Raw genomic sequence first — 112,998 nt, forward strand, 5'->3', positions numbered from 1 at the left:
AGCTCGCCACCTACGCCGCTGCAGCTGGCTGGGGAAATTTTGTAGGTCGGTACCCTTGCAGGCCATTTGTAACAGCTCCTCCATGGCCCGGAAAATCTCGACTGGCCAGTGCTGATAACCGCTGGGCAGGAAGAGAATGGCTGGTGGCAAGGGAGGGATGCCTTGGCTTGCAGCGACCAGCCGTGAAATGATGACACCGCCCCAAAACATCCAACAATGACAGGCAACTGCAAAGCGAACCCCACAACACAGCCCTGCGTCGAGATGACGTATCTTGGATCTCACTTTAGACCCACTAGGCTTCAAAGAAAACAGAAGTGCAGAAACAAAAAAATGCTGCATTTCGCTACTACAATTTGGAAGGAATTTCGTGCTGACAAATTGGGCAATCATGGACGGAGTCCTGCTAAATGAGAGGGGATCTTCTTGGCTTAACAAAATTAACAATAAGAATCCCAAAATTTAGCCGGGATCCCTAAACGCAGAATTCAAATTAGCCTGCTCATACCATCCACATTGCTATGCAACTTACCCTTCTTATATCTAACGGAGAAGTACTCTAGGAGAGTGAGGCTCCATCGGCGGAAGCGGCAATATTTGTATGACATTTGATTGAACCACGTCAGACGACAGTGGTCGGCCTCGAAGATGAACCTCGCTCCTTACAAGTAACACGACAACTTCTGGGCTACCCAAACTAAACAAGCACATTCCTTCTCTGAAGCGTTGTAGGCTTCCTCTCTTGCAGTTAGTTTACGGCTGGCATAGAGGATAGGATGTTCCTCGTGATCGTCGCCGACCTAGGTACCACGCCCATACCCCAGTCGCTTGCGTCGCACTGAACTTTGAATTCCTTTGTGTAGTCTGGCGCGCGAAGCACAAGACGAGAAACCAATAACGTTTTCTAACTTTGGAAAGCGTTCTCCTTGTCTTTATCCCAGTGCACGCTATTCGGTGCTCCCTTTCGGAGGGCGTCCGTTAAAGGACTTGCCATTTGCGAGTGATTCGGAATGTACCGTTGATAGTAGCCCACTAGTCCCAAAAATGAATGAATGTCTGTTATCGTGCGCGGCTGTGAAAATTCTCCAATCGTAGCTATTTTCAGCTCGGCCGGCCGTCTCGTGCCTTGGCCGACAACATGGCCCAGATAAGTAACCTGCGAGCAGCCAAATTTACACTTTTCCGCTTTCATCGTTAAAGGGCCCCTGAAACGTTTCGGACAAATTTTGTAGGCGCGTAGGGTACAGCTTAAGTAGAACATTCGCACCACAATTTAAGTGAAGCGTTACGTATTAATGGAGCTGCAAGCGATTAGAAGTTACCCTCCTCCCTAGCTATGCTTTTCCTCCTCAACTCGCTCGCCGAGCGAGTGGCGCTAAGCTCCGCCTTCACTGGTTCAGCGTCACGATGCGACGTCACGTCGTTCACTTCCGGTTGTTTAGGAGCACGCCCCCTCCCGCGCGAGACCTCTCCGCTAGCCGCTTGGCCGTCGACCGAGAGCTATCGAAGCAGCGTGCGTTGCGAGCATTCTGTCGTAGCGCCGAACGTGTCCGGTACTCCGCTAAAAACAGGCAAGGTGGTCATTTCGGCAAATGACTGGAGGCATAAACTCAAGCTGATGAAGGAACTTTAACCTAGACGTACGTGAGCAGCCTGATCGCTCTGCACGGTCCAGACACTTGCTGGCGCAGCGCTTAACCAGTCAAACAAAGCGCTAATGTTGCTCTAACCAAGTGTAAAGCATTTTAAACATATATAAATCAACGTGTTGATGATTACACTCCTGCGAAAAATACACACCAGCAGCAAAGAAGAATACACTTCGTTGCTGCTACTGTGTATGGTTGAGCTCTGTGCCACCAGGTGGCTGCACCATGCAGACCATTCACATTTGCCCTTCTGCTCATCTCGTGGCTCATCCCGGCACTGTCAAGCCAGGGCCCGCACACTCTCAAGTTCAACAAATGGCCACAGAGGGCGCAAAAATCGACCGCGCGGCGCTGCTAAAGAAACAGGCATAGTACACCAATTAAAAAGGTTCCCCGTTGAGCACATTATCTCCCGCTAGAGGCGCCGTAGTAAGCGCAATTTTAACCTACAAACTTTCTTCAACAGTAAACGAAGCGTTGTTATTGCATGATAAAGACTACAAAATTATAATTCCGAATTTTACATTGTACTTTTCATTACCAACTTTGTTGTTTTTTGTCATTTTAAACGCAAAATAGCGTTCAGCATCATCGACCTCCCACGTGACCTCTGGCCTGGATTTAAAATTTTTACCGGTATGTTCGCGTGCGCGGCAGGTACGGATTCCTTGGTTCGTACATTGGTTGGTTATTTTGTGCTAACACCAGTTTACTGCGCTTCGATGTATCGCGTTATTTAATTTGGGGTGTAAGCCTGAAAGCTAGGTTTCAGTCGTGAGCCATGTGGAACACGTCTGCATCGAAATGGGAGCCGGGTCCTGCTGCAACTGGGGACAGCAATACCGGTGAGTCGTTTAACATCACTGCTTCAATCGCCATGTAATTTATTCGTCTCGTTAACTTAACGAACTAGATGCTGCATTACATAAGGGCAGTCAGGACCCTCCGTTGCTGTTTCTGAAATAAACTTTCAGTTGCGAGGCCATCATTATACACACATTCACGAAAGAGAAACGATATCGGAACGCGCGTCACATTTTTCATCTCGTTGTATCCGTAGCCATAAGTGACTGAGTTGCCTTATCAATATATTTTTTTTTTCGAGTCCGCCGGCAACATCTTTCGTTCACAGAACCGAATAACCTTTTGATAAACTGAAGCTAAAGTACTAAATTTAATGTATTAAACAGTTGCACACATGATAATTCACCCATATTTCGTACCTGTTGGTTCCAAATGTTCTTGCTGTTCAGTTTGGCTTACCTCAGGACATCTATTTTTGCAGTAGTGAAGCGGTGCATCACGTTCATGCACAAAAAGAATGCATCATTTCTAATAGCTTCATGTCTTTCATCTATTTGCTTGTGAAATCAGCAGTGTGATCTCTTCTAGTGTATAAACGAGCGCACAAATGTACTTATTTGCGATCTTAATAATACTTAAGCTGTTGACATGCATTGTAGTTACGCAGACATCAATTTTACGGAGAGTAACCATATTTATTTACCATGCTGCTTAAGCACCCTACAACAAACAGTACATTTGCATGTGTTCTGTAGTCACAAACCATTGCAATGTATATGTCGCACCTTTACGCATTTTATATTGCAAAATTGTGCTTATTCAATTTCTGATGCAGTCAAAATTTCTGTTCCAGACATGCAGTAATGAGGATGGCACCAGTACAAAGCAACACACTCCATGCACTAAACAGAAGCTGCTGCCTGCTACAACAAGGTCATTGTGTGGACTTTGGCTGCTACTGCAAGGTAAACAACACCTGTTTCAGAAATAAATATGCTTGATATATGCTGTATTGGCTTGCTAGTCTTGAGATACATGTCAGTTGTTTGTAGCAGATGATATGAACATTTGTTCATGTTTACAGTTCAGCATAATTAGTTCAAACATAAAAGAAAACACTACATGAGTTTGGATAATCTCTGCTGTATCTCATGTGCCATTGTTCTGCCCCAACAGAGTCTGTGCCAAGTACATCTTGGTCATCACGGGAGCCCCCATCTACACCAACAGGAAGGGGCTGGAGCTGAATTCACAAGACCACAAACAAAGAAGCCATTCCAGAATTATTTGGATGAGATATCAAGTCTACGGACGACTGTTTCAAGAGTGAAAAGAGCCTACGCCATCATTCCACCAGCACGGATATTGGCCGAGTCATCCAGGTACCTCAACAACAAAAATTATTTGTCTTCAGATGTACCTGCAACTTCTGAACAAGCACAGATGACGCTGGCTAAGAGTGTTCTGTCAGCTTGCCCTTCCTTAGTGAGCTTCCTGGCCTTGCCAGTTCTTGCCAAGTATAATTTTGTTTCAATGAATGCAAGCTTTTTCATTCCACACTTTTGTTAGAGATCATTCCTATTCCTCATACAAACAATAAAGGTCAACCGATTCTTTGCTCATACTTAATGCCAGTCACTGTCTAGTAGCATAACATATGTGTAGCAGTTCTTTCTAGTGTATGTTGCCATGTGCAATTCCTCTCCTGAAATAGCTGATGCAGCATTGGCGTGTGTCTTGCATTAACCTTTACACTGTGTGCTATGTAGCATTTAACTTTTGTTAATGTTTTTGGCTTTCAATGCTTGCAAGGTAGAGTGGCTTCTTTCTTGAATGCAAGCTTTCTCATTCCCATATTGAATTCCTAGTCTCATTCAGGATTGCTATTCTTGCTCGACAGCCTGTGTTTTTGTGCAAGCTACATTGAAGTGATTGATTGCAGAATCTGGTTTCGGCGCTGTCTGACTTGGTACTTGTCACCGTTTTACGTTTCTCATATGTGGGAGCCTGGTCAGTTGCATTGGGAAACAGTCTCTCGAGGCAAGCACCTGCTCCTACAGTCCGCACAGTGACATAGACTGCGAATTTACACGCACACCGTGGTTGGTGCTCCCCGTTCCGTCCTTTCCTGCTGCTGCCGTGTGCAAATTTTGCTTGTGGTCTTCCTCGGCCATGATTTGGCGTCAACGGAGACTCTCATACATAATTACATGGTTCTAAGTGTATGAAGTTGATATCCACATGTGTGGAAAGGCCTGCAAAAGTGACTGTAAAATAGTGATGTTCACAAAACCAACCATGCCCATATATAGAGAATGTGGGGTACCAAGTGTGAGTTACACATTAGTGGCATGCAAAAGAACAAAAAGAAACATGCAGGTTGGAAAGGCGGTAACGCTAAAATGCCGGGCACTCCATGTCGCTGTTGGTTGTGGTAGCAGATGCTTGCGTCACCCGATTGCTTCGCAATGCAAGCTGCTCATATTCAACGCCAACTGTCGGTGCAATGGGACACACTGTCCAATCTGCTTGCGCTGCTGGTTGTTGCTTGTTACCAGACTGCAGTGTGCGACGAAGGCAAGCACTATGCCTACAGTCGGACGGTTGAATGTGCTGCAAGCAACCCGTGTACGTGTATGCTCACTGTTGTCATGTAGATCGTAGCCAATGCATAGTGCCAATGTATAGATTGAGCATTATGTTAGAGTATGCTGAAGTGATTGATTGCATAATCTTGTTTCAATGTTGTCCCACTTGGTCATGGTTGCCGTGTTACATTTCTGGGATGTGGCAGCCTGTTCAGTTGTATTGGCCAATGGCCTCTCGAGGTAAAGCACCTGCTCCTGCAGTCCACACAGTGACACAAACTCCCTGTTTACATGTAGTGTGATTGGTGCTCCCTATTTGTCCTTTCCTGCTGCAGCCGTGGGTAAAGCGTGCTTGTGGCCTTCTTTGGCCATGATTTGGCGTAAACAGAGACTATCATACATGATTACATGGTTTGAAGTGTATGAAGTTGATATCCACATGGGTGGAAAGGCCACTAAAAGTGGCTGCGAAATGGCGATTCCCACAAAACAGACCACATCCATATTGAGAGCAGGTGGGGCACCAAGTGTGAGCAACACATTAGTGGCCACCGAAAGAACAAAAAGAAACGCGCATGTAGGAAAGGAGGTAACACTAGGATGCCGGGTAGTTCATGTCGCTGTGTTGGCTATGGCAGCAGGTGCCTGCGTCACCCGATTGATTCGCAGTACAAGTTACGGTGACTGTCAGTGTAAACAGGTGGGGCACTGACCAATCTGCTTGTGCTGCTGGTTATCACTCGTTAGTAGACCACCATGTGCGACGTAGGCAAGCACTGTGCCTGAAGTCGGATAGCTGAATAAGCTGTATGCAATTTGTAGTGCGTGAATGCCCACTGTTGTCATATGGATCTTAGCCAATGTACAGTGTATTGTCTGAACCTTATGCGGTGATTGAATGCAGAGTCTAATTTGATAATGGTCGCCGTGTTATGTTTCTTCGACGTGGCGACCTGGTTAGCTGCATGGGCAACAGCCTCCCGAGGTAACCATCTGCTCCTGCACTCCACACAGCGACAAAGACTCCCAATTTACATGCACCGTAATTGGTGCTCTCCCCATTCGACATTTCTTGCTGCAGCCGCCGGCAAATTATGCTTGTGGGCCTTCATCAGCCGTGATGTGGCGTGAGCGGAGACAGCACACGTTATTACATGGTCCAAAGTTGATAGCCACATAGGTGGAAAGGCCTGCAAAAGTGGCTGCAAAATGGTGATGCCCACATTGAGAATGTGGGGCACCAACTATGAGTTACACATTAGCGGCCCCCGAAAGAACAAAAAGAAACGTGCAGGTTGGAAAGGCGGGAACGCTAAAATGCCGTTTAGTCCATGTCGCTATGTTGGTTGCGGCAGCAGATGCCTTGCGTCACCCGATTGCTTCGCAATGTAAGTTACGGCGACTGTTAATGAAAACAGGTGGTGCACTGCCCAATTTGCTTGCGCTACTGATTGTCGCTCGTTACCAGATCGCCATGTGCGGCGACGAAAGTGAGCAGTTTACGAGCTCGCGTTAATGGTTTCAGCGCATCTCGACATGCAAATTTTATTTCTGATCTTGTATGAGAAGGTGCACTGCTTTTTCTTCTGCCAATAAAGTCGCACGTCCTGTTCACTCACTTGTGGCTTGTTTGTATGGGCGTCAGTAGAGGCTCTTTAGTCTCCTGGCCATTAAAACGCGGCAGCTGAGGCATGCCGCAAAGCCAGCGAGGCGAGCACGGCGCGTACCCAGCGTACGGCACCGGTATAAAGCGGCCATATTGAATATTATACTAAAAAAAAAAAAGGCATTTCCGCTTCCTGATTAAGTATCGCCATCTGTCGGGCCCCCCGCTAAGTTCCATGCGCTGCCGCTTCTTATTTTCGAACCACTGTGGAAGGTACAGTTTCCCTTCTCTAAAGTTGTTCTTTATTCTATGGTCAAGCGGCCAGACCCTGTCCCCTTGCGCTTGCGTTTGCCCTAATACTGGACTCGCGAAACGGTATTGCGTTAGTAATCTTCCGGTGTAAAGTGACGGCCACAAACGCGCAAACCCTGGCGCCGATCGGATAGCGGCAGTCCCGTGCGCAGCAGCCAGTTCGCTTGTATACTACCTTGCAGAGGGACACGATGTCGCAGCTTGACATATTGCCAGTCACTAGGTTTGCAGTCCACAAGGCAACAAAGTCGAATCATAGTGCTCGCGAAAAGACTGAGACCGACTCTGACCGCGGAGCTCTCGTCAAAATGGAGTACGTTGTAACACAAGCAGACGACACTTGCTGTGTGCCGGAAGTGCTGAAGTGTACTGAAAAATTGTTCTTGTGCATTCTCTTTATGTTACTTTCTTTTTATAAAAACAAATGAACTAACATTCCAACTATTACGAAGATTATTTGTTTACTATACAGTTGGAAAAATTATCGACCACGCGCCCTGGTCAGCCAATCAGATAGCTCGCCCACGTGACGTCATATGGGTTATTTGCATCATATGGGTAGGGGCGGCTTAAAATTCCGCCGAGCAGTGTGCTACGATCGGCAGCGATGTGTATTTTTAAAACCTTATAATAAATTACACGCTTTACGCAGAGCACTTAGATGCATCAATTAATGATCAGAAGGACCTACTCTAACGACTCAGTACGTTTGTAGAAAATCGCCAAAATCGTTTCAGGGTCCCTTTAAGCCGGCTTCCCCCAACCGTGAGAACACCTGCTAGAGGTGCGATACGTGCTCTTTCCAGCTGTCCGAAAAAATTGCTACATCATCAAGACATGACAAGGCTAACTCCTGCAAGTCTTTTAGGACAATATACATTAACTAAGAGAAGCTAAACGGCGCGTTCTTCAGCCCGAAGCTGAGGGAGAGAGGGCGAAAAGTGCATACAGGTGAGATAAATGCGGCATAGCGGCTGGCACTTTCTGAAAGGGGAACTTGCCTGTATCCCCACACGAGATTTATAGTTGAAATGTACTCTTTCAATTCGTTCCTCAATGTTGGGTATCGGGTACAGCTGATCCCTAATGATGGCATTTAACTTCCTGTAGTCAAGACACGCACGAGGGTCCTTTTTAGGTGTTTCTACCAGTATTAGCGGTGACGTGAAGTCACTCTCAGCGGGCTCAATAACTCCCAATTCTAGCATGCCCTGTATCTCTGCCTCCATAATTTCTCGCTGTCTTGGAGACACCCTGTAAGGCTTTGATCTTACGGGTTCAGTTGATGTCAGCTTTATTTCATGCGTTATTAGTTCGGTTCTACCTGGCCGATCGCTGAATGTGTCGAGATATTCTCCCAACAGCTCTCTTAGTTCATCTAGCTGCTCGGTTATGAGAGCGTGCGAGCTTACCGAATGTTTTACTACTTCTAGGCTGATTTCAGAGTTGGAAGTCGCCTTATACTCCTTAAGCTCGGTACTAGTGTCATCCTGCTCTTTGATGGTACAGTTAACGACTCCACTCCGCCCTACGTACGACTTCATCAAATGGCAGTGGTATATCCTCACCTCCTTCCTGCAACCGGGCATTTTCAGAGCATAGTTAGTATATGAAAGTTTGTCCAACACTTTAACGGGTCCGTCGCAGTGAACTTCAAGCTTGTTCTTTCTTGAAGGTTTGAGGATCATTATGTGGTCTCCGGCGTTAAACGTACGAAGCCTCGCATTCTTGTCGTAATAGAACTTGGCGTTCTTTTGATCTACTGCCATGTTCTTTTCGACTAGTTCTTGGGTTTCACTTAGCCGTTCCAGTAGATTTAGCTCGTATTCTACCACTGTTCCTCCTACATCTCTCTTAACATTCTCAGTGGAGAACGGAGTGCCCTCCCATACACTAGTTCTGCTGGCGAGAACCCTGTAGCCTCATGAGGAACCGTTCGCAAAGCAAACAAAGTGGCCGGAAGACAATTCTCCTAGTCCTCCTTGGATGAATGGATGGATGGATGGATGGATGGGTGGGTGGATGGATGGATGGATGTTATGAACGGGGCGGTGGCTTGCGCCAAAAATATCTTATTTCATTGCCTAATGTCCTACCTATGCCTAAAAAGAAAAGGAAACAAAAAATCCACGATGAATTCTCATAACCAAAGTTTCTGAACCCCTATTGTGAACTTTGTCTTTTGTACGCCTCCGCTTTTGTCGTTTCCCTACTTTTATTCCACCAATCCTCTAATCGCCTCTTACTAATGCCTATTGCGGAGATGTTTACTTTTCCACTGCTCTCGCTGAACCCAAGTGCTCCAAGGTGGCCAGTGGCGCCTAAATCGACCGCTGGGTAGAAGTCTTCACATTCTAATAAAACATGCTCCATAGTGTCCCTAGCTTTACCGCAGCAAGCACATGCTTCTTCTTCCGTCTTATATCTCACTTTGTAGGTGCGTGTTCTAAGGCATCCCGATCTCGCTTCGAAAAGTAATGAGCTTGCCTTTGAGTTATTATAAATTGTTTCTTTCTCGATTTCGTTTTTCCCTCTTAAGTAGTTACTCATGGCAGGTTTCTTTTCCATTGCCGCCACCCATGAGATTATTTCAGCCTCTCTGAATTTCCGCTCCTTGTGCTCGTAACAGAGCGCCCGCAAAACTCGCTTAAGCACTGAATGCCACCTCTCTACACCATTTGACTGAGGATGATAGACGGAACTGTGTATCACCCGCACTTTTGCAAGAATGTGGAAGTCAGTGCGCTGGTGAATACTGAACCTTGATCCGCCTGAATTTCGGCTGTAAACCTAACTCGCGCGAATACTGTCAAAAGCGCGTCTACTACTTCGGTGGAGCTGAGCTCTTTCAGAGCGATTGCTTCTGGGAGCTTTGTAACCGGACACAGCATGATAGACAAGTACCTGTAACCCGACTTTGTCTTTGGTAGAGGCCCTACCGTGTCTATCACAAGTCGTCTGAAAGGTTCCGTTATTAAGGGCACTGCCTTTAGTGGAACTTTCCATGTTTCTCCTGGTTTACTCGAGTGCTGGCAGACGCCCCATGATCTTACAAAGTTTTCTACGCCTTTGAAACAGCGAGGCCAGTAGTATTCCATAAGCAATCTTTTCTTTGATTTGTTTATGCCTAGGTGGCCAGACCACCCATTTCATGACAAAGACTCAAAAGGTCCTCCCTGTACTTAGTAGGTACCACTAACTGATCTAGAATCCTACCCTTTCCGTCTCTGTAGTGCCGATACAACAACCCTCCTCTCTCTTGTATCGCCACGTTGCGCCTAGCAATGGCTTCTTTAGCTGTGTGATGTAGTTTAGCTAAGCTGTCATCCTCCTTTTGCTCGGCTGCCAGTGACTCTCTGTCCACACGTAAGAGCTGATCAAAGTTCTTTGAGGCCGATTATAGTAACGACCCTGTCTCGCTTTCGGGTGCGTCAGCTGGCTCTTCTTGCAGGCGTGAACTTTGACACCCTAGTGATACGCTCTCATTGAGCGGGTCAGCTGGCGTATTTTCATCCGCTAGCAGCTACAACGGGGCGTGCCACTTTTGACGGAGCTCGACGTTTCTGCGCAGGCGCGAGTAAGAGCGGGCGCGAGAGAGAAAATCTGGGGGCTTTTGCTCCTTGAATATATGACTCAGCCTAGGCACTACGGAGGAGGTTTCTTAGATTGCGTTGTATTCGTTTGTCCCCTGACATGCCGGCATTGCGGAGTTCGGTCGAGTTGGTTTATACGCTCCGCCGCTGGCTGCCCGCGCGGTGAGGCAGTGGGCGCGGACGCCGCTTGGTGTGTCTGAAGGGACAATGTTCTGACTGGTGTTTTATAAGTCACGGGTCGAATTTTTCGTCGCGACGATAGATCGGATTTTTTACAAGCACTGCTCCAGGAGGGCACATGTAACCGGCAAACGGAGGCCTCAGGAGAGCACCTGAGGTTATATTAAAGCAGGCGGCGCAGGATCTCCGGGGCACCCAAGCGGTAGCGGGGGGATCAAAGCTGGAAGCCGGGCGGCCCGTGGGTTGGGGCCGCAGAGGCCGAAGCGTGCCTGGGGGTGTTCGCATAAAACATTGGCTGTCCGCGATAGCGGACAGCCGATCTTATACTCCCCTGGCACGCGCAGGCCTCTGCGAGCCCCAACCCACGGACCAGTCCGGCTTCTAGCTTTGATATCCCCGTTGCCGCTTTGGTGTCCTGGAGGCGCCGCCAATAATGCGAAATAATGACACGTTGTTTTCATTAGTAAAAACATGATCGATTAAATATGATTGCGTCGAGCCGCCAACTTGCGATGCTAAGTTCAGCACAACCGCGACTTCTGCCGGCACGGCGCGCCTAGGGACAAGCGCATACACCGCGCCCCAAGGGACTCCTCCGTAGTACCTAGGCAGAGTCGTATTTTCAAGAATCAAAACTCCCCACATTTCCTCTCTCGCACCCGCTCTCACTCGCGCATGCGCGCAAACGTCCGTCGTCTCCGCAAGTTCCACGCCCCGTTGTACCTACGAGCAGTTGGAAATACGCGGTCAGCTGGCGGGCTTTCTTCAGCCGTCTTTTCGTCCCTCGAGCCTAGCTCGGATTCGGTTACTGAAGTTACCTCCTCTGATACTTCCGCTGGAGCAGCTTTTGCATTTTCAGCCGAAAGCGACGCGATTTTACGAGCTTGGCCTCGCGTCAACGCCTGTACTGCGCCCTCTCCCAGTTTAAGCCCTTTGTTACGTAGTGAGTGATCTGAACGATTCGAAAAAATGTAGGGGTACTGCAGCGACAAAAATTTGGGAACTGCAGCCTCGGTAACTAGCTCCCCGAATGGTCCACTAATTTTGACTTCGGCCATGGGCAGACACACGCTGTGTTCTTCTACAACCTGTTTAATCCATGCTACTTTTCTAGTGAAGTCATCTACCGGATGGACAATGTCCATCATGGCGGCACTGTCTCGCAGCACCCGGCATGGTTTGCCATTAACTTGCAGGTCGTGAAGATATGGGCTTAAAAGTTCCATATTCTCCTCTTTTTCATCCACATAGCAGAAAACTACGCTAGGCTTCCCGCAGTTTAGAGCGATATGTCCCAGTTTGTGGCACTTATAGCAGCGGATCGGTCTAAAAGATTCGAATTTTCTTTTCTGCTCTTTTTGTACGGTTTTCCCGTTAGATTTCCCTCGCTCTTTTTTGAGGGCTTTTCCTCCACGCCTACATGTTCCCATCATCTAGTCTGCGAACCCTTTTTGAACGGAAATGGTTTCCGCGGTTCATTTCGACCGTCCCAATTTCCGTCCTCTGCGTTCAGCTTTCTACGCGTTGAGTACTCTTCGGCTAATTCAGCCGCCCTTTTAACAGTGCTTACATTCCCTCTGTCTTGCACCCACAGCTTCATAGATGGTGCGATGCTTTTGTAAAACTGCTCTAGACACATGCATTCAATGATCCTGTCTCTGCTCTCGTACGCTTCCGTGCTTTTCAGCCACTCAACTAGGTTGGCCTTTAAGCCGTATGCAAACTCCGGATACCCCTCGCTATCCTTCTTGCTTGTGCTTCCAAACCTTTGCCGAAAAGCTTCGGCTGAAAGGCGGTATTTCTTCGGAAGACTAGCCTTAACTTTCGCATAATCATATGCATCCTGTGCACTGAGTCTGGCGATTACTTCCGCAGCCTCACACGGCAACATAGACAGCAACCGCTGTGGCCATGTACTCGCACCGAAGTTCATCTTCTCGCAAGTCCTTTCAAAATTTCTTAGGAACAAGCCTATGTCGTTCCCGACCTCAAATGGCTTTAACAGCCTCTCCATGCGGTATTATTCTGCCTCACTTGATCATCCCAGAGCCCCTTCACTTCCTTGAGACAACTCCAAACGTTTGCTTTCAAGTTCAAGTTGCATTTTTCTTAACTCGCGATCTTTCTCGCGTTCCTCTCTCTCTCTCTCTGTCCCGTTCTTCTCTATCCCGTTCTTCTCTCTCTCTGCCCCGTTTGTCTCTTTTTTAAAGGGACACTAAAGTGAAACAATACATCAGTTTAGACTAATAAAGCATTGTTTGAGAACCCTGCAGGCAGTCATTTCAAAATAATAGTTTGATGAGAAAATGAAGGTCGAAGTATCAGCATTTAAATTTCGCGCCGAAACCCCGACGCCGGTACGTCACTGTGACGTCAGGGATTCCAAAGTATGTTTTCGCACTTAGGCCGCGTTGGCTGAGTAAAGCTTCGCGAAACTTGCCATGTTTAATATTTGGTTCCTTTAGAACAGAATGTAGTCAATCTGTACCGCTATATAATTAAGCAGGCCCTAGAACACGCCATCAAAATCCATGACGTCACAGGCACCAGGTGCGGGAACTTCAAGGAGGCGTCGCCACCCGTCTTTCGTTCTTGCGCTTTTTCTGGCTTACCTAGAGTCTTATCATAGTAAGAGTGGTGTTTTTGGCGTCGTAGAAAGGTAAGTGACTGATGCAGAAGAAATCATTTTTGTCTTTAGTGTCCCTTTAAAGAAGTCCCGGGCAAGTTGGTAATCCATTACTTAAATGATATTGCGCGACAAAAAAAACGACACGGACGTGAGAGAAGACGACACACCAAGCGCAAACTTTCAACTAAGTTTACTGTGCCACTGCGTTGTTTATTGTGCCACTGCCACTCGGTTGGCGGACCAGACAACTGAATTCCTCTGGCAGCAACAACTACGTAGACTCCGAGAACAGCAGTCACAAAAGAAGCGGTCGGCCCCGCAGAACCTCGTCCATATTCCAGAGTCTGTTGCTTTGCCTGAAGAGATTCGAGAGGTCCTATCTCTCGGGCCGAAGTTTGCCGTTCAAACCAAAAGGCCCCCCAGAGAACTTCTGTCCTACGTTCGAGATGTCTCAAGGCTTGTCCCAGACCACGAGGTAGGCCGTATCGTATCGGAAGGTGTCGATGTACTACAAAGGTGCAAGCAACCGAACGCGAGGATTTCGGTGAATCGGGTGGCCTCTTCACTCGTGGACAATTCGCTGTGTGTAATTCCTGCCGATAAAGAAGACAGTTTTGCTGTGTTACCTGCTGAAGACTTTAACGCCAAGGCTCTAGAAGCCATCAGTGCCACGTTTAACTGTCATAGGGAAGTGTCGCTGGCCAAGGTAAAGGCTGTGGCAAAGCGCATGTGCAACAGACTTAATCTGCAAAAATTAACCAAGGCCTTTGAAAACAGCAAGCGAGATCATCTGCAAGTTTTCTTCAGTGCCAAAACGCATAAACCCGGTGTTCCGTTACGGGTTATTTTGTCGGAAATCGATACTTGGCAAAAGCCGTTGGGGGTGTTTTTACAACAAAAGTTGGGCCTTCTGCCTGTCAGCGACCCTTTCCTCGTTAAGAGCTCAGATACTGTGATTGATTTTTTGAAGTCACATTCTGACCGTGGTCTTCAGGCGTTTTCTATTGATGTAAAGGATCTTTATTACTCCTTGCCGCGTAGAAGCGTACTGTCCTGTGTTGAGCAATGTACTTATTATTTATTTATTTACATACCTACTTCGCCCATCGGGCATTACAGTAGGGAGGACAGATAATCAATATAATATACAAGATTGCACACTCTTAAAAGGTTAAACACTTCAGACCATGGGTACAGTACTAATCATACATGTGTTACATTCTGAGGGAGCGCATGAGACAGCACAAAGAACAAGTTTCGCTCAGGTAGCAAGATACACTCATTGACACAGCACGCTGGCTAACATTGCAAAACTAACATCAAAGAAGATTTCGAATGGCGAGTGCATTTTTATCCGCAAACATATGCTTGGAGAGCAGTGGGGAATGTGACATCAGAAGCAACTTCAATTAGCTCAGGAGGCAGCAGGTTCCATTCGTGTGTTGTACGGGGAAAAAGGAGTTTTGGTATGTTGTTGTGCGCGCGCATATTTCTTTTATCTTAAGTGGTCGCGGCGCCCGGATATGCATGTCGGTGGTTGTAGATAAGTCTCTTTGTTTAGTGGTGTGCGACTGAAGACGATATCTCGAAGGAAAGAGAGGCGGGAAACAACACGGCGTAGTGAAAGATCTTCCAAACATATGTGCCGTTTTATTTCTGTGATGCTGCTTGGAAATGAGTAAATGCCGGTTATGAAACGGGCCGCACGTTTTTGTATCGCTTCTAAGCTATTCACAAGAATTTGTGTATGCGGGTCCCACACAACAGACGCGTATTCGAGAATCGGGCGAACGTTGCTTAGGTAAAGTGTTCTCTTGACATCTAGTGGCGCGTGCCTAAAGTTCCCTTTGATAAAATTAAGTACTCGCCCTGCTTTTAATGTGGTGCTTTGAATGTGACGATTCCATGTCAGATCGGCGGAAAATGTGACACCCAAGTATTTAGCTTCGCGTGTTTCTGATAAAGGGGAGCCGTTCAAGTAATACTGTGTACGGATTGGTTGCCGCTTGCGGGTGAAACAAATATGCTTACATTTTGAGATGTTGAGGGACATAAGCCACCTGTCACACCATGAAGGAATTTTATTTAGGTCTGTCTGTAAGGCTACTCGGTCGGAATCATTAATTTCTCTGTAAAGGACGCAATCGTCTGCGTACAGCCGGATTTTCGAGGTGATTCCTGTGCCAATGTCATTTATATATATAAGAAATAAAAGAGGACCTAAGACGGAACCCTGCGGAACGCCAGAAGATACGCATGCATATTCTGATTCTGTGCCATTAATTACCACTCTTTGTAAACGACCTGTCAAGTAGTTTTTGAGCCAATAAAGTATTTTTTCTGGTAAACCAAGAAGTGAAAGCTTATGAAGTAAGAGAACATGGGAAACTTTGTCAAACGCTTTCTGGAAATCTAATAGTATGCTGTCTGTTTGTAAACCTTTGTCAAATGATGTGAATATGTCATGGGTAAATTTCACTAACTGAGTTAAGCATGAGTGACCAGCTCTAAACCCGTGTTGGTAAGGAACAAAGAAACTGTTGTTTTGAAGGTGGGAAAAGATGTTAGTGTAAATTATGTGCTCCAGGGTTTTGCAACACACAGATGTTAAGGATATAGTTCTATAATTCAAGACACTGTCACGGGGCCCGCTTTTATGAATCGGAACAATGTCACCCATCTTCCAGTCTTCAGGTAATTCTGAGGTTTCAAGAGATTTGTGATACAGCACTTCTAGATACCTTGATATAATATGTGCGCAGGATTTCAAAACAAAATTGGGTATCCTATCTGGACCTGGTGCCGAGTGTGATTTTAATTGTTGGAGAAGGCTGACTATTCCGAAGTAGTGAATATCAATATCCGGCATATCATCAAGCGCGTTGCTCAAGAAGACTGGAAGATGTTGAGGTACTAGCGTGGAATACACAGAAACAAAGTAATCATTCAAAACAGCTTGATTTATCTCTATCATTAGAAACAGCTGCACTATTGTGGATTAATGGAGGGATACCAACATCGTCTTTACTGTTTGATTTCACTAGTTTCCAAAGTTCCTTTGGATTTTCTTTTATTCTAGAACCAAGAGAGTCAAAATACCTCTTTTCCTTCTGCGATTTTCACCTGGATTTCAGAACCAAGTTGTCAAAGCTTAGAAAATTGCAGTGGATCGGGCTTTTCTCAATACCGTTTGAACATACGATTCCTCTTATTAAGTAGCACCTTTATGGGTTTATCAAACCAAGGTTTATTTTTTCGGTGTTTCACAGAAAGAAGCTTAGATGGAATGTGCAAGTCAATGAGCTGTAAAAGTTGTTCCTTGAACAGCAGCCATAACTCGGAGACAGATACAGTGCTGCTTTGTTCTGAGAAAGTATCGAAGTTTGACTCAAGCGTTTCAGAAATACGAGAGTAATTTCCGCTATCAAAGAAATAAACTTTTCTGGGTTTCGGTGGCGGTATGTACGGCTTGGGAGCAACGAGACGGGCAACCACTGCATCATGGTCGCTTATTCCGGGAACTAGGGAAACAGATTGCAGCAACGAAGGAGAGTTTGAAATCAGAAGATCTAAGGTGGAAGCGGCATTGCCATGGCGACGTGTTGGTCCCTCCACGAATTAATACCATGCGTTGCGAAAAGATCGTAAAAAGCCGACGACAAGGATGAGCACGAAGGAAGTACTGGCAGCTTATTAATCCACTGCGCATCTGGCATATTAAAGTCACCATCAGTTGAGACCGTAAGTAATAAATGGGAAAGGTTCAGTTCAGTTTTATTCCTTAAAGGCCCCCATTTCAGGGGGTGTTACATAAGGGGTGGGATTACATTTGTAGTGAGGAAGACAAACAGCGATGGTGATTTAACATTGAAGGTGATCTGTTACGCGTTCTTGAAAAGCAGGTGTTGAAGCGATGGCGACGATGTCATGGGGTAGGCCGTTCCAGTCCGTGGCTGCTCGAAGAAATAACGAAGCTGAAAACGTAGTAGTACGTGATAGTGGGCGGGCAACTTGAAGGGGATGACTGGTGCGGTGAGATATGCGTGATGCGGCGACGATATACGGTGCTTGGTTGAGAGGAGAATAAATGAATTTGTGATAAAGAGTGAGGCTAGCAATGCGACGACGAAAAGAGAGGGGTGACAGTCCGGATGTAGCTTTCAAGGATGAAACACTGACGGCATATGAGTATGAGGAATGAATGAATCTGGCAGCACGATTCTGCACAGCTTCCAATGCGGTGATTAGATATGCTTGATGTGGGCTCCAGATGGGGGATGCATATTCTAATTTGGGTCTTATAAGTGATTTATACGCGAGCAATTTAACATGTGGTGGGGCAAGACGAAGGTGACGTTTTAGAAAACCGAGTGTTTTGTTTGATGCTGAAATGATGTTACCGATATGAACCTGCCATGATAGATTAGAAGAGAGGGTGACTCCTAGATATTTATATGATTGTACTTGCTCAATCTGTGTGTTAGAAATTAAATAATGAAAGAGATATGGATTGTGACGACGAGTGAAGGACATGAGTTTACATTTACTAGGATTGAGGGACATTAGCCAGTTATTACACCAATTTAGTACGTTGTTAAGCTCTGTCTGAAGAGTGTATTGATCGTGACAGTTATTAATGGTGCGGTAAATAACACAATCATCTGCGAAAATTCGAATACTACAGGAAACATGCAGGGGCAAGTCGTTAATATATATTAAGAATAGGAGGGGACCGAGGACAGAACCTTGTGGGACGCCTGAAGTAACCGGGAGAGATGTAGACAGATGGCCGTTAAGATAGACTGACTGAGAGCGGTTAGTTAGGAATTCTTCAATCTATTTGAGAATATTAGGGGGTAGGTTCAGCTTTGAGAGTTTTAGTAATAGCCGGCGGTGGGGAACCTTGTCAAAAGCTTTAGTGAAATCAAGAAAGATGGTGTCGGTCTGCATATTACGGTCTAGATTAGTGTGCAAGTCGTGAGGGAAAAGCGCTAGTTGGGTTTCGCAAGAGAGGCCCTTACGAAACCCATGTTGTGAAGGGTGAAAAAAATGGTTTCGGTCCAAGAAGTTTACGATTTGTGAGTAGATGACATGGTCCATGATTTTACAAGGCACACTAGTCAATGAAATGGGGCGGTAATTCAAGGGAGAGTCTCTGTTACCTGATTTGTAGACTGGAACGACCTTCCCCGTTTTCCAATCGAGAGGCAAAATTCCTGAGGAGAGTGACTGTGAGAAAATGAGACATAAATATGATGCACAAATTGATTCCACATTTTTCAATAGTTTTGAATTAATCAGGTCCATACCAGCTGATGATGAAAGTTTCATATTATGAATTATGGACGAAATGCCTTCGACGAAGGTGACTGCCGGCATGGGGGTTTCTAAGTTAAAGGGTGGTAATTCTGAAGGTGCGTCGAGTTCGGTAGTGAACACAGATGTGAATGCATGGTTAAATATTTCTGCGCAGTCATGGTCAGTCACCGCTTCATGTGAGTAATTCGTCAGTTTAATATCGGGAGGATGTGTTGCGTTTAAAACTTGCCAGAATTGCTTGGAGTTTCTTATAAGTAAGTTTGGTAAGTCATTGTGATAGAATGAGTACTTGGCATTACGAACAGAAAGTAGGTATAATTCTTCGGCCTCGAAGCATTTCCCCCATGCAGCAGGCGTGTCGTTTCGTTTGGCGGTACGAAACAATCGTTTCTTTTTGTTTTCGAGTCGTTTTAAGTGCTGGGTAAACCATGGTTTATTGCGATTAGTATGAAAGGTAATCCTTGGTACGAACATATTAGTGAGATGATTTAATTTGTTCTTGAATATCAGCCAGTTTTCGTGAATTGAGCGAGTGTGACATGCGGATACGTATTCAGGAAAAAAGGTGTTAAGTTCTTCAGTTATTGCATTATAGTTACCCTTATCGTAGAGTTGTATCGTTTTATCGGATGTCTGTTTTTGAGTCGAGGTAAATGAGAATAAAGCAAGCATGTCTTTGTGATCGCTGACTTCAGGAAGGTAACTGATGGATGATACATTCTCGGGGCTGCTTGTTAGTATCAGGTCGAGCGTGTTTGCTGATTCTCGTGAGACACGGGTTGGTTGGGAAATTAATTGAGTGAGGTTAAAATTTAAACAGACATCGATGAAGTTCTTCGCCTCTGCATGACACGTTATTGTGGAACTAGCTATGTTCTGCCATTCAATATCCGGGTAATTAAAATCACTAAAAAGAAGAATACGGGCATTTGGATATGTGAGAACAAGTTTATGAAGGACGTTGTTCAGATGACGTAGGAAGTCTGGATTAGTCTGGTGGGGCCTGTAGCAAACGCCAAGCAGAACTGTTACGGGGGGAGCGCGACAGATGAGCCATATGGCTTCAGTGTCGGATGCGACGTCAACAATATAGCATGATATGCCTCGATGAATGGCAACGAGAACACCGCCCCCCCGTTTGCCTTTTCGATCGTTGCGATACACTTCGAAGTTGGGTAAATCGGCCAAAATTTACGTATCCGTTACGTCACTATTTAGCCAAGTTTCTGTTAGTATTAGTATGTTGCTCCCGGATGACGACATGATGTTTGATATGAGTTCGCGCTTTGGAAGAAGACTACGGATGTTAGTGAATATTATCGAAAACGAGAGAACATTGTGCGGTGGAGCGGGTCGTCGATTTGTTAAAAGTTTTGTGACGGGGCAATTGCTATGCTATTTCCTTAACGGCTTGGGATGATGCGTCAAATACATAGCGTTTTGAGCCGATGTGCAGGGTTTTGAAGCGCAAGGAGTACTTGTTAGAATTGGCTTTGGCAAACACTAGTAACTGTTTACGCGTGTGTCGAACGGTGCGGGGGAAGTCCTCTCCAATACTGTAGTTTGTGTCTTTCAATTTACGGCCATTTGATAACAGTGCGTCTTTGGTTTTATGAGATAGGAATTTTACGATTACGGGACGAATTCGGTCGGCTGAATGATTTCCGAGGCGATGCGCTCTTTCAATGTCGTTAGGTTCCAAGGTTATATCAAGATTTTTGCGGCAAACATCAATGACTAGTTTTTCTGACTCGGCCCACGTTTCAGCGCTAGCAGGGTCAGGGATGCCATAGAAAATAAGGTTATTCCGACGTGATTGGTTTTCCGCGTCATCCAGGCGTGTTTCTAGTTCTTTAATCTTTTTAGCTTGGTCGATTGTGGTTGACTGCATTATTTCAATATCGTTTCTGAGGTGAAGAAGTGTTTGGTAATGCGTTTCGAGATCGGCCATTCGTTTGTCTAGGCTTGCTATGGTTTGGTCTATTGTGTTCAGCTGTGTTTTGAGGCCCTGTATTTCCGTAATCAACAGGGTCTGTCCCGCGTTTAGCTTCTGTAGTTCAGCGAGTACAGCAGCGTTGCCCTCAGGACCAGGGTTAGCCTCAACGTCACCTGATAGCATGAGCAAGGAATGAATTACGTGGGCACACTCAACGGCAATGGCAACACAGCAGTGCGGGCTCGGAAACTGCACCAAAATATAATTACTGGATTTTTTAGCGAAGAGGGCATACGATGTACTGACCTGCATCGCAAAGGTAAGCGGATTAGGTGGCTGCGCTGTGGTGCAGTCACCGAGCCCACGAAGCGGTGTCAGCGGGTGAAGCTCTTTTATACATGTTGGCATTGTTGCTGATGTCGATGTGGCCATCCATGGTACTGTGATTTCCGGTGTGTGCAGCTCCTCTGGCGGCACATCCAGTGGGGACGAGTACCCGCCGGGCGGTGGATGGCAGGAGCCAGGGTCATCTCCAGTGTACGGCAGTGCGCACACCGATGACGCCCCCGTAGACAGGCCTGCCAGGGACGGCAGCAGCAGGTTGGCAAATGCGAGTGCGAAGACAGTCGTCTGCATCGCAAAGGTAAGCGGATTAGGTGGCTGCGCTGTGGTGCAGTCACCGAGCCCACCTTATTAAAGGTACGACTGCTGTTGTCATTAGGCGGACGATAAAATGCTCCAACTGTAAGCTGTTTGCTATGTTCTAGAACAACTTTGCACCAAACAGATTCACAGCTGTTATCCCCCAAGTCAACTACGAAACTTTGCAAGCTGTGCCTGACCAGAACAAGAACGCCCCCACCGTGCGTATTGCGGTCTTTGCGATAGGCCACGTAATCCGCAGGAAATATTTCAGAGCTGGAAATTGATTCATCCAACCAAGATTCCGACCCGATAACAATGTCAGGGCCAAAAGATGATACGAGCCCTGTTAACTCGCCGGTTTTGTTCTTGACACTTCGGCAATTGATAAGCATAACGTTTACCAATGAAGGACGGCACGGCACATGCTCAACGGAGCGGCATCGGGGAACGCTGACGGAACCGTTAACTTCACTAACAGGGATTGCTCGACGCCGTTTCAAGTTCACTTTTTTGCAGCACGATATTATCACTATCAGCGTCGTAAATGAAGTTTCGTCCGTCCATACGAAGCTTATCGTGCCTTATTTTGTACGAGAAGGACCGAGCCTTTGCAAATTCGAAAAGTTTCCTGCGGGCTAAGCGTACTGAACGAGAGAAGTCTTCCCTGATGGAAATGTCACTTGTCTTCAACTTCGGACCCGCCCCCAATACCGCATCTTTATCTTTGAATCTAACAACGCGAACAATTATGGGGCGGTTTTTATCTTCACTGTAAGTGCCCAGTCTATGCGCTCGATCAATGTTTAGTGGGTCAAGCGATACACCTAGCTTAGTAGAGAAGAACGCAACAACAGTTTCTTCGGCTTGCTTCCAGGTTTTCAACGGGTTATCCTCAAAACCAAAAAAGAGAAGATTGTTCCTTCGTAGCCTATTTTCGGGATCATCCGTGGAAGCTTTCAAAGCAGCTATTTCTGCAGACGCGACTTTCGAAGCGGCCGAAGAGTTACTGGACTGCGAGCGACCTTGCTCTAGAAGGTCGACACGTTCCGTCAAGTTCTTCACTTTTTCGTCAGTGGCATATTGTTTAGTCCGTATGTCCGCTAAATCCGACAAAATTTTTTCTTGACCTGACTGAAGCTTGGTAAGCATCTGCAAGACAGCACAGATATCCCCTGCGTCGGTCTGCGTACTAGATTCCTGAACGCTATCAGGGCCTGGGTTCGACTCCGCGTCGCCTGACAAAGGTAACAGCAATTGTGACAACGCAACATGGCACACCGTGGACGTACAACGGTTAACAAACCAAAATAGCCAGTCCTTTGTGTCACTGGGGCACGACACCTCAAATAAAAATGGGTTTGAAGTTCGCATGCATGCGCAATGGCTCATGTAACCAACCTGTGTTACAAGAAGGGGTGAGCACATAGTGCGTCCGGCGGTGTCGCGCCCCGGTGAATGCGACGTAGGTGGGCGGTTAAATACTGTTGCTGTGGTTCCGGGTTGCCAGACGACGAATCCGAGGCGCTCCAGTTTTGGCGGGGAGACGATTCCGGCTTGTAGAACACCCGGCTGGATGGAAGGCCCGTGTGTCGATGCTTCTTCCTCCGTTGCGCTTGTTCCCGGAGCACCTTTGACGAGCATTCCAAGCGGGCCGAGCCAGACAGCGAGAGCAACCTGTGTTACAAGAAGGGGTGAGCACATAGTGCGTCCGGCGGTGTCGCGCCCCGGTGAATGCGACGTAGGTGGGCGGTTAAATACTGCTGCTGTGGTTCCGGGTTGCCAGACGACGAACACGAGGCGCTCCAGTTTTGGCGGGGAGACGATTCCGGCTTGTAGAACACCCGGCTGGATGGAAGGCCCGTGTGTCGATGCTTCTTCCTCCGTTGCGCTTGTACCCGGAGCACCTTTGACGAGCATTCCAAGCGGGCCGAGACAGACAGCGAGAGCAACCTGTGTTACAAGAAGGGGTGAGCACATAGTGCGTCCGGCGGTGTTGCGCCCCGGTGAATGCGACGTAGGTGCACAGGCGGTTAAATACTGTTGCTGTGGTTCCGGGTTGCCAGACGACGAATCCGAGGCGCTCCAGTTTTGGCGGGGAGACGATTCCTGCTTGTAGAACACCCGGCTGGATGGAAGGCCCGTGTGTCGATGCTTCTTCCTCCTTTGCGCTTGTTCCCGGAGCACCTTTGACGAGCATTCCAAGCGGGCCGAGCCAGACAGCGAGAGCAACCTGTGTTACAAGAAGGGAAGAGCACATAGTGCGTCCGGCGGTGTCGCGCCCCGGTGAATGCGACGTAGCTGCACAGGCGGTTAAATACTGTTGCTGTGGTTCCGGGTTGCCAGACGACGAATCTGAGGCGCTCCAGTTTTGGCGGGGAGACGATTCCGGCTTGTAGAACACCCGGCTGGATGGAAGGCCCGTGTGTCGATGCTTCTTCCTCCGTTGCGCTTGTTCCCGGAGCACCTTTGACGAGCATTCCAAGCGGGCCGAGCCAGACAGCGAGAGCAACCTGTGTTACAAGAAGGGGTGAGCACATAGTGCGTCCGGCGGTGTCGCGCCCCGGTGAATGCGACGTAGGTGCACAGGCGGTTAAATACTGTTGCTGTGGTTCCGGGTTGCCAGACGACGAATCCGAGGCGCACCAGTTTTGGCGGGGAGACGATTCCAGCTTGTAGAACACCCGGCTGGATGGAAGGCCCGTGTGTCGATGCTTCTTCCTCCTTTGCGCTTGTTCCCGGAGCACCTTTGACGAGCATTCCAAGCGGGCCGAGCCAGACAGCGAGAGCAACCTGTGTTACAAGAAGGGGTGAGCACATAGTGCGTCCGGCGGTGTCGCGCCCCGGTGAATGCGACGTAGCTGCAGAGGCGGTTAAATACTGTTGCTGTGGTTCCGGGTTGCCAGACGACGAACACGAGGCGCTCCAGTTTTGGCGGGGAGACGATTCCGGCTTGTAGAACACCCGGCTGGATGGAAGGCCCGTGTGTCGATGCTTCTTCCTCCGTTGCGCTTGTTCCCGGAGCACCTTTGACGAGCATTCCAAGCGGGCCGAGCCAGACAGCGAGAGCAACCTGTGTTACAAGAAGGGGTGAGCACATAGTGCGTCCGGCGGTGTCGCGCCCCGGTGAATGCGACGTAGGTGGGAGGTTAAATACTGTTGCTGTGGTTCCGGGTTGCCAGACGACGAATCCGAGGCGCCCCAGTTTTGGCGGGGAGACGATTCCGGCTTGTAGAACACCCGGCTGGATGGAGGGCCCTTGTGTCGATGCTTCTTCATCCGTTGCGCTTGTTCCCGGAGCACCTTTGACGAGCATTCCAAGCGGGCCGAGCCAGACAGCGCGAGCAACCTGTGTTACAAGAAGGGGTGAGCACATAGTGCATCCGGCGGTGTCGCGCCCCCCTACCGATAAGTATGGTGCTGTTTCCTTCCAGAATGAGGCCGGCATGTCTTGCAGTCAATTTTTAGAACTTTTACAGATTTATCTTAATTCCACCTTTATCACTTGGGATAACCAATGTTTTTTGCAGAAGAGCGGAGTTCGTATTGGCTCTTGCATTGCTCCCATTCTTAGTGACTTGTTTTTATCCTGTTTAGACCGCGACATTTCTTCACAAGTGCAAGGCACTGCAGTTTTTAAAACATTTAGATACGTTGATGACTTTTTAATTTTCATTGACTGCTCTTCTGATGCCTTCATTCTGGAAACTAAGAAAGCGTTAGAAACGTTTCAGAAGTGCTTAGTCCCCCTTCAAACCACTCATGAGATGCCGGTAGATAGGTCTCTTCGTTTTCTTGATCTTCGCCTGAACTTTCAGGACAACCACACGTGTTGGTCGTATGAGCTGTGAACCAACAAGCCACTTCTGCCGTATGCGTCCGCACATTCTAAGCTTGTTAAGCGGGCCATTATCAGTTTGTGCTTCAAGAATGCCCTTAGCAAGTCTTGCTGTCATGTTGTGGACGTAAGCTTTGAAACGCAAACTTTACGTTTGTCATTGGCTGGATATCCTAGGGGGGTGCTAGTGTCTGTCGCGGAACGCATTTTAAGAGAAGCGCGATCCAGTACGCAGAAGTCAGTTGCCGATGCCCCTCCCGGCACACGCCCTAAAGTGTCATACCTTACATGCACGGGATATCCCACAACTTGAAAAAGATTGCCCAAGGGGCGAATGTAAGAGTTGTTTTTTCTGCTCCCAACAAGCTCAGCAGGCTTTGCAGGCTGACGGATCCAAATGCCGTCCCTTCTGATAAGCGTAGAAAGCATCACAGCAAAAAGTTTGTCGAGTGTGTCCACCGGCTGGTGTACAACCTCCCGCTTTCATGTGGGAAGAAATATATCGGACAAACTGGGCGTTGCCTCAATGATCGGCTCCGCGAACACAGCAACAATGTAAAAAACGGCTCTGGTGGTTTCTTGGCGATCCACTGTCGCGATCATGGATGCAAGCCTCTTGAGGATCAATGCACGATTGTTTCCCGTGGCAGCACGCAGATCATCCGTGAAATATCTGAAGCGCAGATTATCGCGAAATCGGGTGACACATGTGTTAGCTTCCCGTCTCTGGCTCTCACAGAAAAAGAATTAAGTTTCTTGGACGCGGCATCACATGACTCGTAACCATGTTACACGAATTCGCACTTCATTTCCTTGTAAGCACATGCGCGATCTACGCTGCCTGCCATGTATAAAACCGACGCAGTGGCACAATAAACTTAGTTGAAAGTTTGCGCTTGGTGTGCCGTCTTCTCTCACGTCCGTGTCGTTTTTTTGTTGCGCAACATTATTTAAGTAATCCATTTCAATGTCTTCCTTACTGGCCTGTTCGGAAATTAGCTGCAATAATTTCAATTTTAGCATTTCCTTGCGTACCTGTAGGCCCAGTTCCTCACCAACAATCAACAATTCATCCCTCAGCAGTGTCCTTAACTCCATGATTGCTGCTTTACTGCCCTGGTCCTGCTCGCTAAACCTACCTAGGAAAACACAACCTAGCTAACAATCAACAATCTAGCTTCCCTACTGTTCTAAACAGAACAACCACAAAATGAAGCCTAGAGAGTCAAAGCAAGATCCAAGCACTCGCCGCAGACACAGCACCACGTCGCAAAGTCCGTCTCACCGCTGTCAGCCACTTATAATGTCGGGCATGGTCGGGCATGAAGTAGATGGTAGCTGGCTCATGACGTCATCCAACTCATCCACGCTGATGACTTTGTTGAAGGGAGAGACTTGTTCTCAACGAGAACGAGGAATATGGTACTTAATTACAGTATCTATATGAGAACGTTACAGTACATCAGTCTAACATGATTGAAAGAGGAATGCACGCCGAGGAGCCGCCAACGGCTCCTTAAATACACATCTGTCCTCTCTAGATCCCTAGGTGAGGGAAAAACGGCCATTCAACCAGCTACCAATTCGGAGCGTTCAAAGTCATCGTAGCCGACCCGCCTTTGAGGGGGAGGGGGGGTTACACACAATTCCGCACAGGTTTCACTGACCACGCCGAGGTGAGTGGGTTCTCGCAGACATGGTGCTTGACCCGAGCAGGCGCCTCTTCATCCCAGTGTTGACCCCGTCGACAATGGCCGCCGCGTCTGTACTTGTCTTCTAAGCCCCGTGAGACGGCCGCGAGACATCTTCTCCCGGGAGTTCCACCGCTTCTAACAAGCCGTGGCGGCCACGGCGAATCCACTAACAATACTTGGTCCGCCGACCGCGTTTAGTCATAGCGGCACCGAGGGGGTGTTGACGCGGCACATCGTCGTCCCTACAAAACGAGTCACCGCAGCAGGGGGGAAGGATTCCAAGGTCGCTTCTGGGAAGCTCGCCACCTCCGCCGCTGCAGCTGGCTATAAAAATTTTGTAGGTCGGTACCCTTGCAGGCCGTTCGTAACAGTATGTTGCTGCGTTTCTGTAAATTTAAAAAAAGGTTGTCATCAGTGCTTGTTACCGAGCACCATCATCCACGCTGAATTTTTGTGATAGCATGTATGATTGTTTATGCCAGATAAGTGTTCGTTTCCCGGGAGCACCAATTTTATTTTTGGACGATTTTTGCTTCCTCAACATTTCGTGATCAGGCATGTGTCCTTTATTAACTACAACTTCCGCAGAATCGAAGCGTTTTATCGACGTATGTGCAGATTTCAACTTGGTCCAGATTGTTACTTCCCCTACACCCCTAACTAACGCCACGTGATCTCTTCTAGATCTGGTTTCAATGTCATCAACAGATGTCATATCTCAGATTACACACTAGCCCGGCTTGAGCGATCACTGAGTCCTGCATATTTCAATTATGTGTATGGCAATTATGTATATGGCAATTCTATCATCCCAAAACACTATTAAAGTCATTAGCAACTGTAAAAACAGCAACTTCACCGCTATCAACTACGAGTTTGCTTTTTTCTTGACAATTTCCTACCTAATGTTGCCGAGCGCTCACTGGATACAAAGCAATATATTCAAAGAAAAAATTGGTATCTTGTCAACAAGTTTATCCCGACGAGGCGCGTTTTTTCGAATAACAATGCTTCGTCGTATACTAAATGTTTGAAACACCTATCTAACAGAAATAAAAAACGACTTTTTTTTTTTCACAGCTAAACGGATGCAAAGCCCGGCTAAATGGTCTGCTTACAAAGAAGCTGCCTCGACCTACTCATCTGCGATAAAGAATGCTAAATTTTCCTTTTCAATACTACCCTTCAGAACATACTTATAAAAAATTCATAAGCTTCTGGAGTGTAGTAAGGCCTAGTGAATCGAAAATTATATCACTTGGCACGTTTTCCGGCCAACCTATACCTTGCCAGCACTGCGCTACGATTCTAAATGTTTTTTAAAAGCTTTCACACCTACAAGACATTATCACGAACTTCCGAGGCTATCACGCTGCAATTTTTTACCTATGGATCCCATAATTTTTAACTCTACCGGTATAAAAAGAATAATAGGCAGCCTCCAGCTTACATCTTCTTGCGGAATAGACAACATCACGACGAAACTTCTAAAAATGCTAGTGAGTATTCCTCTATCATCTTGGAGAGCATTTTTTCACAGTCGTACCTGTCTTCATCGTTGCCTCACGACTGGAAAACAGCACAAAATTAATCCAATCCACAAATCAGGCGAAACTCACGATCTGTTTAACTACAGGACCATATCGATTAGCTCAGTACAGAGCCAAATAGTGGAGCACGTTATATTTTCTAACCTTGTCAACTTTCTTGAAGAAAACAATTTTTTTCTCTAATCATAGCCTGCTCTATACTTTCCATGCCCGCCGATCGGCGGCGAATGCGGTACAAGCCATCCGTCGATCCTCGCTCGACCTCGCCGTCGGTGGCGCTGCCGTCCCAGAATTGAGTCGATTGGAGGATTGGTGCAAGAAAAGTAGGGAAACGACAAAAGACGGAGACGTACAAAAGCACAGTTCGCAATAGGGGATCAGGAAATTTGGGCATGGTAGTTCATAGTGTTTTTCTTTTTGCATTGTTTAACCTAGGTAGGATATCAGGCAGTATAGTAGCAAGAGCTTGGTGGCGCAATCCACCGCCCTGTTTCAAAGGGGACGCTGATAACATCCATCCATCCATCCATGATCATCGGTGGCGGCAATGGAAAAGAAACCTGCCATGAGTAACTACTTAAGAGGGAAAAACGAAATCAGGAAAGAAACAATTTATGATAGCTCAAAGGCAAGCTCATTACTTTTCGAAGCGAGATCGGGATGCCTTAGAACAGGCACCTACAAAGTGAGATAAAAGACGGAAGAAGCAGCATGTGTTTGCTGCTGTAAAGCTAGGGACACTATGGAGCACGTTTTATTAGAATGTAAAGACGTCTACCCAGCGGTCGATTTAGGCGCCACTGGCCTCCTTGAAGCACTTGGATTCAGCGAGAGCAGTGGAAAAGTAAACATCTCCGCAATAGGCATTAGTAAGAGGCGATTAGAGGATTGGTGGAATAAAAGTAGGGAAACGACAAAAGTGGAGGCGTACAAAAGACAAAGTTCACAATAGGGGTTCAGAAACTTTGGTTATGAGAATTCATCGTGGATTATTTGTTTCCTTTTCTTTTTTAGCATAGGTAGGACATTAGGCAATGAAATAACAAGATATTTTTGGCGCAAGCCACCGGCCCGTTCCAAAGGGGACGCTCATAACAATCATCTATCCCTCCATTCATCCATGAGCAGACGACTCTCCCGGCCGCGAAGCTGTTTAGATTACTTCCTGCATGCGCCTTTTTGCCGATGACTGCATAATCTACCGTCCTATTCACACGACTGACGATCACTTGAAACTTCAAACAGATCTTAACCTTATCGCTCACTGGTGTAACAAATGGCTCATGACACTAAACTTTACAAAGTGCGAGGTGATGTGCTTCAGCCGAAAATGTGTAAATTATAAATATTTGTATCATCTTAATAACACTATGCTTTCCCACACTTCATGATATAAGTACCTTGGTGTTGTTCTTACAGAGAATCTTTCATGGGCCCCACACATCACTTCTACATGCGCCAAAGCATCCCGTTCTCTTGGCTATCTACGACGCAACTTGCGAAATGCCCCGCCAAACATTCGAAAACTCGCTTTCCAAACATTCATTTTGCCACAGTTAGAATTCGCCTCCCCAATTCGGTCCCCTCATCAAAATTACCTAATAACTATGACGGAAATGATACAAAACAGAGCAGCCCGTTCATATCCCATAACTACAGTATAAACTCAAGCATTACACTAATTAAACTAGACCTACTGTTGCCGCCATTAGATATCCGCCGCAACATCGCTCTTCTGTGCTTATTCCACAAATATATTTACACTAATAAACGAACCCGGTTACAACTACAAATACCCTCCTCTTTTTCACGCAGATTACATAATCAGTTCAGTTTCATGCGCATATACGGTAAAACAAATGCATTTAATTCATCTGCACTACCACGTGCCATTCGTCTCTGGAATGACCTCCCTGATAACATAGCCTCCATATCTAATCCCGACACGTTCCGCTCTCAGTTACTCATGCTTTTCCCATTTAATACCGTTCACGAGTGACCAATCTAGTGTATGTTATCGTGCATTTTTGCCATGTTGTATAGCATTTTCATAAACGGTATTCCTTTGCTCTGTTAACAGTAACAAGTGTTCGTGTGCCTTCAGATATTGCTTTGTATTCCTAGTGCCTTCAATATTGTGTAACACGGTAATCTTTTTATAGCACTGATCCTGTTGGAAATTTGTACTTTTTATACCTTTACTGTTTAATATGCCCCCCTTACTTTATGCCCTGCCATAGGGCCTGTAAGGTTCTTTTGAATAAATAAGGCAGATGGTCGTTTCAACATGCCTTTATGAACCCTTGTTAAATTAAGGAAGAATTTCTAAAGTGCAAGCGTGCGAAAAGATGCAACGGAAATAGTCGATCGTCGAACACGTCAGAAAAACCTTTATTTTTATTTGATAGCAATTAGAGCTTCAGCATCTTGCGAGAAAGGGGCTTCGTTGCAAAAATCTTGGCAAAGTCGTGCTTGTCGGTAATCTTCACTGCATAGTTCACTAATAATGACCTAAAAACTTGCACAAGAGAAGGTCCAAAAGCGTTTCGTGATGCCCGGATATTTCACACACACGAAAGCTTCTCGTACAATACTGTGAGAAGTTTCTCAAATGGGTACAAGAGAGGGTCTATCCTGGCGTCGGATTAGAGCATCTGACGGCGCCGAGGAGGCAGGATTTGCGACTAAACTGAAACACTCGTCGCAAGGTATGTTCTCGGCGACATTTCTTGCAACCTACCCTTGCGCGAGTTGCCACGTCAGGCGCGGGGAGCATTGCTTCCTCTCTGCTGAGGAGATAATGCAAACACCCCAACAGCAGCGAAAGAACATCCAATGCAAGGAAGGTTACGACTAAGAGTTACTCGGTGCACTTTCCGCATGAACAAGCCGTGCTGCCGATGGATGGATGTTATGAGCGTCCCCTTTGGAACGGCGCGATGGGTTGCGCCACCAAGCTTTCGCTATTATACTGTCTAATGTCCTACCTAGGTTAAAAAAGAAGAAAGGAATAAGAAAAAAACCACGATGAATTCCCATAACCACAGTTTCTGAACACATATTGTGAACTTTGCTTTTGTACGTCTCCGTCTTTTGTCGTTTCCCTACTTTTCTTCCACCAATCCTGAATCGCCTCTTACTCATCCATATTGCGGACATTTTTACTTTTCCAGTGCGCTCGCTGAACCCAAGGGCTTCAAGGAGGCCAGCGGTGCCTAAATCGACCGCTGGGCAGATGTCTTCACCTTCTAATAAAACATGCTGCATCGTTTCCCTAGCTTTACCGCAGGCAAGCCCATGCTTGTTCTTCCCTCTTATATCTCGCTTTATAAGTGCGTGTTTTAAGGCATCCTGATCTCGCTTCGAAAAGTAATGAGCTTCCCTTTGAGTAATCATAAATTGTTTCCTTCCTCATTTCGTTTTTCCTAAGTTTCTCAATTCACCATGCCACGTCAAGTTCGTGGCCATGTGAAGACAAGCCATTTGTTTCCTTGGACCTTCACAGGATTGTCCACATGGAATTCCTTACCTCGTGGACGAAAAAATTGGAGGACGCTCAAGCTTCGCCTTCAAGAGTGGAACGCGATAGCGTTATCGCACCCCGTTCGCACCGCCTACTCAAACGCGCTACGCCAGCCAAACGTCGTGATCGGCACAGATAGCCGGGCCCCGACGGTCGCGATCAGGGGGTCGCGATCATGGGGCGAGTGGCGCGCCACGTGTCGGGGCAGCGCCGCACATTGCGAGGAGGGGTTCTTCTGTGTTTGCCGCAAGATGGCTCTGCGTGTGCGCAGAGGCAGAAGAAATGTGGCGCAAACGTACTTCGGTACTCGTGAAACTGCGACTTCTGTAAGTTACATGGTCATAATTACCGATATACACCGCAGTATAACTTCCTACGGCACGTTTCTAAGGCAACACCGCATTCACTAGAGGCGATTTTGTCCCGTTTTGAAGGAACGAACTCGTGGCTGAGTGGTAGCGTCTCCGTCTTACACTCCGGTGACCCTGGTTCGATTCCCACCAGCCGATCTTGCAAGATGTTTTATATTTATGAAGTGACTTCTGGGATTTATCGCTCACGGCCAACGCCGCTGACGCCGACACCGACGACACCGGCTTTTCTGCGACACGAGCTCCTTAACGCTGTCGCGTTGAAACAGTCAACAGTAAGTTTCACTGCGAAGCCTAAGGAAGAGCATTCGGCGTGAACATCCGGAGCTGGAAGAGCAACTCCACCACGACAGTGCGCCCGCTCACACGTCACTCGTTGTGCGGTGCGACAGTTGCTGACCTCCAAACAAACTACAGTGCTTCCGCACACCCTGTTCGTCTGACCCTGTGGCTTTTTCTTGTCCTGGAAGACGAAATTGAGGTTGAAGGGCGTCAGTTTAGCACATTTGAAGAGATCCAGTCGGAATCACGGGAGCGCCTCAATACACACACACCTGAAGATTTCCACGGATGCGCGGAAGCGTGGGAGAAACGCTGGGATCGGTGTACTTACGCTCAAGGTGACTACTTCGAAGGAGAAAGTGCAGATTAGGAGTTATGTTAGACAGGTTTTTTTGCGACCGAATTCTCCTAACTTTTAGGCAGCACCTCGTATCAATCTGTTAGTGCGAAGCATTCTTTGCCCCAATCGTATACATTTCGTTGGTAGGTATTCCTCCTCTCCTCCTTTATTTTACCGCACAATTTGCCATACGGCATATTATGGTTAACTCCTATTAAAATCGATCGCCGGTGATCGATACTTTAGATCGCAAATCTCGACGTGTTGGAACCGTTTCTTATCCGTATAAGGCCATCCAGTAGTTAATACAGGCACTGCACTTTCAGAATCAGTTTAAATTTTCGTGCTCAAGCGATGTGATTTTTCACGGACCTTTTTGCTAACTAATGTGGGTATGTTGTAGTGAAAGGAGGCGTAGCTGTGATCTTCTGCCGTGCTCGAGAAAAAAGGCTCGTGATAACGCTGCACTAGCATCAAACTTTTGTAATCAAATCCCTACCAGCAAGTCAAGAATTAAATTATATAACCAGCTTTGCCGTCCGGCAGTGTTGAGCGGGGATAATTAACCGAAAATAAGGCCAGCTGTTCACTGGTGAGCTTTGGTTTGGAGTCACAAGTCGTTTTATTCCTCCAAAGTGTATTTCCGAAGGTCCGCCGCAACATGTGGAGCTCGCATTTTGAACCAGTCTCCACGAGCAAGGGACGCTGCGTAGTTATTGAAAGTCGCTCCCATGGCGTCGTGCTGCGCGGCTGCGTCGCGAGAAAAGCGTCTTGCTTGAAACTGTGCTGCACCTGGATTTCAATTTAGTTATGAAGACTCGAGTTATGATTCCACAGATAACAGCAAAACAGATTCAAGCTCTGACGGCGATGATCATCTACCCGGACGTCTACCCCGACGATGCGCGCCCCTCATGAGGGGACACGTCGACACTCTCACACGTGCTCTGGGAGTGTAGCAACACTCCGCCCGACTCTACCTCCGACAAGTGGGAGAAGAGCCTACGAAGCCCGATACTACAAGACCAGCAATGTCCAGTAGGCTCGCGCAGCGGCCGCCAGGTACTCCCTGTCGGTCCCTGCGTGGGAGACGCCCTCTGCGCGCTCAAGTGCGTCCTGCAAGACCTTTAATAATGTTTGTCCAATCCAATCTGCAGCTGTTCACCGACGAGTTTCGTTTGCGGCCTTGAGCAGTCTCCTTCCTTGTGCGCGCTTATCTGCCGATCTTCTTGCACGACCTAGGAGCTCTACTGATTATTTTCAGGCTGCATACTTCGCATGGTTATGTAACAAGCATGTGACGCTTGCTTGGGCATAATCTTCGATGGCCCGCCAGGCTCGGTGGCCTGCTAGGCTCGGTAGGCAACATTGGTCACCGCCCCCAATAAACACCGACGAGCACAGCTGCTCGGCGGTCAGTCATCGTTCCACCACGCTACGGAGCGTCTGTCTAACGGAGGGTGCCTCGAGCCCTCCCTCGTTCACGAACCAGGGCGGATTGTGACAGGTTATGATGTGCTGCCATCGGCAACAAACAAACTACCGTTCACGCCAAGAACGCCACCCGTAGCACATCTCGGCCCAGCACTAGGGATCAGCGCAAAACAGTTTACAACGGCGTGGGATTTCGTTCTACTCTTTTTCTCTGCAGAAGTGATAAAGACAATCTGCAAAAATGCAATCAGATATGCTTGGATGCATAATCTTGTAATTGCCCAGCTACGCTGAGAGCTATCAATCCTGGAAGAGGGGCACGACTCTAGACGAACTGGTGAAGTACGTTCCTTGGACTTCTCATCAGACCATCCTCAGACCACGCCGAAAAGGCGGAACTGCAAAATGTGTCGCGAGGACCGCAAAGTTGAACAAAAAACAGACTTTTTGTGGGAACTGTGCGCAGTGCACCTATGCTTCACAAAATCCAGGAGCTGCTTCACCGCATGGCATAAGCGATGAACTGGTCTTACTTTCTTTTTCTGTATTAAGAACGGCGGTGTACTGAACATTTCTTTCAGACACTATTCCTGGGTTATCTTTGAAATGTACATTCTGAATGCCCTTGGATATTAATAACTGACGTTTTTTAGCGCACGAAAAGGGACTAGAGACAGTGGCAAGACGCGGACACAGCGCTAACTTCCAACAATTGTTTTATTCCACGAAGCGGTACACATGTATATAGGTAACAGACACCACCGTACGCATGCGCATATGTACAAATGAGACAGCAACGAGACATGTGGAATGGAAAGTTATGATATCGAAGATGAAAAAACAACCATGCATAGCCAAAAAGATTTTTTTGTAATTGCAAGATTAAAATGTCATCTCCATCAGGCCACCCTCCGTGTGACGTTTAAAAAATCGCGCAGATATCATAACTTTCCATTACACATGTCTCGTTGCTGTCTCATTTGTACATACGCGCATGCGTATGGTGGTGTTTGTTACCTACATATATGTGTACCGCTTCGTGGAATAAAACAATTGTTGGAAGTTAGCGCTGTGTCCGCGTCTTGCCAGGGGGACGCTCGGAGGCGTTCCGTGCAGTCGGAGGTGCGACGCATCGGCTCCGTCGATTTTAGACTGGAACCACACGGCACACCGAAAATCTTGGTCTTATCCGACGCCGAACATCGCAATGATCCTGCAGACACCGACGTGAGGCAAGTGGACCAATTTTCAGCGCTCTTACGCCAATCTGAAGATGGCATCATGCCGCGGTTGAGCTGACCCTAACGAGGGCTAAGCTCGGCGCAGCCGGCATCGGAAGTTCTCCGGACATGGCGACGCAGAAGATCACCGGGTACGACCCGACATCCATGAATTAGACCGCAATCGAGCACAAACCCCAAGATGAGGACATCCTGCCCACCGAAAGTGAGTGTCTTCAAGTACTTGTACGCCTGCGGCAACGCAAGCAACAAGCGAACATGGCTACCAAAAGCTGCGTTGGCGCGGCGTCGCCGACGTCAACGGCGGCGGGGAATTCCCTCCGCGCCGGGAATACGGACGGTGCTCGCGCTGCGCCACTGCTGCAAATGAAGACGGCTCGCAACTGGCGCCCGAAACAGACGCCCAGACTCCGTTCCGAGGACCTAATCGTGGTGTTGAAGCCCCGAGGCACCCTGGACCTGAAAATGGCCTTCAAGCATGGTGACGTGGGATCGGCGGTGGCCCAATACGTGGGTGAAGTAGCCGCCGGGGATCTCAATGTGTGGCCCGTATGGGAACAGAACGTTATCGTGTGCGGAACCCAGACAACACCGATAGCTGACAAGCTGATCAAAGATTTCGACCTGCAGGTAGGGGAACGCTCCTATCCCTTCCGCGGTCATCTCAAGCTGAATGGAGAGGTATGCAAGGGGGTGATCAACGTCCGCGAGGATGAAACCTCCGCCTCTCTCAAGCTCAAGCTCTACTGGAGGGAGGGCGAGCACGCCTTTCTCCGAAAATTGGGAACTACTAACGTGGCGGTGGTAACCTTTGAAGGCCGCAGACTCCCCCGTTACATACAATATAATCATGAATGCGTTCCGGTCAGGGAGTATAAGAAGACCATACCCGCGTGCTACAGATGCGGCACGGTAGGCCACTGGGTGCATAACTGCCCCCACCCAGAGGAAGGAAGATGCGGCTTCTGTGGCAAACAAGCCGGCTCCGCAACGGACGGACTTGCAGAACACGAGTGCGCACCATCCTGCATGATCTGCGGAGGAGCCCACCTCACTGGATCCGCAGAGTATGTAGAAAAATTCCGGAAACTTAAGCGGCCGGGATCAACGACCCCAGCAAGAGGAGCGGCAACGCCATCAACGCGGCAGCAACGGGGAGGACTACAAGAACCACCACAACAAAAGAAGACAGGCAAGTCCGGACAAGCACCACTGGGACAGAAGGAGCAGAAGACGCAAAATGCTGTACAATCCGACAACGGGCCGAAGCCGCCTTCCTTCAAAGCAGGGGATTTTCCCCCTCTTGGTAACTCTTCAAAACAGGTGAGCAACTGGGCGGGAGTCGCCTCTCATTCCTCCTCTCCCCCCTCCCATCTTCCCCAATGGAACTCGAGATGCGGAAAGAGCTAGAAGCTCTCAGGAGACAAAACGCGCAGCTAGCTAGCAAAATTCATGCACTGGAAAATGCCAGGACGAACAGTCCGATTCCGGGAGGAACCTTGGATGTCGAGGGGGCTTCGGCACCTGTGTGCTCGGGCAGCACCGTAAAGTCGGCAAGCGCGTCGCCTACTAACAAAATAGAAGTCCGGGTTACCGCCCTGGAGCGGCAAATGAAGGCCTTAACGGGGCAAGTGGCTCAACTCCCAAATCTAATCAGTGAGCCAGTCCAGTCTGCCATTCAACTGCAAACACAGCAAATAGCCACAATAGTCACGCAACAGGTGACTCAAAACATCAAAACATGGATCCCAACTAACCCAAGACTCTTCCGCCGCAACGGTCCCATTAGAGAGGCCGGGCGTCCGAGCGAATTCCTCCGCGTAACGGAGGACGAGGAACATGAAGAATTTGCTGATTCACTGGATACCATACAGAGTGCCGGCACGGTTATTCATAGCCAGCCAGAGTCTACTAATGCTAATCATGGCACAGGGATCTAGAAAAAGGCAAGCTAAATCAAGACAGGAACCACTGTCAATCGTACAGTGGAATTGTAGGGGCTTCAAGAATCGGACTAAACGCGCTCATTTCCGTCTCTACTTAGAAACATTGCAATCTCTAGCAGCCATCGTGGCTCTACAGGAACCAGGGGCCTCAGCTAAAATTTCAGGGTACAATGCATTTCAGCCAGATCCATCTACTTGCATCCTAGTACACAAAGCGTACACCGCACAAGAGGTAGACCTCGACCTACAGACAACTTATTCGTACACCATGGTCACAGTGTTACCTCTGCGACGCTCTGACCCACAAGTACACATCCTTAACATACATTGTCCGCCCAAGCTAAAACGTATCACTTTTGCAGACGTCTTCACCCGGGCACTGAAGATAGCTGGTCGGGACCCCTTACTCATTTTGGGCGACTTCAATGCTCCCAGTAAGGTGTGGGGTTACAAGGAGGAGGTGCGCGGTAGGAAGCTAGCGGAGCTCATCTCCACGCTAGGCATAACCCTTCAGACCAACCCAGCACAACCAACACGTGTTGGAAACTCCGTGACTCGGGACACTTGTCCCGATCTCACGCTTTCCAAACATATACAACACGTTGAGTGGTACAACACCGAAGACACGCTAGGAAGCGATCACTGCATCATTAACCCTTTAATTCATACCCGGCCCCTAAAAAGGCAAATAACTCAAGCGAAATTGCCGGACTGGACTGCTTTCCGTAAGTCCCTGCCGCAGGCCAGTCTTCTCGAGGAAGGGTACAGCTCGTGGGCTCAAAATCTTATGACAACACTCAAGAAACATGTGAAAAGCATACAGATTGCGGAGGACTTTCCAGCGGTGGATAATCATTTACTCCATCTCTGGGAAGCTCGCCGCAGTCTCACGAAAAGATGGAAACGACAAAAACACAACAAAAGACTGAAAAGACGTATAACAGACCTGACCCAGCGGGCTGCCGAGTATGCCTCTCAATTAGCTGATTCCAACTGGGTTGATCGCTGCAACACGGCAGCCCGACAGATGTCAGGGAAGAATACATGGAAGCTCTTCCGCAGCTTGATTGATCCCGCTCAATCTCGAGGAGAAACACAGAAACACTTACAACGTGCTTTACACAATTTCCAGGGCACAACACAACTGGCAGAAACTTTAAGGGACAAGTATCTCTGCACCAAACAGGACCCTCGAGGTCAGGAATATCTATATGCAGGCCGAGATAATCCAGAGATGGATCAGTCGTTCGAACTCTACGACCTCAAGGCAGCCTTATGCCCCAACCACTGGCACGCGCTGGAAAGCTTCGGCGCGCGCCGAAGGGTCAAATGCGTCAAAGCGTCGGTCGGGAACTCGCTGAAGCGGAACGTCGCGCAGCGATTATGTCTACTGCCGATGCTAGAAGTTTGCCGGCGCGCGGCGAAGCTGCGCCGGCGTGCACCAATGAGAGGCTGCGACGCCTCGCAGGCGTCAACCAATCGAAGGCTGCGGAGCCTGTAATGGCCGACCGTACGAAGGCGCCCGGCACCAACGGTCGTCCGAGTTTTTTGGACGCACGACGCGCGCGACAGTGTTCCTGAAAGACAGTGTTGTAATAGTAAGCCGACAACGACACGACCGACCGACCGACTACCGTGGGTTGTGGCAGTGCGACGTGGATCCGAAGCGACTTCGAACGACGCCGACTAATCCAACCTGCCCACTGGGTTCCGCCGGGCTCGGTACGATCGTCTGCTAAAACAGCCAACCGAATCACGATTGCCGCAACGTCTGTGCTTGTTGTATGTGCATTTTGTTGTGCTCAAAACGAATGGAAACACGTTTACGAGCTCTGATGTCTGGATAATCAACACTCGCCTATCGCCGATGTTGTTTACGTTACGCGTAGGCCTAGCGCGTCCATCGAGTTCGTAACTGGCGAGTGAACGAACTCACCTGAGAAATCTGTCGAAGGAAATGAATTTTCAGGTCCGTTTGGTGCTGCAGTGATTTAAAATATGGCACTCTTGACTTCGTGTGACCTGTGATGTGGTGAATGAACCGTGTGGAAGTTGGGTTGGTCAACCGCGGCGTGTTTCGTGTGGTGTCGGTTGACTCAAGTTTAACGGGCAAGCTCTGCGCTGTTTCCAGTGGTAAAGATAACTCCCGAAAGCGAACTACACTAGTAGCCGAACTATTGGAAGTACTTACATAATCAGCCGTGCCGCCTGTTTCAGATGACACTGCGCTCTTTTATTCGGCATGTGAATCCAGTTTAGTAAAAGTTCACTGTACTCATTCACTCACTTCTTTCAAGTGCGACCGTCTTTTGGGCTAGTTGGGGATAAATCGCTCGTGTAGCAATCAAGAACACTGACGCACTGAAGCATACGTGGCAACGCAGTCATATTTGAGTCAGTGTGTCGTTATAGTTGAGCACTGCAAAAAGAAATTATCTGTTTGCAACGTGTGCCCTGTGTGCAGTGCATAGCAGGACCTGCATCATGCAAGACCTATGCATGTAGCAGCGTATACCACGATTGCTTCGATGCCCGCTTCAGAAGCAGCAAGTACTGAGTCAATGAAACTGTAATTGAATTTTTATCTCACTTTTTGCTAATGGAAAGTGTAGATGGTGTGAGTGCATTGTGAGGAAGGTGAAAAGGTGTCATCAGTGTTTTGTGCAGTCAGTATGCTTAAACTGCTGGAATCCCTTCAGCCTCTACTAAAATGTTTCTTGCTGCGATACTATAAATTGTAGTCAGGACAAAGATGTACTCAAAACCAAGTTACTAATGCATCTGCCCAGAATGTGTTTGATTAACAAGTTAACGCTTCCACAACAACAATATGCCGATGAACAGCATATGTGCTTACAATAAATACATTCCGTAAAGGCGAACGACTGGGCTTACAATATAAAACTTTGTAGTAGCACCGTAAAAAGTGCTGCCATGCGTATCAGCCACAACGAAACTACTGCACGTCCAATCTTCTTCCTTGGAGGCACTTCTGTTCGGGCACTTCTGTTCGGGCCCTTCTCATTCTGAGTGTAGCATTTAGCTGTTCTCTCAACTTTTCCACATATGTCACCAGCACTGTATGTAAGCACCGGCCCTTTCTTGGGTTTGTGTCCCGTGTCTCCCTTCCCTGATGACCTAAGGTTTTCCGAGCACTCTACACTTCTATCATTCTGTCACGACTTGAGTACTGCTCATCAGTATAGTTCCCATACCAAACTCGCAACGCTAACAAACTTAAGCTTGTTCTGCGCCGGACAATACGCACCCTTTACTCCCGTCTTTTCGGTTGTCACAAGCTCATGCCAGCCTTCGAGGATTGCCTCAAACCCCTCAAGTAGCACACCCTGCAATACCAACGCAACATTGCACTAGTCTATACTGCAGGGTGTTTGACATCTCTCTAAACAGCACTAATCTTTTTTCACTTCGTCTGAACAAGTGGTCAGCACAGCCTGAGCCCTCACCATGCCTGTATGGCCCGACACCACAACTCCATGATTATATCTGGCATGCAGAGCTTTCTCTCCACCCCCCTGGCGATTTGGATTCTCCTTCCTTGGAACCAGACTTCATTGGCACTCCTGTGTGTTGTGCACCTGTCGAGTGTGTGCTGTGGTGTGTTATTGAGCAAGTGTGTGTGCACGTGGAGGGGAAGTAAGTGTCTTCTGCATCCTGCAAATTCCTGCTTTAGATGGCTGGTTATCAGATTCTCTAACATACAGGCATCAGCCTTCTCTTTAGTCTAGTGTGCCAAGTTACCACTAAGATTATTATTATTATTATCATTAGAATCATTACTTTGACCACATTGATTGTGTCGAAGCCAGCGTGACACATAATTCAAGATATTTCTGGAGCTTTGTGGGCTCTCTCTTCTAAAAGGAGTGCCAAAGATGTACGGCTTCTTCATGAAAATAGTGGTGTTGTCTCGAACACTGCTGATGCCTTTGCAGAACATTTCTGTTTGCTATGTGGTGTGAAATATGCTTCAAGTAACCTTCCTTCTCAGTCTGGCGCAGTGTATGCTAACAGTCAATGAAAACCTCGTTTCCAAGTATATGAAGTGCCTTAAACTTTCCCTTTCTTGTGGTGTTGATGGTATTTCCTCCACAGAGCTTAACCCTTTGAGACGCTGTCTACACAATTGGGCACAGCAGGAGCGTGCATCAATAGCAAAAGCACTGATGAAAGTAATGGTATTTAAAATGTGTTTCATACATCTTGAAACACTTATTATTGGAACTGTGCTGCAATTTTGAATAATGTGCAGAATGTTTTAACAAAATGAGTGGGAAGGTAGATGGCTGGGTGTTGTTACTCTGTGTCAGTATGTTGTATGTAGCGGTTTCACTTCTTTCATTGTTTTTTACAATGTCGTGCACATGCATAATTGTCAAGTGGCTGGATAAGTGCTTTTCAAGCTTTTCAAAACACGAAATAGTACATGTTCTCATATTTTGTGTTCCTGTAGTGAGTTTTCGTATGGAGTCGAAATTTTGTAAACTTGACAAAACTCGCTAAACTATTGAAAATTCTTAATATTTGCTGCGGCTGTACACTTTCTACGATTCTGAGGATGCAAGAGATGTGGTGAAAGCAACTTTTCAATCAACGGGATAAAGTGGTGTCTGAAAGGGTTAAGATGTATGGAAGCATACTTGTTCCTCGTTCTCACAAGCATCTTCAATAGTTCCCTAAAGTCTAGTACCTTTTCTAGCACTCGGAAGGTAGCATGAACATTGCCCATGCACAAATCAGGTGCTAGATGTGCAGTTACTAACTGCCGACCTATATCTATCCTCTTCAGTGCGTCAGGTGTTTGAATCAATATGGGATTCCTCGCTTTCTGTTAGTGCTAAGAGCATTTTAATAAATGAACAGCATGACTTTGTGTGCCGACATTTCAGACTTTCAGACTATTTCAGACTGTCAACAGTGTTCACTACTGCATCGACTTCCAAAAAGACATTTTTTCACTCTCGAACTGGTGCAGAAACAATAAGTACTCTTAAATGCTTCCAACACTATGGCATTAAGTTATATGCACAAAACGCACCATGTGAAATTTTGATACACCCTACGTGATGCTCCACTCCTTAGGGTCGATGAAATGAAAGATTTTGGTGTGTACTTCGACAAAATGCTAAGCTTCTCTTCACATAGATAATTACACAAGATGCCCTTCACGCTCTTGGAATTGCATGACGTATATTGCATGATTTCCACTCTCCTGTTGCGTTTCTGAAATTCTGCTGTGTGCCTCCAACTACTAGAGTATGCCTCTGTAGGAGGGGGGTGCAGTGAGCAAATCTAATTCTGACCTCATTGAACCCATCCAGAATAAATTGATGTCTATCTTCAAGCACCACTTTTGCCATTCTGGCGACCACAGTTGAGCCTTTGTTCCTGCACCTTTTGTTCCTGTATAAGGTGGTCCATGACATTATACATTCCTTAAAGCTTCTTGATCATATGCATTTGTTTGTGCCGCAACAGTATACCAGGTAGCATTCCACATTCGTTGCCTGGGCTTGTTACAAGATTGTGCTAATAAGACTCGACTCCAAAACATACTTCAGAGTTCATTTCCTGTGTTTTGTGTATCTGTAAATAATCACGTAGGATTAACTCCCTTTTACTTTTCCGCATTTCCTTTTTTCCCTATTTGTTTCTCTATCTTCAATTTTTTTGTCTACTGCATTCATGTTTTCTCTACATTTTGTCTTGCGTAGTGCTCGTTAAGTGCACCAGTACAAAGGCTCTCTAGCTGTTCCTGGGCACTACAATAAAAATTTGAATGATTGACTATTATCGTAGTATAAAATTGTGCTTTTTAAGTATGTACTAGTATACTATTTTAGTGCAGTAGCTTTCGTGCAATTAAAAAAAGGGCATGAATTAAGAAGAGAGAGAGAAAATGATAAATGAAAGGTAACAGCCGCAGTTGCATAGAGGGATCGAGGGAATGCAATCGATGTTGAGTGAATTCAGGTGTGTGCCAGTTTTCCAATGTCAAAAGAGTGTGCTAGCTTGCCTAAGTGTTGGGCTGTGTCGGTCCGCGATAAAGGTACAGAAATAAGGTTTGCTCCTTCGTGGGCTTTCCTAGCAGCTTCGTCAGTGAGGTCGTTGCCGGAGATACCGCAATGACCAGGCAGCCACTGAAACACGACGTCGTGTCCTTTCATGATCATGTGATGGTGCATTTCTCGTATCTCCGACACGAGTTGTTCACATGACCCGCGACGGAGAGATGACAGAAGACATTGCAAGGCCGCCTTTGAATCGCAGAATATTGCCCACCGATTAGCCGGTTGGTTATTAATATAGTCAACGGCACCTCGGAGGACAACAAGCTCCGAACCGGTCGATGTTGTCAAGTGAGAAATCTTGTATTGGATGCTTAGTGATCGTGATGGTATAACCACTGCGCTGGTGGAGCTGGTCTGAGTGGAAGAACCATCCGTATATATGTGGACTCGATCAAAGTAGAAAGTGTGCAAACAATCCAGAGCTGCTTGCTTCAAGGCCAAGGTAGGCAGGACGGTCTTCTTTCTTATCCCTGGAACCGTAAGACGCACTTGAGGTTGTTTTAAACACCACAAAGCTGAGGTTGAACGTGCTGAGGGTGTGAAGCCCGATGGTAAGGAGGCACGATGGATGCTGACCTTGTTGGAGAAGGACGCCTGTGGTCGTCGTTCTGGCATGAATTAAGAAAGTGCAATAATATGCTATGTGCCTGATCATATGCATTGTGCTATTCATTTCTTCTGAGTTTTAATAATGGCTGGCTACTGTATGCAGTGTTGTGCAATAAAATAATATGCCACAGCAATTATTGCGTGCCTCGCAGAACAAATTGAATATATCTTTCTCAGTCAAAACATCATAGCAGGCTGAAAACAATAAACTGCAATTTTTCTTTTTGTGGTGACGAAGTGTATAAATTGTGAAAATAACCTGTTTATATATTTCTTATACTATGGAAATGAGCTGCTCCCATACATTCTAATAAGTGCTTCAATAGTACGACTTCGCAAAGGGCAACGAAAGACTCCTATTAAAACCCTCTAATTCTCAAGCTTGTATTATCTGAAGGTATGCCAATTGATTAATGTAAAGAAAGGCAAACTTGATATGTGGAAACCAGTTACAATAGAACATGGCCCTTACACTGTGAAAATGTTTTGTAGCAATACACTCAATGTGAAGGCCTCCAGATGCGGTGTTGATGCATCAAAACAACCTAGAATAATAGAGGTGCTCCATGGGCTAGATTTGGCAGAATCAAGAATTGGGGGGAGACAAGATACGAATTGCATACATTTTAGCTATTCTAGTTTTTCTTTTCTTTTTTTTTTGAGTGCTACAGGTGTTTCAATTCTGTTTTGCTGATTTTCTCAGAACCCACTTGTTCACGTTTCTCTCATGCACCAACAAGCATAATTATATTGACACGGATGCTTTATCTGTATCCGGTTACCGTATTTCACCGGCTAAAAAATGTTAAACGTTATCACTCGGTGCAGGATGCGCCTGAACGTATCGGAAGTTTCGGGAATGTTATCGATGGTTCTGTCTGTTGTCGACGAACCTTGCTAATCTGACTGCATACGCGACACGAATTGTGTTGTAGTTTCTGGAAGGCGCGCGGGCACCAGCGAATAGGCTGTAACTTTCGACGACTGACGTATGCAAACCGACGCGCTTGACCCGCAGATGAGATTTTCTACGATTGCCGACATTGCACGCCGCTATCGTTGCGATTGAGCCGGCACTATTTATTTACCGTCACTACTACGTGGCAATATTTCCAACACAGATTTTTTTCAGTTATACATTGCACGCCTAATTCTTACATAGTTGGCTGTGCAATAAGCTACCAAAAAATGAAATGGTGCAACAGTTTTTGATATATGGCATCGTCGTGCAGGTGTTTGCAAAGCGATCTAGCAGACAGACGACGCGCGAGCGCTGATGTCGATATTTTGTACACTATTGTTACTTCAAAAATAAAAAAACTGTTGCGGCAGGTGTATATTCATTATTCAAACGTGTTTTTTATATCGAAAAGCGCGTACAGATCACTAATTTATTCTTTCAAGCTTAGTTTACAGCAGGCTGTTTTAGGCCGGACTTTGACGGATGAAGACGGAATAGTCCAGCAACAGTGCGCCGCAGCCGAGGAGCGAGCTTCGGCGTGCGTCGGAGCTTGTCTCCAGTGGTTGCGCGCCCTTTCCCTCCAGCCGAAGCGAAGCGACGTGTTCGCTTGCCAGCGCGCGCCGAAGCTTTCGGCGCGTGCCAGTGGTTGGGGCATTAGCCAAAATGAAGAGAGGCACTGCGCCTGGTCGGGAGAAGGTCACAGTGAAGCTGCTGGCCAACCTCCCGGATCGCGCGTATGAAGCCCTTCTTGACTACATTAATGCCATATGGAAAGGGGAGACTCCCATACCCCTCGAGTGGAAAACATCCCTTGTCACCTTCATTCCTAAAGCAGGAAAGGAAATTAACACGGACAACCTGAGACCTATTTCGCTCACATCGTGTGTGGGCAAACTAATGGAGACGATGGTGCGAGATAGGCTCTCAGAATATTTGGAAAAGCGTAACACTTTTGCAGACACCATGTTCGGCTTCCGCCCACACAAGTCGGCACAAGACATATTATTACAACTCAATCACGACATATTACAGCCAACGGAGCACCCTCACAACGACAAAGTTGTCCTGGCCTTAGATCTAAAGGGAGCTTTCGACAACGTTAAACACAGCACTACCTTAGCACACCTCCGTGAGACCCACTGTGGCAAAAAGACATTTAATTATATTAAGGATTTCTTGACGGATCGAGCCGCACTCGTCAAAATCCAAGACACTGAATATGGACCCTACGAAATGGGTACTAGGGGGACGCCACAAGGCGCTGTGCTTTCCCCGCTGCTATTTAACCTTGCGATGGTGCATCTCCCGGCCCAGCTAAACGGCATTGAAGGCGTGCGGTATGCGCTATACGCCGACGATATCACCATCTGGGCCACAGAGGGAAACATAGGGCATATAGAGGAAAACCTGCAAGCAGCCGCCCACGTAGTACATCGATACGCAGAGCGCTGTGGACTTCAGTGTGCACCAAACAAATCAGAATTTGTGCACCTTAGACCAACATCTAAGGACACTACACAAATACATCTCTTTTTGGCTAGTGGTCCCATACGCGAGGCCAAGGAGCTCCGAATTCTCGGACTCTTTATCCACAATCAAAGAAGAGTCGACACAACACTAGAAAAGCTCCGCAAGGTTGGGGACCAAGTGGGCCGAATGGTCCGGCGTGTGTCCAACAAGAGAGGGAGATTACGAAGCAGGGACGCTGTGCGGCTAGCTCATGCTTTCGTAACAAGCCGAATTCTATATTCGGTCCCGTATCTCTATCTGCGGAAACATGATGAAGCCAAACTCGAAGTCATCCTCCGCAAAGTGATGAAGAGGGCCCTTGACCTCCCTGTCACAACTTCGAACGCGAGACTTCTCGCTTTGGGAGTAGTGAACACCTTTCAGGAGCTCAAGGAAGCCCACCTTACCAGCCAGTACACACGTCTAGCTCAGACAAACTCGGGAAGGCATTTGTTGGACCGGCTCCACTTGAAACACACCTTTCACATTCAGGAGCGGATCCGAGTGCCCGAACTCTGGAGACGCGCCATCAGAGTTCGACCCCTCCCCACAAAAATGGATAGGGAAGACCACAGTGGTCGTCGCCAGGCGAGGGCGGACGCCTTGCAACGCCACTACGGCAACAAACGCGGAGTCTTCTACGTGGATGTGGCCGGTCCATGCCGCGGGGGGTGGTATACGGCAGCGGTCATTCACGAGGAAAAGCAAGTAGACGCGCTCACTTTCAAAGCCTCGGGCTCAACACATGCAGAAGAAGTAGCTATTGCCCTGGCTGCCTCTGACTCCCGGTCTCAATATATCATAACCGACTCGCGCGGGGCTTGCCGAAATTATGAAGCTGGTTCGATCACCCCACTAGCGGAACGAATATTGGAGAACAACAGCAACGGGGGAATCGATCCTACCCCCCATTGTCTGGTCTGGACTCCGAGCCACCAGGGCCTAGCAGGGAATGAAGCCGCGAACACGGCGGCACGAGCACTCATATACCGGGCGTCCCAGTTAGACCGTGAGTACCTGGAATCCGAAGGCATTTATCTTGTAACATTCAAAGATATCACGACCTTTTACAAAGATAGGCATCGCCAATACCAAACTCCTGCAAAAGGGCTTGGCAAGGCTAATGAACGGATCTTGATTCGACTTTTCACTAACACTTTATTGTGCCCGGCAATCTTGAAACATTTCGATTGTTCCTTCACTGGCAAGTGCCAATACTGTGGGGAGGTGGCTGACACCTACCGCATGGTTTGGGCTTGTCAGCTAAACTCAGCGCTTCCCCTCAACCTTAACCCAACCCGAGAGGAGTGGGAGGCGACGCTGCTCGGTTGCTCGGACCTTCAGGCCCAAAAGGCCTTGGTCCAGAGGGCTAAGCTGGCGGCTCGTACCAATGGGGTCCCGGAATAGAGACTCCACCCATTGCGGAACCCCATAAGGGCTCTACCTCTCTTCCTGTTTTGAATAAAAGCTTTCAAGCAAGCAAGCGTCTTGCCACTGTCTCTAGTCCCTTTTCGTGCGCTAAAGAAACCTGTTATGGAATACCAACACGCCCTAACCTACGCTCTTTCAGGATATTAATGGTTTTGTAGACATGTTTTTATTGTTATTTTTATCAACTGGCCGCAAAAATGCCGCGTTCTAGAATTTCTATGTTTCACCCAATAAATATTTTTGGCAATGTATGTTTTTGGAAAGAGCATTCCATTACGCACAATATGCTATGCTGCAATATGTGCTGAAATATTGTTTGTAGTGGTAGAAGAAGAAGAAATGTAATAAATAATGGTCCGGCAGTCTTTTCCCCGGTGCTTTCTAATATTCTCATGAGCACACTAACCTGTCATCAAGACGTAACTACTTATGTTTATGCAGATGATATTGCGTTTTTCAGCACCTGCAAACGACATCCACACGCTATACCAACGACTGCAAACTTACCTTTGTGCTCTGGAGAAGTGGTTAGATGTTAACCACTTTATACTCAATGCCTGCAAATGTGCTACTCTAGTTTTTTCCGATACATGACACAGTGCACATCTCATTGTCTTACCACCACAGGTAGAATCTGGTAAATACCTCGGAATTATTTATAACGCCTCACTCAACTGGCACCCACACATGGATCATGTGACTGGAAAAGGTACCCGTCCAATTGGCATACTGCGTAGGCTGAGCAGTCGTGGAATAGCATTGAGAAGAGATACACTCCTAATGATATATCGTATGTACGTTCGCACTGCATTAGAAGTTGGTTCCGTGCTCCTCTCTGGAGCCTCCAGCCTACATGCCCCTTCCTCTAATCCTCTTAGAAAGAGAAGCATTACGTCTGTACTTAGGTCTTCCTAACTTAGTTGCAAATTCTATTCTTTATCTAGAATCCCATGTTCCTCCTCTTTCGTGCAGGTTACGGCTTTTGACAGTGCAGACGTTCTTAAGGATTTATGAATCACCGCTGCGACATCCGCAAACAATTTTTATTTCACATTTTTTTTCGGTGTCAACTGGCCGCGACTACATACTCCGCAAATTACATTCGTGCAAAAATTACGTTACTCTTTGGGCGTGCGCATATGCGATGTACTTTCTATTCCAGACAGAGCTGTTGCAACGGATATTCAATTCGATGACATTTTCCTTAATAATGCAAAATTACTTCCACATCGCATTCTAGGCGGTATATTACAAAATCATCTGAAGAACCTTGAAACAAACATTGTAATTGCGACAGGTGCTTCACAATGTGAAGAAAAGTCAGGTGTATGAATGTTTTCCCCGATTCTTGATTGGACATTTTCTCTTCGGCTGCCAGATTTCAAACCGATCTTTTTAGCCGAATTCATGGCAGTGGTGCTGGCATTAGGCAAATTAGGACCATCAATTACGTCAGCCGTGATAATCACTGATTCGTTATCATCGTGCTCATCCCTTACTGCATCTCGTGATTCTCGCGTGATGAGGACGTTTCCATCGTTGGCACCTGGCTACTTCAGAAGCGTGCGTTTCATTTCGGCGCCTGGCCGTAAAGGACTAATTATAAATGAAATTGCAGACTCTCTTCTAGCCAAGGCATCTATAAGTGGCTCGTCTTTTTCGCGCAGGTTAGTAGGAAATCGAGTAGTCACAAGTTTAAGGGCGATTCCTTGGGGCTGTGAATGCGTCTCGGGCTTGTTTGACTCTTTGTGCTTTGTTCTTCTTTTAAGTGGGGACATAGAAATGAACCCTGGCCCTACGGTTCCTGAGCAACTGGCAGCGATTCTAGATAATCAAAAGGCATCTTCAAATGAACTTAAGTCTATCCAGGAAAGCTTACAATGTCACGTTGTTGAAACTAATAAAAGGCTGGCTTCAATTGAGCAGAAATTGCTGTCATTGCCAGAGGCCGTACTTAGGGTAGAAGAGTGTGAACGTCTTGTTTCACACTCAACTGGCCAAACTGATTTCCTCCTAAAAAAATTGATGACCTTGAAAACAGACACCGACGCAATAACTTGATTATATATGGAGTCGATGAGCTAGAAACCGAGACAGAGGATTCGCTCAGGGATGCTGTTTTGGCAGAAACATTTGAAAGGAAATTGGGAATAAAAGTAAGTAGCCTTGAGCGCATACACCGCTTGGGCAGAAAGCGAACAAATCGACCGCGCCCAGTGATAATGCGCTTTTTTGATTTCACCGAAAAAATGCAGCTTCTGAATAATGCAAAGAAACTAAAAAACACTGAGTATTCGCTATCGGAGGACTATTCACTCAGAATCCAGAAAATAAGGAAGCAGCTATGGTCGTCTGTTAAAGACTGTCGCACGCCTGAAGATAAAGTGTATCTGAAATACGATAAGCTAGTTTTCAACAAGGTGACGTACGTGTGGGATGAGGATAAGAATGAAAGACGCAGGCTTGTGAGGTCCGGCACAGATTTGAGCGACGGCACAACACAGGACAATGGAAATCAGGCTGAACCCAGCAATGATCGAAAGATCACCCGGCGAAGGGCCGCAAATGGGGCATCGAAGTGACAGGAAAATAAAACTTGTCATTTGCGGTTGCTATCTTTTAATGTGCAACGCATCGTGAATAAAATAGCCGAATTTGAAGCGCTCCTTTATGACCTCGACCCACACGTTACGTTGCTGACAGAGACCTGGTTACATGCTGGAGTGTTCGATAATGAAATCGTTCCGCCGTCATACAAAATATTTAGGCGTGACAGACAATCCCGAGGGGGTGGAGTTGCTATTGTAGTTAAGGAGAGCATAAACGTGACAACTTTGCTGGCTATTCCAGAACACGCAAGCCTCTTCTGTAAAATTGATTTTTATGGCAATTCTCTTGTTATCGGTGTTGTATACTGTCCTCCGACGGCCGATCCTGGATTTCTTGAGCAACTCTACGATTATGTGCAGCGTTTCCGAGGTGAAAACGTAAGATTTGTCTTAGCCGGTGATTTAAATTTACCCTATATTGATTGGTCAACCATAATGACAATGCGCATGAATCCTAGGCACTCCGAGATTCTTATGAACATTGCATTTTCATGTGGTCTAGCTCAAATTGTTACTGCCCCTACTAGAATCACTGCTAGTGCAGAACATATTCTTGATTTATTGTTTGTAAGCTCTACTATTACATGCGATTCTCTTGATGTCATGTATGGGCTGTCTGATCACGAGTTGATATTTGCCACCTTTTCCTTTCAAAAGTGTTCTGACAAAAGCAATACTGAGATTGTTGTAAAAGACTTCAAATTCGCGGAAGATGAGAGTATATTAGGCTACTTGGAACTGAATCTGGACGGTTTCAATGTTGAAGACAACGTGAATGTATTGTGGGGCAAATTCAAACAGATTTGTCTTCATTGCATTGCCATGTTTGTTCCCGACAAGGTTAAGAAGAAACAAGAGAACCCCTGGGTTACGAGACGTATAATTCACATGAAAAGAAAGCTTAAGAGATTGAGACGCTCAGGAAGGCCTCGAGGCTCCGCTATTAACGCGCTAAGTGGAGCACTGAAAACTGAGGTTAAAAAAGCTAAGGACAATTTCTTCACTGTCACCTTAGGCAATTTTCTCAAGGAAGCACCGGGGAAATTTTGGAGGTATATAGGGGGCAACAAATCCAGTAGTATATCATTAATGATCAACGGCTCACCAGTCTCGGATGCAAAAGCAATAGCCGATGAATTTAATAGATACTTTCAATCCGTATACGCCCGTAAAGATACTGATCTTGTTGCCGAGCCAGAAGGGTTTCTTTCTTCTATGCCCGACGTCATTGTGAGTCGAGAAGGTATTCTTAACTTGCTTCTAACCTTGATCCCAAAAAGGCCGGCGGCCCTGGCAACATTCCTACAGTTATTTTGCACCGTTACGCAGAATAGATTTCGCACTACTTGTTTGTCATTTATAATGCGTCCCTAGCTCAGTGTTCTCTTCCGTCAGACTGGAGAGGAGCTCGTATCATTCCCATATTCAAGTCAACCAATCGCTTGTGCGCATCAAATTACCGCCCGATTTCCCTGACCTCAACAAGGTGCAAAATATTAGAGCATATAATCTGCCGACACCTGACCGTATTTCTGGAGGATTACAAACTGTTATCAGATGCCCAGCACGGGTTTAGGCGCGGTTTGTCGACGGTGACGCGGCTGCTTGGCACGTGTCATGATTTTGCCCTCGCGATTAATAATAAATAACAGATCGATGCTATATTTTTAGACTATGCGAAAGCATTTGATAAAGTGCCCCATAATAAATTATTACAGAAGCTCTACGCCATCGGATTAAATAACAGGCTTATTGAATTCATTAGGGCTTATCTACAAAATAGGTATCAGTATGTCCAAGTTGACAAGTACTGCTCGGAGACTTTACAGGTGACATCAGGGGTACCGCAAGGGTCAGTTCTGGGACCCACCTTATTCCTCATTTATGTTAACGACATTGTGAAAGTCATCAGAGTGGTATTAAGATAAAGCTTTTCGCGGACGACTGCGTTCTTTATACCTCGGTTAAATCTGTAGACGACCAAACTAAGCTTAATAAGACACTCGCAGAAGTTTCAGGCTGGTGCAAGAAATGGGACATGTTCTTAAACGCTGACAAGTGCTTAGTCCTCCGTGTATGCAGGAACAAAACTGTTTTACAATATTCTTATTCTGTGGATGGCATTTTGCTTAAGGAATCACCTGCTGTTAAGTATCAAGTATCTCGGGATCACTATTACAGAAAATCTCAGTTGGGACCTTCATATTGATACAGTCTGCACTAAAGCTTTTAAATCTCTCTGATTCATTCGACGAAAGCTTTCAAAGCCCCTATGAACGTAAAATTAGCAGCATACAAAGCGTTGGTCCGGCCATGTCTAGAGTATGCTTCGTGTATATGGGACCCTTATACAGAAAAAAACGTTGCCAAATTAGAAAGAGTTCAGAGAACCGCGGCTAGATCCATTTGCAACCGATATAAGCGCACTGACAGCGTGACAGAAATGATTGCTTATCTTGGTATCGATACACTTAAAGGGACACTAAAGGTTACTGTTAAGTCAACGTGGACTGTTGAAATACCATCACAGAAACCTCGAAACGCTTGTTTCGTGCCAAGGAGAGACTTATTTTAAGAGAAAATGTGTTCTGAAGCGTCCGCGTACCTCTAGCGCAGTTCAAATCGCCCGCCCTCCGATCGAGGAGTACTGACATCATGGTCTCATAGTGACGTTGCGCCATCGGTGAGTAGAACAGCGTCCGCAGACGGCGCTACGGCTTTTCTGCGCAAAACGCAAACGCGCGGCCAGAAACAGAGCCAAGACAGAGCCGACAGCAGAGCGAAAGCGGGAGTATGGTGGCTAGCGGAAAGAGAAACGAATTACGTCCCACGGCACACGGAGAGTCCGTTTTCGTTAAACTATAGCCTGCGGCGAGCTCGCAGCGTGGTCGGCGTGGTCTGTGAGAAGTGACGAGCCTTTTCGTACTCGCAACAGGGCATAAAAAAGTGCGAATCGACGCAAAACTCGGCCTAGAAACGTGCTTCGCCACAGCCAGGGCTCAATACGATCCAAGCTGGCACGAACCAGATGTCGTTTCCCGCACTGCCACCAGGCGCCGCTACTATACCTCAAACTCCAGCGCAAGACGCCCATAAGCTGGTACTTTATTCTATGACGCAAACTTCGACGCTCGTCGCAATGGACCCTGACACCGACAGATTGGCTCGCGATGGTGGGCTCAACTTCAGCGATTTGAGCACCGGCGAGCGCGACCTGCTGCTGAGGGCTCGCTCTGCCGGCGTCGTTGCGTACTACGACGGCGGCCTCGACACCGGCTCTCCGGAGCGGGAAAGCAACGAGGGCTTCCCACGACATCACATGGACGTGGCATTCTCGCTGCTTGTTCCAAATGAAAGTTTCGCGAGCCAGCAGAACCCTCACAGCACGACGCGATAACGAAACTACTGAAACTCCAAAGCATGCGCGGCGCAGAGTCGAGCGCGCAGAGTCGAGCGAAAACGAAACCTTTGGAACACCCATATTACTTAAGGGTAACGTCAAAATGTTATTTTTTCTTAGAATCGAATAGACGTAGACAAGTAGCATTTTTTTCCGTCTTATAATCGAATGAAATGATATTTTTAACACGAGTAGTTGAGTATTAGTAACACAAATTATGAGGAGTGCTTTCGTCATCGGGCTAGTACCGGAATGTCGCTGGGGGGTCTCAAATCGTGTCATGCATTTACCTCAATTTCTCGGTTAATAAAGCTCTGTTCGCGATTACATTGGCGCCTTAGACGTTCTAGAACATTGCTCTACCACTTTAACTTGAGTTTTTGGTAACCTTTAGTGTCCCTTTAAAGCTAGACGTACCGAATGTAGATTAAAATACTTGTATTTAATGTATAACAACATATTACAAATCAACAATTCCAATTTCATTACTCCTCATACTTTGCGCACAAGCTCGCGTTTTGATAATGGGAAAATTTTACAGGAATACAATGCTCGAAACGATACTTTTAAATATTCATTTTTTCCGAAAACCATACGCGCCTGGAATAAATTACCGAAACATATTGTAAACAGTACAAGTGTCGAAGGGTTTCTTACAAACTTGAAAATGCATGGGTAAAGGGTGCACACATTATGTTATATGCAGTGTTTCGTGTCTTGATTTATTTGCTTTTTATTGCTCTTGTGGATTTCTAATGTATTTCTATTTCTGCCAGCTGCATTGTGTTATATGCAGTGTTTTATGTCTTGATTTATTGTATTTAGTTTTTTTATTGCTGTTGTGGATTTCTCAAGTATTTCCATTTGCGCCTACTGCATTGTGTTATATGCACTGTTTCATGTCTTGATTTATTGTATCTGGTTTTTTATTGCTGTTGTAAATTTCTGGTGTATATCTATTTGTGTCCACTCCTGCTTGGAGTCAAGAGACTGCAGTATTCTTAAATAAATAAAATAAATAAATAAAAAGTGGCTCGATTCTCCCATATTTCTCTTTGACTGCTCATGTTAGTGCTGCTAGATTTCTCAAGTGTCATTATGCAGGCAGTATCAGGCTCTGCAATTACTAACTCTGTGGATTACCGACATCTCCTATACATTTGGCACAGAGACTTTTGCCAAACACGGAAAACTGAAGTGTCCATCACGAGGCTGCGCTGCCGTGTATGTGCGTTGAGCTTCTATCTCCACAGGTCTGGTCTGGTCCCCTCACCATTATGTTCATTCTGTGGCGAAACGGAGACAATAGACCATTCCTTGTTTTCTTGCAGGCGTTTTTCTATCATAAGAAAAAGACTACTCGAAATACCGCTTCGCAAAATTGACCTAAATTTATCAGTGCCTGTGATCCTTTCTTTTGGAGCCTGTATTATTGGGCTCAGTCACAGAAATATTTGTTTGGTAATCCAAAATTACCTCACTGAAACAAAGGTGAGCTAATGTCGAGCTGTAGCATGAGACACTCTTCACCAGAGGAGGCAGAGATGGCGGCAATTGCCCTGGCAATCACAAACACATCAACAAGAATAATTATCACCGATTCTAAAACAGCAATCAAAGCCTAAGACACCGGCAAGGTATCTAAAGAGGCCGGCAAAATTCTGCAGGCAGGCAAGGAGAACGTACCCAACGACCTAATTAGAATAATATGGGTGCCCGCCCATAGTGGACTCACAGGGAACGAGATTGCCAACGAGGTCGCCCGAGGACTCACACACCGGGCCCCAACGCAGGCAGACTACTCCCTGTCCAAAAAGCGAGCCTTAGCCACATACAGATAAATTCTAGAACACTATAGAATGGGCAGGAGAACCCTCCCCCCCCCCCATAGGTCTCTCACAAAGAAGGAAGAAGTTCTCTGGCGAAAACTGCAGACGGGTACCTTCCCAAACCCGTATATCCTACACAAATGGCATCCTGAGGTGCACTCTCCCAAATGCAAAAACTGTGAAGGCATAGCGACCCTAAATCACATGCTCTGGGCTTGCCCAGCGCTAAACGGTCTACGTGGGAGCAAAGAGTCATGAGAATCCTCCCTCCACAGCCAGGAAGAATAAGCCCAAAAACAAGTCATTGGTCAAGCCCAGGCCGCCGCCGGAAGCCAACTAATTCCGGTCGACGTCTAGGGGGGAGGTAGACGGTGAAAGGGGAAACTGCGTCTCCCCCCGATCACCCATACTCTCTGACGGGTGCAAATAAAGTGCTTTCTCTCTCTGATTGAAACCAATCGATTACGATGTTAGACTGATCGTTCTCCCTCCCCACCATAGCTTTCTTTTATTTCTTATTATTAAATTTTTATAATTTCTTTCTGTTTTTTATACCAGCTTTTCTGCTGATTACTTGTTTTTCTCCACACACAAAACGTTTACTTTTTAAGCTCCAATCTTCAAGTTAACTCCCTTGTTTGTTTTTTATGCCCCTAATTGAACCACCCGATTCATCGGCAATCCCCCACTGTGGGTGTGTGCCACGGCCACTCAGGAGAACGACAACAACAGTTTTTGTTGTGGTTGCCTCAGGTGGCGGCTCGAAGTCCTTGGACTCGGGCGACACCTTCGGCTTGCCAGACGGCCCAGAGCTGGTCTGCCAACTCTGATCTGAACTTTTGAGAGCCGCCTCCCAACGGCGGCGACGCCGGTGGAGAAGGTCTTCGGCGGCTCCGGCAGCCGGGGTGGCGTCGCGAAGAAGCGAGCTCGAGGCTTCCCGTACTGTGGCAACGGCCGCGATTATGCACGCGTCGGCGAACGGAGGCGCTTTCAGTACCGTTGTTTCCGGCACATTCCCAGAGCATGTGTCGCAGCGTTGCTCTCTGTCCACAAGATTTAAACGCATCAGTTCGGCATAAACCCGGGTAGCAGTGATGTAAGACGGCGGGGCTAGGGTAGGTGTGTTTCTGGAGCAAGCGTAAAGTTACCGCCTCGTTCTTGTTTATTTTATCGTGTGGTGGTGGTGGGAATATATCGTGGTAAATAATTTTTCCGAGTCCTAAAAAAAAGACCATTTTCTCGCGGCAACGAAAGAGCTAAATAAACGCGTGCAGCCTTTACTGACGAAGATGCATAAGTGGCCTATGGAGCCTAGAATCCATAATTAACTGCTCGTATATTCTGTGGGCTGCCTGTCCGTATCCTGGCACCTATAAGCACTTTCTCTCGTGTGGACTTTGCCCATGGACACAGTCGCAACAGATGTCGAGCATCTGCTACAGACGCCAGAGCAGAGCACTTAACAGGGCATTCAGGTTCTCGGCCTCAGGCCCAGGTTGTGGAGCTGGTAAGGGCAGCTCCAACTCGGAGTCTCCGATGGGAGATTCTCTCCACGGGAGATAAATACGGGGAAGCTGGGTACAGCCGTTTAGGCTAATTGGCTTGACTGGGACCATAGCGCTTAAGTGACGCCGAAGAGTGACCTTCCGTGCCCGCGTCACTTAAAGGGAAGCTGAAACGGTTTTCAATTTCCATGAATTGCTGGGATTGGGAAGAACAGACCTAATAATTTACGGTTCAGAAATTTTTTTCTTCGTTTTGTTAATATATGGGGCGGAAATCGCTTTCTAAATCATCCCCGCGGACACGCCCCCATCGCTTCCCGGAGCGCCGGGTGAGGTGGTTGCCAGAGGAGAGAACCGGCGGGAGTGACGTCATTCGCGGGGACCGAGCTGCCGGACCGGCGTGCTGGCATGTGCTGGCATGCCTCTTTCCGTCCGGCGCTTTACTGAACGACGCTACGAGAGATCTGCCGCCGCCGCCGCTCACGTTTGTTTTCTTTTGCGATTTTCGTAAACTGGGGTTCTTTTCTTCTCTGCTGCGTGAGTGCCTACAGCCAAGGGCGCCCAACATGCCCTCGTTCTGTGCAGCATTCGGCTGTGCGAACACAAGCGGGTGAGACGATGTGGTGTTTCACAGGTTCCCGAAGGACAAGAAGCTTGCAGCGCAGTGGGTCCGTGCGGTGAGGAGAGATAAGTTCATGCCGACGAAATCAACTGTGCTGTGCTCGGACCATTTCCGCGACAGTGACTATCATCGGAGCTTGACAACGATGCGGGCAATCGGTATTCCAGTTAAATCGGCGCGACTGAAGCCCGGCGTTGTTCCGTCTATATTCTCCCACAAGAGAAACACCTCGCCACCTCCAAAAGCGGCCTTCGCCAAGAGGCGAAAGCGTGAGGTAGCTTCCACAGCGTTGCACCTGAGGTATGAAATGGAGTATAGGCTTGCCTAGTGACATTCGACGTACGGTTGCAGTTATCGTGTTGACCACACGGCGGTGCTAAAGCTGCCAAATATCTTTATGTCAACACTAGCATGGAGCACGCATACCGATTCTTGATCGAGCCACAATCGCAAAGTCGTCGAACCATAGTATTAATATTGCACATATAATACCTCTGGCCATCTCTGGATTTGTATGATAAGCAACTTCCATGACTGTACCCCGCAGCACTGCATGTGCGCGCTTTGAAACGCGGCACTTATGTTTGCGATCGTGTATCAACACTCAAAAAACCACGGGACATTAGACAAGCAGCGGCAAGGTGCTTGACATCGCGGAATTGCACCCGTGTTTACAATCTAATGAGAAGTTAGTGCTTCAGCATTCTTCCAGCAGCAAGTTCCCAGTGACACTTTAGCGCATTTTTTCTCCCGTCATTGGAACGTGCAGCTTCCAACCCGCGAGAAGGTGCACACATCGATCTCGCTGTTGGCACACTCAACATCGTCGTTGCCGCCGTTGCCGCCATCGTTTTCCGCATCGGCTGTCGGTTCGAACATGTACGGCGAAAATACAAGCTGTCCGAGACCGCGAGAACGTTCCATAATGCTTACAACTCAGCTATGAAGCCAGAACAGAACAGCGTGCTACGCTCTGAAACGGCGGCGCCGATCAGCGACTGCCGCGAATGACGTCACAGCGGCCCCGACCAATCACGGGCAACAGCGGCGTTCGCGCGATGCCCTGAGGCGCTAGTGCGCGTTTTCTTGAAAAAACAGCCGCTTGCGTTTGTTTCCGCCCTTTTTGAACCCGATATTCGTGTTCAGGGGACTCAAAACTGTAGAATGCCGCAGAGAACCCATTTTTTTCGAAAAGTGTTTCAGCTTCCCTTTATTAAGAGATATGGTTCCAACACGAGGAAGGGGGCATACATACGGGGAGATTAGAGCACGTGATCAATCTCAAAGGAGAAGATTTTCGGGCTAAGGAGATTGAGCGGTGCCCGGAGGCAAGAAGGTGGGCTTTGAGCTCAATAAGGAGAGTGGCTAATCTTGTCGGCTATTGGGGCTGAGCTCCACCACTGAAGCTGGCGCAGCCGTCGGCGTGACGTGGTATAAGGGATTACGTGGCCGCGTCGGCTGCTTCGGAAGCGCCGAAGCAAGTCCCAACTGCGCTGGGGTTCTAATCAAGGTGGGGAGGTTTTCCTGCTTTGGGTGTCTGCTTGACAACACTTGAAACACTATAACAGGTAGCGGCATGACGACGGGACGCGTTCAAAGGCTTTAGCGGCCTTCGAAGGCGTCCAACATGGTAGGCTATACTGCTCGGTGCCGCAGTGCCGAACGTACGCAACGGAGCCCAGTGCCAGCCTTCACAAGTACGAGCGGGACAAGAAGCTGCTTAAAGCTTCAATCGCGAAATTTAGAACCGGCAAGCAGCCATCGGCTACCACTCGGCTGTGCAGCAAGCACTTCTGCGAGGAAGATTTCTGCTACGGCGTCGGGGCTGCGATGTTCAGCGAGTAGCAGAAGGCGCGCACTTAGACGCTCGCCCACGGGCGCTGCTCGGCTGTCATGAGGCTTTGATCTATGAACTTGTTGATGCTAGATACTGGTAAGTTCACTGGAATGGAATGGGAACGGCAAGAAGTATATTAAATAAAAGGCATGGCATATGTTCAAGTTTGTGTTAGCACCAAACAATGAATGTATACTGGACTAAGAAAAGGCAGCAGGAAATAGCTCGCTGAAAGACCGATAAACATGCAGTGCGACGCAACTTCAGAAATAATTACATCGAAACGTCCAAGAATTAAGAGGAAACGAAAGAAAAAAAGACTGAATCGTCGCGACGGCACTTCACAAGTCCCCGTAGGCGTCGAAGTCTCTAGTTATAGCGAAATTATTTTTGAACAGCTTTGATAGCGTCCATGCAACAATGGCTGATTGTTTACTGTCAAATGCTCATATGCTGCGGCCTAAAGCTCACGGAACGATGCGAAAACGTGCTCGCAGGAAAGCGAAATATTGTGCGCGGACATGCATGCAGACGCGAAGTCGGTCGCTGCGAACCCGTGCGATCGCTGCATTGAGGCTTCATTTTGTTATGCTCCGTTTCGTTACACAGACAGCCCACTACAAGAACACATTTCACCATAGTTCGCTCTCAGCGATTGCCTAACTTTCACGCAAGAAACCGGGAACTCCTTCGCGGCGACTGCGCAGTGTGCATTCACTGTACGTATTTGGTAAAAAGAGAGCGTCTGTAAATCATTCTGTGCTTTCTGTTTGCCCAAGATTAGTATTTTGACGGTAAAGAATCTGTCGTTGCGAGAGTACTTACTGAAATGTTCAGCAGCGCTCCCACGTGGTATTTTTATTGAGCGCCGACAGTCATACCGATGAGGAGCACGTCGCTTTTATCCCTCACATTACGCAAGGGAGGTGCTTCCGACAGACGGCGACTCCGTAAGTCCTCGCCGCCAATAGTATTACAGTGTCTGTGACCGTTATGCTGCACCCAGCGGACTTTGATGGTGAAATGCGATCACACATGTGAAATCTATGCATCTCATCACATATAAGCATTGTTTTAGAGCGCAGCTCTTTGGCGTCCGTTCCTGGGTTTCGCGTCGTCGTCGGCGTTGTCGTCGGCCTCGTAACCAGCTCCGCCCCCCTTTCATCCCCCCAGCGCTAGCAGCGACCGACTGATACCGCTGGATGCCGCTGACGCCGCTAGAGAGTCAAGATAACGTGACTGCATAGAACACCGTCGCCGCCATGCAGAAAGAGGAGGAAAGGGTCCCCCCCCCCCTGTTCTCGTGTGGCGGATAGGGTGCTCTTCAGTTGCCGACGCGCCGGTTATTTCACGTAGGCCCCGGCACGTCGACGAATACGTGACCACCTTCCCACGGCTAGACCTGGTTCTTAGCGCTGCGGAAGCGAGGGTATCATATTGTTTGTGTCGGCATCGGCGGCGTTGTCCCTGAAACCAACTCCGCAGCTGGGGTTGACTCACTATCGGCGTCAGCGGCATCAGTCAGTCGCTGCTATCTCTTCCCTCCTCCCTTTATCGTGTTGTCCGCTTGCTGCGCGCGCTTCTGCCCCCATCGTTTGCCGCTCGGTGTACACGCCGCCCCCCTCCCCCCTCTTCCTGCGAGTCTCCGGTTGTCAAAGCGCCGGCTCGAACTTAATTCCTTTCTTCGCTCCTCCTCCAATGCAACCCCTGTGCGGTGGCAATCAGAGAGCCAGATCGGTGGCGGCGGATCTGTATATGTGCACCGCCCGAGCCGAAATTGCCGCTGCCGTTCGCCCTGTGCGGTGGCAATCAGAGAGCCAGATCGGTGGCGGCGGATCTGTATATGTGCACCGCCCGAGCCGAAATTGCCGCTGCCGTTCGCCACTGCGAAATTATCTGCCAGTTCTTTCTGAGCCATGAGCGAGACGACCGATGGAAGTCCTCCGTCTGCTGCTGCTGCTGCTGCTGCTGCTAAACGAGCTGCCAGAGCAGAGGCCCAGCGCCGTCGCCGTCAGAATCCAGAGGTGCGTGCCGCCGAAGCAGAAGCTTACCGTCGCCGCCGTCGAGATGATCCAGGAGTACGCGTCGCCGAAGCAGAGGCTAAGCGCCGCCGCCGAGAAGACCCTGCCGTTCGCGCCGCCGAAGCGGAGGCTCATCGCCGCCGTCGAGAGCAACCAGCAGTAAGCGAGGCTGAAGCAGAAGCTCATCGCCGCCGCCGAGAAGACCCTGCAGTTCGCGCCGCCGAAGCGGAGGCTCATCGCCGCCGTCGAGAGCAACCAGCAGTAAGCGAGGCTGAAGCAGAAGCTCATCGCCGCCGCCGAGAAGACCCTGCCGTTCGCACCGCCGAAGCGGAGGCTCATCGCCGCCGTCGAGAGCAACCAGCAGTAAGCGAGGCTGAAGCAGAAGCTCATCGCCGTCGCAGAGAAGACTCTACCGTTCGCGCGGCCGAGGCCGAGGCCAAACGCAAACAAAGGCTCGCAAACAGTCAGGGTGCAACAAATGCTTTCCGGCGACAGTTTACAGACAATCCGTTTGGAAGTGTGTGTTCAGTGTGTGATCGGCTCTGGTTCCAAAATGACGTGAAACCGCCTCCGGATACGTGCCGTGAGACAAGAACTGTTAGTGGAGTCTTTGTTAAAGGAATACGTGTGAAAAATAAAAAAAAAAATTCTGTGATAGCGCATACATGTGTTGCTCGATTTCTTTGCCTCAATCTATCGAAAAGGTGAAACAGCTTATTTGCTGCGCTCAAATTTCGCATTAGGAAGTAACGTAATCGTCGGTAATTTTTTTTTTTTATTTACATATTTCAACCGGTTGCACCAACTTCGGCCCAAGCATACAGCGTCCCCTATACTCGCTGTCGTGGAGCATCGACGGAGCGAAGCATTATTCGTCTATGTCCAGCATTTTAAGGGTGGCTGCCTGCTTCCCCTTAATTCACAGTGCACCGACTTCGGGATCGGCTACCGTCATGCTGGCTTCGTGGTGCCGCAGCCCGGTAGATGTCACCGTCTTTGTCGTCATCTAGGCGTTTTCACCATGCCGCTGTCGTCGCCGCCATTATGCCGTCGTCGTCAGGTCATCGCCATGCCGTCGTCGTCTCTGCATACAGAAGCCCACATCACACACTATTCGCCTTTAGCTGGAACCGCATGGCGCGATTTTTGGCGTGGTTGACGCACGGCAGAGGCGCTCGGGTGTCGTTTCGACGAATGCGCCCACAGAAATCGCGTAGCCGCGTGTTACTGTTCGGAGTAGAAAAGAAAGCGCCGCGTCGCATTGCCGCGCCCGCGTCCACCAATGAGAGCGCAGCGCAAGTGTTACGTCACGCTATACGCCACGCTTTAGTTACCTCAACACCACCAGTTGGCACTGCCGTCGGCGTGACGTGGTATGAGGGATCGCGTGGCCCCGTCGGCTGCTTCGAAGGCGCCGAAGCAAGCTGAAAACTAAAGTTTAATGTCTTACCTGCGCTGCGGCTCTGATTAAGGTGGGGAGGTTTTGCTGCTTCAGTTGTCTGCTTGACAACACTTGAAACACTATAATAGGTAGCGGCATGACGACGAGACGCCTTTGAGGGGGACGCCAAGCTTTAGAAGAACTTCAGTTTGGCCTTGTTGGTGTTTACTGCATATCATATTGACCGCAAACAAAGAAGGGAACAGCGGAAGAGAACACATAAGCAACACGAGCGGTAACTTTCAGCTGCTTTATTCATGGCAGCCCATGGGCATATATAGACAAACAGAACATGCGCAGAACGCAGCAAACAAGATCACTCATCAGCCTAGCGGGGCAACCAATTATAAAAAAAAAACCTATTTCCGATTGAAACAACCTAATGGAAGTGTCACTAACACAGTCTTGGCCTTTCTTTTTTATGTGATAAGCCTCCATCAGTTCGCGTGCAGTCTGGTCCTGGCTTCTCCCTAGAATATTTATCTCCTCACAAAGAGGTGCACAGTGACAGGCATTGCAGTGCGCAGGCAAGTGTGCCAATTCATCTTTCGTTAACTTTTGTTCGTGTTCCCTGGCTCGATCATTCAGGCAACGTCCTGTCTGCCCTATATAGGACTTGCCACAGGCCAGGGGGATTTGGTACCCGACTCCTACATTGCATTTTGCATACGGCTTGGTATGGTTCGTGCCACAGCATTGCCTTCCTTCTTCTTTTGGTCTAGTTGGTGTTTACTGTATATCATATTGATCGCAAATAAAGACGGGGACAGCGGAAGAGAACGCATAAACAACACGAGCGGTAACTTTCAACTGGTTTATTTCACGGCAGCCTGTGGGCATATATAGACAAATAGAACATGCGCAGAACGCAGCAGGAAAGCAGGAACGAAAGCAGGAACGCATGGGTCAATGCCCCTGGTCAAGTTCGAATGACGCGGACAAGGACAAAGGGAAGCGGGGAGAGGTAGGAGAGTGAAATGGTGATTATCGCCGGCGACTCAAACCTGGGTAGGTGCTCAGAACTAATTGTGGAGAGGGTGAAAGACGATAAAAGAGCGACGGCAGGGACATTTCAGGGGCGGACGCTGACTTCTGTCGTGGAGCGAGCAAAAGCAAAGCTCGCGGAAAATGCCCACGTGCGCAACATTGTCGCAGTAGCAGGTGGGCTAAATGACGTCTTAAACAGGGACAGGACTAGCCCAGCGCTTGGCGAAGGATGTGGACGACTTGCGCAAGCTGTCCCCTCAGGTGCAGATCGTGGTGTGCACGGTGCCGGAGGTGCCTGTACGTGACAGTCACGTACAAAGAGCCGTAGTGGCTGCTAATGAGGCGATATGGAAAAAGCCGAGAGAAAGGCTTCGAAGTTGTCGAAGTAAACAGGGAAGTGAGAAGGTGTGGTGGTTTTCAACAAGACCGGATCCACTTCAATTACAGGCTTACACGAGAAGTGGGCTGGGGACTTGCTGGTCGCGCTGTTGCTTCTTTAGGGGGCCCACGGGCGCTCAGGAGGCCAGACTAGGTAGTAATGAAAAAGGTTCTAAGAGAACCTGAGTATAGCATCGCCGTCAATAACAGAAAAATTAAACCAAGAAAGAGAGCTCGCCATGCAATAGGCTACATAAACATGCAGGGCGGCAGAAGAAAGGGGAAGTGGCTAGAGATTGTGGAGCAGTTAAATAGAGAACAAATACGGGCGTATGCGGTTACAGAAATACACATTAGAGACTCGGAAGAGCCACCAGTGATTGAGAATTATTGCAGCAGAACTAAGTCGGAAAGAAAGGGAGTCGGAATGCTCATCCTTCAGAGAGCTAAATGGAAGAGAGTAAATTCAAAATGTCAGGACCATCTTTGGTTATCAGGTACAATGAGTGGAAAAAAAAAAATTTGGCTGGGCGTTACGTATTTGTGGACCGCAAATAATTGCACAGAGAAGAATCAAGTGTTAGTGAAATGCATAAGTGCTGATGTTAAGGGTTTCGGAAATGATGCTGAAATTATCCTAATAGGTGACATGAATGCCCACATACAGGATTTAGATGGCTATACCGACAACGGGAAGTCAATGCTAGATCTTTGTGAGCAATATAACCTCGCTAAAGTGAATACAGGGCCTAAGTGTGAAGGGCAGATAACGTGGGAAGTTGGAAACCGGCAATCAACCATTGATCACTATCTGATGACAGAAGGAATTCATGATAAGTTGACATAAATGGTCATTGACGAGGAAGGGTATAGCAGCATAGGGAGTGACCATAAACGCATCATTTTGAAAATGGGATATGTAGTTGGGAAAGAGAGCAAGGAGAGCAAAATGGCCAGTCCAAACTTGAACGCTGAACAAATAACAAATATAGTCACTAGAGTCGAGGAAGAACTTAGCGAATCGCCAAATAAAGAGTGGGAATATATAAGCTTCTAAGTGTAATAACAACAGAAATACGGAAAAAGAAACAACACGTTCGTTGGAAAGGGAAAAAAACCGAAAAGCTGGTGGAACAAGGAGATACGAGAAGCGATCGCCGAACGACAGAAATCATCTCGAGAGCACAGGCAGGCAAAGAAGGCGCAGTTGCCGCAGGATGAAGTAGCGAGTAAATGGGAAATATACCGCGAGAAAAAGCTTACTTCAAATACTGGTGCAAGCAAACATAAAAGGTGAAAGTGAACGTTGGTTGTCAGAAATACGTGAGAAAAAGAAGAATGCACCTAGAATATTTCGGAACCACATAAAATTATGAGACAGCAAGTCTGAAACAATATAACAACATATCCTAGGCGAAGATGGAAACAAACTGGAAGGGGACGCGGTATTAAATTACGTCCGAAAAATAACAGCCGAATCTTTCCAAGGCAATGACGAGGTTGTATTCGAACAAAAAAAAAAACATGAAGGAGAACCAGATGGAAAAGGAGCTGGTGCTGACAAATTTCAACTGGAAGAAAGCCGAAGAGAAAATTCCTAAGCGCACAGCCACTGGGCTAGAAGAGGTTCCCGTTAGGCTGATTAATGAACTAGGACCAAGAAGTAAGGAAGCTCTGATGAAAAGAGTGGAAAAAATTTTAGAAGATAGACGAATACCAGACAGTTGGCGACAAAGTAGAATGAATTTAATTTATGAAGGTAAGGGGGAGAAAAATAGAATTCACTCGTATAGACCGTTGACCATTACATCGGTAATCTACAGGCTAGCAACGCAGGCAATCAAATTAAAGCTGCAAACATGGGCAGAGAACTGAACTGAACGTGGAAAGGATGGACGCGAGATTGGCCCACCTTATTAGAGGCAAAGAATTCCATCACGGCCAGGTGGAAAACGCAAAGACTGAATCGCAGACTGCGAAAGAAAGTAGCGGCACTAAACCGGGAAATCGAAGCGCACTCGATCGAGCTTTCCAAGCAACAGTGGAACGAGGTGTGCGCGTCGGTAGACGGACAAATGAGAACCGGGCGCAAATAGAACCTCCTAAAGCAACTGTTAGACGACAGGCAATCGAAAGGCAATCAGAGATTGGCAAATGATAGGATTTTACAAAAGCAAAAGGAGCAGGGCAAAACGGAAAGCGAGTTCCTAAAGGAGCTGGCGGAGACGTATCTCCCACTGGGCCCGTCAGGCGACGGCGACTATCCACAATACGCCGGGGCAGAGGTCGAAGAACTCGACGCGCCCTTCACGGAATCGGAAATTTGGTATGCCTTACAAGGCCTCAACGGACGCTCCGCTACGGGCCCGGACTGGGTCTCGAACAAACTGTTGAGGAACCTAGACGGAAAGTCGGTCGAGAAGCTCACTGAAAAAATCAACAGAGTGTGGGAAACGGGACAAGTATCAAAGGTCTGGAAAGAGGCCTCGGTCATACTAATACCGAAACCCGGTAAACCACTTGCGGCGGAGAACATGCGGCCAATATCGCTCACCTCGTGCGTAGGCAAGACGGCCGAACATGCCATACATAACCGAGTATCGCGGTACATAGAGAGAGAGGGCCTCTTCCCACATAACATGGTGGGCTTCAGACCGGGCCTCTCCACACAGGACGTAATGTTACTACTCAAGAAGCATATAATTGACGGCATGACCAGAGCCACCAGGGACATTCTGGCCCTGGACCTAACGAAAGCGTTCGACACGGTCAAACACAGATTTCTAATGGAAACGATCTCGGTGATGGGGCTCGGCCGGAAATTCCACTCTTACATAGGCTCCTTCCTCAGAGACAGGAAAGCCACGATCAAAATAGGAAAGGCCACGTCCGATTGGTACACGCTGGGCACGAGGGGCACCCCACAAGGGGCGGTGCTCTCCCCACTATTATTCAATCTGGCAATGAAAGGGCTCTCGGACCGGCTGACGAGAATGACCAACGTCAATCACCCCCTGTACGCAGACGACATTACGGTGTGGTGCCCGGGAGGGTCCGACGCAGAAGTCGAGCAGGCTCTTCAAGAGGCGCTGGACACAACGGAAGAGTACCTGAAGGAAACGGGACTCCGTCTGTCACCCAGCAAATCGGAAATGTTGCTGTACAGGCCGTCAAAACAAGGCATGAGGAATTTGACGCTGATCGATCAAATACCAATCAAATTACACACGAGTGCCGGCCAGCCGATCCCCAGAGTGGACATTATAAGAATCCTGAGGCTGCTAATTGAGGCTAAAGGCGGTAACACGCAAACGGTCATGAGACTCACGTCCAAAACGGAGAACATGCTCCGGCTGATCCTCAGGGTGACGAACCGCAGGGGAGGACTCAGCGAGAGCAATCTCATCAGACTTTACCACGCCTTCCTCATGAGTCACGTAAATTACGTAGCCTCGGCGCTATAATGGACCAAGAGAGACGCGGCCAAGATAGACACACTGATGCGCAAGAGCATCAAAACGGTGCTGGGTCTTCCGATCACTACAAGCACAGATCGGCTCGATCGGTTAGGGGTCCACAATTCACTATCAGAAATCATCGAAGCGCAGACCAAAGCACAGGTCGTGCGGCTGTCGACCACCAGGGCCGGCAGGAGCATCCTAGAAGAAGCAGGGATAAATGCCGAGGCAGAGTGCAACGCACGCAAGATTGCGCTCAGCGCGGCGGTCAGGGGCACTTTCAAGGTAGAACCGCTTCCGAGAAACGTCCACCCGCAATTCAACGAGGGGCGCCGAAAGGCGAGGGCCCGAGCACTGCTGAAATCGACCGCCAACTGCCCGGGACTGGTGGCATTTGTAGACGCGGCCCAGTACGGCCGCAGCGACCGGTACGCGGCCGTCTCGATACGCTGGGATGGCACGATAATTAACGCAGCATCGGTCAAGGGGGGTAACGTCCGAAGTGGCCGAACAGGTGGCAATTGCCATGGTAGTGAGAGACCCCGAACGTCCTTACGTCTACACAGATTCGCGATCGGCGGCCAGAGCATTCGCCTCGGGCTCGATATCCCGGGAAGCGGCGGCCGTCCTCGGCAGCGAGGGAGCCGCGGTTCATCACATCCTCAAATGGTTTCCAGCCCACATGGGGGCCGACGTTCACCCCGAATTTCCCAACGCCAACGAGCTGGCGCACGGCGCGCGCGAGGACTCACGCACCGCGGCGATCGTGGCGAGCGAAGTGGCGGGGAGGGAGGGAAGCACCGAGACCCGCTGCTTACCTTCAACGAAATAACAACACACTATCAGCTGTCGAGGAGGTCCTTCCCACTCCCCCACGCTAAACTCACTAGACCACAGTCATCGATATTCAGAATGCTTCAGACAGGGTCGTTCCCATTGAGATGCAGACTCAGCCGTTATTCACCAGAAGTAGAGCCGCAATGTCCGGATTGTGGCGAATCGTACTGCTCGCTAGCGCACATGCTCTGGCAATGCTCCGCGTTAAGCGGCACCGTGTTCACTAAAGAAGAAGACTGGGTGGACGCCCTGCAAAGCGACGACCACCAGACCCAGCTCCGGGCCGTCCAGAGGGCTCACGAAAGGGCGGAGGCTCACGGGCTTCCCGTCCCAACGTGGGTGCGGCCCGCGACCCCTGCCGGCCACTAAACCAAGAGTGGGTGGGGAGGGGTTCCTCAGCACAATAAAGTTATTTTCTCCTCCCCTCCATGGGCAGAGATTAATGGCATTTTGGGAGAACTTCAGAATGGCTTCAGAATAGGTAGGAGGATGGATGATAACTTATTTGTTCTTACTTAGTGTATTGAAATATCGAGAGTGAGAGTAGAAAGCAGACCTTTATATGTGGCGTTTTTAGACATTACATGAGCCTACGACAACGTAGACCGCAACATTCTGTGGTATATTCTGGAAGGGGAAGGCTTAGGTAACGATTGTCTACAGCTTTTGAGAGAGATTTACCTAGAAAATACCGTTTGCGTTGAATGTGTGTGTAGTGACTTTTAAAGGAGAGGAAGAGAGAGGTGCAGTGCCGTAACTGTCTCTCAGAGGAGGACACCTCAACAGTACTGCACAGGGAAAGGGGAGTGGGGAGAAAAAAGATCAGGGAGAAAAGGAAAAGAAAGCGGAAAAAAATAGCAGGAAGGTTGAAGAAGCAATGCGGGGCTTACAGCCGCGCTCTCAGCTGCGTTTCACAACAAAAGTCAAGTAGGGCAGGAAGCACTTTCTTGACAATGAAAGGGTGGGCTGCCGGAAAGAGAAGTGCTCCCTCCGAGTCACAGGGCAGTCCCACACGACGGTATGATGCCACGAGCGCAGTGCGCTCAACATCGAAGGCCGGGCAGCGGAGCAGAAGGTGCCCAAGCGTCTCCTTCTCGCCGCAGTCCAAGCACGCGGGGCTGCCTCTTCCGTGCAGTCTGTGCATTCTGGCGGCCGTGTTGTAGCAGCCGACGCGCAGCCGAAGGAGAAACGAGCGGTCCCAGCGGGAGAAACCCGCGCGGGGGAGGAGGCGAGGGGGCGTACCTACAGCAACGCGCGGATCCAGGTGCTGCGCGCGGAGGATTATCGCCGTCTTGGCCACGTCGAAACGGGTGACGGAGTTGGCGAGGGGGAAGCGAGCCGAGAGAGCTTGCTTCGCGAGGGCGTCGGCCGCTTCGTTCCCGCGCAGGCCGATGTGCGCGGGGACCCACTACAATGCCAAATCGCAGCCCTGATTTACGAGATGGCGCAGTTTCGATCCCACGCACTGCACAAGCGGAAGACCAGCATAGTCCTTCCTCAGCATGCACAGAGCCGCACGCGAGTCCGACAGTATCGCGGCAGACGAGACACCGCACTGCTGAAGAAGTAGGTCAGCCGCGAGGTCAATCGCCGCGAGTTCGGCGACTGTCGACGAGGCAGGAAAACGAAGGCGGCACTGTCGAGACGCAGAAATGTCCGGTGCCGTGCACGCGGCAGCGGCGGAACCGTCACTGGACACGGATCCGTCAGTGTGCACTAGGAGTCGGTCGCGTAGATGTTCGAAGATCAATGCAGCCGTCTCCTGCTGCATGGCACACAGTGCTGTTTGACGCTTGCTCTTGACGCCCGGGACGGTGATGTTTACGCGTTGAATGGGAAGGGATGAGGAGCTAGGAGAAAGTTGATATCCACAAGCGACTGAAGCAGGGGTGCCCTTTATCCCCACTGCTGTTTATGATGTACTTGGCAAGGATGGAGAGGGCGCTAGAAGGAAGTAATATCAGGTTTAATCTCTCATACAAACAGGCGGGTACAGTAATAGAGCAGCAACTCCCAGGTTTATTTTATGCGGACGACATTGTGTTGCTAGCTAACAAGCAAAGTGATTTGCAACGTCTGACTAATATAGTGGACAGCAAGGCAAGAATTTAGGTTTGAAATTTAGTGTCAGGAAATCAGGTGTTATGGTATTCAATGAAAACAGTGAACAGACAGCGGCGATACAGGACAAGGGTATTTATATTCTCTTACCTCTGGTAAGAGAATATAAATACATTAGTATACGGATAAACGAAGGCAATAGATATATGGAAACAGGAAAAACCCTAACACTACAGGGGAAGAGAAATTCAGCCATAATGAAGCACTGAGCACTAAGGGGATACAATAGCTACGAGGTCCTCCGAGGTATGTGGAAAGGTGTAATGGTTCCAGGACTTACTTTTGGAAATGCGGTTGTTTGCGTTAAATCAGGGGTACAATTAGGCCTCAACGGCAACCAAAGGTCAGTGGGTCGCCTCTCATTGGGCGCTCACGGGAAGACTACAAATGAAGCTGTGCAAGGTGATTTGGGCTGGACTAGTTTTGAAGTGAGGGAAGCTCGCTGTAAAATTGAGTATGAAGAACGGCTGAGGAATTTTATATGGAAGAAAGTAAATGGACTGGGAGAGTATTCAGGTATCTGTACAGGAAAAAGGTTGATTTACAGTGGAGGAAAAGAACTAGGAAGCTAATCTCATTGGTGGCGGCAATGGAAAGGAAACCTGCCACGAGTAGCTACTTGAGAAGTAAAAACGAAATTAGGAAAGAAACATTTATGATAACTCAAAGGAACGCGCATTACTTTTCGATGCGAGATCGGGATGCCTTAGAACACGCACCTATAAAGCGAGATATAAGGCGGAAGAAGAAACATGTGCTTGCTGCGCTAAAGGTAGGGAAGCGATAGAGCACGTTTTATTAGAATGTGTTGACATCTAGATGCCGAGCGGTCGATTTAGGCACCACTGGCCTTCTTGAAGTCCTTGGGTTCAGCGGGAGCAGGGTAAAAGTAAACATATCCTCAATAGAGATTAGTAAGAGGCGATTGGAAGATTGGTGTAAGTAGGGAAACGACAAAAAACTGATAAGTACTAAAGCAAAGTTCGCAATAGAGGATCTAAAATTTGGTTATGAATGAATGAATGAATGAATTTATTTCCATAAATATACAAGTTTATGGAGGATATAAGGAAAAAAAGTTACAAAAGAGCAACTTGACTAGTCCTTAATCCTTCTCGTGACAGAAGCAGCAGAAAACAAACACATGGCAAAAAAAGGGAGGGTAAGAGAGAAAGAACACACAAAAAAAACGTTCTCATACAAGTGTACATACAGCAGATGGCAATGGAAAAAATACATAACTCAATAAAAAGAAGCCTACTTGTACAGAGATTAAAGGCTAATAGGCACCAAAGTAATTTATTAACTTGTTTTTATTGCAAGAAAAGACATCAATGCCATCGTTCATTAACTTATTTAATAAATGCGGTAAAGTGTATGAAAGCTTTTATTTCGCATAGTTGGTACGTGGGTATGGCGCAAACCAATATTCCGGAAACCTTGTAGCATAATAGCTTCTATTTCGTGTCAAGTTGGCTATAGACCTGACGTGGTTAATGTTTTTCTGGCATTCCTTACCATATGTTAACGCTAAGCGAAAATTCAAGAGATCAGGAGCTTTAAGTATCTTCAAGTCTTTAATGAATTAGTTGGAAAGTCAAATGGCACTTTGCACACAACACGAATGGCTCTCTTTTGCAGACGAAAGATACGATTAATATTAGTGGCAGATGTTGTGCCCCAAACCAGGCAGCCGTAATTTAGGGGGCAAAAAAATAAAGAGTTATAGAGCAGAAGTTTTACCTTCTCTGGAATCTGTTTAATAGTGAAAAGAAGACCTGAAACTTGAGAAAGCTTGTTTGTTAAAAAATTAGTATGACAGTTCCCAGACATGTCATGATCAAAGAAAACACCTAAGGTTTTAATGGAAATCACGAGCATGATTTTTGAAGAGCCAAGTTTAATGTCATCCTTCAGGAGAGCATTCTTATTCTTGGCTTGAAACAAAATTGCTTTAGTTTTTTTCTGTGTTGATTTTTAACCCATTTTCGATAGACCAAGTATATAATTTCTTAAGCACACAATTCGCGACTGTAAGCAGTGTTACAGCATTACTTGAGGAAACAACGCGGTTGCATCATCAGCATATAAAATAAACTTAGTGGGTCTAGAAGAGGGCCTAAAATGCTACCCTGCGGAACACCAATATAAACTGGTTGAACTTGGGATGAAATGTTATTAATTTGCACAAATTGGTATCTATGACACAGATATGACCTAATCAGGTCTAAAGCGATGCCACGAATACCATAGCGATTCATTTTATGTAACAGAAACTCGTGGTTAATACAGTCAAAGGCCTTGCTAAAGTCTATAAAAATGCCTAGAGTAAGAAGGCCTTTATCAAAATTATCCAAAATGAATTCTTTTTGTGAAGCAGGGCAAGTTGAGTAGACCTATTTTTACGAAAGGCAAACTGACAATCGGTTAAAAACTCTTGGTTTCGAGGAAATCAGAAATGCGTTGAAAAATAATTTTTTCTAAACCTTTTGAAAATACGGGGAGAATAGAAATTGGTCTATAATTTGTCAACAATTTCTTATCTCCTTTCTTGAACGAAGCCAAAACTTTTGCAGTTTGCATCTGACGTGGAAATACACCGGAGGCAGACATTGTAGACGTGCATTAATACGTCTGATTGTCGGAGTTGATCGCGTTTTTTAAATGTAGGTGGGGCATTAGGCAGTATAATAAGCAAGAGCTCTGCGGCGCAACCGACCGGCCCGTTGCAAAGGTGACGCTCGTCACATCCGTCCATCCATCGGCGCGCGTTCGCCAGCGACAAGCGCGCCAGCTGGACGCGACGCGCCACGGAGAAACCGAACGCGGCTACATGACCCGCAAAGTGGCGCTATGCTGGCTTTTTACACGCCAAAAGTACGCTATTCTTATGACGGCACGCTGTCGTGGGGCGAGTCCGGATTAATTTTGGCCACTTGCAGTTACTGAACCCAATGCACGATGCACGGGCGTTCTTGCATTTCGCCCCATGGAAATGTGGCCGCCGGGATTTCAACCCGCGACCTCGCGTATAGCAGCGCAACGTCAAAAGCCACTACATCACCAGCACGGGTGAAAAATAGCTTCGCATGACGTTGATTACCGCAGTGCGCAAATGTGTAAATTTTCGGCATTCGACATATATTGCAAAGCACCCATTTGCGTGTGTTCATTGCGCTTATTTTTCCCTAGTTTACGCGGCGATACGTTGATGAAGCCCTGAAAGAAAGGAGAGCTAACAAAACTGGACAGTTTCAAGCAGTGAGCAGAAGTGCCGGCACTCGTCCCGCAACAACATGGCGCCCCGCTGTCACGGCCCGGGTGCGACGGATCGCCCACCGGCTGCTGTGGAGCGTGATCGAGGGCGCTGCTTTCTGATGCGGGCGTACGGTGAGTCACGCGATGTATCCTTCATTTCTCTGGGGCTTTCTTTATCAGCCGAAAGAAATAAACGGGAAAAAAAGTACATGCCTTGAAACATGCCAGTTCTAGCTTTTCTTTTTCACCATTGAGGGTAGTGATTAAAAAATAGCTAATTGCAATTATTTAATAAATTCAATGGCATGAACAACAAATTAGCGTCTGCTCTACTCGACTGCGAACAATGTGCACATCGTTATTTTCCCGTGCAGTACAGCCCGTCCCTTCTTTAAAAAAAACGCAATGCATGATAGCTGAGGCACCCTGTATACAAGACGTTTCCTAAAATATAAACCTCGTTTAGTTGAAACTCAACCACACGTGTCGTCTGTTTGCTTGTCCTTCCATCGATCCGTGGGGTTTGGATGTAAAGAATTCCAAATATCTCTTGGTACGCCTAATTTTGAAACGGGAAAGAAAACAGAGACCGGCGGCTTTTAGTTCTCCTTTTCGGTACATTGGAAAACCAACATATTTCTTTTTTTTTTTTTGCGGTGTGGTAAGAACGTGTTTATAGCGACGAACTCAAGGTCTGCTAGCGGATAGGGTAAAAATATCACCGCACTCGACCATTCACAACAGGGAATCTAGGCCGGCCTCCCACACGGAAAAGACGAGTGTGTGATACGCGGTTCCGGTCAGCCACGTCTGTAAGCCATCTTCGTCTTGCAGGCTGACTATGGCTTGAGCGGCATGACGACGTCTATTATTGGTTTTAGCTGTGCGAGTCCACAGCAAGTGAGACGTGCCACGGCCTCGTCATTTCTAAGGCAGAAGGCGCAGCTGTTGGTCGATTTGCTGACTTCACCAGTACTGCTGTTTCCCTTCCAACTTTCCCGTGTCGTGAGGTGTTAGGGCGACACCCAAACAAAACCTGCGTAGCATCACGTCATCTTCCCTGGTCTGTCCTCGAGGGATGGCCACAGAGCAAGGAGGAATTAAGACACGTGTCTGCAGACGGAAGTGATTTTTCGCGGGCTAGGAGTTTGCGGTCAGTATATGTACAGGGACGATGTGGTAGGTTCCGTTTGACTTGTAGGCTGCCTGGAGAGTAAGTCCGCGGCACTGTTTCCGGGGATGGCGCTGCGGCCCGGAACCCACTCTATGCTGATTTTGCACTGGCGTTGTCGGCTGAGCTGGTGGACCTTCTGGGCTATACGCAGCGTGGAATGTACGAGCTTTAATTCCGCTAGTGATTCCGTTGAGCCTGTTTTAAGCACAACTGCTCCTCTGTTGTTTACTACTGCAAGTGAGATCGCTTTTATCAAAGCCGCGGTATGTCCCGTTGTTCTTCCCTGCTGTCAACGTCAGCGTTTCCTGCTGGAAACATTTTCTTGGCTGCAACGCGAATCGAAATTACCCAGGCAGACACTATACGAAAAACAATGGCTGTGGCTTAGCTAAGGTTAAGCCCAGGATGCGAAGCATACTAGCCTTTATTTTAGTTGTTGAACCACTGTTTAGCCTGGTGAACTGCTGTTGCTTGGCTATATTTGGTTCGGCTAGACGAAGAAACAACTCATGCGTTACTCTGCTTCGCCTTCAAGAGTGGAACGCGACACCGTTCCCGTCGACCCGCCAAGGGGTGTAAGACAATGGGCTACGGCGCAGCGACTACGCGCCCCGCATTGGACGCGGTGAGCGTCGAGCAACGCAGCGTTCGGCGCGGCAACGAAATGTGCGCCTGAGCAAGCGACGCACGCCTGAGCCTTAGAAACAGCTCGTTTCTAAGGCAACACCGCATTCACTAGAGGCGCTTTTGTACCGCTTTGAAGCATCGTACTCGCGGCTCAGTGGTAGCGTCTCCGTCTCACACTCCGGAGACCCTGGTTCGATTCCCACCCAGCCCATCTTGCAAGAGTTGAGCCAAAGCCACCTAGAAACAAGCGCAGCTGCTTATATACCGCCGCGACGGCGCGAGTTGGAGCCCCGTTTCTCCTCTGTCGTGACGTCACGGTGTCACGTGGTATGGCATGGGGTCACTAAAGGTCATTGAAGGCGACACCGCCGCGCCTGAAGAGCTGGGTTGAGCTCTAGTAATATGCTTCGCATAAAAAAAGGACGTTATCCAGCAAGAACTCAAAGCATACGGCGAGTTAAGACCGAGCAAACCAGTGAGGACGGCGGGCACGCACCGTCATCGCGGCGTGGCGAGCAACAGCCTGCCGGGCTCCGGCTGGCGCGATTCGAGGCGCCCCCAGCGGCTCGGTGGCCAGACCCGGTGCGACGCCCTGGCCACCAGCAAGCCCAGGGCCACGGGGCCAAACCGGTTGCTGTCCAGCGAGTGGGCGTGGTTGTCCCCCTCGAGCCAGCAGTGGCCCCTCGGGACGGTCACCAGCCGCTCGTGGTAGCCCATCGTGCGAACCGTGTCGCCCTCCACGGCCACCACACGCTTGATCAGCCGCTGTGTCGGGTCACGTGGGGACCTGCCAGAAAAGACGACCTTCGCTTTTACTCCACGTTGCTGTCATTAACTGCAACACTTTTAAAGCAGTACTGCTGACATAATATTTTCAACGTACCATTTTTACCCTTAAATGAAAGCCCTCGGCCTCGAAACCCCGAAAAAACGTACCGCCTATCCTCAGAGCGCCATAAGTATTTAATTGTAATAACTTTTACACGAGCTAGTTTCGATTTCATTTGGCAGGTACAACGACTTCATGTGGTGCTGAACTAGGGATGTGGTCGTTGTGGCGGACGGACGTGCTTTTCTCGGCCTCGGTAGCGGCGAAGAAACCGTAAGCGCTTTGAGCTTGCTACTGTTTTTGATTTGCTGTTTTTTAGCCGTTAAATAATAATTATCTATCTTTCTTTTCTTATTTTTCATGTGCACGGATGTGTTTCGTGTATATTTGGTTTTGCAGAATAGTCAGAGCGTCCTTTCGCGCCACGTACTTCAGCACGTGTAACCGTGTGGGACGTTAAATGTTTACCGCCTTTAAATAGTACTTTGGAAGTGGCAAGATTCATAGCTATTAGTGGTTTTACTGTTGAGCATTGGTGTCGGGAATACTGCTGTGGTAGGACAGTGAGAGTGTGGCCGCGTGGTTGTACACGTGCGAACACGTGTCTGTGCGGCATTTATTGCTCCTAAAACATTGGTGATAATTACTTTGCGGTATTTTAAGGATTTAGGTTCTGTGCGTATCGGCTTTTGCTAGAAAGCACGTGCTCTGGAAGCTTCGGCGTTTGCATTAGAAAATACTAAGTGCAACACATGGCAAGAAAGACGGCAAAGCGTGCAGTGCGCGGGGGGTATCTCAAGGCAGACGAGGTGACGGATGAGAATGGAGAGCAAATCGAGTCAATCGGCAGTCACTGAGATGTCGATGCTAGGCTACAGAAAATGGAGGATTTCCAGCATGAGCCTTTGAAACAGGTCGAAGAGCTCAAAAATGAGGTAAATATGCAGCATGATGTACGAAAGGCAGTGCAAAAAAAGGCTTCAAGCAGCCGAAGATAAGCTGAACAGGGCCGCCATCGTGACAATGGAACGCAGTCTCCCGACGTGACAGGGCAGGGATTGTCAGCAACGCACGTGGAATGCGCACAACGTCGGGTGGGGGCAGCTGGAAAAAGCTGCACCTACCTTGAGGACGCCACAAAGGAAAAGAAGGAACGCAGGGGCCAATCAACGCCCTCTAGAGAACTTAAGGCCTTCTGGCTGACCCTCTCCCCTTGAGCTACGTCACGCAGAAGAGGCCAACATAGAAGTTCCGTGCAGCGCGCTGCGATGCTACCAGCGGCGTACCTGTGTTGAAAATGAAGCGCGGAAGATATACCATAGTTAATCCCGGCTATTCGGAGAACACAGAGGCGACGACGGCGGCGACAACAATTCGATTAATTCCAGGAGCCGTGCCGCTCCTCGCATAGCTTCGCGGTTAAACAAGTCCCGGCATGCTCGGCCATGCTGCCGCATGCTTCCGAACGCACTTTTTTTTTCTAGACGTGACCAGTGCACGCAGTCTCAACACTTGTGCTGTGCTTGCGATTGTGTGTACCGCGAGTCTTCATTGCCCCGGAATGTGGAGTGCCATGCCGAGATATGCCTAATAAGTGCTGAGTGCCCAATTGCCGGAGCAATCACAAATCGGGGGAGAAAAATCACGTCTTCAAGTTTCCGCAAGATGAAGAAGCCCAGAGTGCCTGGATTAGGGCGATACCACGTGCAGATTTCATTCTATCACCGCACTCCAGGGTAAGATGTTCAGCACTTCTTGAAATAGTTACTTTTGAAAAATACGGGAAGGTTAATTGCTCAATTACAGAAAGTTCCTTTAAATCAGGAATGTTAGAATAAAATTTAGAGCAACTTTTAACTTCCTTCTAGGTTTCTGAACTTCACTTCAATGAGGCCGACATCGTGCGGGAGTTCTCTCACCTCGACGACCTTACAAGGCACACCGTCACTGCACCACTCTCACGCCTGCGTTTTCGCCCAGGCGCAGTCCCATCAAAGTTTCCTCAATGTCCACCTTATCTTTCGAAGCCAAGCACCTCGAGGGAGGATTCTGATTCCAAGCGCATGCGTCTTGAAGGTGCTTAGAAGAGAGCGTGTGAAGCGTCTGCTGAAGCATTCCGCAAGGAGAAGGAAGCGGATAAGATTCTAAACCTAGAAGACCTGATGCAATTTATCACAAGCAAAAAGTCTACGTCCAGGAAGAGGAATTTACTAATCTGCCAAACCAACGTCGTTTAGACACTGACCTCACGCCTGAACTGCTCGTCAGTGATGATTCCTCAGAGTTCGACGCTTGCGAGGATGGACACAAATGTCAATTTGTGTTAAGGCACCTTTTGCGGTGTAGCACGAATATTTTATTGAAGAACTAATGCTGCAAGGTGAATGACAAAATATTGGATGCCAATGCTAAGGCAAGGAAGATAAATGCTGAAACTCTGCGCAATAAGGCAGCTGTTTCCTTGTAATAGCTGCACGAATGTTTTATATTACGTTTCTGTACTTATTTGAGTTGTTGTAAATTAGCGCACTGTGGTAATTAGTGCGTCGACAGCGAAATCATTCATTTAAGCATAATCTAGATTGCAATAAGTACATGGTGTCCCCAATAAAATTGTTCATACGCAATTGTGAAACTAATAGAGTGCGTTACATTCATTATTGCCGCGCCATAAAAACCATAGGTACAAAAATACGGAAGGAAAAGCTTTTATGGATTCAATTTATTTGAAGTAATAGGTATGAAGTGTGGGGTATAATAAATAGTAATTATTATTATAATGCACAAACAACCTACATTACAAAGACGACAAAGCGCGACGCTATAAAATGGTGCTGGAATCAATACCTGCACATGTTTTACAAAGCTGTTTTGTATCTGTGCCTCTAAATAAATGCTTTGTAAGGTGCCTGCTGCTCATGCCGCAGTTTAGACTGACGAAAAAGTGTGGAGTGGTCAGTAAAAGCATACGGCTGCTAGGTGAACCAAGCCGCGATCCCTTCATTCAACCCGTATCCCCGAGCGTGCCGATGGCCTCTTCTCCGTGACGTCACTCGCCGAACACACAGGCCTTCTTGTCTAGGAGGTGTTGGGTCAATGCGCCTTGTCAAGTCCGAATAAGGAGGAAAAGGAGAACAAAGGGAAGCAGGGAGAGGCCTCGGCAGTGGGAGAGCATGAAGGAGTGATTACTCAAATGATATTGCTACGGAATAGTATTACCAATGACGAAGAGGCGAGCAGTAAGAAGACGACGACGACGATTGGAGGCTAGCGCGCGCTGTTGCGTCTTGGCCAAGTGCGGCGCATTACGTTGTAAATATACTTGTATATAGCTTTTCATCTGCGTCTTCTTACGTAACATATCTGGTGGAGGTGGACGTTCCCTGTACCTCGTCACGGAGCTTCGCAGTGGACGGTACGTCGAGCCTAGCTTCATGGCTCCCGGCGATGACAACTCGACTCAGCCGCCTCCGACACCTGCTGCCACTTCGACGACCTACATCACTCTCCCTGCTCCTCGTGATCCTGGCGTATTCTCGGGCAAAGATGGGGAAGACGTCGACGACTGGATCAGCCTGTACGAACACGTCAGCCGCAATAACAGGTGGGACCCTACTATCATGCTCGCCAACGTAGTCTTTTACCTCGGTGGCACACCTCGGGTTTGGTTTCGGACGCACGAAGATGAGCTCAGCAGTTGGGATTCGCTCAAGCAAAAGCTCCGAGATTTGTTCGGCAAACCCTACGGTCATCAACTTGCCGCACGGAAGGCGCTTTCCGGCCGTGTGCAGACGTCAACAGAGCCCTATGTCACGTACATTCAGGACGTCTTGGCTCTGTGCCGCAAAGTTGATGCACACATGACTGAGTCAGACAAGGTATCCCACATCCTCAAAGGCATTGTCAATGAGGTCTTCAACTTGCTCATATTCAACAACGTCGCGACGCTGGATGCTGTTATAAAAGAGTGCCGCCGCCTGGAACTCGCTAAAAGCCGACGTATCGACCAGCAGTTTGCCCGTTTGCCCAACACCCCAGCGACATCTTCCTGTGCCGAGGCTCCTCGTCCCAACAACCCTGGCGATATTACCAAGATCGTCCGGCGTGAGATTGAGGCCGCCTATCCGGCTGCCTTCGACTCCAGCCCCACCAACGCAGTCGCGGTTTCCCTGATCCAGGCAGTTGTCCGCCAGGAGTTCGAAAACATGGGCTTTCACACCATCTGCTCGGCCCATCGCCCTGAAACCCATCCGGCTTCTTCGATTGCGCCCCGTCCCGCATCTTCTTATCCACCACGTTTCCGCAACCCATCTGAATGGCGCACTGCTGACGACAAGCCCATTTGTTTTCACTGCCGTCGCATCGGGCACATTTCTCAGCACTGTCGAAGTCGCTGGGCTTCCCCGACCCTGTCTGCTTATACTGCCTACTCTCGCCCCTCAGGTCGCCCTTCTCGTCCCTATGCCGCACGCTCCGATAATGCCGCCACTGACTCTCCTGCGCCGAACCACCCGTATTCTCGTTTACCTTCGCCCCAACGACGACAATCTCGCTCTCCCCAGCCCCGTCGCTCCTTTTCGCCGACTCCCTTCGGACGCCGCTCCCAGCCGGACAACTAGATGATGCAGCGCCTCGAGGTGACGCTGCATTGTTCCCTACGCCGCCAAATCCTCTACTCACGTTGCCCACTCATCTGAACCTTCTTGACGTGCAAGTCGACGGTGTTCCCGTATCTGCTCTTATAGACACTGGGGCGCATTTGTCGGTAATGAGCGCTGACCTTCGTACCCGCCTGAAAAAAACAATCACGCCCACCACGACGCATGCTGTCCGTGTCGCCTATGGCGGAACAGCCCCCGTAATTGGTATGTGTGCCACCCGTGTCTCCTTCGCCGATCGCTCCACAATTGTGCTATTCACAGTCATCGCCCACTATGCCCACGACATCATCCTCGGCTTAGACTTCCTCTCCGCACATTCTGCACTCATCGATTGTTCCGCCAGTGCTCTCCGCCTTGACCTGCCTGTTCTGGATCCCGCTGAACCACACCCCAGTCGCCTCAGTTCCGTCGACTTCGTTCGCTTGCTACCTTCGGCACTGACTTACGTTGACCTATTGTCATCCCCACCAGTGCCCGACGGTCACTATATCGCGGCTCCTATGCAAGACGTCCTCCTTACAAACGGGATCACGGTACCTCATACCGTTTTATCTATTCCGGCGAATTGTGTCTGCCTGCCAGTGGTGGTCAATTTTGGCTTGACGACACAAGTGCTGCCACGCGGTATGTCTCTGGCCCAGCTTTGCTCATTCGAGGATCACTCAATAGCATCTATTGAGGTAGACGACAATTCAACCGATCCTCCTCTACCATCGCCGTCGACAACTTGTACCATCGCCGACTTAAAGAAAATGATTGCGCCCGACATGCCGTCCGAGCACGCTCGTGAGCTCTACCGAGTTCTGTTTTTCTACAATGATATTTTTGACTTTAACGATCGTCCTTTGGCCCAAACTACAGCTGTTAAACATCGCATTAATACCGGCGATGCCCCTCCTATTCATCGCCGCCCGTATCGAGTGTCACCGGCTGAGCGTCAAGTTATTCACGCAGAAGTTCGCAAAATGCTTGCCAAGAACATCATAGAACCGTCATGTAGTCCATGGGCGTCACCTGTTGTACTGGTAAAAAAGAAGGATGGCTCATGGCGCTTTTGCGTGGATTATCGGCACCTTAACAGAGTTACCAAAAAGGACGTGTATCCCCTACCTCGGATCGATGACGCCCTTGACTGCCTCCATGGTGCTCGCTACTTCCCCTCTATTGACCTCCGCTCCGGCTACTGGCAGATTGCCGTGGACGATGTCGACCGCGAGAAGATTGCTTTTGTAACTCCGGACGGTCTTTATCAATTTAAAGTGGTGCCTTTCGGTCTATGTAACGCTCCTGCCACTTTTGAACGCATGATGGACTCCCTTCTTCACGGTTTCAAATGGTCCACATGCCTGTGCTACTTGGACGACGTTATAGTATTCTCCCCAACGTTCGCTACGCACCTCGAGCGCCTCTCCGCAGTCCTGGACGTTTTTCGTCGCGCCGGTCTGCAACTCAACGCATCGAAGTGCCAATTCGGCCGTCGCCAGATTACCGTCCTTGGGCATCTCGTTGACGCGAACGGAGTGCAACCGGACCCAGGCAAGATCCATGCTCTTACGCACTTCCCTGTTCCGAAGTATGTCAACGATGTGCGCAGCTTCATCGGCCTTTGTTCCTACTTCCGCCGTTTCGTGAAAAATTTCGCGGCCATAGCACGACGACTAAGCGAGCTTTTGAAAAAAGACGCCCCTTTCCAGTGGGGCGATAACGAGGCCTCTGCATTCTCGCATCTAATCGACGTTCTCACAACGCCTCCCGTTCTGGCCCATTTCAATCCCTCTGCGCCTACCGAAGTCCGTACTGATGCCAGCGGTCACGGAATTGGCGCAGTAGTGGCACAACGCCAGCGCGGCAACGACCGTGTTATCGCCTACGCCAGCAGACTCCTCTCACCCTCCGAGCGCAACTATTCCATCACTGAGCATGAGTGTCTGGCCCTAGTTTGGGCGGTTGCGAAGTTCCGCCCATACTTATATGGCCGACCCTTTTCCGTTGTCACAGACCATCATGCGCTTTGCTGGTTATGCTCACTGAGAGATCCTACAGGAAGACTTGGTCGCTGGGCCTTACGCCTCCAAGAATATTCATATACTGTCACCTACAAATCTGGCCAACTACACAAGGACGCTTACTGCCTGTCTCGTTACCCGGTAGACGAGCCTGACGACGCCGACAGTAGTACCGCCAGCGGCATTTTCTCTTTGTCTGCCTTCGCTAACATCGCCGATGAGCAGCACCGAGACCTATCGCTACGAGCACTCATCGAGCGTCTGCGCTCTACACCTACCGACGCGTCCGTTCGCCGATATGTCCTCCAGGGCGGCATTCTGTACCGAAGGAACTACCTCCCTCACGGATCTGATCTTCTTGTCGTGCCAAAACATCTACGACAGACTGTGCTCCACCATCTCATTGAGGAAGGAAACCTAGCTTCAGCCGAGCGCATACTTCGTAGTATTCCTGGGTGCTGAGCACAGAGAGTTGGTGGAGCAGAAAAGCGACGACCGTCTAATACATTACATGGCAGGGTATGTTGCTCGAAAGTTTCTGAAGTCTTATGACTGCATGCCTTGCAAGGCCTTTCTTTTGGAAACCCCCAATACGGAAAGCAGAAACTCTGAGTTCACTGTGACATGCGACAAGGGAGGGTTGTTATATCCTTCGCTGGAGCTTTTCAGGGCAGTGAAGTTGGAGGACACCTTCACTGTGTTCTTCAGCCGAGAGAAACTCTGCAGTGTCAGCATAGGGGATGTAATGTTGCTAGTGAAGGAGAACTTCGGCTATGCCTCAGGCTACAGCCAGCACTCAGATGCGCTCACAACAGAGCTGACCAAGTTCTATGTGCTGACCAGGCTGCACTTCTATATAAAAGGCATCAACCAATCGCGGCAGGAACGGCGTAAAAAGAAATTGCACACGAAGATAAGCCGTTCCTCATAGTGCCTCTCTCGTAGCAGCCATGCACTTTGAGAAAGGAGTAGCTGCCCATCTTTTGTACCAATAAAGCAAAATAAAGAGAACTCGTGGTGGCCAAAAACAATTTGGCCACCACGAGTTTTCTTTATTTTGCTGTGTTACGAAATTTCGCTATCCCTGGTAACCACTACGACCGCATAATAGTGGCATCACCATAGGATTAACTCCCTAGCTTTCAGTGGATATATGCTTTCGTAAACAAAATCGTACTTAAAGGAATAAAACCTCATCATATCTGGCATTTGTTCCGAATGTGTTAGTACACGCGCCGCAATTGTTTGGCTCACTTGAACTTGTGAATGCGATTGGGTACTGACCTGCATAAAAATTTTTAATGGCAAATGAATGAAGCAATTTACCCATTCACACATTTACCTCTTCTACGGTGTTCGCGAGCTTTTAGTTTAGAAATCAGTCGCATCGTCGTGCGGCCATTAGTCTGCACTCGTTGGGTCGGCTTTATTTTCACGCAAGCTTGAAGAACGTCCGCCTTTCCACCTTTCTCTGCGCCTTGTCTTAATTTCAGAGGAAGCTTTCAGAAAACGTGCTACGGAGCTGCGCGCTTTCTTTTTTCGGCGCGGCACCAAGCGCACACGGCTTTCTCTACGTTGAAAATGCTCACGAGTTTCGCGTTCCGTACAGCCCATGCTCAAGTGGCGTCATCTGGCGGCGTCGACGTGAGATGCCACGCCCGCGGGCTCTCCCTGACCGCACTACTCCCTTCTAGTTCACTATAGCTAAACTGACGCGCACTCAACGTGGGCGCAGGTATACAAATAAACCGGCGAAAGCCCCGGCACCCTTCAAAACGTTTCCAGCGGCGTGCGGCAGAGGGCAGCACATGAAAATGAAAAAGGAGGAATCGCGAGAAGCAGCGCATGTGTGACGCGTGCGTGCGATTCACAGCAGCCGCTGCGGAAAGACCTCTGCTCATGCAGCGCTTTGTTTCCATAGTGACAACGCGCGTTACTCTGGCGCCATATCGTAGCCATCGTCACAGCCCACCTTGCGCGGCACTAGGCTTTTCTTCTCACGCTGTCGTTCCACCAACGACGAGAGCGGCCCTATGTCGCGGGCAAGTCAGCGGCGACAACAGCCAATGGAGCGTCACGTCGAGCCTTACTCGTAGTCGCTCACCATCGCCACTCGCAGTGATCCCCGTCACACATGCTCGTACCGCGGACGAGCGGCGCTATCCCCACCTTACGGCACCACACACCTCCGCCCACCGCTACTAGATACTTTTCAGTTATAAAACTCCGCCTGGGAGCGGCGCGAGAACGTGACCCTCTGCCGTCTCCTCTCGCGAGGTGGCGCTGCCGCCACGGTTGGCTACGGAAGCTTCCCAAGGCAGCAGCGCGCCGCCGACTCAATGCCAGTTTTTTTTTCTATTGCTGCTTTTCGTGGCGCTAAATATTCAAAGAATAGGCTTTTTACATTGTGCACTCTATAAAAAGCAGCTAATAGGTGAATGAAGAGGAGAGCGAAGCCTTTCGTTTGTGGCATGTTGTTTTATGTACGCATGAAAAAAAGAATAGGACCGGTACAACGCCGGATTGATGAATCTAAGCATGCTGCATCGATATTCACAAAAGATGCGCTTTCTTGGTTGCTACAGCTACTGCTTTCTAGTTGACAGTTCGTATCCCTGGAGTAAAAATGGATCCGCATAACAATGAAGAAATTCAGTACTTCGCACGTGAACGCGGCCATATGCTCTGCACAACCAAGAAGAGGGAGGTAGCACCCCTCTAGATCATCTAAAACCTTCCAAAAGATCTCTCCGTAAAGGCCTGCCTCATCCAGGGAAGCTGACACACTTCTGTTAGCTGTCATCATAAAGCCCAGCATCTTCGGCGTCGGGTACTTTAAGGAACCTTGCTTGAGACTTCTGTACTCAATTAAGTAACTGTCGCAGCCAACTGCTGGGATTTCAGAGCTTATGTCCGCTATGCATAGATCACATGGTGTGCCCTTTCTGACTTTGTGAATGACATATCCACACAGATAATGTCCTCTGTTTCCTCGAGCATAAATGTGCTCATTGCGAGCACGTTCTGGTGAGCTGCTTGGCTCCACGCAACTTATCAACGTCGCCTCAATGGCATTGCGAAGACTATGTTTTGACTTGCAGGCTTCTCTGGTCTGCTTGATTGTGTCGTTGACGCCGACGAGCACAGAGCCTGGCACACCTTCCACACTCCCACGTAGCGCCAGGTGTATACAAGCTTTTAACAGGTGTATACAGGCTTAGAAGGCGGAATATCTGCGTGAAGTTGTTTATAGTTGGATGGGACTCACCTCCACCGAAGGAACGCACTAGTCCAAAGTGTCACTGAAAAAACACGAGTGGGTGAATTTCCTAGCAAACAGTGTAATGTGAATGCAGTCGCAACAAATGTGAACAGTGTACCTCCAATGGATCTTGATTTAACTTGGCTGTCAAAACATAGAGCGAACCTTGACGCAGCAGATTATCGACAGTGTTTAAACTCGACATCAGAGTTACTCGCAGCGACTCTGTCGTTTCGTATGATGCAAAAAGCTTCAGGTTCTTTTGAACTGCGTCCTGTTCTGTCAAGTTTAGCAGTTCCAAAAAATCTTTGATGACCTGAAATGATTAGTTTAACAAGTTTATAGCCCTCAGGAAATGCGCACGAAGTTGAAAGGCGGTGGTCTGGTACACTATTTCGTCGTAGAATGCTTGCAAGGTTTTATTAACACAAACAAAAAAACAGGAGTAAAAACTGACAAAGTGATAGTTAGGAAGGGCGCTGCACCCTCCCTAGCTATCACTTTGTTTCTCGTGGTTTTTCTGGTTTCATTGCCGTTTCATTGTTTCATTGCAGGCATGTTTGCTCACAAAACAAGCAGCATTTTCCTGACACACAAATAAGAAACACGAGCAAAACGTGCCATGTTGCTGCACGCATCAGCGTCTCTGTCCGCCCGCACAAACGTTGCTCGCACCGCCCGCCTTCGGGCCGACAGTGTCGCGCGCGCCGCCCCGCGGGCGCGACAGAAAGGGGCCAGGTGTCGCGGCGCAGTTTGACAACTGAAAATAATCTACTAACGTTGACCTCCGCCCCTCCTCGGAGCGTGCGTCTATTTGTCGTACAAAAATCCCTCACGTGACCTGATCCTAGGTGCCTAGGGACAGCATCGTTTAGGGATTTTTGAGAAGGCGCGATGCTGGCGCCGAGCGACGCCGTGGCGTGTTCGTCCTCGGCGTGATCGTTCTCTGGACCGCGCGTTGTTCAACATTGCTCATGTAATCGTGCGTGCGTTGCTTGTGTGTTGGTTGTAGGTTCTGTGTCACTTGGCGGAAAGCCGTGAGTAGTGGCGGTGCGGCAATGCGGCTTTGGTCTCGATGAGCTCTGGCACTACAGAATCTGCGTTGTGTGACCCGTGCTTTCTTGAGAACCCGGCGGTGGTGACAATTAAAATATCGAAGTGGCCTAGCGCCTCGGCAGCGAAGTTCTGCGAACCGCGGTGTGGCGTCGCCGTGTCCGACTTTGCTTAACGGACATCGAGGCATGTGCTGCTCGCTGCAAGTCATGTAAATGCAACTGCGTCGACCGCCCACTGTTCAGCGCTGAATGTGTGTTTGGTGTGCTGTGCTTGAAACGAGTGGTGCAGCCGTGCAGTGGGGGTGGCGGAGGAGCAGAGTGGCTCCGTTTGCGCGTTCACAGACATGTGCTCCCGTCTTGGTCTCATTAGCGGCTGTCGCGGGACTGTGGTGTGCCAGCTCCTTGCCTAGTATGAAGTTTACGACGCTAACACACAGCATGTTCACGTTTTTCCGCGCTATATGTCATTTGCATGACGGCCGAGTTGAAAACGAGACATATAGTGTTCTTTGCGTTTGAGTGTTGTAAATTACTTTTCTATTGTGGAAGTTCTGGGAGTCTTATTACGCAAGGAGTGCGAACGTAAACATAAACACATATGTGTGTAAAATTTTGAATTACCCATAATACCCTTTACGACTGATAAGTGGGCTACACGGCCTGTGTGAATCAGCTACCGTATGTTGCGACGCTCATCCGTGTGGTAGACTGATGCATGGTGCGCGTTTATTTCTGTACTGTTGTAAAAACCATTTGTTTATTGACTCAATACAAATGTACGGCTTCTTCGCCGCAGTACGTTTTAGTTACGCAGTGAAGCATACTAAAAGTGGGAGGGGGCCACTATCAGCCAGCATAGTATGTCCACTTAGGCGACCTGAGAGGCGGCGGGTTCGCGAGTGTATGATTAAAGAACTCTTATTATGTCCAGTGACAGTGGCCCCTTTTCACTTTTAGTATGCTTCACCGCAGTACATTGCTTAGGCTTCACCGCGAAATAATAGTGAATTGCGAGAAAGATAATCGTAAAAAGCCTAATTATGCAACGTTTCTTTTGTAGCTTGCTACACCGCAATACAGGGGCGTAAATAAACATCCTGCAGTAAAGCATACTAAGAGTGGAAAGGGCACATAGGTTTACACTGTGCTCATTACTTTCAATTGTGACATAATTTGCAAGTGCATCTGTGCTCGTGGTAAGCTTCATTGACAATTCTTTGTACATTACAAATTAATATTGCAATTAAGCTTACTAAAGCACATTCGCCATTATGGTACGTGTTATTCACCTTCAATGCAGGAACACAATGCAGATTCTTGCCCCTGCTTTTGGCTGGACTGCACATGCTCTTTGAGAATTGATTCGTTGTTCATAAGTGCACTGGTACTTTACTCTAAACTGGAGGCCTCAAGTTGATATGAAAGCACAATTTTTATTAAGGGGACAAGATGTTGCCAAAATGGTTGCTGCACTGCTTTTTTTTTTCTTCCAGGCACCTTTTCTACTTGAAGCTTCCATTGCAGTGTTTCGAACCTCATTGAACCAGCACATAGCGTATATAAATATTGGACACTGATTGGGAACATCACCTAAGTTCATGCCTATATATAGTAAATAGATGTAGCACGACCAGACAAAATAAAAGTAGGGGGTGGGCTGTAGCAATACTAAGTGTTAAATGGTGCTTTATCCTTTCCCTTGAGTTTTCTGTTTTTGTGCTTTTTATGCATCCTCCGCAGTAACCATGCGAGTGCTGAGCTTGAGCTTGTTGATTTCAAGTCTCATGGTTGTTACTAACAGAACAGTGTGATAAACGAACAAGGGCTTGGAGGCATCCATTCACCTTGCTTGCCTCATGGTGCTGCTTCATAAGCATCGTGAGCATCCAGGCCAACTAGGAAGGGAGGTTTGTTGCAATTGCTTCTGAACTTTATTGCCACCAAACCAACAGGGCTCTCAATGACAGCTTTTGGACAGTAGAATGCTTGCACCCAGCAAAGTCTTAAGAAGGAAGCATTCAGGATGTGCAAAATAGGCTTTTGAAGCTGGCAGCATTACTGAAGGGGCTTTGCCCATCTGCTCTCTTTATGGATACACAAAGATGATTTCCTCTTTAAGAGGGATTGTTTCAGAGGTCGTTACATGGCAAGGTGTTGGTGTTTAGTAGCTTGTCTTTGCTCACTGTTAATAACCTGTTCCTTCTCCAGTTCCCCTGTGAAGTGCCTACTTTTTGGACACAATGTGCTCTCCATGCATTCATGCATTTTTAGCTTGTAAAGACGTCTATTACCCCTTGCCTCAAGCTGGTCTTTGCTGATGTCACCCAAGAAGGCATTGGGGAGTATGACAATGTACGCTTACAAAACACTGTCGATACCAGTGAAACTAAATTAATGGAGCTGCTGTTCTTTTTTTGTCCACTCCATCCTTGTTAATTAAAATGAGCAATGTCCGAACAGAAGGCATATGTAGTTGGTCATGCATAGCCTGCTCACTAAGACTTGTTGGCATGTTATGACCTTAGCACAGTGTTTATATGTAAGAACCTTCTGATGTGTTCATGACTTCCTTCTCTTTATCATACTTTGCCTGGTGGAGCCAGCAAGTGGGTCAACCAGATGTTCAACAGGCTTCCCACTAGTTTTCCCAGTCTCCTTACCAGGGTGCTGCTCATAGATATCTGTTTTCTTGACCTTGCACTGCACTTCAACCATGGCCACACCTGCTAAACCTATAGCATGCGATCAAAAAAGTGCTATACATCATGTTGCTCCAAACTCGTAACATGTGCTACAAGGCCTTGAGGAACACCCTCATTTATTTACGCCCTCATCATACTGTATGAAGCTTCGCATGATAAGTGCGACAATTAGCATCTGCTGGTTTTTCAGTGTTATTCCTGTTCAGCTTGCTGAAAGCTATCCTGAGTGTTTCAAAAGCAAACGACCACTGCTGGACAAGAAGTGCTTAAAACAAGGGTCGCTATAACCACATATGTCGCACGAAATGAAGGCCACTGAGTATACAGGCGGTTTACTTCATATCCGACAAGCTTGGTTCTCCCTTTGCTAGTGAGTGAACTCAACTTGCCCCGAATACATGGCATGTGACAAACTATGTGCCAGATGCTGTGTCCCCTGCAAAGCTGAAGATGTGTATGAGATCCTGACAACCTGCAGCGGCTTCTACACTGGGCAAACAGGCTACTATAAAAACGACTGCCTTTACTAATATGCTAATAACATGAAAACGGGCAGAAATTTGGCTATTCATTGGACCCAACTGCAGGTGCAAGCCACCCTTCCACCAGATGTGTGTTGTTCACAGAAACTGGAGCTATACAAATGCAGATAAAAACAATGATGTTTGAAAGTAGTAGAGCTGCACTATATTCTGCACAAGCAGTGCTATCTGCAGCACTGGTACCTAATAGCCACAATTCATGGCTGCACCACCATGCAAAGGCACTATTCTTGAATGATTAACTTCTATTATATTTATGGTGCCCATATATTGCAATTACATATCATCCACATTGTGTGCAATATGGTTAAATGTCAATTATGATAGCCATTCCTAATCTGAAATGCAACAAAAGAGCAAACATAGGCAACAAATTGCAATTCAAAGAGACAAAAGGGAACCAGTGCACAGGATAAGTGACAGACTTCCTTTTATTGAAAAAGAAACGTGACATGTGTCATGCCACCACCAGTGGGTAGCAATCTTTCAAGCTTGGGTGACAGAGGCAAAACTTAGCAAAATGCTACAATCGCGCTGTAAAACGGCCTTGGACACAAAAAACCGACATCATATTGTACAGAATGAAAGGGCAAGATTTCATCTAAGAACAGTCTATGGCACCACATACTTGAAATGGTGTAAAAAATGTTGACATGCCCTACCCATAAAGAAAAAGCAACAAACACAAAAAACACGCCTTAAAATGCAATGTGCAGAGTCTGAAACCAAGAAAAAACAACCCGAAAAAGGTTTCGCTAAGTCTTTCAATGATTAAAATTGTCAAACTATCATCACTTCTTAATGAACCTGCACGGCTGAAAAGGAAGGAAGGAAAGCTCAATAGCAGGGCTGCAGAAAATGTCACCGAATAAATATACTTTGCTTACCAACGATACCTGTGGTTTAGTTGTGGTCTGTGTATAAACTAATTGTGTATAAACTTTTCTTGTTTAGAATGGCTGAGCGGATAGGGAAAAATGACCATAAGAGCACCAGGTGTATGCATAGTCTACGCACAAAAAGCCGCTGCTTTCTTACTTTTTTTTCTCTGTATTACTATTCATGGGAGTATTTAGGTGCCTTATTAGCACTGCTAACATCCCACTGCAAAACACAAAATTGGGCAAGTTGTGGCATAAAGAAAATTGCAGTTTCACTCATAATGTGAAACAATGATGCAGTAGCTGGTGAAATATGCACAGGAAGCTTACTTCATGCAGTGTTTGCTGAAGTGAACACTTGCCAATGCAAGTCGGTAATCTCCTTAAAAAAGTAGAATAAGTAAGAGTCCTATTTATTTGTGGGAGTTGTGCCTCAGTGTTGAAGTGGAAAGACTCGGCTTTTCTTCCTCCTCTTTCATATCCGGACTTATCCACTGATCTACACCAAAACAACCCTTTAGCTTCTTACTGCTGAATTCGTTTTGGTTTTCTCAAATCTATATTTGGGCTACGCATTGCTATGTCTCGCGCTTTGCTTGAGGAAAACAAGACACCAACAGCTCCATCCAGTAAATCTGAGAAGCCAAGCACTAGAAGAAGATTAATGAAGCAGATGCACCCAATCATTGTCATCACATGCAAGAAGAAAACTTAACATAGGACTGCCTTCGCAAGTGGGAAGGTGATGTGTAAGAACGTGAAGGTGTGGATGCCAGCTCTATATACAGTATGCAGATATTGAGCAGGTGTTAGCCAATCTAGGCACCTGTTGGCTAGATCACGCTCTCCGGGATCAGTATTCACCACGACTGTACCTTCAGCAGAGTGGCTGAAATGTAGAATTGTGGACTGCCACTCTTTTGATCGTATGTTTGAATCCTCGCAGCACAATGAGAACTTTATTTGCAATATTCTAGCAAGAAATTCGGGAATTCCAGTGACAACACCAGTAGACATCAGAACAACCAGGGGAGTTAGCCCATAGCAGCTATTGCTGTAAAAAATAAGACGGGCATAAGCACAAGAATTGAGATGGGCATACTACATGCCTTTGTTCTGGTAGTGGTCCACTACTTTGGTGCTACAGTTAATGATCTCCACTGTCACTGGACATAATAAGAGTTCTTAAATTATACACTCGCGCACCCGCCGCCTCTCAGGTCAACTAAGAGGACATACTAATTCTGGCTGATAGCGGCCCCCTCCCACTTCTAGTATGCTTCACCGCGTAACTAAGCTGTACTGTGGCGAAGAAGCCGTACATTTGTATTAAGTGAATAAACAAATGGTTTTTACAACAGTACAGCAATAAACGCGCACCATGCATCATTCTACCACACGAAAGAGCGTCGCAACATACGGTAGCTGATTCACACAGGCCGTGTAGCCCACTTAACAGTCGTAAACGGTATTATGGGTAATTAAAAATTTCAGACACACATGTGTGTTTATGTTTACGTTCGCACTCCTTGCGTAATAAGACTCCCAGAACTTCCACAATAGAAAAGTAATTTACAACACACAAACGCAAAGAACACTATATGTCTCGTTTTCAACTCGGCCGTGAACATGCTGTGTGTTAGCGTCGTAAACTTCATACTAGGCAAGGAGCTAGCACACCACAGTCCCGCGACAGCCGCTAATGAGACCAAGACGGGAGCACATGTCTGTGAACGCGCAAACGGAGCCACTCTGCTCCTCCGCCACCCCCACTGCACGGCTGCACCACTCGTTTCAAGCACAGCACACCAAACACACATTCAGCGCTGAACAGTGGGCGGTCGACGCAATTGCATTTACATGACTTGCAGCGAGCAGCACATGCCTCGATGTCCGTTAAGCAAAGTCGGACACGGCGACGCCACACCGCGGTTCGCAGAACTTCGCTGCCGAGGCGCTAGGCCACTTCGATATTTTAATTGTCACCACCGCCGGGTTCTCAAGAAAGCACGGGTCACACAACGCAGATTCTGTAGTGCCAGAGCTCATCGAGGCCAAAGCCGCATTGCCGCACCGCCACTACTCACGGCTTTCCGCCAAGTAAAGCCTGTTTCACATGATGCGATTTTCGTCGCACCGGAAGTGCGATTTCCGTCGTTTGCGATGAAAATCGCAGTCGCAGTGCCGACCCCCCGATTTTCGGCTGCGACCAACCGGTTGGTCGCACAGTCGCACCGTCGCACCGATCGCTGCGATTTTCCGTCGAAATTGCGCGGAGAGCTGTCAACGGAGCTATTTCGCCGGTTTGTTTTGGAAAATGGCGTCTCGTACGACAAGTGCAATACGCGGAGACGTGGATCGTCGAATTCGGTACGTACGCAAAGGGAGAATAAAAAAACTTGTACCGCAGATTGCATTCTCCGATTGCTATGCGTTTGTTGACACGCTACACAGCAAATGAAGTGCATTTTCACGTTTGCTTCGTACGCCTTTGCGAGTTGTCAGTGCTAGGAGGTGTTCGATCCCCAGCAGACGACGAGGTCGTCACAATGTTCTTTTGTAAAATCGCGCTTACGGAGCAGCTTGAATTATTTCAACCTCGGCAAGGGCAAATGACAAGACAGCAAAGTACCCGAAGTTTCAACGTTGCGCTAAACGCGGTACCGTTCAGTTGCATTTTCTTGTCAGTTTTCAAGCATGAATTTCCCGATGCATCTTGAAAGCTTATCTTGCCTCTTATTAAATTTGACAGAGCAAAAGTGTAGGCTATCGTAATGAATTTGCTACGATAGCATTAAATCCGTGGTTTGAATAAAATATTACATGCACGTTAAGTTGCACCTCTTCTCTGGAGAATTTTTTTTTCTTGCACAGAAACCAATAAACATAGACTATGTTGCGGACTTTGTATCCTTACTGCATCTGTATGAACACTTGCTCTGCAAGGTAATTAACTGTACAGCTAGTAGATTAAGTAAATTGATTGCTATAGTGGCACAGTGACAACGTACCCTCCTGCACAATCATGTAGAACTCGTGCAACAATGCGAAAACCAAGCAAACGGCCTGTTCTTGTGGAGATAAAACAGTATAAAACGACACGCTGAAGAAAATTAAATCAAAACTGTGCAGTGAAGTCAGCCATTAGAAGCAGTTCTTGCACGTTCACAGCTGATCAAGTGTGCAGAAACATTCATGCCTTACATGTTTCTAGTAAGTTTCTAATAAGTTTGTGATCACATATATTAGTGTGTAAACCCATATAACGATATCCGCTGCGATTACTATCTTTATAAGTAATGAAATACCATGCTACTTGCAAGAACATACATCACCCGAGGATTTTAGAACAAATTTCTGCATTTCAACTACACACAATATGTTGTTTATTCAATAAAAGACCACAAACTGGGCTTTTTTTGCAATGACAAGCTTATTCCAAACTTTACTTACATATAGGGAAGAAAAAAAATTATAGACAGAAATATTGTTCTTCAATATGTTCACCTGCCACTGCGGCTATAGCAATCTGCTGCTAACACAAGGCGAGGGGTTGATTTGCCAGCCATGGAAGTCGCATTTCGATGGGAGTCGTAGGTGAGAAAAAAAGCTCTTGCACTTAGGTTTAGTTCACCTTTTATTGAACCCTTACACTTCAAAATGCTATTGCATAGGGGGGCATGCTTATGCAAAATCTAACACCAATAGAAAGCAAAGGGCAGAATTGTAAAACAACCATCTTTCGTGATAATTCGAGTGTGTAAATATTCATTGCATCAATATGTATTGTTCAACAGCACTGCACAAATAAGCATGATCAGGTATAGCAAGTACTCTGTCAGGAAGCTGGTTCTACAGATGTATAAATGTCAAGGCATGAATGCTCATACTACGTCGCACACATAGCACAAAAAAAAACTTTTTCAAGAGTTGTCCCTTCTGGCAGATATGAGTGGGCCATAAGCAGCAGAAACTTTATTGCAGGACATTGTGTAATACCGCTTATGAAAGAATGAAGAGAGTGAAGAGGCTTTTAACAGCAGTACCTCATGCTGCTCTAATAATAGGAATGATGAGCAAAAACATTTCTGGTAGAGCACTTAAACAGTAACTTTCTGAAAGACAGAAAATTCCAGGTGAGAGTTGGAGGTACATTAGGCCCACACACACCAACAACACGGGCATACTACAAGAAACACTACAGCCTATGGTGTATTACAGTCTATGGGAAAGCTATCTTGTACAGAAATCAAGAATGATGCAACAAGCCCTCGACAACACGGCAGACTTTCTTGGCCAGTCTGGCCTCTCGCTTTCTGATAAGTCAGCTCATATCGACGTCGGAAAAAAAAGAAAGACTAGAATCAAGAACTACCCCAGATTGCACATTGTGATCCACATAGCTGGACAAATATGCCCGCAAGTCAACATCCACAAATCCTCGGCTAGTGTAAGCCCATGACGGCAGAGCCAGCACGTGGGTGAAACAATTATGCAATGCCTGGACGCAACTTCCACACCTGGTGAAAAGAACAATCTCGAAATAATGGGGGTGTACGAGTGGATACTATGGAAAATCACAGATGCTGTGCTTGTGTCCAAGGTATAGTATGGTATGAATTACCAGCAGCACACAAAAAAGACAACTCATCGAATACAGGCATCGGGTAGTAATAACAGGTCTTTCCAACTGTACCATGCTTGAAGACCTCTATGAGAAAGAGCTAACGAACAAGCACCTAGACAGAGTAGAGTTGCAGCCTGCAGCACAAATTCTTTGTCTGAAGAGCTCGGAACCTCGTCCCAAGATACTATGCCAGCTAGCATATGAGATGCAAAGACGACTACCCCTCCCTTCAGAAACACAACCTCGGGAGTACCTGAACTTGAAACATAACAGGCCCGTACCGTGGAATATGGGGCCAAACAATTAGGCCAGGAGACTGTATGCAACTGCCAAACACACAGAGGAGGTTGCTAATCATGAAGATGCAAGCAAACATAAGGCACATATAGTACACTGATCTGGCAATAGCAGTGTAACAGTAGTATGACACTACATAAACTTAAACCCCATATAACGTTTCGACAAGTGGACTTGTCTTCTTCAAGGTCCACGTGTGCAAACGTTGGCTTCTACTTTCACCTTGTTCTCATGTTGCTCATCGTCTTGAATTTCCATCTCCTGCCTTCCCCGAGTTTTCCCCAGAAAAAGAAAGACATCTTTGAAGGATAGATAAAAATTGGTGCTTGATGCAGCCAAACATAAATAAATATGCTACAGAATGAAAATAGAGAAAAATTCCAAGTGCAGGAAAAAATCATTACAATTGCCAATCCTGCATGCCGGCACCTTTCAAGAAACACTGTTGTTATTCCAATAGACAGACTGACAGCTTGCTTATGCAAGCACATTCTTCCAGTTCCATGCCATTGGGAAAAAAATGAGTTTCATTTCATTTCATTTTATTACCTTAAAGGCTCCAATAAATGGAGCGTTACATAAGGGGTGGCAAGAATAAAAATACATAGTCACAATAACAGGAAGTTTTTTACATTTTCGATGAACTTGGATGGGCACATAATGACAGCAACGTCGTTAGGAAGGCCGTTCCAGTCTGCAGCTGTGCGAAGAAAAAAAGAATTTAAAAACGTGACAGTGCGTGAGCGTGGACGGGCAACCTGTAGCTGATGGCTGGTGTGGTGAGATATGCGTGTAGGAGGAAGGATATAAGGTGCGATGCGCATAGGGCTATGAAAGAATTTGTGAAATAAAGATAGGCTGGCAATGCGACGACGGAGCGATAAGGGGGATAATGCGGATGCAGTTTTTAAGGAGGAAACGCTGATGTCAAAGGAATATGACGAGTGGATGAAACGAGCGGCGCGATTTTGTACAGATTCAAGATTATTAATTAGGTATGCCTGATGAGGATTCCAAATAGGCGATGCAAATTCTAGTTTTGACCTGACAAATGATTTGTAGGCTAACAATTTTACGTGTTGAGGAGCATGATGCAGATGGCGTTTTAGAAATCCTAACGTCCTGTTCGCGGATGATATTAGGTTAGTAACATGAGGATTCCAGGAAAGATCGCTTGAAAGTGTTACTCCTAAATACTTGTATGAATGAACTAGTTCAACCGGAACTTCAGATATTACATAAGGAAATAGGAGAGAATTACGGCGACGGTGAATGGACAAATATTTACACTTACGCGGGTTAAGTTCCATTAGCCACTCGTTACACCAGTCCTGGACTGCATTAAGATCACTTTGAAGAGAAGATTGGTCAGCGGTAGAAGTAATAACACGATATATCACACAGTCATCCGCGAACATACGTATGCTAGATGTTACGTTTAATGGTAAATCATTTATGTATATTAGGAAAAGTAGCGGGCCGAGCACGGATCCTTGTGGGACGCCTGATGTTACAGAGACTGAATTACAGATGTGGCTACCTTCCAGTTTCCTGGAAGGTAGCCACATGCACACTTGGTGATCACAATGTTATTTTTCCCCTGGACTTGTATATCTATATGTATTTTCTCCTTTTCCCGCTTTTATGTTTGGTTTCATCAAGCACTAGTCTTTATCAGGTTTTATTGCTGTACTACTTTGTGGTAACCTTTATAGATCACTGCATTTTCACAATAAACCTTTTAATTAGAAGTTAGCATACCCTGTTCTTACTGCTTCACACTGTACATTCTTGCTACATTGGCCAAATAAAAGACTTCATAAGGTATCATGAGGGCCATTAAAGTGACTTGTTGCAGTCTAAAAAAAAATGAATAGCCTGGCTGCAAATGGCACCAGAGAACACATAGGACAAACAAGAAAACCGAGATGATCTAACAACCAAAAGTTTAATGTACACACCGAGTAAATGCTCGCTGACAAGCAATAGACTTCACATACACAAAAAGGAGAAACAAAAATTCATGTGCGTTTCCTGACAGGAAATGCATCCATTTCTAACGGAGGCCGTGCTGACAAGATTAACCCAGCATTTTTAGATTTACAGCTTCCGTAATTTCTCTAGGCAGCCGATCTGCACAGAATGCTAGCTTCTTCCTCTACAATGCACGCTCAGATGTGGAGAGTGCATTGTAGAGGAAGAAGCTAGCATTCTGTGGAGATCGGCTGCCTAGAGAAATTATGGATGCTGTAGATGCAAATACACTGGGAGAATCTTGTGTCAGCATGGCCGCTGTTACACTTTCAGAGATGGATGCATTTCCTGTTGGGATCTGTATGGACACACATCAGATCTTGCTTCTGCTTTTTGTGTAAATTCGATTTATTGCTTGTCGAACAGCATTTACTCGGCATGTTCAATAAGCTTTCATTTGTTAATACACCTCATGATTGTCTTGGTCTCTAACAGAAAGCCGTTCATTCTTTCTACAGTGAAGCTGTATATGCCTAGGCGAAACACTCATGGTTCGATCCCAAAAACCCTAGTGTAGGGGTATGAGCCATTGCATTCGTCTTGCATGATGGACGGAGACATTTCTTGTTGGGTAGACATAGAAATGCTTATGCATTTCAAACATACATTATATCTGCGTATTATTGCAGGGAAGGGACACAGAGGGGGATGGAGTTAAGACAAGATCATGATGTCATTATTATCACAGCAAAGGTGTGGTGGGCCATTGGCTAGACAGATAGTGACGTCGTTTCTCTCTAGCAGCAGAGCGCGCGTGCAGCAGTCTCTCCGACTTCCCAATAGGTTCGAAAATGTGTCCCTGTATTTAATTAAATGAAATGTGCAGCCCCAGTGTGTCACTTCGTAACTACAGTGCATAACTGAGTCATAAACATTATGATTAACGCATTACAAAACACAAGTGCGTAACATAATTCAGAAAGACTTTGATGGACCCGCTGGATTAACACAATGAACCACTCCATTGCACTTTCTATGATGGTGATCTTGCAAAGTGCAATGTGTGGCATTCCAAATAAAGAATGTGATAAACCCAAGCCAAACATGTGCATAACCTCATTAAGAAGCGCAGACATAACCAATAATATAGAAAGACTTGAATAAACCATTGGAATTAACCCAGTGATAAACACCGGGACTGCACATTTCAGCTTTGCTGGTTCACCGTCTCTACAGGGTGCATGGGCAGTAACTTTTTCTGTTATTGTTTGTTAAGTATTGTATAATGTTGTGCCAGTAAAACACGTTGGGCTAGTTGGTGCAATGTATTGGTACTGCTTTTTTTGCTGGTTTTTTTCTTAATGTTGTGCCCTTCTTCCGTTTGTAACAACTTTTTTATTCCCCCTTGCATAATACTCCAACCTTGCAGCCTGCGAGGTATATAAATAAATAAGTACATAAGCACGTCATGCATTCATTTTGTGCGTGGAACAAAAACGCATTGATAAGCTTAGACATATAGTCATTGCTTCACACTTTCGAAATGAATAATTATAGCTTGCTATCGACATTGAAGCAGCCTTTCGACAGCTAGAAAAAGAATCAGTTTTTCCAGCTCTGAACATTGAATTGCAGGAAATGCAAGCAGGCATAAAATTCTCCCAATATAATCTGTTTAGGAATACCAAATTGGAATAAACATTGAGGCTTGCATTTGTACTTTCTCTGGCTGAGCAATCTAGTTTGAAATGACTCCCATAAGCATGTCGTAACAATGTTGATCTAATACAGATTAAATGCATGACTAGCTTAAGAAATCTGGATGATTGCTATATATTACAGTGAAGAAACTATAATATCTAATAACATTAATAATATAATAATAATATTTAATTCCACAACACAGGCTAACCGTGAGAGGCGTGCGAGGCTGAGCAGAAAGCTGAAAAATTCTACGGCAAATGCGCCTGCCGTGGGCCTACGATCCTGCATTACGAATAGCGCGTATTGATATGGTCTTCTTGTTAGAAGTTCCGAGTATACTACCAGCGCGAGACACGGGACAACAAAGTGGACGAGAAGCGTGTCTTTTAGAATGCTATGTTACAAAGTACAGGTTTCTACAAAAGTGACGGTAACTGCTCGAAACATTTGATGCGTCGGCTTTTGCGCCTTTAGAAATATTTAGAGAGGGCTCCCATATATATATATTCGCAGCGCAAGCACGGCGATGGACGAACCAGGCTAGCGCTAAGGTTGAATTTCACAACACGATTTTCATTCCACGTCGTAATCACACAGATCGTTTGAGGCTTCGTTCAGGGGCACACGCGGGCGTTCGGGTTGGTGCTTCTTGTTGCGTTTGGCGTAAGAATATGGCTAGGAGCAGGCACCACATATGCGCAATGACGGGCAATATACACGAATCATTTCTCCAGAAGCTGACGCCGAGCACGGGTAGCGCGAGGATCTTGTTGGGCTCACACGACAACTTCGTGGCAGCCGAATTCCGAATACTGCATACACGGTGAGGGTAGCTATATGAACTTGTCGATAGGTCATCTTTTAGATTGTTGTAGCGCAGGCAGAACGAAACGGTCATAGAATGTAGATAAGACAACACACAGCGCTGAACCACCTGCGAACAGCTGTTTACGTGCGCGATGTCGCACTGAACTACAGAAACCGCCGTCGCGCACCCCAAGACAAATCTTAACTAACGTTTTTAAATTAGTAAACGTATATATTATTTGCTTCTAATCAAGAGAAGTCAATAATATTATAGTGTAAACGTTTTATTCACTACAATAAAAGAATTATGCAGCGTGTGCCACGAAGCCTGGCAGTAAGCAACCCTGGGCGTCGCACCAGTCGCATTGTTGAAATCGCAATCATGTGAAATGAGCCCTCAAAAAATCGCATTGCGACGCGTGCGACAGCACCGATTTTCGTCGTTGCAGTCGCAGCATGTGAAACAGCCTTAACACAGAACCTACAACCAACACACAAGCAACGCACGCACGATTACATGAGCAATGTTGAACAACGCGCGGTCCAGAGAACGATCACGTTGAGGACGAACACGCCACGGCGTCGCTCGGCGCCAGCATCGCGCCTTCTCAAAAATCCCTAAACGATGCTGTCCCTAGGCACCTAGGATCAGGTCACGTGAGGGATTTTTGTACGACAAATAGACGCACGCCTCCTCGGAAGCGCAGATGAGATCGCCCACGCGGATGCTTAGGCTGCCGCTAACTCAGCGCATGCGCAGGCCATCTCCCCTTCGCTTTTCCGCCTCATGGTGCCACTGCACCCTCCTCCTGCGCCGCCACCTTTCTTTCATCTCCCGCTGCGCTTGTTCGCTCAGTTACGGCGTCGGACAACACCGACGCTCGCCGCAGGAACGGGCGCGCTGCGCTCGGAAAATATTGGTAAGGGAGTGTTCACTTATTCTGCTAACGTTTGACTGCACTGTCCGCTAGTAGCACTATAATGTCTGTATGCATCAGCCCAGGAACCCTCTGTAGTGCTTCGGTGCGTCGTCGGCCTGCCCAGGCGGTGTGTACCATTACCCCCTGATGCGTGTACCCGCTTGTCGTTCCCTACTGACATCGTGTACTACCGATGGCGGAGCTGCGAACGGCGCTCCAGTGACGTCAGAGGGAGGACTCGTCTTTGTCGTCTGCTACGCTCAGGCAGGAATAGCTTCATTTTCATGCCTTTGCTCGCGCTCTGACTGCGTATGGCGGCGCTCTCCAATTACTATCTGTATTCTTCCTCAGTGTTAGTTTTATTACTGGAAGCATTATGCGGACAACCAATCTTAAATATTAAATTATCTTCCATATAACCGCGCGATGTGATCACCCAGTGGCTCTGGCGTTGCGTTGCTTAGCACGAGGCCGCCGATTCGACCTCTTCCGCGGCGGCCGCATTTCGATGGGTGGAAACACGAACGCTCGTGTGCACTTAGATTTAGTTGCACGGTTAAAGGGACACTAAAGCGAAACGGTAAAGCAGTTTAGATTAATGATGCATTGTTCGAGAACCCTGCAGGCAGTAATTAAAAAAATAGTTTGATTATTAGATGAGAAAGTGAAGGTCCAAGTATCAGTATTTGAATTTCGCGCCGAAACCCCAGCGCCGGTACGTCAGCGTGACGTCAGGGATTCCAACGTATGTTTTCGCATTTGGGCCGCGTTGGCTGAATAAAGGTTCCCGAAACATGCCATGTTTAATATTTGGTTCCTTTAGAACACAGTGTAGTCAATCTGTACCGCTATATATAATTAGCAGGCCCTAGAAGCTGCCATCAAAATCCAAGACGTCACAGCCCGCAGGTGCGGGACTTAAGTAGGCGTCGCCACCCGTATTTCGTTATTGCGCTTTTTCTGCGCTTACCAAACGTCTTATCGTTGTAAGAGTGGTGTTTTAGAACGGTAATTTACTCATGCAGAAGAAATCATTTTACACTTTAGTGTCCCTTTAAGAACCCCAGGTGGTCAAAATTAATCTACTACATGCCTGATAATCATAGGGTGGTTCTGGTACGTAAAATCTGATATATGTATGTATATATATATATATATATATATATATATATATATATATATATGTCGGTTTCTATGATCCCATCTCTCGCGGGCAGGGACAAGATCTCGTGAATAAGCCATAAAACTTCGCACCGATCGAGCAAATGAGTCTACTCAGCTTTGGAAATAAAGCACGATAGTAGGGCTCATGCGCAAAATTTGACATACGACATTGTAGTTGAATGCGAATTTCGCAGTGCGCTCATATTTCCAGCCACTTGGTGTTGCAAATATAAAACTTTTTCTCACAGCAAAAGTATCATTAGAGAGTTTTAGAATAGGGGCCCCAAAGAAATAGCGTCGAAGCCACTGCGCATGCGCGAGACGCAAACTGCGCTTGGGTTTTGCGCTGGGAACGCTATTTCACCAATTTAGCGGGAGCCCAAATAGCGGCCTCAAAAGCTTTGCATAAACAAACATGGCGGCACCCATCGAAGCGACGGCTCTAACCTAGCACTAAACTGGGTTCGATTCGTGGTAACGCGTGAAGTTCGCAAGCTAGGAGAAGTGACTGCGGTTATCGCTTTCTCTCAACTAGCGTGTGTTATGAAGATTGAGTCATTAGACGCCGCCGATTCCGAATTCGATTGTGGATTTTATGGCTCGTAGGCCTAACACGGCTAAGCTTGGCTGGTGAAGGCACGTAAAGTTGGTTTGCTCAAAACTAAGCGCAACTAATTGTTTTCTGCTTACAGAATAATCTCTAAATTTAATTAAACGCGAATACACGCAAGTCAAAATTACTATTACTATCATAAAATGGTATATTTTGTTTATTATTTCTGATACCTTTTCTTTAACGCCGTCGTGGCGCTGTCAGCGCAAGACGCTATCCGCAAACGTAAACCCTATTCTAAAGCTCTTCACTCCTGCGTGCCCCAACGCTAACACCCGCAAAGGTATTTGGGGCCCCAAACTATTGGGTCCCCTATTCTAAAACACTATTATTTTACTGAGAAGCGGTTTACCTTGAAGATTAGTGGAGCGCCACGCGCTTTCGTTCGCAATTGTCAAGTATGCTTTGCAGGGGTTTCTCGATTTCTCTACTCCAAAGCGTTCGACAAGTTATGTCATACTAAGCTACTTGTGAAACTTGAGACTATTTTCAGAGGTACACACGGAAATCAATTGCTTGGCTGGATAAAGGACTACCTGCATCTGCGGTCCAAGTTGGTTTCATTTAATCAAGAGCCCTCATCTTCCGTTGGTATTTCCTCCTGTGTCCCACAGGGCTCCGTATTAGGAGCACTTTTATTCACTGTTTACATTAACGATGTGAATTTTCTTACTAACACTGCTGTTAAGCTCCGTTTGCATGCAGACGACTGTGTCTTGTACTCTAAACGTTACCAGTGTCAATCACAAGGAGATGCTGAATAATACGTTCTATACTTTGCGTAACTGGAGTAAGATCTGACAAATGGAAATTAACTTCAATAAACGGCATCTGACCTTTTCGAACAAAAACAACCCCTGAATTTCGCCTACAGTAATGACGGGAAGATATTGACTTACGTCAGCGAGTGCAAGTACCTTCGCGTAACTTTTTCTTCCCTCTTAAAATGGCACAGGCACGTCGATTTGTTCCAGAACACTAAAGCGACTTCGACATTTAAAAAGAACACTAAAAACAGCAACCAAGGAATGAGAACTAGCACCTTATAAATCCCGTGTGAGGCCCACTCGAGAATACCCACCTGTTGTCTCGTCACCTAACTGCGCATCCAACGTTATCAAAGCGTGAGGCTGTGCAGAACAAAAAGCTGTTAGATTTATTTCGAACTGATATTGTCACGTGGTAGCGACGGCGAAGAAAGCAAAACGGCGAATGGCGAAACTAGCGTTTTATGGGGCGAACTTGTGCACACAAGAGCAAGTCACACTCAAAATATAGCGGAGAACACGATCGGCGGGTCAAGCGCGTCGGCCTTCATACATCAGTCGTCGAATGCTCCACAGTAATCGCTGGGAACCGCGTGCCTTCCACAAAGTTCTACACCATTCGCGTCGCGCATACATGCAATCAGATTACACGAGGCTCGGTCACAGACAGCGGATGGGGCCATCGATAACATTCCAGAAACATCCGATACATGCAAGCGCGTCCTGCGCTGTGCGATAACATGTGTTAGGCGGTGAAACGTGCTCACCCGATAAACAAGTACACGTGTCAATATGATCGCAATTTCTCCCCTTCTCTGCATGTTGGCCTTGAGCCGTTGGTACATAGACGCACGTGCGAAAGGATTATAATATTGCACAAAATTGTACATGCTTCTGTTTTCATCGATGTACTGTGACATTTGTTAGCTCTTCTGCGCGAAGAACGCAAAGAGCTAATCCTTTGAATATTCTTCCCCTTCCGATCTTACTTAGATAGCCTAAAATTTTATTTCTTGCCTTTTACCATTGAATTGTGGAATAACCAACATACTTATCTCCGGGAATTGCCACATGAGCGTCTTGTAAAGGAAGTTTCTTTACATGTGACATGTTGATTGTATGAACGAGAGGGGGTTAACCGAGGAGCCTGATTTTTATTAAGCATCTCATAAGAAGCCAACAAACATTGACACTAGGACAACATATGGGAAATTACTTGTACTTATTAAATGAATTAAAGAAATGATAAATTATTGGAAATGAAAGTGGATGAAAAATACAACTTGCTGCAGGTGGGCAACCATCCCACGTCCTTGCATTAAGCGTGCGATGCTCTACCAATTCAGCTACAGCGGCGCCGTTCTCGTTCCCCACCTGCGGCAAGTTTTTTTATAGACTTTCACTTCCATTAATTTATCATTTCTTTAATTCAATTAGTAAGCACAAGTGATTTCCCCTATGTTGACCTTGGTGTCATTGTTTGTTGGCTTCTTATGATATGTTGATTGTATGTTGTATGAATGTACTTACACCCTCCTGCTACGTCTCAGATCTGAGATAGCACTATTTGTAAAATAAATAAATCGCATTGCCACTTTCTAACGCAGAAAAAAAATTGGTTGTTTAGTTTAGCGTGATCCTATATGTGTTCAACATACATTCTGACTACCGGAAACCAATCGGAAAACATTACTTTATGAGCGTAATAACAAAAATATGTTCAAAAGAACGCAGCAAAGCCTGTGAACATTTCGCATTTATACGCCCCCCCCCCCCCACTTCTTTTTGCTTGTGTTTAGCGCTCCAGCAAACCTAAACTTATAAATTCTCTTGTTTTCATTGTAAACAGGCATGACCCGCTTACGGAGCAAAAAATATCGGAAATAGTGATGCAAGAAAATGTAGTCGCTTGTTTTTGTTACGCGATAACGCTATCATCGCTGGACGAATCTAGCTCAGGAAAAGCGCACGCTGGCCACGGTCAGAGCAAGGAAACAAAGGGTTAACCTGAGCTGAATAACATGCAGGGGCGAGCTGTGTCACGGTGGAAGTAATCCATTGTAATTAAAAAAATATGCGAATGTCAGTACTGCAGCACGAGACTGTGTAATTTTGTTCTGCTCACCGGGGAAACTATTTCCCTAATTACTGCTGTTTTGTTATATGCGTCCCGTGTGTATTACCGATGCACGATCCTAGCGGGAAAGTGCGATGAGGCCACTGCAGTGGAGGAGTCTGCTGTGCGTGTTCAGATAAGCTTGGACAGTGGCAGAAGGGGTCGAAAATATTATTAATTTTCACTATATTTGTATTAGGCCAGAGAATCCTTACACATAAAGAAATTGAGACAACTTTCCTAACATACGTATCTTTTGGCCAAATCTTAGCTGAAACAAGGTGCATAAATCTCGTTATCGAGTTGCAAGACGTTGCAACATTAAAAAGCGTGTGATATGGACAGTAGTTTTCCACGCAGTAAACGTTTTACTGTAAATCTATACAAGCTGTTTCAGGGCATATACAGTACCTACAGTACTGTATATACTGCACGCCAGCCTTGGGTTACGGCTTATGTCACCAAAGGTTTGGTTGCATAACGCCAGCCTAACCAATTGGGACTTTAAAGGGACACTAAAGCGAAACAATAAATCAGTTTAGACTAATGAAGCATTGTTTGAGAACCCTGCAGGCAGTCATTTTAAAAAAATAGTTTAATTATTAGATGAGAAAATGAAGGTCCAAGTATCAGTATTAGAATTTGAGGTTTGAGGTTTATTTTGATTTCTTTCTGTACATCAACAGAAATCGAAGCAAAAGCAAAAGGCTATAGAGCCTGACAGAGTCTTTTGCTCCGAGATACAGTTCAGCAAGCAGGCATAAGCGACATAAGATAATCATTGAACAATCGAAATTGTCTCTAGTTATTAAAAAAACAAACAAATGTAACAGAGTAAAGAAAACAAGCAGATCGACATACATATATTGTAACAAGCAGCAAAACAAAAACAAAAAAAGAAACAATGTGTGCTAAGAAATAAAACACTGTGTACATTGAGTAAGATAAAAAAAGTCAATACACATGGAGTTGTAATCAACACTTAAACAGTAATTAAACATATTCAATGCAATTTTCAAGAAGAATTTGTTTAAACCTATTTTTGGAAATTTGTTTATTTAGGTCTAAAATGCTGCCAAGTTTATTAAGCAGACTGGGTACTTGATGCAGAATATGCTGCCGACCATAGGTAGTTCTAATTTTTGGTGTTCTTATACTTTGTGTACGGAGGCAATGTTGAACACATCTAGAAGAACTGAACGTGGGGTATAGTTCATTATTTTGGATATGCAGAAAAAGCTTGAGATAATAAATTTGGTTAGCTTGCAATATGAAATGTTTTGTAAATAGCGGACGCGCGCCTAAACCCCAGCGCCGGAACGTCAGCGTGACGTCAGGGATTCCAAAGTATGTTTTCGCATTTGGGCCGCATTGGCTGAATAAAGGTTCCCGAAACTTGTCATGTTTAACATTTGGTTCCTTTAGAACACAATGTAGTCAATCTCTACCGTTATATACAATTAGAAGACCCTAGAAGATGCCATCAAAATCCAAGACATCAAATCCCCCAGATACGGGAACTTAAGCAGGCGTCGCCACCCGTATTTCGTTGTTGCGCTTTTTCTGGCTTACCAAACGTCTTATCGTTGTAAGAGTGATGTTTTTGGTGTTGTGGAACGGTAATTTAGTGATGCAGAAGAAATTATTTTTCACTTTAGTGTCCCTTTAAATTGGTCCAACGAACAGCGCCACCGACTGCGACGGTGCTGCCACAAATCTATGCGGATGTCGTCAGAGATCTTGGAGGCCTAGCATCCGTTTTGTAAAGCCCATAACGACGGCAGACCTACCGGCGAGATTGTCGAGAGCACCATACAGGTAGCTACGTCAATTTTTCGAGTCAGACAAGCATCTCCCTAAGAAACTCTGGAAGCCAGAGATCTACGCGCAGAGAAATTTCTCTGGGCCGTTGGCGCCGCATGCAGCACTCACTTGATGGCGACTACTTCACCACGCTGCACCTCACAGCTTCGCGACGCCCACCGGTTGAGGAGCACGTAGTCGGAGAATGCCTCGGGCTCCGGGTTCAGCTCCGGCTGCATAGAGACGCCTTCGACCTTGGCGACGTACGCGACGCAGTCAAGAAACGCCACGGCCACGGGAAGGCCGAACGCGGCGCGACGGAATACCAGAAAGAACCGTTGACCCCACATCGCTGCCTCTCGGAGATCTAGCTGGGGGCACGAGGAGCTGTTCGGCTCAACATCACCGCTGTGCTCTTCGCGGAACGAACGCCTGCTGCACCCCGGTTTTGCTGCATCAGCCGGCGCTGCGTCAGCTGGGAGCTGCCATTTTGCTCAACGGCGCTGCTGCGGTTGATGCCGATCGAGCTTGTGCATCCCCGAAAACGAAACAGCCGCGTATAACCGCAGCTACCCCACAGAACGCTACCCCGTCGCATGTTGGTCCGCTCCGTGCAGCGCAGTCAAAGCTTAAATCATAGAGGGAAATCGTGTCAGACAATGCGGGGAATGAACACATAGCCTATGGACATGGCCGCCTAGTAACCTGCCGTTGAACGCGGTTAACGCGGTTAAACTTCCGCGCCATCTTAATCGTACTGTCGTCTGCTGGTGCGCCGTTTTAAAGTCGGCTGGCTGGAAGCTACTAGAACATTATTCCCTTGAATGCGCGGCTATCATGAACACTCTTAAAAAAGTTTGCACCTTTTGGGACTTACCTTGTCCCGCAACAATAATAGTCATCTGTCTTGCGTTTCCTTTCTTGAGAAATCTGCGCTCGCTACTTTCCTGTCGAAAATATGCCATGTCACGCTGATAACCTGGAAGTACCGGGCTGGCAGCGTTAAAGGAAACGCAAGCTAGGCAGATGAAGATTATCGTTGTGGGACAAGATACGCCCCAAAGGATCTATCTCTTTAAAAATTTTACGCCCTTTGCAGCTTGTCCCACAACGATAATCGTCATCTGCATTGCCCGCATTTCCATTCAACGCTGCGAGCCCGGTACTACAGCCACTGTACCGGTACTTCCGAGTCACGAACGGCTTGCGCGTTATCGACGTGACACAACATTCTCGACAGAAAAGTAGCGAACGCCGAGTTTTCAATAAAGGAAATGCATGCAGGCAAATGACGGTTATTGTTGTGATAATAGAGTGCAGCTCTTTTAAGAATGGAGGACTTATTTTTCTACAGCGAAGCTACAGAAGCGCCTGTACCGGACGCAATTAGTAGACGGCTACGGGTATGTCCGGTGCCAAGAAATATGAACCCTGAGTTCCACAAAGAGCAGCGGGCGGCGAGGGCCAAGGCGCTCATCGATCTCCATGGCAAAGACAGGGGTGCCGTGTTTGTGGACGCGGCAGAATATCCACATGACAGAAAGGCATTCGCCGCTGCAGTCGTCGGGGCATCGACCGGTGCAACGAGAACAGCGGCGAGTGTGCGGACTCGAGGGGCGCATCAAGCCGAGGAGGTAACCATTGCTCTGGCCATCGCCGACCCCGAGTGCACGACTGTGCTCTGCGATTCTAGGACGGCAGAGAAAAATTACGCCAGAGCAAGGGTGTGTGGTGAAGCCGCGCGTGTGTTGCGTGTGATCGATCTCGCGAGTGAAAGTCGGTGTGTGGTGATAAAGTGGTTTCGGCCCACATGGGCAGTGATGTGTTGGATCACGGCAACGCTAACCACAGCGAGACGGCGAACGCGGCGGCGCGAGGACTAACCAACCGTGCCGCTGCTACTGTATACAACCGACCCGTCGTGGTGGTGGGAAACCAAGGACAAAATGACTTCGTACAACGAAATTGTGAAATGGTACCGACTAGAGCGAAGGACTATGCCGCCACCTCATCCGGGCTTGACCCGTAAGGAGGCGGTTTTATATCGACAACTTCAAACGGGGTCGTTATTCACCCCGGTGCTGATGAGGCACGTGTGTCCAAGTGTTTATGAAAGTGATCTGTGTTGTGTGTGCCGAAAGGAAAGAGCCACTGCAGCTCACATCCTTTGGGACTGTGCTAAGAATCCGCATATGAAGCTGCAACGATAACGACGATCCCTCCGCGGCTCGAGGCCGCAACGAGGTGCTATGACCAAGATGTCCAAACCCAGGCCGTCCAGCAGATCTCGGCGGCCCTCGAAAGGCAACGACCGAGCGAAACCGGAGGGAGGCTGCCACCCCAAAAGAGCGGCAGGCGCGGATCAGTAAAGTACCTGAAATATGCCTGTCATAACTATTATTCTACACAACCTGTTAACAATAATTGGTTACAGCAATTACATTTCTCTAGAATCTCAACCTTGTTTTAGATGTGTATGTCTGAAAAATATCTACTTTATTCAGTGGCCTCCAAAATACATTCACAGAGGCCACCAATCCTAAAGTTTATGTAGTCCACAATGCCCCTAAAATTGTACAAGCTGCATGAGAGTGCAGTGGTTAGTGTGCCCGGCTTCCAAATGCCCACTGCTGTAGATGCACAAGTTCAGAGACTACACTCGGATCGCGACGCAGCGGATGAGGTGGCCTGATGTACAAGGACAATGGCATAATAGAAATAATGTGCTGGCACTCCAAACCCAGTTCAGGCCCGTAGTATAACAGAGAACAGGAGATGCACTGAAATGCATCGAAGGAAATATAGTCAAGCGATTAAAGAACAGTTAAGATGGGCTCCATGAGAGGCAGTGAAGTGAGACTGGTGCTCAATAGAAATTTTTCCCAAAGAACTTCAACTGGAAAATGTCGGAAGAGGAAGCACCAAATGGCACGGCAAACAGGAACGGATGGAATGCTGACGAAGCTGATCAATAAAATGGGGAAAAAAATCCAATTATTCTTGAAATCAAGGGGCAAAAATCATACAGGACAAGGAAATCCCGGATAGCTAGAAATGTAGAATTACATAGTTTAATTTACCAAGGAAAGGGAGATAATACAACATTAATTCCTGCAGACTGATAGCAATACCCTCAGTAGCATACAGGTTAACAATGCACACCGTGAAGCGTAAGCTTCAAACACTGACAGAACAGAATGAGGTACTGAGAGAATGACAGGACAGGTATATAATACAGATATGGAATGGACTGCATCGAGAAGGCTAGATGTAATCTTAGTAGGCAATATTCTCTCATATAAACAAGATGATCTAGTAATGAAGGAACATCTCACAATTTGATGTACACAAATGACATTCCGTTTGCTGATAGTTGAAAGATATTCAACTTGTTGTAGATATATATATGGAGAGGAATAAATACAGAGTTTGAGGTTCCGTCAAAATAAACCAGACTTCACAATGTTCAATGAATGATGCAACTGATAAGCTGGTCAAAATAAAGGTGCGGCCGCGGCCGAAGTAGAGGCGCCACACGCCGCGAAGACGTCATGGCCGCGTCACGGTAACGCCTCCCTAAGAGGGGAAGGCTAACCGTTCTGCAGGCATTCACAACAAAGTTTCTTCACTCACTCACTCACAGCGAAGCTGCAATGGGGAGTTCTGCAATGCCTTTCGTGTGGCAGCGTAGTCGATATGGGATGTAAATGCAACTTTTAACGTGTTGCTTTAAAATGTAATGCTCAGCTATTTCTTTTTAAATAAAGGTTACCTTGCGTACACATTTGAATAGACAGCAACTTGAGGCACATTTGTTTTTAACAAGTAATCCGTTGTTCTTTCTCACGTTGTGTTATACGGGCTCCACACTGTAGGTCAGCCAAGAGTTCGTGCAGGCAGTTGCAGCTCCAACAGGACAACTGTTGTGCCGCAATACAGTCTATGTGCGAGCTGCATTTTTTTTTTGAACAACCAGTCATGACATACACATTTCATAGCATCACCACAAAATTATGTTAAGTGCCTGGGTCACATCATTAATGTATATGACCATTGTGTACATTGTATATACTTAACATCATTTG

General features: G+C 47.3%; 2 protein-coding genes across 2 annotated transcripts; both read right to left on the reverse strand.

Annotated features, from left to right (window-relative positions):
- Positions 1-17,128: 17,128 nt before the first annotated feature.
- LOC126519719 (uncharacterized) lies at positions 17,129-21,243 on the reverse strand. Its single transcript, XM_050169076.3, has one exon. It carries the CDS (start codon positions 21,046-21,048, stop codon positions 20,071-20,073), a length of 978 nt encoding a protein of 325 aa, XP_050025033.1. The 5' UTR covers positions 21,049-21,243; the 3' UTR covers positions 17,129-20,070.
- A 41,414-nt stretch (positions 21,244-62,657) lies between these two features.
- Positions 62,658-109,616, reverse strand: LOC126519721 (mitochondrial inner membrane protease subunit 2). Its single transcript, XM_055065376.2, has 3 exons — positions 109,043-109,616; positions 76,680-76,970; positions 62,658-62,986 (listed from the first exon to the last, which is right to left on the reverse strand). The coding sequence occupies exons 1-2, from the start codon at positions 109,261-109,263 to the stop codon at positions 76,682-76,684; spliced, it is 510 nt and encodes a 169-aa protein (XP_054921351.1). The 5' UTR covers positions 109,264-109,616; the 3' UTR covers positions 62,658-62,986; positions 76,680-76,681.
- Positions 109,617-112,998: the final 3,382 nt, after the last annotated feature.

This window comes from Dermacentor andersoni, chromosome 10 (assembly GCF_023375885.2).
Source record: "Dermacentor andersoni chromosome 10, qqDerAnde1_hic_scaffold, whole genome shotgun sequence".
Lineage (NCBI taxonomy): Eukaryota > Metazoa > Arthropoda > Arachnida > Ixodida > Ixodidae > Dermacentor > Dermacentor andersoni.

Coding starts and splice junctions, on each gene's coding strand:
- LOC126519719 (XM_050169076.3), bottom strand. CDS start 21,048: ATGGCCACATCGACATCAGCAACAATGCCAACATGTATAAAAGAGCTT.
- LOC126519721 (XM_055065376.2), bottom strand. CDS start 109,263: ATGTGGGGTCAACGGTTCTTTCTGGTATTCCGTCGCGCCGCGTTCGGC. Junction 76,971..109,042: donor GGTGAAGTAGTCGCCATCAA/GTGAGTGCTGCA, acceptor CTTTTCTGGCAG/GTCCCCACGTGACCCGACAC.